Source organism: Microchirus variegatus (genome assembly GCF_963457635.1).
Source record: "Microchirus variegatus genome assembly, chromosome: 15".
Taxonomy (NCBI): domain Eukaryota; kingdom Metazoa; phylum Chordata; class Actinopteri; order Pleuronectiformes; family Soleidae; genus Microchirus; species Microchirus variegatus.
This window is the reverse complement of record NC_139816.1, coordinates 12,378,591-12,522,769: the sequence shown is the minus strand read 5'-3', so window position 1 is coordinate 12,522,769 and position 144,179 is coordinate 12,378,591. Positions and strand designations below refer to the sequence as shown.

Sequence of the window (144,179 nt, the reverse complement as noted above, 5' to 3'; positions counted from 1 at the left end):
AGGCAGGAGGAGGGCCTTTCACACGGCAATCACTTTTGGATTTGTCCTCTATGCAACTCCTGAATACCTCTGCCAAAAAGGTGTGTGCGTGTACTTAAATGCAGGTGTTGTGACCACGTCTTTAAATCCAAAGCCCCACTGACAGGCGGGTACAGCGTATATGATCATAGGAAAATGACCATAAAGTCTATATGACTTGGTTAATAATTACATCTCAAAGCGTTTTTGCCTCAGTCATTTAGGATTAAAGAAAAATATGGAATAGCAAACGGGGAAAAACTGCTAATGGTTATGTTTTAAAAATAGTTGGTCTCTTTCTCTGTGTGTTTTGACTCAAGTCTTTTTTTTTTTTTTTTTGGTGAAGACTCCAGACATGGAAACATGATAAAATATGGAAAATGATCTGTTATACCAGCGAGTGCTATGCAGTGAGACAAAAACCAGAGATGTAGTATAAGCTGGTGATGTATTTAGTTCGACATTTAAAAGGCCTTTATGTCATTTATCAGTTAGTTTCAACAGCGTCTAACTCAAAATATAGGAAAAAGTTCTCTCTGTTTTTTTGTGTGTGTGCAAAGATCACACTGAAAACCTCATCCTCTTCATCTTTGGATATAAACACATGTAGCAAATTCTTTTTCAGCACAAACGCGCACGGCTGCCTTTTCACCACTCCACTTTTTTTTTTGGGTGTGCACAATAGTGAAGTAATTGATTCCTACAGTCCACTCTCTCTCCTCTATCTTTTCACTGTCTGCCTGTCTTTCCCTCCGTCTGTCTGCGGAGGCCGGGACTGTTCTGATGTCTCTGTTGTGCTCCACCATAAAGGGGCCTCAGTAATGGCCCCTGTCACACAAAGGTATTAAGGCCTAAAGCCTCTCTCGCTCTCTCTCTCTCCGACGCCACTGGCAGCTGGGCTGAGGAAATAATTTGATTTGGTATTTTATGCTGGAAAAGAGCCTTTCTTCCCGAGCCACATTTGCTCTTGGCTTCTCCTCAGCTCCGCAGCCCCCTGAAAGACTTTACATGACATTAACACATTTCAGAGAGCATTACGGCTTGAAAAGAGATTTGTCTAGACAAAGACATGGTTTATTTGTAGTTAAAGCTTCATTTCCTGTCCGTTCCTTCTCCTGCACTCTCTCCCTTTCACCTTTGCTCACCCCCCCCCCCCCCCCCCACCACACCACACCACCACACCACGCCCCCCCCTCCTCCCAAGCCGGGGCGCACAATGGTTGGCGTCCTGACAGGTAAGAGGATTTCAATTAGTTTAGCTCGGAAAAGGGCCCTGAGAAACGTGATTAATGAAAGCAATTAGTCTCTGTCATGTCTTCAGCACACTCCTGCTAAATCACCGCGCTGCTCCTCGCTGACGCTAAGAGCAAATTACATCACCCAGATCCTCTCCTTCTCTCTCTCGCTCTCTCTTTTTTCTTTTTTTTTAGCTCGGCTTCTTTATGAGCTCCCCATGTCTCAGTGAAGACAGCAGCGGAAAGGAGGGGGAAAAAAAAGAAAGAGAGGAATGAAACCCAGCTGATATCCATGTGCACGTTTTTTCCTCTTTACCCTTTATGAGTGTATCCCATAAACATCCACAGTTTATTAAGAACCGTAATAAAAAAGAATAATGCTCATCGTTTTTTAAAAGCTTCATGACTCTCCTGCTGAAATGATATTACAGTGAGGGGGAAATACCATTTATTATTAATAATATGTGAATATGTTTCTGTGTAAAACACAGACCAACTAATTATTAATTAACCTGCAGTAAATTAATAAGCGCTGTGGGTTTTCCTTCCCTGATAATCGCACAGATCTACACTATGATGCATAAATTTATTCGCCACATATGTACTTTCCCTTCCGTAACACGATTTATGAAGGGATATTTTCAGACTTTGCTGGGCCTCTGTCACGGAACCACAGAATCTCTCACCCTGAGATGAAATCAAATAAAAGGGAATTTACTGAGCCATAGATAATGTTTTTCTAGCTGCAGGCTTCGGTGGACCTCAGCCAAAAGTAATCACTGCCCAGTAGGAGGGAAGCAGCCTCACCTGCTCCAAAACCCTTGCATGCAAGCTTCCTCTTCTCACAGTTTTTGTTCTCTCTTGGTTTCCATATTTATGTCACCGTCCGTGCTGCAGCTGCCCACCCAGCATCTATCTTCCCACTTTCTCTCCGTACTCGAGTCCTTTCTGCCGAGGATATAAATCTGTGAAAATGGCTCACACATTTATTTTATTTCGCTCTTTTCCTCACTGCTGGGTACTGTAGATTTCAGTGCACATTAATCAAAGTGGAGGAAATTTGGATTATTAGCAACATCAGAGCCAGATTTCTTAACAAAGCTCAGAAGAGTTTATCTGACCACATGCAGTATTGTTTTTTACTGCTTTATACTGTGGCTTAGTCATAAAGTGGCTCGTCTTTTGATCGTATAAGAGATGTGTGTGATGGAAAAAGTGCTGCACGTAGTATGGAAGTGTAAGTGCATGGGTGTGAATGGGTGAAGGGTGAAAGTGTAGTGTAAAGCTGCTTTCAGTGGTCATCAAGACTAGAAAAGCGCTATATGAATACAGACCATTCATCAGTGACAACAGTTTTTCAAAAAATGTAAAAATTTTGGGGGTCACCTATACATTTTTGTTGTGTTTTCCATTACAACTCACACTTTTATTCATCAAAAGAGTTTCAAAATGAATAGAAAATATCGTCAAGACATTGACACAAGATTAGAAATAAGGATTTTTATTCAAAATAGTAATTTTAGCTTTCATCAAAGAACCAGCAAAACGGTTTTCAGCTGTGCTAACATCATTGCACAAGGGTTTTCAAGGGTTTTCTAATCATCCAATAGCCTTCTAACGCTATTAACAAACACAGTGTACCATTAGAACACTGGAGAGATGCTGTCCATTACAAACGAGACGTTTGCAGCTAGAATAGTCGTTAACCACATTAACAATGTATAGAGTGTATTTCTGATTCATTTAATGTTATTATTCATTGAAAAAAAAAGTGATTTTCCTTCAAAAATAAGGACATTTCTAAGTGACCCCAAACTTTTGAATGATAGTGTGTAATGTATGATAACTGTGAACACAAATGTGCGTATAACGTATGTTGTGTGTTGAAATGTCTCGCTGAAACATAGCTTACATACATTCTATCAGTGTGTATTTGCTGTGATAGTGTATGTAAACTTTTATTTCTTTTCTTTTAATAGTTTTATATACTTTTCCCTCTCATATGCAGAGTCGGTCAACATTGTTTCTCTATGCCTCATCTGTGTGACGCACAAAATGTGATCCATTTGTTTTTCCTGGCTTTAATTGTTCAATCTGAATTAGACGGGAAGTGTTGCAGACATGGCCACTCTGGGCAATTAGCGTCATTTACTGTACTCGACAGTAGGTTTTCTTTACCCGTCTTTCAAACGTTTTTTTTTTTTTGTTAAAAATCTATTGCATTGTTTCATCTGGCAAAAGGTTAAAACCCCTATGTTGGCTTCTCTGTGGCCTTTGGGAAGGTGTGCTCAGGATGATAGGGCTTACATATTTTGATGTTATCCTATTTCTTAATTTCCTGCACTGGCTGGGAACAAGGGAGCAGCGCAGGCTGCAGCTAGACCCAAATGCTCTCCTTTCCTTTTCTGCTCCGCTCTGCCATTCCTTCCTCCTCACGAGCCACTCTGTCTGTCAGATAGAGGATAACAACTTTGACAGCCTCGTTCCTATTGGAAATGGGATGATCGGACGTCCTTGGCATCCACTCTGGCCTTGTCTCGTCTTCCGTTCGATGCGCGGTCCTTCTTGCGACACGACAGTTTCTTCACATTCCTGAGCACGACCGCGGTATATGTGCGTAGGTGTGTGTCCGCGCTGCATGTTCGCAGCGGGTTCGCTCATGTGCCAGGACCTGCTTCTTTCCTGTAACGCTTCAAATGCAGGCTTCCTTGTCAAGCTGTCATGCTTCAGTAGAGTAATAACCGAGGTCCCTCTCGCTCTGTGCCTCCCCCATCACTCAGAAACTGCTAAAGCCAACATCACTCCACACACACACACACACACACACACACACACACACACACACACACACACACATGCACACATTCACCTTTTTCTCTTATTGTCTGTCAGTCTTCCTCTTTTTCACCTCTCCATCCTTTTTTTTTTTCCCCTGTTGTCTAAGTTTTTTTCTGTCACTGAGCCAAAGTCTAATTGTTCAAAGCTCTGTCAGCGTGCAACACTTTGATATTTTTCCCAGGCTTCAAAAGAGCAGGGCAACAATAGGTATATGACTGCAGGGCACATCGAGGTAGCCAAGACTATATTAACTGTCCTGGCTTTTTTTGTCTTAATGTTCGTTGGCATAGCTCGTGGGCTTTTACTTTGCTGGGGAGGGTGTTTTTCGGAAGGAAGCTGAATTGTTAGCGGTTTCTCGGGTGGCTCGTTTGATGCCTCGGGATGTGTTTTTGGTTTGCGAGTGACTTTTGGAGACGAGCGGCAGGTGAATGTCACGTCGTGTACAGTGTCAAGTATGCTTAAAAAATAGTGGCGTCTTTGCTCTCTGCTAATAGCAAGGCTGGGGTTTCTGTAATTGACACTGGCTTAATGCGTGTAATTTTTACACATTGTTAACCACAAGACCAAACCTGTATTTAAGTTCTAACTCTGAGATGATTACGCCTGTAAAAGGACAGATGGGATCAGATAATGTGTTGCAGGTTTTTGGCAACGATGAGGTTAAAAAAAAAAAAAAAAAAAAAAGTTTGGGCCTTGTCACTTCAAACAAATCTACAGTAAATTTTAAAATGAGACTCTAAGCTTGATATCTAAGTAATAACACATAGTGGTTTATGTTGGCTAAAGTTAACCATTTAAAAGCAATAGCTTGGTTTTGTAGCTATATGTTCAGTGAAATGCTCTTCTGCAATTGTTTAGCTCGGTTTTTGCACCATTTAAGTTAAAAACATCTAGTTGAAAAATATATTATTTAGGCAAGGCAAGGCCTTGTTTATATTCTAGTGATTATTATTCAGTTTTAAATAATAATTTGACTTAAATCATAGTCAGCCGTGGGTTAACTAATGCCCAGTAATATTTAATTTCACTAAACCATTCTCACATCTTGAAAAAATTGTTTATAAAAAAACACTTATATGCTTGGCTAACTCTTTAAAGCTGTTAAAAATCAAAATACCAAATATTCTACATATTCTATAACAAAAAAAAACATTTTCAAATTGACACTTGTACCTATTTAGAATCAGGTGTGTCCCACTTAAGACACCCTTGTTCTTACTCAATTACCCGTAACGTAATTCCGTCAAGGGATCCCCGTACTTGTCAACAATAACCGTTAGATTGTGTTACGCTTTCTTGTCTTTTACTCCACATAACATTAGTTCACTTTTCGCACAACAGTGATCCAATTTCTGTGTTTCTCCCTAACAAGTATTGTTTAGTGTGGAGGTTGCCAGCAGCAGGTTAGCACCTCCTCAGCTCTGCTAACATGATAGGCATTCACCTCCATGGGGGATACGCTCTGGACGATCTATTTATGGATTCGGAGTAAAATGACACTTCACCCTCAAACCCCTCTGTCTGACAGAGGGGAGAGGAAAAAAAAACACAGAGACCACTATCATATGTTACATGCAGGACTGATTAGGACAAGGGATGGACAAGCAATATTGGTGACATGTTGTGGTATAGGTATTGTCGGTAGGTCTTGTACTGTGTTCATAAACTCAAGTTTTTATTTGCACATGTCAGGTCAGACAAATTAGATTTGACATGTTAATCATGAGCAGAGAGAATAGCCATTGTGCATCTAATTTACAATAAACTACGCTTGTTCTTCAAGTTTCTATACTTACACTTAAAGGCGCCATATGTAAGAATGTGGCCAAAAACGGTTACTCCACTCAAATTCAAAATACCGATGTCTTTTAGGTTTCGTTTTCTCCTCCATTGTAGCTCAAACGTAACTGGCAACCCGTGGTTGCTCGGCAGCTGAGACTCTACTGACTGCAACGATTGGTAGAGGGCGGTAGGTGGCGTCACATGCTGAAATGTGATTTCAAAACATAAACATGATTTGCAGTCTGCAAAATATTTTTTTTAATGCAAATATTTTGTCTCTACTGTTGTTGGTGAGTTCAGTTTGTTATATGAACATTTTTCCTGAGTCTCTGTGACATATTAGGAGGATTTTACGGCCAGTTGCTTTAGATTTATTACATAATGCACCTTTAACACATAATCTGGAATTCTTCTTTCAATGTAAAATACAGAACATTAGACCAACTTCCTTCTCCACGAGGGCTGAACAATTTTGAATGAATTTGCGGGATGATTTGTGATCTCGAAGGGAATGGTAATTTTGACACAATTGTTCTCATTTTCATTTGAATAACATATTTTAAATGATTACTGTGTGATTAGTTGTGCAGATCTATGAGAAACAAAGACATTATCTTCAGTATGTTGAATAAAATGTTAATTTGACACACATTTTGACCTTAAGAAATATATTGTATTGCGATTTTTATAACATTTACTACTTCTACTCTACACCTATTCATATAATAGGTCTGTCTTTATTTCTTTTTTTTTATCCGGAATGTAAACATCCCTTTTGAATTTGGGGGCAACATTTCAAACTTGAACCTTAAAAAAACCCTTTAACTTCAAAATATTCAGCCTAGAAGAGCATCAGACCATCTGAAATAGTTACCACATGTAGCAGCAGAGGGCAATGTGAGCCCAGCTTGGCCTAGATCCACTTTAAATGCACTTTTAGAAGAATAAGACAAAAAAAACGGTGGACACAAACTGTGTATTTCTCTGTTAGCTTAGCTATTAACTACGGAGAAGACATCACAGATGGGTAGTGCAACAACAGTTCAACCTTGCATGAATGTTGTCACATTTGTGTTTGTGTGTGCACGGGCGGGAATATTCTTCGAGCGAGTCACGTAATATTCTTTCTAACTTGAGCTCTATTATTTCATACCTAAAGTGAGTTCAAACACCTTTAGCAGGGAGAACAATGTGTGAAAACGGTTGCGGGGCTCTGGTCCTGACAGGAGCCTTTGTTTTGACTGAGTTTCTTTGCAGCTCCGTGGGATTTCCTCCAACGTCCCATTGCTCCCTTTGAACGAGGAGTGGGTAGAGCGAGAACAGCCTAACAAGCGCCCTTCCTCGACTGAAAGCAGGCTTTCACTCAGTCTTGCAGAAAATGGCACTTTCCGCTGGGACCGGCCAGGTTTGGCGTGGGCTTCAGACGCGGCGAGTCTGCTGCCAGTTGCAGCCGCTCAGTCCCCAGCTCCTCTTCTCCACCCCGCAGCTAGGAGCAGTGGGAGTTATGGGCTGTGATTGCTGGCTAGGACAGAGCTGAGGTGAATTTAGCCTCGCTGCCTTCGACTTACTCACCGGGAACTCTGTTTTTACAAGCCTCCAAATGTGACAGGAAATGGGCAGCAAATGAGCTATGATGTCCTTCATCAAAACAATTCTGTTTTCCCAGGCAAAATATATCATACATCTATCCCTCGATTTCAAGCTACTATAAAACAGACATAATAGAGATGGATAAATCAACATAAATGGGAAGCTGCCACTAGTATCAAATATCAAATTTACATTTATGTTCTGGAAACAGTGGAGACAGTATTTACATAATAGATGACTCCCACACACATTACCATAAAATCAAGTGTATATGCTACAAAGCCAGTATACGTCCACGTCAAGATTCTTTCCTCCCTTTTGTAGACGTTTGTTTTTCTTTGACCTATTTTGTTTAACAGAAAACGTGTGTAATATTTACATTTTTTTAGTATTCTAATATTCTCGTCTCTCACACGATCATACTTCAGGCTAGTTAAGCAGTGTAGAAGTAACACATGCACAATTTAACACGCAGTATATCCTTAAATAATCAATCAGCGTCTGCGATAGTTATGATGGAATCAGACATTGCTTTGGCACAAAGAGCGAGCAACGAGAAATGTCTGAGTTCTCACTTGGTTCGTCCCGATTGCCCATACTGAGAAAAGTATGTGGCGTCGATGAACTGCGTTGACTCGGCTGCATACCATTCATTGTTAAACAAAGTCTGGATTAAGGCAGGAAGGAATTAATTGTGATTCCAGCAGCTTCTCATTTCACCGTGCATATTTTTGCTGTCGCTCTACTAGATTTTATTAGGCTTTGTTTTTTACAAAAAAAACTCCCTCCACCCCACCCCCAAGCATCACCTGGTGATTCATGTGGTTTCACATGCCTCCATAGAACTACATGTCATAAATCTTCTGTCATGTAAAAAAAAAAATGGTGAGTCAAAATTTATGATTTTCATCCTTTTGTTTATGATGTTCACCAAAGGCCTTTATAGCACCAAAAACCCCACGACTGTCTCTATAAAAGAAAAGAGAATGTATTTCCTTTTATAAGCTTGATTTTTAAAAGACCCGAACTCCTTATGCCACACTCTCACCGTGCCATTTCCTCTCCACCTCTTCTTCCTGTGACAGCAAGTGGATTTATTTGGATGTGGTTGCCCAGAAGACCCGGTACTGTACCCTCCCTGCAGAGCCTGTCACACAAGCTGATGTATTCCCTCCAACCCCTCTCCCTCGCCAAGCTTTATGATGGAAACTGATACAAAGACTGTGATAGGGTTTCGGGATAAATTATTCACGCTTCCAATGCTCTCTCTCTCTCTCTCTCTCTCTGCTGCTGCTGTTTCGCTTCTTAGAGGACGTTCCATTTTACAAATGGCCCTTTTTTTAGACCTCATCCTTTTAATTGATCCGTGGCAAAGACAATACATGTGTGATAGAGAGCGGAGGTTCGTGCAGTAAAAGTTCACTGTAACACTTTGGTCGGGCTGGTGTGCGTTGAAGGGTGTCGGCAGCCTTTGCCGCGGGGCATTAGGTGCCTTAAGATTTACTGCCTGGTAAATGGAATGGCTGTCCATCGGTTGCAGGGGCAGCACATCAACGGAGCAACTGGCCTAATGTCTCTACCATCTGGTAGGATAGGCCTTTAATTGAAAAGAATTTCTGGACTGAAGGGGAAGAGCTGGACCAAGTCTCCCAGTCCCCCAAGAGAGAGAAGTAATGAAAAGAAAATAACTTCTCTCCTCTTTAGTGCCTATGGAAGCCATAAAGAATAACAGGACATGGTGATATAACAGACACACTGCCGTAGTGAGTGGGTGAATAACTTTCATATTACGGCCGGGCCATCTGCTAAGACGGTTTCGGAGCAAGGATGCCAATCGGATTAAGCGTTATGGCCACTTTGCTCAGTGTGGCTTTTAGGGCTACCTTCAGGTGGCAGTTCATAAAGCATTTTCTTGTCAGATTTATTTAGACATGAAAGATGTGCTTTTACTTTTGTGTCAGACGCACCCACTCCATACTTCAGAGTGGGATTTTTCTTAAAACAAACAGGGAGGGGAGGGAGGGGATGGCAGACATCCTGGAGGCCATAGAGGATAACTGATGAGTCTAGCAGGACTGAAAGGCAGAATAACAACGCTCACCTTTAATGTGGCTTTTGACTATTGGGATTCATTGAGCCCCAGACACAGCCGGTGTGTGAGTTTGTATGTGTGTGTGTGTGTGTGTGTGAATCATATAGACTTATTTCATGTATTGCACACTAATCATGAACCTAATTGTCTGATATGTTTGGATTTGGTGTCAACGGTAGAGTCACAGCATCGGTATGCCCATGTAGCTCGCATGTACCGCCGCCTGTGATGAGCACACAGTCCGTGACCAACTCCCAGACTCTTCAACTGCACGAGAAAAAAAATGTATCATTTACACCCACTACCAAAATCTGAACCAACTCCACTTCAAGTTGACAAGTGTGTATACTCTGTGAGGTAATCGGTTAAATCATTCTAAGCACCCGAAGGAATCGCCCCACACCCAAGGTAAACAGATATAGATACTAAAGGTAAACAATAAAGTAGGTTTAACGCAGGCGACATCAATGGCAGATACTGTACTGCAGCAGATGGAATAAAAACAAGCGGTAATAATGATTTTCAACGTCTATTTTTCCACGTCTTTGTAAATGACGGCGATGTTGAAATTAGGCAGACAGGCGCTCTTTGAGCACACGTCCAATGTCTCCTGTGTGTTTTGGCATTTGTTGCTCTTTTTTTTTTTTTTTTACTTTACAGGCATCACGTGCACACAAAAAAAGTTACACACAGGCCACAAACACACACACACACACACACACACACACACACACACACACACACACACACACACATACAAACACAGACTTTTAGGTTTTCCAACACCACTCATTTCTTTACATTATAGCCTGGGCTGTGTTTTATTGTCTGGCTCGTGATTCCCAGTTGACAGAATAGGAGCACAATCTGCAAACGTGAGTGAAAATACTTGTGTCAACAACGCTGCGGCCGCCCAAGAAAGCGGGGCGATCTTATGGCAGGAGAAAAAACGTAATCGGAGATATTTTCAGTCACAAACGCAACACTGAACAAATTGCACGGCCGTTTTGTTAAAACAATAGCCAATAATAGGCAGCGGGTGACGCACTCCGCCTCCGTGTCCCTGTGCATGTCTGTGTCTGTCTGTCTGTGGAGGCATGGGTCACAGCTTGTCCACTGACATGCACCCCATTAGATCAGATGACAGCACTTCATAATATTGACACATTCTCAGCATGAGGTTTGCTATTCAAGAGGTTGCCACCCCCGGTGATATACTGTGTGCACCTGACGTGTCACGGGCTAATTTTGAATCGGTAAACTGCATGCGGTCACGAGACAAAATGAAAGAAAGTTGGATGTAACTAAGACGAGCCACACATGTATGTGTTACACCTAGTATGTTGAGTATAGTTTCTTAAAACATGGGTTTAACATGTACTATTTGTTTATGTGTTACTATGTTCTAATATATTCCTTGTCTGGTAAGATACATTCTAGTAGTTCAGTTATAAAGCCCTTATCCAAAGAAAATATATATATATATATATATAAGTCATTTATTCTATACAAATATGCAATCACTCATGCTACCATATAATCATGCGTAGCTATTTAAAGGACTCCACTTTATTTTCTATTCTGTTTTGCCGTTATTATTTTATGTCAGTGCAAGTGTTTTGAAGTCACTGAATCAACCACTTTTGCCCTTTTTGGAGAAGGTCAGATTACCTCAGAATAATTTGTCAGTGTTTGGAAGGCCAATGGGGTAATTATGATGTTGACGGCCCAGGGATGATTCAAACTCGTGCTGAAGCCTCGCCAATTATATGTGTGTGAGGTAAAGAGGCCTCAGCCAAAGCCAATGAGCGCGGCTGTGAGTCTCCTCACCTCCTTGCTCTTGAACAAATACGCCAGTCAGACATCAATAGGAAGCGTTTCTGTTTTACCACACCTGACCTTTAGCTGCTGTCCCAGCCTGGTGCCCACCAAACACCGCGCGGTAATCGCTTACACCCACGAAGCTCGGCCCACACCAAATACATCGTGAACCTGTTGTGACCCAGACCCTCCCCCCACCGCCGCGAGTACGCAGCTGATCTGCAAACAAGTTTCTTGAGAGAACGACAGAGGACTAAAAAAAATATAAATGCTGTCAGATGACAGCAGAGGGCTTTAAATGGTGGGTGATGGAAAGTGGTGGGAAAGAGGGAGGAGAAGAAACCAAGGCATGATTGAGACTCCGTTTTGTGTGTGTGTGTGTGTGAGTGAGTGAGAGAGAGAGAAGATCTCATAGGCAGAGCAGAGGCCCTTGTGGAGCTAACATAGTCTGTGTTATGTCGTGCCACGGGGCCAGCTGGCAGGGCCTGAAGCTGGCATGACAGAATGTGACAGAGGATCCGCAGAGCAGGGACTTGGGGAATCCCAACACAATAATGCTGATGGCAGGGCTAAAGCCCAGATTTAATCACAGTCATCACCCACCTGCCAATAGAAAATTGCACAACGGATATCAATGGCAGCCTCCCCGTCGTGTTGAGCCCCCCCAGCAGAGTTTGGACCCTGTTGTCAGTCACTGGGCTCACAGCGGAGCTCAAAGATCCGCAAACACAATGAGATGCTGCATAATTCAATAAGCACCATAGAGCACATACTGTAGGCTAATTCCAGACGGTTGATTGATCAACATGCGGCCTCATGATTTTTATTTTAAGAGTTTAAATAAAAACGACAGTGGAATTCCAGGATCCGTTATGCTAGTTATACAACAGACGATGTTTTAACTCGAAGATACTGTATAAAATGAAAAAGACCAAAAGTGAATATGCTTTTTTCTATAGCAACTATTGGACCAATTTTAGTAAATTAATTTAAATTAGAACTCGAGTTCATCCTTTTAAAATTGACATTTCAGTTTTAAACATTGTAGTAAGCAAATTGCAAAGGCTGCATATGGTTTATTCTATTTTTAATAGTGCTGGGCACGTTAACGCGATATCGGTGGGTTACGGCGTCAACGTTAACACAAGCTACCCCATGACGAATGACCAGAAAAAGACGCGTGTGACGTCATGTTTACGTGACTTGGGATTGTTAAAATGAGTCTCTAAAGTAACTGAAGCTAGCTAAACTTTAACAACAGAGGCACACATACGCAGTACACATGTACGCTGGATATTTGTAGCGCTGCTCTTTTCGTTAATATACAGACCACATGTCGACTATAGGCACGCTAACGGCGGTAAGGGAGCTAATGCAGCTAACGGGGCTACCGGACGGTGCCTGGACTCCGGTGTCACGGCATGTAAACATGACGGCACGCGCGTCTTTTTCCGGTCAGTCGTAATGGAAACGCGCCATGTGGTAACGTGTGGTAACGTGTGCTAATGTTTACGTTAACGTGCGCTAATGTGCATTAAACATGCTTAATCCTAGTGCCCAGCACTAATTTTTAAAATATATTTTGTGCTTTGCAAATTTAAAAATAGTATTAATTAATGAATATATGTATATTTTCATTATGTCATGTATTAATGTTCCATCATATTTCAAGAGGAGCACATTGACTACTGAACTGAAGCTTAACCTAAGAAATCAATTGTAAGTGAAATCAATAAGCCCTCATTTAAATATTTGTTTTTAAATTTTGGCGATTTGTTTGATGTTTTATTCATTTACCATCTCGCTTCATCAGTCGCCCTCTTCTTGAACAAAGTTTATATATTGGTTTTCTTTGGTAAACATTGGCCTTTTCACTCTTTACTGAGTGAATAAAAGAAAAGAAAGAAAAAGAACCAAAGCCCATAGTTTAAAAAAGAAAACCTTCAAAATCAAACGTTGCAAGAAATGATTAATTGTGTGTTGATGAGGTAAGAAGTTTGTATACTGTAAATGCAGACATGTTTTTAAATCCGAAAAGGTTTTATCAAAGTTCATGGATGTTTTAGTTCTGCGTATTGTTCTTGTTGTGCAAAAACTCCGGTTCACCATCACGTGTCAGCTGCCAGGTTTTGACCATCGTACCATCTTGGGAAAACATTTGTCTGCTTCATCAAGGCTGATTTTTTTTTTTTTTTCCTTCTTTCCTCTGCAAACGTACATTTTTTCCCCGTGCGCTGTCAGAAATCAAATGAAGCAGAATTTAGATTATATGATGCCGTTTGTCAGTCTAGAGCGGAGCAGGCTCTCTGATTTTAACCAGAGCTTTTTTAGTGTCTTGAACAGACCTCGGCTTCAATCATGCATAATCATGTACGTACACACGAATTTTCGCGCACACACACGCGCGCTCCCTGCACACACGCATCTCATCAACTTAGCAAGTGCTGCTCGGACCTGACAGGTAACGGTCCTGTGGTTTGGATGCCAATCAGTCTCTGAAAATGTTTACGTTTCAACTGTGCTGCATGCTTTGACTTTCAGGTGCCCCATGTAGATTGTGCTACCACAATTAAGATCGCTCCAAAAAACGAGAGCAATTTTACAAACGGAACACACACACAGGCAGACACGGGGACATACTCCCATTGTGTTCCCCCTTTCCCTTTGATTCTCGTTCTTTAAATGGACTCTGTATGCCGTATTTGTATACTCGCTGATTATATTGTTAGTTTTCTGCTTGTTTAAACAAGTTTACGTGCCACTTTTACTTCGCTGACGAACATGACGGTCAACCTTTCAGCACGGTTCCTCGGTTTATATTGAGCAAAAAGTGACTGAGTCATTCGCAGAAGCTCGATTTCAGCTTTTTCTTTTTATGTCAGTTTTGGTCGGGCTGCGTGTGTTTATGTGGGTATGTGCGTGTTTATGCTTCTGTGTGTTGGATCCTGACAGCTATCACTTCTGACACAAAGTGGTTGTTTTCTGAAGGCTTTGCTCCGTTTCATGTTGTAATAGCTTCCCTGTGATGGTGGAGGGGACCTCTGCTCCACGCTGCTCTCAGCCATGACTCCTGCAATATTTACATGTTTACGCTCACAATTTCCATCTGTTGTTTCTGGAACAATCAGCAACAGGGGCCTGGAGAGAAACATGGGGAATGGCTGTAAGTTGCGCTCAACTTGGGTTTCATGATTGGGAGGCTGGGCCTGATTATGCTCGGCTCGGCAAAGGGGAGGAGGTAGGAAGGGGTGGTTTTCTTTTTCTTCAAGGCCCTCTTAAGGAAAGAAAGTGAGGGTTTAGGAGATCTGTATGAGCTCGCCCTTTTAGAGGGAAGCTTCACCAGGGTGACATAAGTCATCTCAGGCCTGTAACACCTCTCACCCTGATCCAACTGGCCAAGTTTGACATCACAGAATCAATGGCAAGGTTAAAATGTGTTTGAGTGAGGTTATAAAAACCACTCAGTCACGGAAAGTAAAAGTTTTTAGGTTTTCTGAATTTTTAAATATCAACATAGGGTCCTACATATACTGATATCATCTTTATGCATTGTGCAACCACACTTTGAGACTTTTACACGCAATTGCTATGAATGTTTTTGGGAAAAGTGCTTGTTGCTTTCTGTCTATTATGAAGTTTAAACCCACAAATAAAGAGTTTCTTCAATATTACTTCAGGAGCAAAACGCAATCTTTAATTGTCTGACATGTTTTTGCGATCAATATGGACTAATTTAATCTTTTTTAAACTGTGATAATATTTTGGCCACATTATCCAGCCTAAATATAAATATGTACACTACCGTTCAAAAGTTTGGGGTCACCTATACCATTTTTTTGTGTTTTCTATTAAAAGTCACACTTTTATTCATCAAAAGAGTTGCAAAATGAATGTAGTCAAGACATTGACACAATTAGAAATATATTTTTTTTTACACTTTTACCACATTAACAATGTATAGAGTGTATTTCTGATTCAATTAATGTTATATTCATTGAAAAAAGTGATTTTCCTTAAAAAATAAGGACATTTCTAAGTGACCCCAATCTTTTGAATGGTAGTTTATATTCAATCTCTACATATGCAAAATTAAAATATGTGTATTTATCCCAGTCAGGTGTTGTCGATATATAGACAACATGTCACCCCACATGGAGTAAAACAGTCAAATTATTTGTAGTGTAACTCGATCCTATCCAAGTATCAGTGGCACTGTTGTGTGTTACCAAATGGCATGCAAAATAATCATTTGGCGTCAAAAGAAAACTATTACTACTAAGAAGTGGAGTTAAACCCCCCCAGGACAAGTGGGAGCTCTACAAGAAAGGGGTGATACTGATGACTGTGTGGATATAGAGGGAAAGAAAGCAAAGAAACACAAGTAGGATGAAAGGGTGTGTGGGTCCCTTGTGATGTGGCTGCAGACGTAGCGGGTCCCAGCATCAGCCTGGTCCAGCGTCGGGTTTCCCCTTGCCGGAAGTGGCGCGTTTCCCCTGGCGACAAGCTCTTCCTGCAAAATAAAGAAATCATTAGAAAGATGACAGCTGGGCCAGGCAACAGAAAGCCCGGGGGGGGGGGGGCAGGGGGGGCGGCCTCAGAGATCTGCCACCCAGCATTCACTAGCTGCTTTTGGCTTCACCATCACCTTCTTCAGAGGTGACTGCCGCAACACGGCTCTCTCCCAAGATCCCAGTGTCACACTCCATCGCTTTCTCAATTTTTCTTTTCTATCTCTGATCTGAATGTGCTTATCTGACTCTTGGCCTCCATCTTGCACACATTGCTTGACTTCCTTCAGTCCCAGAGGACGATGTGTGGAGGAACAATGTGGGGGCTGGTCATCGAGCTGAGAAATATTCTTGACATGTGAACCCCACATCATGCGCATTGAGTCTGGAGCTGAAGGGTCCGGCCTCAGGCGGTGACCCCTGGCAATCATGGCGTGTGGCAGCCACACTGGGGCCTCTGCTGCAGCACGGCCTTCTGGGAGTGAACCACGCTGCATTCCAGCCAGAAGTCTCCTGAAGCATTTCCTCTGTGAGCCATCGCTTACGTCTGTCTGCCAGACGAACGTAGCAAAGAGCCGGCGGATTTAATATGGGCGCTAAGAGGGCGCTCCCAAAAACCAACAGTATTTAACTTCAGCTGTAGATATTTTGAAATTGATCCCCAAAGATAGTCTCATAATGTGCTTCAAAGCCTACAGGGGTGAGTTGATGCTGCACTCAGGAAAAAATGATTGCATTTCATCACTTAATATTTTAGAAAACCCTTGCGTTGTTCCAAAAGATGTTTTACGGTATTAGTTTGTTGCATAGAATATCATGCAGAGCTGAGATACACTCATTCAATCTCTTCCAGAGTCACCACTGTCTGCGTCTGTTCAAATTGAAGAGGAACCGGGCGCTTTTAGGTTGTTTTTTTAGTCGACTAGACTCGATTCATCAGGGGTTGCAACATTCAAACCGAGACGAGACAAACGATGAACAAGAGAACACGCTCATCTGTTTGTTAATGCAGAGCAACTTCTGTTTCTGCCGCATCAAATCCTATCAGTCTTGGGATTTTTATTTAGCTATCGTATGTTTTGGTTGTGTTCACCCACAATGCCCTGCGTTGTAGTCCGCTTCCTGCATTTGGTCCGCTTGAACGCGAACCGAGACATACGTTTTTAGGCAGACCAGAGTTCACTTCTTTGGTGCAAATGAACTAGGGTTCGATTAAGAAGGGCTGGTGTGAATGCACCCTTAGATTAGATTAGAAGGCGGCTGGCTTAATACATCATGTTTCTTGACTTTGTTGTTCTATTTTGCTACCTTTGGACTGAGACAAGCTACTTGTGTCCAGGCTTTATGCGTAACTAAGCTAATGTGCAGTTATATACTATACCTTATATATATACTGTACACATAAATAACACGAGAGAAAGACAGAGAGAGCACGTATGTGAGGCAGAGGGATGGGTGGAGATGATCAAAACATGACACGCCCTCACACATCCAGGTGCCATGACTCTGTTGCCATGACGATTAGGAGTGATATAGGTTAACACCTGCTAGCACTCACTCATGGAGATTAATGTGGCTGCTCAAGCCAGGCACACATACAAAGACACACACAAACACACACCCACATGCACTGAACACTAGACCCCTGTCGCCTCTAATGGGGACTGATAAAAGACAGGCTCCATCTCTCACAAACAGCATGGACTGGGCAGCGTGCAGTCAGCCCTAATGCTTCCATTTCCATGTGCTGCTGCATTTAGACATACTGGCCAATGACTAGGAAGCAGGACACAGTTTCTCTTGACTCATTTTAGCTTCACTGCACCCGCTGGAACAAGGTTGACAGAAGGCTTGGTGGCGGCTGTATGTGGCGGCTACATTTCCTTTGTGATTTTAACTCATAAGACGGCTGCTTTTCACTCTCTCACCGAGACCTTAGCAAGTTGCACAAAAATAAAATCATTGGCCTAAGCGAAAGGGGGCCGACAGACGAGTTGCAACAGCAGTTATACGTCAGACGGCAGCATCAGCATTGACACAGTGCTAAATGAAGCAGGATGAGCAAGTCGATCTAAACCACTCCGAGACTGTTGACACACTGTGGCTCATTTCCATTGCCGACGTCTGAGCCAGAGGTCAGTGTAGTCCTGGCTCAGGCTTATTTACACACACAAATCAGGCTGACAGTAGAGGCAGATGTAGCCCTCATAGGAAGATCAACATGATCTGCATCTGACAGCACAATTATGTCTTTGAATGCCCTGTTTATTCTGAACATAAATCAAAGTTTAAAAGGTTTCGCACCACAATAGAGAATTCAGAAAAGTCGTTTTTGTCCATGTATTTATGCATTTCTATTAAATATATACTACTTTGCCCTGATTACAATAAATAATATTTAACTTACCACTCGTGTGGGACTGTACAGGTTTGAATGATCCGCCTGTGTAATTTCTGTGTCAACCCCAATACAGTGGTGGCGAATGGAATTTCACTTGTGGTGTTTACAGAACTGAAAAAATATATATATATTTTTTTAAATTTCCCTTTTTCCAGAAACAGCCCAGACGGACCAGAAAAAAAAATTGTTCCAGAAAAAGATATTCCACAGACTTTGTAGTCAACAGGTTTCAAAGAGATGGCACAGGACTAACCAAGTTTCTCTGGTTAGTTATTTATTTTGTCTGCCTCTCAGAGTTAACATTAAAAACCTTCTGGAAGTATAGTCTAATTGGAACAGATAACCGTATCCCCAGATATTTTTTGTCTCAACAGCAGTAACCAAATACCTGCTGATTAATGATTTCCTATCAGCTTTTTTCCAACCAGCCAGAGCTGTACTTTAAGTGTTATTCACCAGATGCATTATAACACACCAAGCTGATGTTGAAAATGATAAATAGTACCTGTCAAACAAGTGAAACGTAGACCTTTCCCGATACAATCTTTTTTTCTTTTTGAAGAAATGTCTTCATACATCCCCCAGTGCTACTCTTAAAGCTGTAGTATATATGTATGTGGTGTTAGTAGTTACTTAGTTGGTAATGCAGTGGGTTGCAGGGGTCGCTGGTGCCAATCTCAGCTGACATGGGGCGAATGGACAGATCACCTGTCCATCACAGGGCCACATGTAGAGACAAACAACCATCCACTCTCAAACTTACGGTCAATTTAGAGTGTCCAATTAACCTAATTCCCATATTGCATGTTTTTGGACAGTGGGAGGGAAACTGGAGAACCCAGAGAAAACCCATGCACACAGGAAGAACATCCATGCAGAAAGGCCCATGTTCCAACCAGGTCGCAAACTTGGGTGTTCTGCTTGCAAAGGCAAGAGTGCTAACCACTAAACCAACCGTGTGGCCCCACTCCTGGACTTGTTTTCCAAAAATAGCATTTTGGGGTTCCCATATTGCTGGTTCTGTGTGGATAAATAGCCAATACAATTACATACGTATGACTGTTGACTCCTCAGTAAAAGTGATAAAATGGACCCTTTAAAGTTGCTTTACCTACTTTTGTCTGATCATTGTTTTGCATGAGGTTCCCCCTCGCTCGCAAGTGCATCACAGACTCCACAAGTGGTTTTCATTGGGCTGTGCAGCCTGGAGCGGCTCCTCGCCTCTGCATCGTTGTATGTCTGAGAGCAGTAAAAACCCATTTGAGACACTAAGCCCTTAATGATGAAGGGATGCTGAGGTAAGGCAGGTACCCTGACTTCCCTCATAAACTCTGATGGTTTTTGGACGACGCTAACTCCCCTGGACTTTTGTGTCCATCTGGGCTAAAACACTCACATGGTACTATTTATTTGGCCTGTTAGAGATTCAGGGATAATCGGACCCCCCTGTTTTCTTTTTTTTTTCTTTTTTTCCCCCCCTTTTCCTAATAGCAATTGATATGCGCTATTAGAGGGTATTCAGTGTGTCGTTTGTGCTCACATGAAAGCAGTGGTCTGTTTACAGAAATCTAAATGATTGGGATTTGGAAAACATTGCCATCACAGTTAAGACCAGGCAAAGGATACAAGGCACTTAATAAGAATGAAGTAAAAAGATCCACGGGCTCGCTTCACTGGCAGGGTAGAATGTTGGAGTGGAAAAAGCGCCAAATTTATACACCAACACATAACCAACACACTGTTTTTCTGTAGCATCTATTGCTTTACGTTCATTGGAGAATTTGAGGAAGTGCATCATTTTCTAATGACTTGAGGTCATATAGTCAAACATAGTCCATCAAGCAGAGGATTCTTGGTTCAGTGTGACACGGTTGTATGTTTTTGTAGGAAACTGATTTCGACTCGACGTAGTCTCAAAGACCTGCCAAAACCGCTCCTACCATAGCTATAAAAACAAGCTCATTCTGGTGAAAATGGACAGTAATACTTCACTTTTGAAGAGGGTGCTTATACCATCAACTAAATCAAACACTGTCAGAACAATAGTCATAATAGCAGCCTTTTTCCATATAACCCATGCCAACTCACTCACTACTATAGGTTACACGGAGGATCTCAATCTGTTCGTGATTATCAGCAATGCGTCACTCAGCGTTAAATCTGAAAAGAGCCGTTGTCAAAGCGCTGTCACGCTATGGGCTGCCACCATAATGGCACACAACAAACAATAAGGCCTTCAATCTTTTGTGGAACAACCCTTTGGGCCCCATTCACTTATTCCAAAGTCCCCAAAATAATTTCTTTGCAATTGATCGGCCCCGTCATTTTGTACATTTCACGAGAAGAGGGAGGACAACAAAAGCTCGGAGGTGTAAAAATAGCCCCGAGGCTCTGCCGTGCATTGTCTCGTCTCTCAATGCAGCAGGGAGGAGTGAGAGGAGCTGAGGCTGGGAATCACCCTGAGGGGCGAGGGTGGGGAGGTGGAGGCACGCTAGGAAACAAAGTCCAGGTGACATCCCAGTGTCAGTGTCACCCATTTAGGGGACAGCACAGCCATATCAGTGACCACAAACGCTGCGGGCTGTAGGGCTCCGTCGATGCTGACGTGATTCGTTAAAGTTTTTCAACACAAACCAGCCACAGACAATGGATGACTTGTATAAGTCCCCCACTTATTGAACACGCTAAATGTTGCCCTCTTTCAGCTGGTGATGGGTGTGTTTTTCATGATCTATGGCTGAGGCATCTAAATTATTCCCGTGCCTCCGGGAAGCACGTGATTCACATGTTATATTGGGGGGGGGGGGGGGGGTCGGAGCTGAAGTGGTTAAACAATCTTGAGGCCAAGTCCGCACAAAGCAGCATTTTTGATACACTCTGTAACATTCATTTTGGAAAGTGCCATTGTGTTTTTGTATCATCGGATCTGTGGCTTTTGTTCACTATCCAACACTCAAGATCATTAGTGATTTGGAGTTTGAGGACTACAGTCTCAGAGTCTTAGGGCCAATTCCAATTCCTATCTTAACCCTCAAGCTCAACCCTTAATTTTAACTGGCCCTCAAAACCAAGTGTTGAGGGTTATTTTGTCACTTAGAAATGGGACACCCCTTAAATGCAGATACGTCTTCAGACTGTGGGGGGCAGAATAACGCGAAAGGTGCGTCCAGTCTGTCAACTCCAAAAAAGAAGAAGAAGAACACATGTACGTCACGATTATTTATTACGATCCGTTTGTTAGTCAAGTTATTAGGTTGTCAGTTAGTTTTAAGATGATACTCATACAAATACCACAACCATGGACATATTCAGCTGACGGTTAGCGCACACCACGGCTGATTGAAAAGTAAACAAGAGCAAACGATCGCTTGTCCGCACCGGCCGTCTATTGACAAAAGATCGACGCAACAATGACGTAAGTAATCCATAATATGGGCCTAAACTAAGATAATACAATGGTTTTCATAATTTTTATATCTCTATTAACAAAGAAAATACTTAATTTGTAGCGTACTCGTTTCGCTGCTTTCGGCGCCATCTTTGTTCTGTCAAAACACGCAACGCATTCTGGGTAGCCCTTGCTCCCAAGGGTGGTCTCGGAAAAAATCTCAATATTGAGGGAGCGATACAGCCTCTAAACTTGCCCCTCAACTTAATTTTTCTGAGAATCGGGACAGCACTTGCACTAGAGGGAGCGTGCATTTTTGAGATTGAGGGTTAAGATTGAGGGTTAAGCAAGGAATTAGAATTCACCCTTATTCGGCGACTGTATCTCTGGACTCCAATCTGCTTATTGATCCTATTCTCAGTCATGAGAACATTCCCCTTGCTCTGACAAAACACCCTGATGTTTGATATGTTTAAGTTTATTGCCAGATGAAGCAAGAACACATATAAGATGGTGTCCCAAAGCCATAGGAAAGATCTTAAAGGTTTAACCACTACTCTTACAGTGAAGTATCGGATTATAGGACATGAACCGAAGTCATGTTCCTGAAATTCTTCGAGGGGGGCTGTATGTGAAAACATAAATGTCCTCAAAAGTTGCTTTGGAGATTTTTGTGAAACTTCTCCTTGCAAGTATTTCCTTCATGTGCGACTCCACCCTTAGACGCTCCAGACATCCTCCTGCTGTTGTGAATGCATTTGTCGCAAAATGTCCACACCTAATTTTCCTGGACATTTTGCACTGTTCATATCTAAAAAAAAAAAAGGCTTATAAGACCTATTAGATGTTGCCTTGCAAAGACATTACAGGTTACATTACAACTTGTCGAAAAAACTTCAATGCGGTTACCGTGCAGTTACCTTACAGTGAACCATAGCTAAGCGGCACAAAATGGATTCATTTCATGATATTGAACTCTCGGTTTGCCTCTGTCTCTTTCAGGTGTGAGCCTTTTCTGTTTTAAGACCCAGGCCGGGCCTCCTTCCAGTCACCGAGGTGCTCAGGCTTTTTTCCTATGACGAAGCAGGCTCGAGAGTAATGGATCCATTTAGCAGTAATATTCCTTAATGGAAACAGCCTAATTACAACCACAAATAACCACAAGCTTTCACAAAGGGTAAAATATGCTAAAGCAGAGAGAAGGCAGGTATGCATTTTCCAAATGATGAAAAAGTGGAACATCTGCACTTCTTAGCAGGTTAAGAAAGTCTGGGACGGGGGCTCAGGAGGGAGAGAGAGAGAGAGAGAAATGCTTTGTCACTTTAGATTTCACAGCAGCAGTTTGAGCCACAGGGCGGACGGTTTGGATTTCAAAGCCCTCTACTTCCAGAGAGAAAACAAAAACAAATATTTGTTTTGTGGTTTATTGTGTTTTAATATGGCAGCCAGACGAGACGCAAATTGAATGCAGGGAGGAAAAAAAAGAAAGATGCAGCTGCTGAAATCAACGAAAAGAATCTGTCTCTCTGACGATTGTGAATAGCCAATGACTTCATTTCCCTTTGAGGAAGATTTGTGATTTTGATTACGGGATATTTTTATTTTCTAAAGAGTTTTAATCTTTTGATTATGGGACTTTTTTTTTTTTAGGAAATAAGAGCTTGTTCAACTTCCTCAAAGGGTCTGCTTGATTTAACTTATTATGTCATTTCTATTATGGTTTAATTTTCAGTTTTGCTAGTTAGAAAATGTCAGATTTAAACAGATCCAAACTTCTTTAAAGCTTCAAAAGCTCAGCTGAAAAGAAACTATGGCCTCTTTCTCTGTAAATATTTTTTTTTTATAAGGCATAAGTAGAAAAGTATCTGTGGTTATTAATAGTGCCCACAGCAGGCTACAGTAAGTGGCAGGTATCGTGAAATGAGGCCACAGGGGACTGCTGATTGTGAGTGAAGGCCTGCGATCATCACTCATCATCAGTCATTACAGCCGTGTCGCTGCTGTTGGTTTGTCCCACTGGCTGCTAAAATTGAATCTCAAGTTGTGTCCTATTTTGGTGTGAGGAACAGGTGATACACTTGGCCCGACATGTTCCCTTGCCTCCACACCACCCCCTCTGGGGGCTGCTCGTGAATGCAATGACAACATAGTTTTCCCAGAAAAGGAGCAGAAGCACAAAAGAGGGCTCTCGTCATTTTTTTTTGCAAGACGGATCAATACTTGATTAACGTAGTCTCAGGCGCTGCGGCGCGTATGGTTGTGTTTAACTTGGGGAAAGAGACACGTTTCCCCATGAGCATCTCAATAAAAGACAGTTGTCTCCGCTTTTTGTTTGGTAAAGTAAATCCATGTTGGACGGCGCGCAGTAATCAGCCCGGCGCTGTTTGATTTGCTGTCCGCTTACATAGCGCGGAGCTGTCTGTCCCACTTTGTTGTGCTTTGTTGACAAATGCTCGACTGACTTGAACATATCCATTCAAATTAGGCAAATCCTTTGCTCCCCCGTGTGCTCTGACACACAGTTAAGACACACAGTGTAAAAGGTTTGAAAGGCCTAAATGAGACTTCTCTCGTCGTCTTTTTTAATATATTTTTCCTCGTGTGGAAGACAAACGGCAACACGCAGATGATCTGTGTCATTGTCAGCAGCAGGGACACCTGGACTCTTCTGTGCTCTGCACCTGCCGGCCTGCTGTCAGTGTAAACTTCTCCCAACCCACCATTTACATGCAGGTCAAATCCTATTCAAATACGTCTCCATCTGAACCAGGGGAGCATTTCAAAACAGACATCCTCGACTGATTTGGGATTATGCACTCATTTGTGTAAGGTCTCTGCAGACAAGAAAATGGAAATAATTAAGATAATGCGGCCGGGCAACCATCTCTAATTTAATTAATACACCAGTAAACAAAATATCTCTCCTAATACGCACAACGAGGATGGGATTGAGAGAAGTAAAGCCGCACTGCTGTGACAAAATGCTTGTTATTTGTTTGGCAAATGACCTTAAAGTTTCCTACAATCTTAGAATTATTTCTACCATGTGGATGATTACGGGGAGAGCAACAGATATGCACAGGCAAATTATAGTCCAATCTGGGATGCTTAGATTTGAATACCAGCCTGCTTAACTACAAAGGCCATGCTATAGAGCAGCATGAATCGTATTAAGGCGGAAAAAGGAGGAAGAGAACATTGGGCCAAAAGTTCCACATCCTTGGTTTCGGGGGTCCAGCGTGGCTCATGGATGGAGTACTTGCGCAGAGTAGTACGTTATGTGTAATTATGAGGCTGGATTTAAATGCTTGCCAGGTAAAAGTTGTACAGGGTGCCAAGGAAATACATCCTGGGGGAATACGTCCTGCCGCTGTGACTTCATTTGGAGAAATGACCCATTTATATTAACCGCAATGAAGACAAACCACTACAGTGGCTGCTCTTTGCTGTGAAAGTGATCACATCTTTATGGCTCCTGTCACTGCTCTTTACAGATCTGTTTCCCAGAGGTATTTGATGGGCGAGCCAAAGAGGGAGGAAGTGTGGGTCTGCAGCCCCCGTGTTAACAATGGCTCTCCTCAGAGCCCCCCGGCCCAGGACCAGCCAGTCATGAAACACCATGGAGATGTTATTGACCTCAAGGTTAACTCTCCTCAGGTAAGCCTGGGAGATAATGGACAAAGAGCAGTTCTCTTACAGGTGGAGTGACACGGCATATCCGCACAGTGCAGCTCCTCTCGCATTGACAGATTTTCTAATTCATTGCAGATTCCCATAAAAGTGGGTGGCCAGGGCGAGCTCTGCCCAACAGAGGGCCCATTCATGCTGGGTGGGATAAGGGGCCTGGCCAAATTAACCTGGATTAATTTAGAAGAGCAAAGACTCCTTACATCCGAATAAAATGAAGATCAATAAATTAAATGTCCGGGTCAAGATGTCAAGTTGCGGCGATGATCGACTGACATGCAGAAAGCTACATTCTTTGGCTGAGAGGAGGAGAAAGAAAGAGAGAAAAAAAAAGGAGAGCTCCTTAATTACTTTATTCCACGGAAGAGAAGTGCTTCCATGCATCTCTCTTTACATGCAAGAGCAGCGCTCCTATAAACACACTCATGTCAGAAAAGAATGGTCATTACTTCTCTCATTTGGCCCTGGGATTAGTTACCGCTATAGTAAAGTAACAAAAGAAACCACACGGAGATTCTTTAAACTTGTTTGTATTACACAGTTAGAGTTATTATTTAAATGTGTCATTTACATCTTTCAGGGTTTTCTCTTTTCCCTTTTTTCTCCCCCGTTTTTGCCTGTTCTCTCCTCTCTTTTGTACATTTGGGTGCGATTTCCCCCCTCCCCATGTTTTTCCGTTTTAATCAAATCTCATAAAATCAACATGCATCAATTTAGAAGGCATCCATTTGCGAACCCAACACCACAGAGTTGTAACCTCAAAGTAAAGGTGTGTCCGTAAAGAAAAGGAAAAAAAAAAAGTTGATCACGTCTCCTTGGTGAAGGCAGCTAGACCTAAACCTGAACCACATCATGTCATTCACTACATGATGAATTATCCAGTGAGGGCAGCCTTGTAAGGAGGCCATCTCATCATGCAGCCATTAATATCTAAACAGTGTCTGCCTGGAGATGACATATAGGACAATGGAAAGAGGGTTAAAGAAATGACCGAGTGGCCCAAGCCCAAGCTGTTAGCAGATTAAAGTGACTTAAAGATGCACAGACCTGAATTCTCCATGACAAAGGTAAAGCAGGCGACACAGAGATTTTGTGTGAAGGTCATTTGAAGGACGGTCTCTATTTTGCATTACAGACTGCAGACATGACACAAATTTCGGTAATAATGGCCATCTATGATATTTATATACTCCAGAACGCAACCGTAATATGGGAAACGTTGTGTTCAAAGCCCAGCCTTGAGGGTTTTTCATTTTTATTTGATCAGATCAATCAGATATCAGTTCTTATAAACCCTGAAAGTTGATTGCAATTGTGTTAAAGTCCATTTTCCTGGGTTTATTGTTTGTTTTTTTTTAAATAGTTTTTGATCTACCTGCCAAAAAGTTCCCTTTGAGGTACAATTAAGCTCTGAACTGAACTAGATTTTAGTCCAGATATGAATATGTTAATGTATTATTTTTATATAGAAAAGTTTTATTGTCACTGGTGAAAACATTATAAAAGCAACTAAATGGAAGTATTTATATTTGGACTTCTCTTGTGGCTCCCATGTGCCCTTTCCATAATTTCCATAATTAAGTCATAATCTCTACTAGGAGATAGATAGATAGATAGATAGATAGATAGATAGATAGATAGATAGATAGATAGATAGATAGATAGATAGATAGATAGATAGATAGATAGATAGATAGATAGATAGATAGATAGATAGATAGATAGATCAAAAAGCATGAGGTACATTTATGTAATGCTCCATTTCTGAAGGAAGCAAATAAATAATTAACATGTATAAATTAAATCCTTCCTCAGCCCCTAGGTCTTATCAGTGGCTTCCCAAATGAAATACCAAACCTGTCGCCGAGGCAGCCTTCAGAAATATGCCAACAGGATACTTCCTCAGATTAGCAGGGCTGTTTACACAGTCCCCTGGTAATCTGGGCCACAGGGGACATACCTGTACTGTGTCAGAGACCGAGCTAGAGTTACACAGTGGGACCAACCAGCCACAACAGCCCAGGCCAGAATACGATCCAGAGGGTCCAGCGGGACTGGCCTGGCTCCAGAGGGGTTGGCATTGGGTACAACTGGCCTCGTTTCCCCCCTGCCAGACATGGGTAGGACTAGGCTGTGTGTGTGTGTGTGTGTGTGCAGTTGTAGAAGGATGGTCGTGGTGGTGGGAGTACACCAGCTGCCACCTCTACATCCTTCCTTCCTGTTCTTTTGGGACATACTTTGGTAATTACTTTGTCTACAGGTCTATAAGCAATACTGTTGACACTCACTGGCACACACACATACAGCCACATAAAGAGGAAGCTTTCTAGCAGGTAAGAAAGGAGAAAAAAAAAGGGCAACCATGCCTTATGGGTCTGGACAATGACAGCACACAGGCAGGAGAATACTGGTGTTATTGTGCACAGGAGAGAGTGTAGTTTAAATGGAGCCTAAAGCTCGTGGAAAGATAATGGGCCAGAGTTGCAGTGTTTAAGCTGCATATGTTATTGCTGTTTATCCACACACACAATTACAAACAAATGCAAGCTGTGTGTATACATGCATCCATGTTCAGTGTGTGTACTCTAATAGCAGCTCTGTTCCTCAAACAGACACGCGAGGACAAAAGGCGGGGATGCTCGCCAAGGGAAAGGAGGAACGCACGTCACCTCGACCAATCACAGCAGCCCCCAGAGATCGGTCCACTACTCCAATATGTGCTCCGTCTGGTGAGTTCCACAGACTCTACATCGGTTTACCTGTTTCCATCTACCATCAGTCATCCATAGAGGCAGGAGAGCGCCGTACAAAGACTTTCTTTATCACGGCAGGGCTTCGGTTTTCACGAGCTTATCAAGATCGTCCGCGAGCGTGCTGAAAAGCCACTCGTGAAAAAAACAAAACACGCCTACATATGTGATAGACTGTATAGATTTTGCAAACCACACACAGACACACACACACACATTTTTTTGCATATGTGGTAGATGGTGTGTGTTAATGAAAGACATTATAAAACAAAAACAGTCTTTTGTCTTTTAGCGTAAAATACCTGTTGCTACTACTACTACAGTATTTATATAGGCCTGAACATTATATATATATATCATATCAAGACGTGAGTTTCTTCAGTGTCAACATTTTAAAACACAGCACATTGGCCATGGAAGTTTATCTGTCCATAAATAATAAAAAAAAAATATTTCTTTGACTTTCAGTCAAGACCAAAACAAAAACCAAAAAATATTTTGCTACCTGATCATTTTTTTTAATTATTGTAAAAAAACATTTTTGGTCATATCACTCAGCCCTGTATCAATATATATATATATATATATATATATATATATATATATATATATATATATGTATATATACATATATATATATACATATATATATGTAAAACTGCAATAGTATCTACAGTTAAGCTAAACATTTACATTTGTAGAGACAAATTCAGCAGTATTTAATATCGTTTAACAGCAGCTAAACGGTACAAAAAGAGGAGACGAGAGACGGATAACAACACTTCTAATGACAATGAGAATGCTAATGGTGCCATTACCCCGTCTGCCCTCTGCTCCTCCTGCCCCTCCCCTCCTAATGGGAGAGCGGCAACAAGGGTGTGTTCAACAAGCGAGCAAGGCAGGGAGGATGATTCTGGAGTAAATCGCTTGTGGAAAGGTGAAATGTGGCCAGCATGAGTCGGCCTAATCCATGCCAGACATGTGCAGAACACCAGAGGAGCAGGTGCAAACAATTGAAGCAGCTGTCAGTGAGCTGCCGTGATCTCTTTTGATATCTTAATTGTTAGTCAATCCAAGAGCAATTTTAGCAACATTGCTGTCAGCCCCAGGACCTGCCCCGCTCTGCTCGCATCTGTCAGGGGTTTGCAGGGAGCCTGGTGCTGCTTTCCCTCCCAGACTGAGGGCACATGTCTCTGGGATGTGTGTGTCCAGCCCATCCAGCATCTCTGAGGGAAATCGGGCCTGATTGCTGCCATTTCCACTCACTTTGGCGGTTTGGGTCGGGAGTGCAGGCTAATACTGATAATTGCCACGTTTCAAAACTACTGGAATTCGTCGGGCCTCCCACCCAAACTCTGTCTGGCCCTGTCCCCCGACCCCCTTGTCGGTTCAATGCTCCTGAAGATTGTGATTAGCATAAGAGCGGAGTGTGTGTCAGCATAGATTCGGGGTCGAGCTCGTGAGACTCTCCAGATACTCCTGTTACGGAGTCGTTAGGACAGGGTTGATCAGGCGCTGCGAGGCCTGAGCTGTGCAGATGTGAGACTGAGCAATCAGACAGTAAACAGCACCACAAAAGAGCTGGGGTGAGCTAATGCAACTGCGCGGCCAAACGTAGCTGGAACTCTTGCGCTCGGTGGCCAAATCAAACTCGAGAAGTTCAAATGCAAAGTTCTCTCGTTTTCACACAAGTCTCGCCCACGCGTGCGCTCGCACACACATTCGTAGACACCCAAAGGGCGTCATTATAAAGAGATAACTCACCAGGCAGTGACAGTGAGTGACCTGCTTCCACCCATTCAACATGAGGTGAGCCCTGACTCGAGGCCCAGCCTGACCCTCCCATTGATTTATGTGGCCCCAGTAAGCCGGGTCTGTTTGAGTGCCCAGTGAGGAATGAAAGTGTTAACAGTGGGTGTTGGGGAAGGTGGGCGCTGAGCGGAGAGTTATGAGTTTTCTCAGCTGAGCGCCCAGCTTTGGGTTTCTGACATTGTTTTCGTCCAAGGAGGAGGGGAGAGCTGGAGTAGTAAAAAGGGAGGTGGGGGGGGGGGGGGGTGTGGGGAGTGGGAGGGGGATCATGGAGCCCGCAGGCTTGAACTCCACAGCTGAACCACTGACCCCAGCCATCCATCAGTGCAGGGGTGTGACAAGGCAGGGGCAGGAGTATGTGACAGGAGGGGGGGGGGTGCAGGAGTGGAGACTCAGGGCTGGGGATGTGGAAAAGGGACTGAGGGGCTATAATGGGCTTTGGGACATGGGAGGGGCCAGTCACTGAGAGTGTGTGTGTGTGTGTGGGGGGGGGGGGGGGGGGGGTGCAAGAGGGAGAGGAAAGGCCAATGTACTGTAGAAGGATGGAGCGGGTTAATGGGCTGGGAGTGGTGTTAAGTTAGAGGATGAAACAATTGAATAGACGTGTGTGTGTATGTGTATGTGCGTGTGTGCATGTGTGTGTGCGTGTGTATGTGTACATGTTGGTTTAAACCCATCGTTTTGAGGCCTTTTTTTTCCTTGTAAAAACATTGCAGCAGGTCCTCTACTTTAAAGACCTTTTTGAGGGATAAAGACTTGGTTTTAGGGTCAGGATTTATGTGCAGAATTTTCTTTTCTTTACTTTGTCTTACTTGCATAGTTTATTTTCTTTATTCTCTCTAATGTTTAATTAGTATTTCTTATCGTGTACCTTCACTTGTGGCATTAATTCAGTGTGGACAGAAAAGTAAGAATTTCATCGTATAGGAAAACACGTTTCTTTATATAAGACAATAAACACTTTAAATCTTGAATGTCTAGTTTTTGGATGGGGTTAGGCTTTTGAGTTATTTAATATAAGGAAAATTATGTCTGTGAATGTGTGGGACAGAGAGAACTAATTCTACTCCAAATTGTCTCAGAATTCCCACTGAATGCGTCCAATTTGCCGTACCAACAATTTTTCGTGGACAAAAGTTAATATTTACACAATGGTCAGAAATGAACTCACAGTTTAGAGTCGCCCGGTAACGAAGTGCTCGCGTAAACAAGATATTCATCATGCAGTCTGCAAAAATGGGGGCAGTTTATGTGAATAATTAATCAAAAACGAATCATTTTCAGCACCATTATTAATGCGCTGGCTGTTCTGTATATTTAAATTCAATAAAATAACACCTTGGTGAATAAAAGTATACAATAAGCGAGCCATCAGACTTAGTGTATACATCGATTTGCGCCAGGCAGAATAATTATTTGCTGTTTTTGGACTCTGCAGTTTGCTAAGAAGATTTGACTAAATATTTGTCAAATTTAAAGATTGATGAAGTTGCAGTTGGAAGATTTAAAAATGTGATCCAGGCTATTGCAACAGAAAGAAAAGTTTTATTATATTTAGGCAGAGCTCAAAGCGGACAGAACCCTCCCCCCATCTTTCAGCTGTTGCCCAAGACTCACTGTCACTTGGCTCCATGCATGCACACACACACACACACACACACAATCCATGGCCAATGGGTAGAGTGGATCCCAGCATCCGTCCTCAGAGGGGCATTGGCCCCCAGCCAGACAGGCCTGAGCCGGGGCCCCTGTCCCATTGAAAGACTAGAGAAAACACTAATGGTTAACTCTGGATTGAGCCGTGCGAAAGAAGAGTCTGGGTACAGAGAGAGGGGATGATTGTTTTAATATGATCCACTTTGGGACTCCATAATGCATATTCCAATTTCATTGGGGGCCAAAGACGGAGCCGGCATTAGCAGTTATAGGGGGTGACTGTGTTTGTCTGCTTGACACCGTGTAAAAGAGGGTTAAGGCGCAAGGAAGAGCATGAAGATATGGAAAAGGGGGAGGAGGGCTGAGAGAGAGAGAGAGAGAAGAGGGAGATAGTGAAAGAGAGAGTTCACGGCCCTCCCAGTTAGGTTATGGCACTGCAGCATGGACAAATCCATGAGCAAGCGAAACCACTGTTTTAAATAGCGGGGTATCTGGTGTCAGCGTGTCCTGAGAGAGGCCCTCTCCATCAATATGTTCCTTTGCCCTTGTCTGCTCCTGATATCTTTATCTTGTCAGGACCTCTCCTGTATGTTCCACCTCAATGGCTTCCGTCTGTGCTCAGCCTGTCTTATGCAGATGGACCTCTGCTGGTCCCTCCAATATGGAGCTGGTGGTGGTGGTGGTGGTGGTGTGGGGGGGGGGGTTAAGGTGCAGCGAGGGTGAGCTGAAGGCAGTCCTATGTCAACCTGTAGTCTACGGGGGCCTCATTACACAGACGCCAGCGGAGAAGCTTTTAGGGAGTAATTAGACCATTACAGATAGTCAAGGGAATAAATGAGCACTTCCTATGTCTTCTGAATAAATGAGATGTTAAAATGTGCAGCTACTTTTTTTTTTTTTTTTTTTAATTAGTCATGCCTTTAGGGATGTTCCTTTTTTTGTCAAAAAAGAAAAAGCAGGACAAAAACTAGAAATGTACATTTGCTGTTTAACTTTAACCCTTAGAGCACAGAGCATTTAAGCTGATTTTTTTTAACCTACACTCTTAGAAATAAAAGTGCTAAGTAGAACCATTATACGGTTCTTCGGCTTGTCTTCATAGGAGAACCCTTTTTGGCTCCAGGTAGAACCTTTTTTATAAAGGTTCCACCTGGAACCCTTTTGGAGGGTTCCACCAAGACCTCGTTTAAACCCCTTTACTCAGGAAAGGGGTTTTAAATGGTTCTCTGGATCAAAATGGTTCTTACTGGAACCATTAGTGTTACCTTGATAAACCCTTTCTTCGGGAAATGGTTTTTCAGAAACAAATGGTTCCAGGTAGAACCTCAGCCCTTGTAGAAGGACCCTTTTGGAACCCTTATTTCTAAGAGTGTATAGGCAATATGATATTAAAAAAATACATAATAGTAATTTTCACTATATAAACACACCTGATCAAAAAGTACTCTGTCTATTTTGTGACTTCTGCACAATTACTGGTACTTCTTTTTGTTGTAAAAATCACATATGTGATATAAAATGAATCATAACTTTGACTCAACAACAAATAAGAAGACGAAAACACACATTTTGTAAAGCCTGAAGATATATGACCTATAAACACACACCCCAGGAGTTAAGGAGTTGTGTATTATTCTCACAGCAATTTAATCAGTGCTACGTTAGCACTAGGGGTTAAAACCATTTAAAACCATAACCATATATACTTAAAAAAAAAAAAAAAAATCATGCAAAACCTTTTCAAGTGTACATTCTTTTGCACTGGCTCCCTCTTCAAGAGCACCAGTGGTTTGAGGGAGACCAGCAGTGCTCCTGCCAACTTTCTCTTCCAAGCAAAAATATGTAGATTTAAATTTGCAGTCGGCTTTAAAATGTACAACCTGCAAAAAGTTATGTCATATACAATTTGCTTCATATTATGTAAAAACAAGAAAAAAGAAAAAAGTCTTTATTCACAAACTAGTGTGTAGTGTAGTCGACATGACTGCAGAAGTGCAGTGTAGTCCGGTGGCAAAGGGAAGCTTCCACTGTTCTTTCCTGTAATTTCCAGCTTACCCTGAAACGAAAATGGGAGCTGGATTGTGGGAAATGACAGATGCGGCTCTGGAGGGCCATTGAAGAGGTCATATGTCATCACGGGGTCGCACACGCCCTTTGAGCAGGGGCCGCCGAGGGGTGGGGGGGGGGCTTCCCTTCTCTTCCCACACTACCTGGAGAGATGAGGCCTGGGAATGCAGGCAAACCTGGGCCTGACTGACTCCACTCACCTGTCATTCTTGTCATAGAAGCGTGTCCTGGATTTATGTCGGCCAGTCTGACCGGCTCTGCCCGTGAGCATGTGAGCATCCGTTATAAAAAATAAATAAATAAAAAAAATCATTTTTGTATTTTCACATACGATTTAACCTTTAACGTCTGCCTCTGTACGGCACAAACAAACGTCCTCTTGCTACAGGTTTATGAAATACCGTATTACACCTATAAATCATCCCCCCCCATCACTGATGCCATGTTCCTGTGCTTGGTATGTCCTGCCAGTGTTAGAGTTTCACTCAGACTGGCGCCTGAACTATATTTCATCTGTCGCTCCTTCTCTTCTTCTTCTTTTAGCTTACCATGTGTGTGTATGTGAGAGAGAGTGTGTGTGTGAGAGAGAGAGAGAGAAAGAAAGAAAGTGAGAGGAGTCCTGGTCCAAGTGTGTGTGATTTTAATAGCCATCAGTTACCTGCTCACATATGATACCCCTCCAGCCTGCCTGGGCAGATGGCTATTACTTTCCAGTTGTGAAAATCAAGCTTATACAAACACAGGCAGGACTGAGATGTGCTGGACCAAGTAGAGTATCTACGATGGATATTAGTGTGTGTGTGTGTGTGTGTGTGTGAGAGAGAGAGATTAGGTCTGATTCTTTAGCGTCTGTCATGCGCAGCCTATCCTGTGGAAATCATTAAGTAGGAGCACTAGGCCGTCACTTCCTGGCAAAGCATGCAAGCGAAATGAAGAGCTTTATCACTTTTCAGGACAGGTGGGAACATTATTGAAGGCAGAGCGGCAGCCGATTGGTGTCGGACCTGAATGAAAAGTGAAAAGTCATTTTAAACGGTTTTGTGTTACTTCTCAGCTGCGTTCGGTTTGAATGTGAATTCAGTTTTTTTTTTTTTTTTTTTAAATACGCTTACAGTAAAGTGCAGATAATATTGCAGTTGCACATCCTCTCCTGCTCTAAAAAAAACCAAAAAAAAACAAAACTCTTCATTAAAAAAAAAGAAAGAAAAACAGAGCCCAGCTTTGATTAGATATCATCTACCAACTGTGATTTTCCGGTTTCATTAAGTGTGGGCACTTCATTTTAGGTATGAAACCTGAACTTCTCGCTGTCTTGAAACTCAATAGTCCTTTTAGTGTCAAGGTTGGCCCTGTCCTGCTGCCTCTCTCATGGAATCCGCCGTCATGTGACTTGCCCTCACTGTCCCAAACCGCCCCGGGATTATTGATCACCCGCTGCTGGGAGTGAGACGTTCGCTGTGGGCCCGTATTGCAGCACACGGATCACTTCTATTCTGAACAGTCGATCGATGGATAATACTGTGGTAAATGATTCAACCACCTGGACGTGCCCGTTATGTTATATTTTATTATTATAATTATTAATAATGATAATAGGACGCATTTAGTTGCCTTGATTTACAATTTTACAATTTAAAAAGCAATTTTGTAAGAGACCATCTTTATTTTTGAGTAAATTGAATTGCTTTATTAAAATAAATAAAAATGACTGCCGCAATAAAATGCTTTTTTTTTCAAATACTTCAAATTAAATTATAACATAATTATATTATATTAAATGACCCCATAATTATAATTATGAGACCATAATAGTGCTGATTATGATTTAATATAAGCTTTAACAAGGTAATATTAACATTCCAATATTACATCTACATTGTTTTTAATTTAACTTTTTAATGGTGTTACCTCTACCTTTCTTTAATACAATACTTCTTTTTTTTATTATTATTATTTTAGATTTGCTGTTGTGGCACAAATAACAGCCAGTGTTCAGTTCCCTATCATTCTGACCATCAAGGTCAAGCCAAACTGAGATTTTGTCTGTCAGAGTAACACGACTTGGAGGTTTATTGTCTTAAAGCAGTGCATGCACTAAAAGGTTTTCATTAAAAAACCTAATCAGGCAAAAGGACAGTTTGCTTGAGACCAACTCAAGCGTCGGCCGCTCGGCTAATTAGAGTGGTGATGAGGGTAGTGAGGCCAGATCAGGTGTCTCTCTCTGACCGCTGGCCTCTGCTCCAAGAGGCAGCAGCCAGAGACCTGGAAGGCCGAGGGGCCATGTCGTGGAGGTTGGAGAGCACTTCTGTGTACATATACCGCCATCTACTGGGCAAATATCAGGCATTTGATACTTCATAGATTGTAAATTTACACATCGACTACTGCACCTTGGAATCATGTGCTCAGAACGCATAAGCTCCTTGCACTTCCTTCATCCTGTTCTGGGATTTTCTCCCTCCTTCTTTATCAAACTTAATGTGTATTGATCTGCGGTGAGGTTTTTAATGGATCACATATTTTTCCTGTTGGACTGCATTTCACTTTATTCCCCTTATTTTGTCTGCCTCTCGTATGTATATGGATTCAAGTCTATCATTGTGGCAACATAAGATTTCCCTGAATATTGGCCTGCTACACACAGAAATTAATATAACAGAGGTTTTTCTCCAACTTAGTCTTGAAGAACCATCCATTTTTTTTAGTGTTTATTTATTTGGAGGTATTACAGAACATATAAGGGGGGGAAGAAGGTGGACCATAATGTCTGAAAATCAAACCTTAACCATCTGCATCTGTAATCTGCATCGACAGCTCGCTCTGTGTGGCTTAAGAAAATAGCAAACATACTGTACACTGGCCAAAAACCTCATATAGAGCTTTATAATAATGCTGAAACTGTGCATGTTTGAGGGGTAAGGGGTGGGGGTTGAGTCCCAAATGTGCCTGACTGAACTCAAAGCCCTCTCTGCCTCTGTGTGTTTGAGCCCAGGCTGCACTGGACCCTTGGGTGGCATAAACTGTACTTTTTCTCCTTACACGGTTCATAAAATGATCAATAATAATCATAAGTCAAAGTTAAAGCTCCCATCACAGGATCACTTGTTAATATTGGGCCGAGCGGGAGTGTTTGTTCGAGGTCCCCGTTGTCCTTTTAAGAACAAGGCACTTCATTCATTCTTGCGTCTTTGCTCCGGGGACGGTTTGATACCTTGTGTTCTTGTCCAATACCAACACTGATATCACAGCCTATAGCAGTGCAGTACAGTCATTGGTAACACCTTACGTTACAGTACAATAACAGTATGGTAATTCGGATTAGTTCTTATGCAGATTATATTACAGTATTTACATGTTAGTTCCAAAGAAATATCCATGTAATAGCTTGGTAATGAGAATATTATTACCATGTTGTTATTGCAGTGTAATGTAAAGTGTAAAAAAAAGAAATAAAAGTAAAATTCAGTTAAAAGACTGTTGCTGATTTGACTGTATTGAATTGAATATGGTACAGTGCGGTACACAGTATCATCATGCTCTCTTGTACGGTCCTTGAACTTCACGTAAACTCATTTAAATTTGTTTTCAACTCGATACAGCACACGTTTTCCATAGCACGCCACTTCTTCTTCTTCCTCGTATCTTTTCCACGTTACTGGTCAACCTTGCCTCCGCATCACCTCTGACCACGTCCCTCTATCTCCAGCCTTCGTGAACTTTCCACAGTATTTTCTCCCCGTCAGTGTAAACTCTGTAACTTCTCTGGCGCAAAAAAAAAAAAATTATAGTCTGCAGTCCCTCTTGGCATCGTCAGAATACAAAATAAACGGCCTCTAATTGTGATGCTTTGACCATCTTCCCCCCTCGCTGTTATTTAGCTTGGCTGCTGCCTTTGGGCTCTGTGGTTTCCACCCGAATAGTTCAGTCGGTGTGATAGGGAGAACACATTATTATTCCTGCTGCCTGCTACACTGCACATGCTAATAAGGGAGGACCAGTGGGATGTTTTATTTTTTTCATTTAAAAAAAAAAAAAAAATGGGGGGAGATGGTGACGTCATCAGCGTGTATTATCAGAGTTGGGATCTGAAGGGGGTTGTAGTTTGGGGCCCAGGAGTGAACCTTTGGCTTCGGCAGGGGGACTGTTTAAGGAGATTACTCAGTCACCACACCTTTGTTGCATTATGCACTAGAGTGAAAGGCCACGGACTGTGGACGTCTCAGTGAGATTTCTGACAGTCAACTAGAAGTGGATCATCATTCATCTGACCCCAGGTCTGAATATCTGTCTTCAAGGACAGAAGGAGGAGGAGGGGGTGAAAAAGTGGATTATTTTGCTAATCAACAGAAATCAGAATAGAGTATCGGCCGTTTGATCGCAGACAATGTTTGTGCAACATTATAGTCACTTACACAACATTAACCGTTCGTGGCAGACTCGCTAAATCAGATAATGCTAAATACAGCGCATTTGCGGTGTCTGCATGCAAGCGTATGTTAACAGATCCAATGTACTGGACAAATTGCGATTACAAAATGAGAAAGACACACTTTGTAAAAAAAAAAAAAAAAAAAAGTGGGATACCCAGCTTAGAAATTATTGCCTACCCACAATTGAATTAAGTCATTTCCTCGTGGTCTGGTAAAGAGATGGAATTTGAAGTCGTCAGTTTTGAAGTCTCCAAGTGATGGCTTTAGCGCACAGTCGCCGCGCCGACTACAAGAAGCAGTAAAGTGCAGTATATATTTGATCAGAAACGAGTTGGGATGGACGAAGAGGCATATAATCGCATTACACACACTGTCTGTCTGTCTGTTCTGCCAAAAAAAAACATCAAGTCGCTGCCTCTCAGATGCACTGCTTTACTGCTCTTTGCATATGCTGACCATACTTGGGATAAATCCTTATCTTTATTGTCCACAGCGGAAGAGGAGTGAGGTGATGGGCTATGCGACTCGGGCTGATCCCTGTAGGCGGGTGGGGGGGGAGTTCCAGAGTATATTCCAGTAACACAGAGCCTGAGTTTATTGCCCTGATAAAACACCCCCGAGGGTAATCATGACAGGCAGTTGCCCCCTTTTTCATGCCCACACTGCAAGAGAAAATCACACATCTCATTTCTCACAATGGCCTCTACCTCTTACTCTGGTCCAAAATGCATTTTATGAACCCCCCCCTTCCTCTTTCACTGCAGATGGGTTAAATATTACATCAAAGCTTCTTTAATGTTTCACAGTACCTCTCGCATTTCTCCTCAGTATCAAGTTCAAAACTAGTGCGGGCTGCATTTTTACAGTAGATTTAATGGATCAATGTCCATAATCACATTAGCACTGGCTTAACATATAACAAATTTCACCGTGCCAGCATCAAAGGCGCGACCTCTTGTTATAATCAAGCATGGCATCTTTTCCTCCCCCGGAAGATTTAAGCGTGGGCCTGCCTGATACTGGGAGCAACAAAAGGAATTGTCAAGCGGTGATCAGCTGTAGTGTACGTACACAGCTTTGTCCATCACAGTCACGCAGAGCTCTGTGCGCCTCCTCGCTGTTTTTCCCGGATCACGCTGATAATCCTCTCCTCCTCCAGCTTTTCTGGAAAACACAGCCTCTATAAAACTTCAAAACGCGGAAAAAACTTTCTTCCCTGAAGGCAGAGGGCAGAGGAAGGTGGTCCAGCCAGAGCTGTGCCGGTTTTTTTTTCTTCTTTTTTTTTTTCTTTTTCTTGAAGGAAAAAGAAAGCATGATGTATGATGTCTCGAGTAAGAAATACCACCGCGGTCTTCACTCAGCACTTCCTGCGCAAGGCCAACAGGACATCAATGAATAATACAGATTAGCAAAAAATTCAAACAGACAAACTGCAGACAAACTAGAATTGATGGCTTCCACTGAGCCACTCAGGGAACAGACCATGACGTAAAAGGAAAAACATGTCGGGTTCCCCCGGCCAGGTTAATCAAGACAAGCCTCCGCTGCAGAAAAGATGTGTGTGTGTGTGTGTGTGAGTGGGGTTGATTGCCTTGTACTTTTCACGTGCGTGTGAACGCATTGCTCATTCATAATATGCAATCCTATTTTACGGCTGATTGTATTTGCCATACATACATACACAGGCTGCGTGCATGAGGTCTTCGCCCATATTTCTCTACCCAGCATAGTGTAAATAAACAGGTTCCCCTCCATAATCCATCATCTTGTGTGCTGTGGGAGTGTGCCCAACGCAAACATGGCTCCTGTTTTCTATCTGTGTGAGTGAGGCTGTGGGAGGGCTGGGATGGGTAGCACTATTATGTTAGTGTTCACTGATTGTCCATGACTGTGAAACATAAACCGCCTGCACTAAATGAGGATTATACAAATGAGCTTCCTCTGGGCTTCTTGTTTTTTTTTTTTGTTTTTTGTGTGCGTGTGTCTCATTGTCGAGACAAGATGCAACATAGAGAGAAAGAGTGCACTTTGTTTCAATCCTCTACTCATTTTAGCATTTGTTCCACAGCGACGTCTTATAGGACTCATGCAAACGAACAGGGACACTAAAATAATTCTTTGCACTGTTTCAAACACTCGCGCATTTATAGAAATAGACAGATAAGTTCCAAGCTGTGTCCATGGACTGACTGGGAAAACCTGGAACCAGGCTTTGATTAACTACCACACTTTCCCTCCTCAACAGGTACCATTAAATTCCCAAATAGCACTAAAAGTGACTGCTCCAGTGGGGCTGACCTGAGGACAACAGTGTAAGACTACAGTTGTTTCAGGCAGGTGTGAAATGTTTGGTTAACTCCGTTAAAGGGTGACAAAAAAGTCATATAAGCAAGGAAAACCTGCGTATGGTGAACCTTTGTTGCAGTATGTTTTGTGAAAAAAAAAAAAGTGCATTTGGCTCTAACGATCCACTGTTGGAACCATCACATTTAACTAAATTGAACAATTTTAGTGATTCCTGCAAAATGGCTGCAAAAACATGCAGCCGTGAACATCCTGATATGATATGTAGTCGTAGAACGTTGCTGTTATTGTTGTGCCGTGTTCGCACCGAACGCGATGAAGGCAGCGTTAGACGAAAAAGAACAACAATGCTCCCCTCACACAGCCCAGTGAAGAAGGAAAAGCCTGACAACCAAGTCCATAAAAGTACTAGAGTAAATCAAAAAGTCTAAAGGTACGGCTGCAGCTAATAACTGATTGCTCTGTTGATTATTTACTTGATTAACCGATTAGTTGTTTGTTCCAGGAAATGTTGAAAAATGTTTCCCAAACCTCAAAATGAGTTTTAATAAGAGTGAAACAGGTTAGTTTATATTCAAAATAGCTCAAACAAATCAAGTATTAAATATTGTATATAACATGATATTAAATAGACATGTTTAAAACTATTTTAAATTAAATCCGCTTACCTGTGTTGGTCACTATATGAACTCAAATTCTAAGAAAAGCCTTAGGCAAAAAAAAAAGTATTTTAATTATAATGCATATATAAATAAAGGACAAATGTGTACATCTTCCTGATAAAGTTCTTTTGAAGCCCCGGGGAATGACATTGTGTCACACTGAAACTAATTATCTGTACCATGTGACTAGATAATGCCGGTAATTGGTGCCATTTGGTCCGATTTATGGCAACAGTTAACTCCAGCTCCAGCACTTCCTGCTCCAACCTTAAACTGTTGGTAACAATGCTATTGTACCCCGGCGTAATGCACATTACAATATCCTCATTCATTGCATGAGGACTTTATTTAGAGAACCCTCTGGGTAACGCAATGTCACGCTCTGATCATACACACCAGCCCACTGCGTGTAATTATCCTCAGCCTGCTCGCCAATCTGTCATTGCCCAAACTCATTTCTAAGTGTGCATGTACGATGTATGATTAAAGAAACTTCTGCGCCGTTTGCAAAAAAAACAAAAAAAAACGCAGTCTTCTATCACTCCCCTTCCCACACTCCTCCACATTCGGGGGGGAATTCTCCGAGAATGAGGCGACGTTGCCGTGTCAGAACGAGCCAGGCAGATGTGTACAGATCGCCAACATTGCTAATGCATCTGAGGCACTGGTGCGGCAGTCAAGTCATAATAATTAAAGACATACACCATCTCAGGCCTTCATTAATCATGGTTTATATGGACTTTGAAGCCCTAATGAAAAACAGCCTGCCTCTCCGGGTTTATTGTGTCTTTACAAATTGTGGGGACGGCGTACGCCAGCGCTGACCCTCCTGCCCCCACGAGCTGTTACAGGAAGTCTTGATGGAAAACAAAAGGATAAGATTTGGTGAAAAGTCGAGTGCTGGTTATGGAGAGGTCAGCGGTCAGGGTTTTGTTTTTGGTGGAGACGCAAGAACACTCGTCGGTGTCAGAGTTTGCTTCTCACACGTTTGTCCTTTTTGCGTGTGTTTGATAAGAAGCACTTGATTCTCCTTGGCCCGATTCATCTCGCAGTGTCACATATCATCGCGTTTGATTCGCTATTAGTTTCTCGGATTCTCACCGTGGTCTCTCGTCTTCGCGGAGGTGCATTGCAGTGAGATCAGAGAGGGAGATTACTAGGCATTAAGCTCTCAGTGCCAGAAGTGGAAATTACCGAGGCCTTGTCAACGCCAGACTTCTTTCTCTGCTTGTTTTCTCCTAGAGAGAGAGCGAGGTAATGCCTTACTCAAAACATTTCATCCCAATGGCTTGTGACTGGTCTCTGGCAGCCCCGCGCGCGGTGAGTCACAGCTCAAAGTATGTGCAGCTCGACAAAGGCAAGAGAAGACGAGAGAGGGAGACACCGCGGCCTGGGACACATGCATCTCCTCCCAATAAAAGTCCCTTTGGCAGGTTTACATCGCGTTAGTCGAAAAAACCTAGGGAAATAGAGATGTGTGCATACATCATGTGAAAAACAAAGGATGAAGTCACTTTATTTTATCCCTAACGACAAGTCAAATTTACAGGTACAATATCCTCCTTTTGGTTGCTTCATTAACATCACTTTGGTCTTCTGTCCAACTCCCGTGTCTATTTATAGCCGTTATATTGAACAGCTACTTTTGCTGTGAGTCTAAACACACAAAGTCAGAGAGTTCCACTCCACAGTAAAAAAAACTGATTTCTGTGCGGTAACTACCTGACAGTGATTCATTTCCCCTCCCAACACAAGTTCCCCTCTTAAATTTGTCATGTTATGGGGTGGCTCTGACAGAGCACAACTGACAGATGAAAGTTAAAGTGGCCTCTTGGAGTAAACAAGTCAGAAAGCTCCGAGTCTGGCAGAATTATAGAAAGAGAGGGGGTGGGCGGATGAATAGGGGTGAGCCAAGACGTATTGTGCTCTCTGGACCCTGCGGTTTGTCAGCGTTCCTCCCAGGTGAGCTCACACTGCGCCTGGCGTTTCGCGTCCAAAAACCGCCCACCCACTGCTCCCCCCACGTCCAAGCCAGGGAGAAATCGCATCCTCAGCTCTTCAGCTTTGACTCTCACAATATTTAGCTGGTAGTCAAAACAAAATTAGCACTAGTTTGTTTTTTCTAGTTAGCTCATCCAGGGTCCCTGTGTTCATTATTTCTGAGGAGAGGGGGAAACATCAAGTTCCCACCTTTTGAGCTTCTGGGGATTAAGGGGCGTAGTAGCCGCATTTATGGTTTAATTAAAGATCAGCTAAAAGTGCTGAGACGTCGTTTTGAGCAAGAGGCCGGATGAACCGCTGGATCATTAAATGTGAAATGACGTTCTGTGGGGACGAAATAGGTGAAAAGAGGCAGAAAGAATAAAGTGCTTAAGGGTCAAAAACACCTAACGTGCCTCCTAACTTCAAACATGGAATTAAACATTTAATCTATCACTCTAATTGCACTGTTAGAGAATTAAAGAGAAGAACAATCTCTATATATTAAGGGAGAACACAGGTTTGTTGCAAAAAAAAAAGGACTTTTTAAAAAAGTATTCATGTACTGTGAGCCAGCAGCAGTTTACAGAAGGAACACACTAGAGGAGTCACCCTATACAACAGCGCCCCCTTGTGTTTAAATGTGTTAAAGGGGCTATGAGGTCTAAACTCAAAATGTTTTTTTTTTTCACTGAGACATGCAGAATAGAAGTAGACTTCAATATGATGTCTCTCTACAACACAAACTTGCGCACAAACAATGAGAAGAAAATATGTTTTATGCTTTTAATGTCATATTAGTATGCAGTGTTTGTGTTACAATAACATATTACATAAATATACATGATAAAAATAAATATTTCTCTATATAAATATATATATTTCCTTAATATTGTATTGCACATCACTGATAAGAAAGTAAACGTGTTGTAAAGATGATGTGATAGTCTCTTATTTAAAGTGCATATTTATTTATCCCCATGTTAAGCTTAGAATGAATGTACGATCTTCAAGGTTGTAAAAAGGTTCTTATTCTCCTGCTGGTCACTGTTTGCTTTCCCAGACCATCCACCTCATCTGCGTCACGCCAGTTACCAGTAGGATGCAGGAGGCGGTAGTAGAGTATGAGGCAGACCAGCCCCAACAATAAACCTCCATAGATGAAGCAACTGACTGGCAGGAAGAACATGGCAGTCTGCATCTCGGGCTTCAGGAAGGCCAGCAACAATGGAGCCATGATGTTTATAAGAGAGTGGAACACGTAATAGACCGTCATGACTACTTTTGTGTCTTGCCCTTTGACGTTGAAGAAGGTGAAGGTGAGGATCACTCCGATGACCGCCTGGTAGAGAAGCTCCAGGCCTTTGGACGAGCAGAAGTTGGTCTTGAACAGGTGTGTACAGGTCGCCCCCAGGAGCCAGAGGATTCCGAAAGCTATCGTGCTGTAAGAGCTCAGTATGAGGAGGAAGCTGTAGCTGAGGATGTGGCTGGAGATGGTGCAGAGTTTGTACAGGAGGTAGATCGCTGTGGGGAGACCAGAGGGCATCTCGCGGACATGGGGGAGGGATCTACGCAAGCAACGGCGATAATCCACCAGGGCCCAGGCGGTATTGACGAAGGAAAAGCTCATGGATGCATCTGAAAAGAGTGGGACACAAGGAGGAAACTTAAAAAATAGGTATCCAGTGGAAGTTTGCTTAGTGGTTAAAGCATTGCACTTTAACCCTAACCACTTTAGCCCTAACCCTACGAATCTCAAGTTAGACTTTTACACGCAATTTTTATAAGTTACTGCCTAGCCCTGTCTTTTTTAGCCTCACTCCTTCTGTGGGCCTGAACCCTAACCTCAGTAACACTTGTGCCTAGTTGAGTTGAAAAATACTGGTGCGCTATCTATGGGTTGCATTCAAAAATGTACCTATGGGTCACAGTAGCATTCAAAAAACCTGCCTGTGGATTGAATTCAAAAACGTGCATATGTGTCGCATTTAAAAACGTACATACAGTATGGGTCGCATTTAAAAAATGGGTCGCCTTTAAAAACGTACCTATGGGTCGCATTTATAAACTTACCTATGGATAACATAAAAAAATTTTTGTCTCATTTAAAAACGTACATATGGGTCGCATTTAAAAACTTACCTACGGGTCGCATTCAAAAAATGGTTTGCATTTAAAAACTTACCAATAGGTCTCATTTAAAAACTTACCTATGGGTCGCATTCAAAAAATCGTTTGCATTTAAAAACGTACCTATGGTTCGCATTTAAAAACCTACCTATGGGTCGTATTCAGGAGTTGACCAGATCGACCCATAGTAACGTTTCAGTTGGAGGCCTAATCAGCATTGTGTGAACTCGTATGACGACGGTTTGAATGACATTTGTTTCTATTTAAAGGATTCACACTACAGCTACAAGTTAAAACCGCTGTTTCTCACTTTTTTTTTTCCACTACTCACACTGCCAAAAGGAGCACTCCCTGTGGTCCAGCGCTATGTATATTTGTAGAAGGAGTTGGGGAACGCTCTCCAAAAAAGCTTCAAACAGTTTGAGCATGCTCAGATCGGTGGCCAGGCAAAACAGGTCGTGGTGCTCTTCCCTCCTCTCTTCCGCTGTGCAGGAATCCGATTTTTTCCAAATCAACTTAAACGCATTTTTCAGCAGCTGACAATACCTAGCAACACACCACAAACAATGTCAACAAAGTCAAACAGGTTGCCGCCACCATGCCTTGTACTGTTGACACATTTTTAGCATGCTTTTGTGTCCGAGTAGCACGTTTTGTGTTTTAATTCTAAATGTGCAGACATTCCTTTTTAGTCTATTTTGCAGATAAAGGGGTTCATGCCCTCTGAAGCTGCTGGTCTCTTTTCAATCATCAGAGCTGTCATTATTCGTTTTCATACCTTGTGACGACTCCCAGGCCAAATACGTGCAGGACAACAAGACCACCATTTGACACGCCGGCTACGGTCGATGTTCCTTCTGGGTTCCTCATCACGTCGTTCATGTCGTCCTGGTACCAGGCGTAGCTGAAGAGCTGTGTCACCAGCAGTCCATTCAGAAGGAACTCCAGAGTCAGTCCAGCCCAGACGTACCGTTTCTCTTCTAAATATACCTGAGCCAGTTTTACGTCTGTCCCAGTGTCCACAACATACAAGGCGAGTCCGGCGATGGTGAGTAACCATCGTAGTCTGGTGTACTGACAGTCTGACTGAAGCATGCTCTTGTCAGTTGGCAGATCTAACTCGACGTTGCAGCCTGTGATGAATGCACAGATCTTGTGAGATGTTCAAGTGCCATTTTGATCAGTCTGTAAAAGTAACACAGCAAAGCAAAAAGGACCAATTTGAACCCAAATGGTCGCACGAGATGGATAAAGTTGAATTCCTGCAGTCAGCTGCTACATCATATTCTCCTGCCCTTTGACCCGCTGACAGAAACAGTTTCCTAAATGACGTACTGAGGAAAAACAAAGACGTAGGATAATAAAAAATGGTTAACATCTTCCTGTGCTCATACTGAATTGGCTGCAGTATATTTTATTCTCACTTCTTACAGAGCGACATCGCAAAAAGTAATGAACACAGAATCAATTGTAACGTCTACTTGTGTGTACTCAATCAAATCAAATTCTAAATTATTTCAATATACAATATACAGCTTTTATTGCGCGCAGAATCGGAGCAAGGCATTCTATTAAGATCACACCTTCAGTAATACACACACACATGCACAGCAAGTGATCTTACCAGTTTCCTTGGCCCACAGTTGTCCGCAGCTGTGTTCAGTCTGTTCTCTTTCTCTTTTCTTGAAACCTGTGACAGGCTCCACCTCAGTGACTCTCACGGCCAATTATGGGCAAACCCGGTCATGTGTCGTTATTACATAATTGAGATTGTGTCTTTGTGTGCACATTGCTGTGCGTGACGGCGCACACTTGAAATGCTTCAGTCACATTCTTGTGCTTCTTCACTATAAAGATGAGGACATGAGGTGTGTTTTGTTTCCTCTCTTCCTGTGAACACAGAGGGTGGAGTGGATGACGTGACGCCTCACACAGAGGTTTTCCTGTAATAGATGCCCTGACAGTAAGTGTGGTTTTTAAGTCTTATCTGAGATCAGCTGACATGAGCCAGTATACTCACTTTATGATTCTTCTCCGCCCACAGTCTCCTGAGTCCTGACCATATGGAGTGTAGTCTCCCTCTTCTGCATAGAGTTTCCATGTTCTCCCCGTGTGTGCGTGGGTTTTCTTCGGGTTTTCCGGTTTCCTCCCATAGTCCAAATACATGCAGATTTGGGGATTAGGTAAATTGGACACACTTAAATATTGGCTATAGGTGTGAGTGTGAGGGTGAATGGGTGTTTGTCTCTATGTGTCCCTTTGATGGACCGGCGATCTGTTCTAACATCTGTAGTTCTACATATATTATGTCCAAATATGTGCTTATACACTTATTGCATTGTTTCATATCTGGGTTTTTCCACCTTCTTCCTCCTATTTATGTAGAATAAAATATGACGAGGTGCATTGTACCAGGTTTGAGCAAAACTGCCATTTCTCACCTGCAGTCCCCTGTAGACGTTAATTAAATAATAGGGCAAAATGTGAAATGGAATAAATTGTCAACATTATCATCTCTACAAAATCATAATAATTTGTACATTTGTGCAAATTTTGTTACAGTGATAAATAGGGATGTGAATCTTTGGGTGGCTCATGATTCGATTCGATTCAGATTCTTAGGGTCACGATTCGATTCAATAATCGATTCTCTATTCAACCGATTCGATAGTCAAAAAGTGATACAATGCATAGTGTGTTAAGGCAAATTATGGCATCAAAACAATACAGTTTGTATAAGATAATGTGATAGTGTGATGACACAAAGGCAAACTTAAGACAAAAGTTAACATTTATTAATTCAAATCAAATAAAAACTTACTTACTATACAAAAAAAGAAAAGCTAAGGATAGCTGCCTTTTTCTCCCAGAAGTTACAAAAATAAACCGTACACAAATAACACAAACTGGTGTTTTGTGTGGTTTTTCAAAATAGAAACTTATTATTTATTTATTTTTTCAAAAATCGATTTTTGAAGTTTATGAATCGTGGATGATTAGAATTGCGATTCCTATGTGAATCAATTTTTTTGTTATCCATAACAACCACAAACCAATTACAGAAGCAGCCATTCTGACATTAAAAAGCAGAGGTGTCCCTGATTACATGTTTTACTGAAATGTGCAGTGACCAGCCGGCTCCCTGGCCCCCTTAAACAACAATGGGCAAATTGCAATGACATCTCAGTAGGAAACCTCCCTAAAGGGGCCCCACCTCACTTTAACCTCTGTGAAGTTATCGTTCTGCAAGTTTGAAGTGCAATGCATATCTTTTTTTTACTCAGTTTATGTTTTTTTCCCAGTTATTTACAGTATTGTATTGTTCTATATTTTTATATTGTTTTATAATGTGGGTTCTTTACAGTGTAATGTTTTTTGTTTTTTTTACTAAGTTTATATACTTTTTTAAAAAGCTATATACAGTATTTTATTGTTCTTTACATTTATATTTTCACAAACTTTTTAATTACAAGGTTTTTCCATGTTATTTCATTCATGTTGAAAGAAATATATATATATTTGAACTCATACATTTTTCGTTGGTGTCAGATTATTTATAACATAATGGTGATGAACACTGGTTGGAAGGGCCCCCTGGGAATTTTTGCCTAGGACCCCTACAGACTCTAGAATCGCCTCTGACAGTTGACTTCTTGTCTGCAGACAGTGCAATGTGTCCTCCACACTTCTAGGTGGCGACATGGAGCCTCAACTTGTTCCTGTCCTGTGCGTAAAGAGAGTCGTTGGGTCAGGCGCAGCGGTTCTCTTTCCCCGTGGACCCTCCCACTACAGAAGAGTGACACGCCATTCAATCGCTGCCTGCCTGGCCCTGCGCTTGTAGGAATCAGGAGGGACCGCTGCGCGAAGGCTCGTAAAAAAAAAAAAAAAAAAACCTTCACATCTGCTGGGAAAACTGAACTCCATCCGCGCTGAAAGCGAGAAGCAAAAGAAAAAGTTGAACCGAATCGCAGCTGAAATGGGGCTTCGAAAAAAGGCGAACAAGAACCCACCGGTGCTGAGCCACGAGTTTGTCATCCAGAACCATGCAGACATTGTTTCGTGTGTTGCTATGGTGTTCCTCCTCGGGCTGATGTTTGAGGTGAGTCCACATGTTGAATGGTTCTCCGGGGCATGTAGCGGTGTTGGAGCGGCACCGTGGACACAGCTGTGAGGCTGGACACAGGACTGTCCATCTGTTGTGCTTGGTAACTGACATGGCTGTCTAACCTGGGCTTCACTACTTCCTCCTGTGACCTAAAGTTTTCTCTTAAACGACGGCGTCTTTTTGTTTTATTTTAATTTTAATTTTAGTCGTGTTCTTCCTCTCCCCGCCTCGTTGGCTTATTCTTGCAGCTTCGTGTTTTCTCGACACAGGTTATTTTTAAAACAAAAGCAACGTAGGAAGTTGTGTTTACTTTCCGTTCTGGCTGCATCCCATGTTGAAATATTTCACCCCACGGGCCCGCGGCGTGACCACAAAAGAACAAAGTAACTCGTGGATAATACTGAGAGAGTGTGTGTGCGTGTGTGTGTGTGTATGAGTGTGCGTGTTATTCCGCAGCCCCGCATCATTATATCGATCCTGCTCGTCACCATATTGTGCAACAACGACCCAGACTCGGTTAGTTTATGTGTTACGTGGCAATCACACAGCGACTGTCTGACCGAGAGTCTGTCATCACTGGAAAACCCGCTAGACTTAAAACTACCAACTTCTCCTTTTGAGCCGAGTCAAATATCGCCTCGACCCCACGCGTGTTCATACACACTTCAAACTCCCCCCGCGGAAGGAAAACAACACTTTCACACAAAGTTGTTTCCATTTTTTTCCACATTACTCCGAGCGGCGGCGCCAGCAGAGTCAAGTATCCTCCTAATTAGAACTGCTTCCTGTTTTTGTTTTCCAAAATAAGAGCCCTGTTGATTTTTTGATTTTTTTTTTAAAGTCATTTAAGTTACATGCTCGTTATTGTAACAATATATATATATTAGAGCTGAAACGATTTATCGATGATTTATCGATTAGTAAATTAACCGCCAACTATTTTGATAATCGGTTTGAAGCTTTTTTCATAATTAAAACAAGATTTCTGATTGTTTTAGCTTCTTAAATGTGAATATTTTATTGGTTTCTTTGCTCCACATAACAAAAAAATCATTAAAACTGAATCATTTTGGTTTGTGAACAAAACAAGACATTCAAGAACATCGTAATTTCCAGGTTTGCCAAACACTGATCAACGTTTTTTAACATTGATTAATTGATTACGAAAGTAAGCGTAAGTTGCAGCTCTAATATATATATATATATATATATATATATATATATATACACATAGTTATTTACTAAAATGCTCAAATTTGGGTATTTCTTTAGTTTAGTGTCTAAAATATTTAATTTCTCATTTATATGACCAACGCTTCCCCAAACCCATACAATTTAGTTTGTTCAAATTTGATCAAATTTCCTTCTGTTGTTACAAAAATAAACATACATGCATATTTCCCATATTCTCTTCATTTGAGGTGGTCCCTGTTATATGATTTTTAAGTTTAAATCAAATTTGTCACATTTACTATCAATTCCAGTTTGGCTCTTGCAAAGTATTCTTGACATGTAAAGCTAATTCTCTGTGTTTTGGTGTCTGGAAATACATGTGACTCTTGTAACCTGAGTTTTATAGTTTGATCGAAGAAATGTCTTCATGCTTTTCCTCATCCATCCACAGGTCACCTCGAAGTTTGCAGTGTTGTTCATAACTGTCCAGTACAATGTCACCATTTCCACAAACGGTAAGTGAAAGATTGAACGCGTTTGCCTTTAAACACATCATTTAGCATCTTGTTTGAGTCGTCGTCCCCCGCTGAAAGCTTCTCATTTGGATTCTGGAGCAGTACACGTGTGGCCTTACACAAACTCATTTGAGAGCTCCTTTTTTTTTTTTTTTTCTCCCACTGGAGCTAAATTTAGTCTGCCTGATTTATAAAGTTCTCTTGTGGCAAGGTTGTGCCGGGCAAATTTGGGCTAAGGTGTAATATAGGCCTCTCAATTCAAGTCTCTCTCATTTCAAGGTTATAAATTGTGGTTTGAGGCTGGTTGGTTGTGCAAGCTGTAAGCTGGTGATTAACTTATCTGCGCGACAGTGCCACTTACCTGACTGTCGTCTATTTACAACCTGTATCTTAACAAAACAAAGAACATGCAGCAGCACATATATCTCCACTCAGTGAAGCTAATTCAATGTTGCTCTGTTTTTTTCCCCCCCGTTATCGCTGCTGCCGACTTTTACAAATGACTGAATTGATTTCTCCATGTGCTTGCACAAACCTTGAGTCAAGAGCTTCCTCAAATTACTTGATGGAAGCTACCCTTGCGTATCATCAGAGAGTGCTGCAGCTCTTCACTGTGTTTTGTGGTGCTCAAACATGGAGTGGACATTGCTGAATATGTATGATATGTGACTTTGGGTATATAAGTTGGTGTGCACATGCATTTTTTTCCGCTGTGGTGTAACGCTGCACAGTCGAGACTCGCAAATCCTAACGCGCAGCTCGGACATGATCAGACTTGTAAATCAGTGGAAATAAAGCGGCTTAGCATTTCAGGATATGAGTCGGCACTTTGCATGGAGTGCATGCATTTGACACTTCTCAGGAACAATTATTAGTGGACGTTTTTGTTTGTTTAACCGTGGTCATCATGATGACTCTGCATGTCGTGTGTGTGTGTGTGTGTGTGTGTGTGCTGTAGAAGGCCCAGAGGAGACGGCTGTGAACCACTTCCATCACGGCATCAAGGACTTGGCCACTGTCTTCTTCTACATGCTGGTGGCCATCATCATGCATGCCATTATTCAGGAATATGTGCTGGATGTAAGTTGGAGAAACACGCATACTTTGATGAACAGACTGCAAGAACTCTTCTGCATACTTTGCTTTTATTCTTCTTGGCAGAAAATCAACAGGAAGAAACACTTCTCCAAAACCAAGCACAGCAAGTTTAATGAGTCAGGACAACTCGGCGCGTTCTACTTTTTCTCTTTTGGTTGGGGCGCGAGCATCCTTCTCTCTGTATGTACAGTCACACCTTTTGTTTACAAGTGTCATAAACTGTTAAAACTGTCCATGATTGTCATTTTTGTGCCTTTTTTCCCCCCAAGGAACACTTCCTATCCAATCCAGTCACCCTGTGGGAGGGATATCCCCATACACTGATGCCGTAAGTGGGCCTTTATGTTGTTAAGTGTTGTTGACTCAAGTCGATGCTGTGACTTCATTTAAATAAAAAAATAAAAAACACTTGTATTTTCATTCAGATTCCAGATGAAATTCTACTTAATTTGCCAGCTCAGCTACTGGCTGCATGCCCTCCCGGAACTGTATTTCCAGAAGACAAAGAAGGTAAGCCAGTTATTTTTTTTGAATAGTTTTGACTTTCTGTTGCTTTTGTTTGGCTCCCTGAAGCAATTTCCTGTTTGACTTCCTTGGTTATACTTGAATTGTTCCAAAGAATCCTTGTCCTTTCACTTAAATCTCGCTGTAAGTATGTTTTGCCTGACATCCTTTGTCTTTACTCTTTAGGAGGATATTCCGCGTCAGCTTGTGTATGTTTTCCTGTACCTGGTCCACATTGCTGGCGCCTACATTCTCAAGTAAGAGCTGCCATTAGACAAAGCCTGAAGTTATGTGTCTGACAATTTGTCTTTCTTTTTGTCATAAAAATAATATTTTTTTCCTTGTTTCTTTTAGCCTGAACCGCCTGTGCCTTGTCCTGCTCGTGTTGCACTACTTTGTCGAGTTGCTCTTCCATGTTTCACGTCTGATTTACTTCAGCAACGAAAACAGACAATTGGGGTGAGTTCTGTTTGAGTCGATATGATCTTTATTTTTAACCTGTTAAGAATTTATGACGCTAAGAAGTCTTGTGTCTTCCAGTTTCACCCTGTGGGCCGTGCTGTTTGTCCTCGCACGGCTGCTCACCCTGTCCTTGTCCGTCCTCACCGTGGGCTTCGGCCTCGCCAACGCTGACAATCAAGGCTTTGATCTGGCTGCAGGAAACTTTAATGTTCTCTTTGTGCGGTAAGTAACAATGATCACTTTTTTTTTTTTCTTAGTCACCAAATCTAATCTAAATCTTATCTGCAAAAACTCTACTCCACCCACAGAAAATGTATACAAAAGGGATTGTCAGACATCTAGAGATAAACACACACTAAACTTCACCACATTGTACGTTATTTTAGACGTGTCATAGTGCGACACATACTTTGTAATGGCCTTGTTGCGAGTCTCTAAACTGTTTCCTCTGTTATTTTCTTTTAGGATAACTGTCCTGGCTGCCGTCTGCCTCACTCAGGCCTTCATGATGTGGAAATTTATCAACTTCCAGCTGCGCCGGTGGAGAGAGCATGCCCAGGCTCAGACCATGAAAAAGAAACAAGCCCCTTCCAAGAGCAAATCAAAGAAAGACAAAGGTGAGGGAATGGGAACGGGAACTTGGGCTGGAGAACTTCTTTATGTTCTTCTTTTTAAGAATCCACTCTGTTAAAGTACAACACACTGTATTTCCCCCTTAAAAAATACCAAAACACACACAGCTTAAATCTGCTGTCAGTGGAATACATTATTTAAAATACAAACAAATATGATGAGAGGGAATGGTAATTTTGACATCATCATTTTCATTAGAATAACACATTTAAAATGACTGCTATGTGATATTTATGCACCTCTGTGAGCAACAAAGATCTTTTGCCCTACGTACGACTAGGTCTTAATTTGAAAACCGCTTTTTCTGATTAAAACAGTCTGTCGAGATGTTTCAGATCCATAAGTGTCCATTTTATTTATAAAGCACATTTAAAAACACAACAGTGTTTGGCCAAAGTGCTGCACAGTAGTGATTAAATTAATAAGCAGATTTAAAAACTAGAAAAGCACTCGGAGAGCGCAGACCTCCGCCAAGGCAGATCCCCCCCCACAAAGTAGCAATAAAAATAGTGATGGCATCTACGGATCACACCCAAAATTTCATCCTAATCCGTCTGCGACTTTTCGAGTTATGTTGCTAACAGTCAAACAAACATATACCTCCTGGTGGCCGTCAACAAACAAACATGCGAGTAGACGATGACATCTCACCCAGAAAACAAGTAATTTGCATCCATACTAACACGCCTCCAAATGCAGATCATATGATCATTTGGTTACACTGTGCGTGACATGGCTGCTGTGAACAGGAAGTTATTGATTCTCTCCCCTGTAGCCTTTGGTTTAGTCTTAAGAATCTGCTACTAATGAAAGACAACGACGGTGAAAGGGTAAGAACGAGGATTTCTGGGGAAACAGAAAACGAGTGTTTCACAGCCGTGGCTGATAAAAGCTGATCAGGAAGTGAAAGCAGGTAAAATGCTTTCAGGTAAGCAGGTAAAATGCCTCATATATATATATTGACTGTAAAAATGTAAATAAAAATCAACAAAAGCATTTTAGTTGAGTCATGTTTGGACTGTTTATTTCTTCTTTTTGGAAGGAATAATATTTGTCACACAGTTGGGGGATGATGTCTTTAAAATGACTCAGCACAAATGCGTTGTTGTGGTCTAACATGACTGCATCAGGCTAATATTGGTGTCTGTAGAGTTTGTGATGTCAGTATCGGACACAAAAAGAGTGGTATCGTCGAATGCCTAGTCGCGTTTTCAAACCTCTTAAACAAAAAGTGGATGTAGCTTCATCTCTGCGACACTTTATTCATTCAGGAGACTATCAGGGGGACGGTATCTTTTTAAATTAAACACACACGAGGTTACGAAACACTCTGCTTGAATGCATCATGTCCATGCTTGGCGACTCTTTACACGGGGACTAACTGTGATGTCTTCTTCTTTATCTCCAGCTAATGGAGTAAACGGCGTGACCTCCCATGGCGCCGATTCACCAAGAGCGAAGAAAGAGAAGTCATCATAAACACATTCCCCCCTGAGCTCATCCCTTCGTCTCTCCCCCTCTCTCTCTCTCTCTCTCTCTCTCTCTCTCTCTCTCCCTCCCTGTGCCTCCACGTCTGCGCTCAACCGACAGATCCTCCACCTCACCACCATCACCAACACCACCACCACCGTTGCATTTTTGACTCCCACACAGTGACTGCCCTCCCGGCTGGATTTCATGGGCTCCGAATGCGTTAAGCTTTGCTTGTTGCCAGCCGTTCCAGCGCACCATGATTTAAGAATCATTGCTCTGCTGTGCCATTTCCAGTGAAAAGCAAACTAATTGGAAAAAAAAGGGACAGCTATATATTAAAAAAAAAAAAAAAGTGCCTATTGATTCATACAGATTGTTTTGTACAGGATGTTTAATTTTTCAATTTCAGGAATGATGACGTCAGTGTTAGAAATTTCTCCTTAGTCATGCCTTTCCTAAATACTGTGTTTTCCAGTTTATATTTAATTTCTCTCGTTCTTTTTTCCTTTTTTTGCTTTTGAAACGTGTAGCTCGGTTTCCCCGACTCCTGTTCCTCTCTGTGCAGTTTATTAATTTCCCTGTCGTGACTGGAGGTTGTATACAAGCTTCTTATATTCGTCTTATGTGGGATAGTAACACCACGATCTATTCAAACCCACACAGGAAGAAGACATTGTTCATTGTGTCGCACCTTAAACGGAAGATAGAATGTGGAAGTAATACACAACAATCCAGTCGTCGCTAGAATGCTGGAGAATGCCGGTGCAGTGTTCTCCAAATAGATTCATGTTTAATTTCAAATATTTGGATTTTGGAAGTGTTTCATAATGACGGCAGACGGGATGTTTGGCTCTCACCCCTCCCCCCTCTATGGACTGTGCCAAACGAGCCTGATTGACAGTTGATATAAGTGTCTTCTTACTCACATGCCGTCAGACTACTTAACAAAGCGATGGACTGCAGTCGTGTCGTCACAATCGATCACCTCGGTAACGCTGGCTTTTTTTTTTTTCTAAAAGAAATGAATCAAAGTGCGAAATGTAGGTTTCACGACCGTGAGTCACGTTGCCTCTGGCAGTGCATCAGGGGTGGTTGAGTTGTCTTTGACTTGTCCTGAGGGTTTATCCATCTTGTAAAGGAATAAAATGTTTTATTGAAAAAAGAGTCATCAGATTTTTCCTTGTACTTTACCCATTGTATACACTGTCCTAAGAGGTTCCCTCTTAATTTTAGACATAAGATGGAATATTTAATTGTATAATTGAAAAGGTAATGAACATATTATCAATCTCCAGTGATTGTAATCATCTAAATCTGATGAATGATGTCAAAATTTTCTTTTGAAATTCAAGCATAATATTTAAAAAAAAAGAGTATATATATATCTATAAGATTTAAGGTGAAATGAAGGAAAAAAATCATATAACTTGAGTCTACTGCCAGAAAATGACAATTCAATGTATTATAATTAACAATAAAAAGGGAGGATTTTACTTTTATTTGCACATATTATTCATTCAGCATCAGTCACTGTCAATATTGTTGTATCCATAGTGAAATTTGTCTTAAATCAAACCAACTGTTGTGCACATTATGCAAAAATATGCCTGATAAGCCTGAAGTGACTTTACATGCCCTAAAACACGTGTCAAACTCAAGGCCCGGGGGCCAGATGTGGCCCGCCACGTCAATTTAATGTGGCCTGTGAGTGATTTATTGGTCTTAAAAATCTTCTATGCTGCTTTAAGGCGTGCGTTGACCATAAACTACATTTCCCACAATGCATGGCGATTGTGTTACCTGCCAAGTGACAGCACTGCCACTAGATTGTAGTGTACCATTGTTTATGCATCATGCGACGAGTGAAATTGAATAAGTAATAAATACAGAAAGTTATTCAGCATATGTTACGTAGTAGTTACCTTTATATTAAATTACATTTGGTTACATTTAGTCACATTTACTCTGTATGACAGTTACATCTGGCCCTTTGAGGGTAACCATTATGCTGATGTGGCCCTCAGTCAAAATGAGTTTGACACCCCTGCCCTAAAACATAAAAAAAACATTGAAATTAACTTGTCTACATTTTATTTTGAAATTTAAACTGCCCGCAGAACTGGTTAGACAAAAAAAACTTAATAGACACAATGAAAAAATGTGAGAGCGGAAGCAGCTGCTTTGAAAGTATCAACATGTTTGCCTGTTTGTTTTGTCGTGTTACTCTGCTAAATGAAGACGTGTAAAAAGCAACGTGACGTGAGGCGCACACTCCGCGTGTCTGCCACACGGTGGCGCTGTCGCCCGGGTTTTGACCCGCAGAAAACGCCTGCGTGCTCTTTTGCTTTTGACTCACTGATAGTGATAGTTGTTGAGCACACGCTGGAGCCAAAATAAAAAATAGGACGTAGAGTTTATTCAAATGTATCCAAAAAAAAAAGCATGTAACGTTTTTGAAGCATCTTTATTTCAAACCAACGTCGTTCAAACACCAGTAATTGTACTTTTCCTCTCACCTACAGTTATTACCCATGATTACACGTGTTATAAACACAGTATTAGCCTAACATGAACTAGTGTGTCGTGATTTTAAGTGATAACACGAACAGCCTTTTTTATTTGCTGAATGTCCCTTAAAGCAGCCTTATATTTTATTGGCTGACATAAATCTTTATTACCTTAAATACACACTAATTTTGAGTGGGCAGGAGTTACACTGAAGTAGGTGTATTATTAAGCGTGACTTTTGTAAAAATGTATATATATATTGAATGTGTCATATGTGTAATATGTAATAGACAACTGGAAATAGAGGGGGGTGGGTCGCAGTTTGACCATATTGTTTTTTAAAAAACCACGACCACAAGTTTAAACATAACTGACATTCGTTAAACAGCTGTTAGTGGCTGACACGTTAAGTGTGGACAAAAGTGATGCCGCACAGTTACTTTGGCGTGTACTGCTGGGTAAGTATGTTATAACAGGTAAAAGGGGAGAAAAAAACGCCACGAACCCGGGCGGTAAAGTGAGCTGATAGAGCTGCTACAGCCCCGTGATGTGGTTTGGTGTGGGGGAGGATAGCATAGCACCAGCCAGATAAACACTCAGTATTGGTTTGCAGAGCAGGAGTAACATGGCGGCACAGTTAGCCAGCAGAAATGTTGTTTCGCTGCCGCGAAGGTCAGAGCTGCTTCTCTTAAACGGGATTTAACAGTGAGGACACAGCGGAAAGTATTAAAACGTAAGTAACCACACGCTTTCGTGCTCAAATTCGAGACGGACCCGGAATGTTTTGGTTGTGAAACCCATGAGCGAGGTGTTCAATCTCGGTTGTGTGTCTGTCTGGCACGGTCTCTCGCTTCGGCGCTAGCATATTAGCAAGTGCTAGCTTCTTGGCTAAGCTCGCCGCTTGTGTCAATAGTGTTTTCTGCAGCAAAACTCAACAGACAGCGAGATCGCTGCGCGAATTATTGCAGTGTTTATTCGCGCTTTTCACTCGCTGTCATGCGTGGCCGCGAATGTGCTGAACGCAAAGTGAGATATGGCGTGCACAGTACTTTTAAATGGCAATGTTGTTTTTTTGTGCTGAGTGTGCGAGTGACTGTGCACTCAACACCGGGCGAAGTTCGCCAGTGTAGCAGCGGAGTTAGCATGCTAGCAGTTTAGCTGCAGGCTAGCGCTGCTGTTTGAACGCGATGACAGAAAAAGAAAGTGAGTCAGGACTCAGGACAGTTCTGCACACCATGTGTTTGAGCGGGTTGTTAACCCGGGTTGTTGTTGTGTTAACCGTGTCCCTGTTACTACTTGCTCGGTCGGGTAAGCAGTTAAAACAGCATGCCTTTGCCCGACTGGCAGCGACCACTCTCGTCTCTGTTTTTGCTGAACTAATGTTTTTCTTGTGTTTGGCTGGCGTTGTTGTGCATTGTGGAGGTGCTCCTCTGATCGTGGACTTGTTAGCAGCAAAGCCACCGTGTCCGCACTTTGGACTCTCGAGGCAGTCGTTTTTAAACGTAGTCGAAATGTAAAGAAAAAGTGTTGGTAAAGTTCTCAGTTGGAGGATTGGAGGGGGGAAGGACTGCGTGGTACTTGCATCTTGTGGCATTGCGCTGCAAAATCACAAAAAAAGACATAATACGTTAATGAAATGTGTTGGTAGCTATTTGATGTACATGCATGCTCCGTTGATTAGACGCGGGGTTTTATGGAACCTAGGGGATGCTCTATGTAAATTACAAGGCACTAATGCAGTATGGAGGAATGTAGCGCAAGAGGAGGGGGGTTGACTTGTGTGTTGCGTTTTTGTGCCTGCCTTGAGAGAGTGCGGTGCTCTGCTTCTATAGAAACTCTCTTGCTTGACTGATCTGGGACTATACAAGCAGACAGCTTGCGCCATTTCAGCGATTGTCAGCGCTTGCCTCAGTAATGCTGGAGGAACGCACCCCGTGGAACCAGTTGAACAGTTTCTGTTGCGTCACCCTGCCCACCTGATGGTGCAAGGCATTCGTGTCACATCATTGATATGAGATGTAACGTTACGTGTTCTGCCGGTGTCTGTTTGGTAGCGACTTCTGCGCCTCTTTGCACATGCAGTGTGGTGGATTTCAGTCAGATGTACACCTGTATGCGTGCACAGCAACCCCCCCCCCCCAAACATAATGTGTAATGATCAGTTTTTGGCACGTGCCTCATGTTTCCTATTAATCCCGCACATGGTGTAAAACAAGGATGTGTTTATTTCATACATGCATTCATCCATGTCTTCTGTCAACTGTCAACACCTCTACTACCAGCCGAGAAAGCCTGTTATCTGAAGGGCAGAGTGCCTGAAGTTGTTGACTTATTAGTGTGCAGTGAAACAAAACTTACAAGTTTTTGTGCATCAGTTTGGCCTTGGGAGATGGGACTAGTACAATTTGCTCCTTAACCGTGTCTTGAAATTTGAGTGTGCGTTTGATAAGGACATGAGGCAGACGTATGTTGTATGTAATTGCTCTTTGTTGTTTTGTTTTCAAAGTTGAATCGTACTCGGCTGTTAGATAATTGTATAGCTGGGCTTTTGTTCTTGTCATTTCAAATTAGCAACACAAAAATGACTGGCGGGGGGTTGTGACTCGTGACAATTCTGGAATTCTTGCCAGCATGTATGCAGTTTCATGGAAGTTAATAGAAGAAAAGTGACAGGATGTTTTTTCCCTACATTCACTAATTCATGTAACGTATACATGCACAATGTAAATTATATCTGTAGTAACAGGTATGTGGCAGAGTGATTATTTAGTATTTAATACAGTTTTGGAACAAGCTTCATCATCTCTTGCTCGCTTTCGAACTAGATGCCTTTCTCACTTGTCTCCCCCCGAATCTCAATGTTTTCTTTACACAGCACCATCTTTCTATACTTGAGTTTACCCTTCTTCCCCGTTGCCTCTTTTTAAACAAAGTTGTGTGTTCCAGTGCGTTTGGAGACAAACTTATTATCTGGTAATCACTGACTTTTGCCCTGTGATAGGCTGTGTTGTTGCATCACCTGAGTGATACTGTAATCATTTGAACCTTGTTCTGCTCCTGCTCGGGTTGTTTTCTGTCACTGTCGGACAACTAAGCTTGTGTGGTAGTGAGGCTTTTGTACTTAAACAAACCACACTGCAAAATGTAAGAATTGTATGCCTTTGTACTGTACAAATCTTTACAAATCAGTTCATGCATATTGAGGGGAGGAAATTGGTTTCAGCGTCTCCAAAGTGAATACTTGCTGGTTTATATTAACCTACTATTATTGCAAACTGAATATTTTGTGGTTTTGAGTTTTTGTTGGACAGAGCAACATTTGTCCCAATTGAATGATTTTAGAGGTCCTCTGTGTTCACTATACTGTGAACTAGCATCTAATTTTTACCCCCTTTTCTTCTTTTATTGGTTTGCAGTTAAATTAAATTAAAGAAGGGCACATGTGCACTCACCTCTGTGCTTTAGCCTCGTGTCTGGGTCTCTTCAACGAAATAGTTATATTAAATGCATACATTTACTTTAAGAAGCAGAAATCCATGTATTTAACATGTCCCATTTTAACAGTTATCGTCATTGCTCCTCTCGTTTCCACACACTTTGCTTTGCCAACAACATTATGTTGACTCATTCGAACCAGTCTGGAAAATGACATCTCTGTCTCTACTGCCTTTTGTATGACCACCTCCTGAATACCACCATTACATACCCCTCGGCCTCACACAGGCTCTTTAATATGTACTACTGGGCTTCATTGTAAAAGCAGTGTCAAATGACAGCATCCAGTGCAAGAGGCTGGTAGCAATCTGGGCTTTCATAAGGATGTCTCAAATCTTTAATTTCCATTCAGGGAGTTGTTTCTTTGCTTTAAAAGAAGTGTACTCTAGTCTAACCAGATGTGCTGGTTGTATGTTGATCTTTAGATCTTTTGAATATAAGGAATTACATTCAGTAATTGATACCAAACTATGACAAAGTAGACATTTCTGGGTCAAACTGCTGCAGAAGGAGCCGTGTAGCTTCCACTCAAGTGTAGTCGTAATCGGGTGACACTGTCCATCACATGGTGTGTAAAGCACACAGTATATGCATCCCCCCTATCCCTGATCTCTGTTTGGCTTGTCTCACTGGGCATCTTACCCTGCTGTTTCTGCTTTCTGTTGTCATGGAAACAGCCAATGTGACAGATCCCGGGTAGGCGTGAGGGATGAGCTGTGGGGTAATGGCTAGGTTTTTACAGCAGAGAGAGAAGACGAGGGAGGGAGGGAAACGGCAGAAGACTGAAGCGAGGCAGGGATGTTTGATGGAAAGCTGAGAGGGCTTTGACATGGAAGAGGAGGAGCAGGGAGTATTTACTCCCTCTTTGCTTCGAGGCATGTTGTCATTGTCTTGTTTAGCTGACCTCAAATCAGCTGTCCCATCTATCAGTGCAGGGAGCACATCCTGTCTTGTTAACAGGAGTTTGCGCTGGATTGGAGTCAGTGTGTTATACAGACACGTTCCGTGTGCAGTGCTCGCCAGGGAATCGTTCAACAGTCATATGATTTTAGTGTTGGTTTGTAAGAATATTAGAAATATTACTGCTTCACTCATAAGTGTGCACCCCCAGTGTTAGACCATCAATATGTAATAAATAGCCACGGTAGAGTGCACCTCTCAAAAGTAATATACAAGAACATTAAAGAGCCCCTGTATATTGGCAAACAAAGTGTCCTTGACTTGTCTGCGATCATTTTCCTGGCGAGTAATTTCTTACGGCATGCATTTAGTGTTATGGCAAGTTATTTGAAATGCATTTTAGACCTGAGACGTGTAACCTCACACCATAGGCTTCCCTATCCTCTACTCCCGTGGAGAGTCCACCAGGGCTCCAAGGATCTTGAGGCTCACAGGCAATCCAATGATTTCGACAGTCCACACTCCTCTGCTTATGTAGGTCAGCCACAGCAAAGTGCATATTGATCTCCCAAGCTAAATGATATTGTGGTGTCTACTGCTCAGTGCTAAGAAGGTGCCCTTAGACGGTTTGGCTTGAACAGAGGAGACAACAGAGGTCACATGATTGTGTGACAATGCTGCAGCTGTTTTTCCTCATGTTGTTAGGCTGGTGTTGCTTATCTGCACAATATGGTGCATGGTCTATCCGTATCTATGTAAGAAATGGCTTGTTATTAAAAGGGACTGAGCTTATGTTGCCTTTTTCACAGCCATCAAAGGTGAAATAATACACGATTGAAATTGCACTTATTTAACAGTAGGGGATAGGTTATGAAAGGGTCTTAAAGATATGAGATGGTGTTGTCTAAATTAATGCACAATAGGATGCAGTCGTAGTTAAAGGTTAGGAAGTGCATCTTAATTTGTGAGAGTGGGTGAACTGCCTTTCCCTCTGCCACAGTGTGTTAGTGGCAGCGGGTGCTTTAGTGAGGGTGCTAGCATGTGGTTGGCACCTTTCCCACTGCCCAGGGTGGAATCCTTGGCAGAGAGAGAGAGAACTTGGATCGAGCAAACTGCCTGCTGGAGTCGGGTGGGTGGTCCAAAAATATGCAGTGTGAATCAGTCCTGAGAAAATGTAGTATACATGGTATACATATGGTGGAGTGCAGGTAAACGGCATTTGGTCACCACCACCACCAGCAGCTCGGGCTGGACTAAGGTAGTATGGAATGACACGCGGAGCAGTAGCATTTCTCACTTGCATGTCATAAAGCCAGAGGAATGTGGGGATTCAGTTTCAGGCTTTTCATTTCTTAACACATTGTGAGGGTCAAATTCTGAGGAGAGTGATCCCTCTCCACCCCTCTTTATCTCTCACTCCCTGCTGACTCAGCAGTGTTCCTACTGTGACCTATAATGTGTTTTTGCTCGCTTATACAGCCTTCAGCGAGGGAGAGGGAATCTCCTGAACGCACCTGTGTTCACTTTCCATTACTGTTACAGCGGGATATACATGGTGTTAATAGAATGGCGAAATTATGCACAAACCAATTGACAATAGTACTTGTTATGCTTTTATTAATCCCATAGATCATTAAATATCGCACAGGTCCATGTGCCTCGTATCATGCCGCGTTAACTTCTACAATGAACCAACCATAACCATTAAGGAGATCACAGTTTAAATGTGAATGAGCTCTTTGTTCAGTTACCTGAATAACATGCAGTGATATCCAGCTGATTATTTTTAATGAACAACTAATCTAGTCCATATAATACAATAACCATTTTGTCATTTAGCCATAAATTTCCCTTGCTTGATAATTGGTACACTTATCAAAGTACAGCAACAGAACAGGGTGTACCCATTCATTTCTCTAATTTAAGAAGATAAATGGCTAATTATCTATTTTATTAATAAATAAATATAAAATAGTCGGTTTAATAACAGGTAATTGTTTAGTGATGACCAGCCACAATTGTGCCGATGACGGAAAACAATTCCAATCACAGAATAAGTCATGTACGCGTTATACTCACTTCAAGCCTACCCATCGCAATCGTTTCAACACGCGATCACTATTAAGACGCTCTACAAATGAAATGGATCCCATGATGTGGGCATGTTGTACAATTTGGCTAATCGGGACAGCCATCTCGGAGGAAATCAGTCTGCTGGTTTGGGATGGAAGCATGGAATCACGCTATTAGAGTAGAATTTAGTAGTTTGCTGTGATCAGAACGCTGCCATCTGTACATCTTAGTGATTATAAAATATTTGGATGATGGACCACATACAGGTTTTTTTTAAGATTATTTGTGTTTAAGACACCAAGATAATATAAAAATCAAGGTGGTTGTTTGTCTAACGAAAATAAGTTAATCTCAAATGTTGTTTTGAGTAGGAGGATGCATTAGTTTCTTCAGTGCAACATTTCAGAACTCGTTTTTGTTGTTGAATTTATGGACTGTAATTAGATAAATGTATTATTTAAATTAGGGATTTGTATAAATATAGGGATCCAGATGCTGTGTATAACTCCAATCGTAACCCTCCCATATTAAGCATGAGGACAGCTATGGCAAATGAGTCCAATCAAGTTGTTATCAGGGAATACAAACATGTAAAAAAAAATATATAATTCTAAAAAATACTATTCTGCACTTTTCATGGTTACTGAGAAGCCAAGTTTGAGTCATGGTCATGTGACGAACTTTAATTTAAACACTTTGGCCCAAGACTGCAAGGAGCCGTGCAAGGTCATGTGAGTATAATCCACCAGTTTATCATGTTGTATCTCTAAAATATGTGGAATTAGTTCAGAATGCGCAGAACCCACTTTTCTTTCTGATAATGGCTACATTTGTGATAGAAATGTTTTCTCCTGATTTATGGCAAAACCGCTCCACTGCAAAAACATGTTTTTGAAGCCGCGTGGACTGTGTGAACGCGTGCATGTGTTTGTTTGCATGTTACGGGTGCTTGTATTCAAGCCTTTTACTCCAGAGATTTGTGGTTTTGGCACCTGAAAATGTGGGCCGTCAAAACAAACCGCTTCCCATCTCATCTGGCAAAAGAGTACAAAACAAAGGCACTCATTGGATGGAGAATTGCATAAAAGACAGGCAAGCCATAATGTTATGCTCACTGACAATTCCTCAGTATATAAACATCTTCAAGGGGAGATTAAGAAAATGTAGCAATATGTCATACTGTTATTCATCTTGTTGTCAAAATACTGCAGGTATGGATTGTGTTCAATGTGCAGGACGTTGTGCTTCACTTGAAGTGAGAGCTTTTATGCACCGTTTGATATAAAGAATAAGCTTAGTGAAATGAGATTTGCAGTGAATGAAAAGCTAAAAATATTTAGCTGCCGAACAAACTTTTTGTCTGTGCACAGCTCATTTTGCCTGTGGCCACGAATTAGTTAGTGCAGCCAGTCAATTCATTTCTCCCTCTCACCCCTCCTGTATAATTATTATCTCTAAAAGTCAAACATTTTTTAAATGCATGTCTCTTCAAACTCTGCATCTACTGTATAAAGCATAAGTTATGGCCGTTTTGAGTGTCTTATGTCTTTTCTGCTCTACAAGAACTCGGCAACATGTTCCTGCAGCCTTTAGAAACATCTGCAGGTTAAACTAGATTAACAAAACACTTTTCAACTGGTTAACCCAGCAGTGACTCACATAAACTACAAACAACCCTTGATGCGAAAGGCAGTAGGAGCACCGGAGTTGGCTCTATTCTAAAAGATTATGATGAATAAATTCATACTTGTTGGGTCCTGTCATAAGACTATTTCAGTATTTCTAAACCCAACGTTTCAGGAAGTAAATTCCCTAATGTTGGGGCCATTATTGTTCCCTTGTGTTTTAACACAGTTTTGCGATAATATTATTATTAATTATTATTATTATTATTTTGCAGCGAACTACTATAGTAGGGATGTGAATCTTTGGGTGGCTCATGATTCGATTTGATTACGATTCTTAGGGTCACGATTCGATTCAAAATCGATTCTCGATTCAGAATCGTGGATGATTAGAATCGTGATTCATATGTGACTCGATTTTTTTCCCCCCAGCCCTATACTATAGCCTTGTAACCAGCCCCAACCGTTCCTGTCTTTGTAGAGATTCTCCCGCCACTATCCTCGGGCCGGGCCGTTGATTGAGCATTTGTGTTTTTTCTCCCTCGTCGTGTGGTATGTAATAACACTTCCTATTGTGTGAAGGTGTAAAAACCTGCGGCCACAAACTCCTCATTTAAAAACCAGGAAGGGTATCGTCATGAGCAACATATGCGTTCATGGAAGCGGATCTGAGCGGCTCTGTTATTGTTGTAAATTAGACTGTGGCAGCAGGTACAACAAGCTCCCACTGTGGGAAGGATGTGGATGTACGTGTACATTAACAGCTCACTTATTCAAAAATTGTCGGGTTTAATTCGGGCTCGGGCTCGTAATTACAGTTAATGTCGGGCCGGACACAACATGCACAGGCTCGGGTCGGGTCGGGCTTGATTTTTTGGGCCAGATCTAAGCTTTAATTCTTCCGAGTAAAAAATGGTACGGTACGCTCAGCAGATTGAAGCCCTCCTTTGTGTTGTTGGAGAAGATGTTGACCATGCGCAAAGGGCAGAATGAACCAAGCCAGAGAGAGACAAAAAATGATTAAAAAAAATAAACGTTAACACAAAGCAAATAGACTCAACAATGTCCAACACAAGAGGAGGACGATAATGGCAATTGCGTCAGTGAATGAGACTGGCATCAATGACATCAATGTTTTCATGTATTTGTTGTCTATATGAAAACACAAGGGAGATTGTTTTGAGATTTTTCCACTCTGGGAGCAACAAAAATTGCATTTCAGGCCTCTCGAACCACTGTATCCATGTGGACAAAGTGCTGATGTGATTTAAAAAAAAACAAAAAACTTTAGTGTGTTCACCTAGACTTGTTTTTGTGTGGACAGTCACACACTGAGAGAGAGAGAGAGAGAGAGAGAGGAAGAGAAGGCTGTTTCACTTTTCTGTTTGCTCTGTCAGCTCCAATTACATGTTCCACTGTCAGCATTGCTTTTAATCAGGTAATGCTGGGGTTTAAAGTCATCCTTCTATATGTGCTCCACCGATTATCATTACCTTGGTGACACTGTGGTTCACCGGAGCAGAAAAACTAAGGGCTGTCCTTCTTTTATTTACCTAATTTAAATCTTAATTGAGCTGTTTTTGTTTAGTAGAGTCGGATTTGTCAGACTTTAGTGTGTGAATTCCCTGTCGGGCTGAGCATTGGCCTGTCACATTGTTTTAGTCTTTGGCTGATAAAGTGACATGGCTGTCAGCTGATCTCTTCCCCTCCCCTGCTTGCTAACATGGCACCTCCTTATCCGTACTCTGCTTCCACTGTATAGCCTCGGGCCTCCACAGGAACGAAAAGCCTAACTGTGACGGGGCAATAAAAGATGGTGGACATACACGCACACACAGAGAGACACAATAGATATGCAGTTGACACGCAGACAAGTCACAAGATGAGCTCCAGATTGTCTCAAAGCCACGATACAATCAGCTGTGCATACAAATTGTTCTTTCTGCCCACACGCTCACACTCACACTGCATTTACATGGCTGTGTCAGGGAGACACACATTTGCTTTCTCTTGTCGATGTGACTCACCTTTTACAGCGCTAAAGTCTTATCAGTCTCATTATGGTTCTGACACATTTGTGTTCACCGTCCCTGAGGTCACAGCTGAAGGAGTTAGCTGTTGGTATTGGAGCAACAGATGTATGGGCACCTGGCACGGTGTTGCATCTGCATCAGAGAAACCGATTGAAATCGGTTGGCATGGTTTCAAAGTGTTTTTAAGCAATAGCGATAATGGGAGGATTACCGTTTATGCTGACTTTGCCAAAGACAAACTGCAGTTGTATTCCATATGTCCTACTTGAATCATGAAAGTGGTGTTTCTGTTGACCGATAATTGTATAATTTTGAATGCACTTAGTAATAGTAACTCATTCTATAGTAGTATAGATAGTAATAATAGTAACTCATTCTGCAACTAACGATTGTTTTGATAAATTATCTGACAATAATTCAGACAAATTATAGACTTAAATTAAAAAAAATATAGAGTAAAGTCCAACTATAGATCCTGTCTAAGTCTTCGTGGATTTAAACCTTGTGCTTTGCGCTCATAAATTAACACTTACCCTTTTCCCTTTAGCTGTCAAACTTCACTGCGAAATGTATATTTTATCACCTTATGTCAGATGGTACAGAATGTTCTACCAGAAATCTTTACCACGCTTCACCCAAACGCCTGTCCCCACCAAAAGAGTATTGATTTTTGGTTAGTAAAGCCTTCTTGACTAGACCACAGTGTGACAAGAGCTTTAGGGCCAGGTGTTTTCATTAGGGTCGACATAAGCCTTGATTCTTATTGAATTAAAGGTCATCAGTTGGGCAGTTTAAGAGGCACCCAGCTCCATTGGTGTTTAGCTCCTCTGTGACCCGACCACTTTGGTCGATTTCCAGCATATTTACCCGTTGTCCTCTCTGAACCTGATTAGATGGCTCATTTGCATTATTGGCCCAGCGTGGCTGACAAAGCCTTTACCCAGTGGCAGCCAATTGAGTCAAAGAGAATCTATTCCCAAGATTTGGCTTTATGCAACATTTATGTTCAAGCTGGTCCTGTCACAAATGTGGAATTGTAGTCATTCAGTTTCTCAATGCGATGAAACTGTATTAGCATTTATAATTTCATTTTGTTTTGGACATGGGTATCAAATCCTTTCCCCATCAGTGATATCATCCTTTGATGCTACATTATTGAACATTTATCACGTTGACCGCCATCATGTTGATGAGGCAATGGCTAGAATTGCTCTTCTCTTATTAGAAGTGGTCTTGGATAATTTTCAGCGCGTACGCACAGTATCTCAGAACTTCACCAAAGACATGGTGCTGTTCTTAGCTTGTCTTTGTGTTGAAGACGTGCGCACACGTCAGCTGGTTCTGCATTAAACATAGTATAAAATTGCTTATTGATATAAATTGATTAATATCCAGGTCCTTTTTTGTTTGCTTTTCATTTCCTGAAGGCCCCTCTTCAAATGCCTGAAGGGGTTTTACCGACTCACCTGCATATTCTTAGCAGGCAAATTTTGTTCTCACAGACTGCAGAGTAAAAAAAAAATGCTTATCCCTATTCAGTTGCATAAACAGCCACAGCATGCATTGCTCTTTCACCAAAATATTGTGATATATCAATAATACAGTGATCGATTGCATTTGCAAATCATGGCCATTCACCTGTATGTCACCTCCTCCTCTTCTTCTGCAAAGACTTCCAACAGCAGACTGCAGTGTCGCATCCTGTATGGGTGTATACACCTGTGCATACAGGTGGTCAGATGTAAAGGGGGGACATTATCTCTGTCAAAATTCCATCTTCTATGGGCTCAGTAACTCTAGAGAGTTTAGTGCATCCAACTACTTTTGTCCTTACTCTTCCAGTTTAGCATGTTTCCAGCTGTAATGGTGCCCACAATTTACCTTTTTCATCACATCCCCCACAAACCAGGCACACTGGTTTGTGTTTTACTTGAAACAAAAACAACAATTTTTCCATTACTCTATGTAGGTGTGACACTCGGTGATTGCGGTACATGCCGACAATGACAGGGAACCCTTCTTTGCTGTGCTGTGTTCACCCTGACCGTGACCCAGGCAGGCGTACAGCTGGAAAGGGCCACTCTTAAGTACACATTGATCTACTTAAAGGTTTTTTTTCTTCGGCAGGAATAAGGCAGTTGCTTCCCATATTTATTTATGTATTTATGAATTGCCTTGTGGGGTGGATCAGGATTTCTTATGAGTCGTTTACATCCCAGAGGCCGGACATCCCCCCACCTCTGGTTTAATAGGAGCTTGAACTTTTAACCTGATGATCTTTAACCTCCCTTTTAAATACCAACAGATGGTTGGACTCAGGGTGTACAAGCCAAAGAGTGACTCCTATGATCCAGGCATGTAATATGCCAATTTTTCTATCTTTTCTGATTTCTGTTATTTGTAAATAATTGGGCCCAATTCTTGCTTCTCTAACTGTGTGATGCAAGTTTTCAAGGGTAGCAAGAAACACAGTTTAATGGAGCTGCTAAAATGCAGTGGTAGCCTTGGCAAAGTGGTTTGTTTTTATTTAGGTTACGCCATGTGTCACTCAATAAAATTGTGCCAATAGCTCTTCAAGAATAGGGCTGCCCAAGGAGCACAGTCTCTTCCTTATGAGATCTCAATCTGCAGGCGTTTTGCATGCATACTTGGCACTAGCCTTGGATCACTCAAATGACGCCGGCAGGTCTCCACCCCTAATATCACAGGAAGCATTGGCTTGGCTCAGCTGGTCTTGTATGTGCCGAACACTTGTTTGGCACAGTGCTCGATGGTGAATATTACTCATATTGGCTCACTTGGGGCATTAAACTCGCATGTAGAGCTATACAAGTGTCGACACATGTTACCGCATTAGAGCCCTGTACACGTCAGTATTGCTTGTAAGACAATTATTTTTTTGTTTCCCTGTATGATTAATTTCCTCCTATTTGCTGATTGATTTTTCGGATAGGAAATCATTTTTAACTGGATCTTCTGAGCAACTTGTTTAAATTTCTAAACAAAGAATGGACTTAACTCATAAATCACTTTATTTTATCAAGTTTGGCCATTATTAAGAATTATTGCTATCACATACACACTGCTTTATTCTGTCACTCAGTCTATGGATCAAGGGCTGGACTGAGACCGAGCATGTGACAGCATTAAAGCCCTTAGGAAATTCCTCTAGAGTATGAGAAATAAGAGCCATGCAGGAAAAGGAAAAGGAAAAGAGGAAGGTGGAGTTCAGAAATGACATTATAAAGATCAGATTGCCTGCAGATTTATGGACCTGGTAGGGAATAATGGCTACATTTAATATTTGGTTTGAATACAGGGCAGCAGATTTTGTGTGTAAACTGTACACTTTGTTGCCTTCTGTTCAAAGTGATAACTCGTCACAGATTTTTTTTTGCTGATCGCCATGTGCGGCAGTGCAGGATACGGAATATCACCTTTCCACACGACTTCCAGCTATGGGTTTGTGCAGGGTTCAAAAGGGGAATCGGTTTACTCTGTTATGTCAGCACATGACATCACGTGAGTACATTCCTCAGCTGGCTCACTTGGCACGTATTTGGGAGAAATCACCCAGGCCAATAGTGGCTGCCTGGCTCCTTTTCTGAATCAGGCTATGTGTTGTACAACACAAGCTCATGGCTAAATAATCAATCACAATCCTCCCTTTTTATTCAAAACTGCATTTTGTAATTATCCAAAGGGAATGTGATGTCTAATTAATTGTGTGCCACAATTAAAAAGGTACACAGTGCATTAATGTCCCCAAGGAGATATATTCTCTAGTCACTTGACTTGCAGCTTCATGTTAACTTAATGCAAGCACTTTAGATCAGATGACATGTTGTGAATTGCACTACTAAATTCTAACTGCATTAAGTGAATAAAGTTAGCTTGCTGAGGATGGGGTTGCCCTGTCAGTGTATGTACTTTGGCCTTGCATTTTGTTGACTTCTTACGCAACCAGTCAGAGAACAAACATCCCTCTCCAAACGAACATTAAAAGCAGCTTCATTTCAGAAGTAACATGCAACCGTTCCATCACACCTGAAAATGGAGTGCATGGCCATTCGTATATACTCTCTCTAGATGTGTGCAAGTAAAATTAAACAGAAAGCAGAGTTCTCAAGAACTCCTACAGAAGGCATAAACTTACCGAATGTGATGTGTTCTTCAAATAAATGTGTGGATGTAACCTGCAAGTACATCACTCAGCGTGGTTTGGCTCTAGGAGGCTGAGTGTAATTTGTAATATGGTGTGTGTGTATATATATGTGATGACAACTTTCTAAATAATTGATAAAGCTCAACATTTTACACGGCTAGGACTCTGTACCATGGCCCATTCAGGATTTTCTGGGGGGTTTTCTCCTTTTTCTTTTTTCTTTTTTTACTTGCCCTGAGCTGGTGGTTGACGTATGAGGAGACATATCACTGAGTGGTGTCAAAATGTGCACTCAATAACAAAAACATTTGTTGTATAGAGTTGTAACTATAATAATCCTTTTATTTTAAGTACTTATAAATCTTGTAAGGGTAATTTTCCACAACAATTATTTAAAAACCTCTAGTTCAAGCTTATCAGTTGTGCTTAAAGTTGTATCACTTTTGAAAAGCGGTTATAGAGATTAATAATCCATAATATAATCAACAATAAACCTTTGAGTTGCAGCCCTGAATATAATGTCACATTTTCTCTCTTTGTCATGGAACTAGTAGTACAATTGTTTTTAAAAAGCACACTAAATTAGCGCTACAATCTTTTTCCCACTATACTCCGTTCTACATCTGTGCCGATTCACACCACGTACTTTACGTTTAATGTTTGTTGTTTGTTTTTTTCTTTCAGCAGGGAGAAGTGGATCATGCTTAAAGGTTTCCTCGCGTTACCATCTTGCAGCAATGGCCTGAGGGACTCTCTGGACTGAAACCAAGGTAAAAAAAATTTAAAAAAGCATGACCAGTGCCAACTCTGTTTTTTTCACTCTGCTGTGTAGATTCTCCCATCCAAACACAAAATGACAAAATGCTCAGATGAAGCAAACATCTACTATTAAACAGAATTATTTTGTATTATTATACTTGGCCACATGAGAGTAAAAGAAAACAAGCTCAAGTGTCTCCTGCAACATTTGTTTCATTGGCTTGTGTCCCATCTATGGTACTTGATTGGATAAGTGCTCCCACAACTTAACTTTGTATGCAAAGCTGATTCTTGGATGATTTCACTAGTAATAAGGGAAGACCATTAATGGTGGTTTTGATATGAATATTTTTCCATTGCCATCAGAGGAGCCATACCCTTTTTCTCTTCATCCATTTCTACACAGTTCCACTTTTTGTGTTTGGTGGGGTTCTGATCTAGCCAATTTTGTGAAAGTGCTTGTTGCATCCAATATTCCCTTTGGTCTGCAGTATTCATATATTTTGTGTGGGGGGGAAAAAAAAGCTCCACTCAAACCATTATTCCTCCTGCATGGTTGTTACTTTTCAGGTTACAGTTCAGCTGGTGCTAGAATGTGTCTTTTAGGATTACTGTATTGCCAGCACTTCTTACAAAATCATTTTTGGAACATCTATCATCAAAATAATGGTTCCCATTGGCTAACACGAGTTTGCTTGCAGTCAGTTAGTTGGCGTTGAATCAGAACATGCCCTACTTTCTCCCCACCTTCTGTATTAGTCATCCATTAGTATGTGTTTATGGTCGAAATCCAAAGTTTACATTTCCTATGTAATATTTGTGAGGCAGTGCACAAGAAGCTTGAACTTAATGTGGCCTTGCATTTCCAGTAAGCTGGTGTCCTGCAGTTTTTGTCTGTTATCTTTTGAAAGATGAGTGTTTGAATTCATTTTATCCTAACGGAAGCATTTATTTGCTTAAAGCAGCCATGTTCTTATACTTTCCATATCCTTTTGTTGTAAGCTTGCTGTTGTGCTGCTCGACACCGGCACAGTGAATTAGGAATAACTTCCCGTGCTTAAAATGCGGACATCTCTTTGCACAATTGGTTAAAATAAAAAAGAATCACAGATGGATTTAGAGGTCCTGATCAATTAAAGCGAATAACCCCTGAGCGATTAGCTCAGGATGTTCTTACATTTCACCTTATGTAATAATCTGATTTCCGTAGAGTGACATCCGAGTCTCCCTTCTGGCAATGCCCTCGGCCACAGTTGAACTGTTGACTAGATTGTTGTGGAGAGGAGCTTATTTACCAGTTAATCAATTTTGCCATGATTTTGAGCCCTAGTCTCTTCTCCTCTCAGCGTTTCCTTTTGACAGCCAGAGCCCAACATGCTGTGCCAGAGTCCTGCGCCCATAAAAGTTATGCATCATAAAAATAAAATATAATTACATTAATCAACAGTTAAAAGCGTGCGTAAAAATAAGCGGAAATGGGTGCCGAAACATCGTAATAAATGCAATTTAATCAAGACTAATTAAACACAATGCTTACTCAGCCTCTCGGTTCCAGAGAGCAGCTGACTGATTTAAACTGGGGATATTTGGTTATCCATGTGTCATTTTGCATAACATCAGCAACACAAGAGTAAGTGACTTTCCACTCATCACACATTTGAACTGTACATACCAGCTGGTTAACCTCAGTCCAGCCTTGTGTGTCTATTAGATACATTCCTGATGAGTTTTAAAGTGAGTGTCTGTGTCGTGAAGGTAATTGTGGGTAACAGCGTGGTTCTAATGGCGAGCCTTTCAGGTGCAGGTTTACACCAAATTAGTCTTATGCACATCTCAGCCCTGTTCTTGTTCTGCACAAGGCCCTCCCCTTCCCATCCTGTGACATTCTGAAGTGACTGCCCGTGTTAAAGATTCATGAGCATGATCAGCTTTCAGTAAATGGGGGGCCTGGCTCTTGGTTGCTCTCCGGCACTTTAGAGCCATTAACTTGCAGTGATTCAAAAGTGGACAAGCACTTGAGTGGGACTTGGTAGCCATGCAAGGTGCATGCCTCTCTGTCTGCTAAATGGCAACAGTGTGTTTGTGTCAGGTTTTGTGGACACATCGTTTTTTTTGTTTTTTAATTAAAGATATGCCAGTAAATAGCTGAGATAACTTTGGGGGAGGGGCAGCGGGGGTTAATATAGATTAGATACTCGGGCTAGTACACACAAGTGGGCGAGTGATGGAGAGCTAGAGGAGAGAACTGAGACTTACCTTAATGCACATAAATGTGATTATATGGGGCTGTGAAGAAATTAGTCTCTCAACATTTACACCCAAGATCTATTGAACACATCATACGCTGAGCAAACCTCTTCAGTGAAGAAGGATCATGACCTCTTTTCATTTCGGTGTCTCGTCTCTGACTTAATTTTGAAGGGAAAATTAGTCCAGGAGAAGTTTTTTGCAGTTGGTATTGGCTTTTTATCCACACGGAACGGGCGTTCTGGGAGCAATGAAAGGCTATTTTTGGAAACCGGGTCCCAGAGTCGAGAAAATCTCAATACGCCACCCTTGCGCTTTCATGTGCACAACTAATAGGCTACTTTGGGAAAGCCGTGATGTCAAAGCCCCACCTCGCTGTTGCTCGTGCATTCACCGTCGCCATCTCTGTCATCTTTGTTCTGATTTTGTACTACGTCATTTCCTGTGAATGAAGTCCTGTCCCAGAGCGATGTCTTGTTTACAGAAGACTTTCATGAAGTTCTGATTCCATGTGGATAAGGCCTGATTCTCTCTCTCGTCAATCTGATTCCTCCATGGTCAGAGTGAAAATGCACATCACTCAAGTCTTGTTAAATTCATCCAAGATTCAAGGTTTTAACTTCTCTTAATCTCTGTCAGTCCATCATCACTTTTCTCCATCCACCTCCCCCTGCCTCTCCCTTGACCCAAACCTAATATCACAACATCTGGTTCAAGGTAACAGCAGCTGTCAGCAGGGCGAAAGTTCACCGCAGACCCCCCGCCCAAGTTGCGTTCTGTTGAAATCAATATCGCTTTTAAATACATGTTGGTCTTTAATACATCTGACATGGTTCCAACACGTGTCCTGTGTGTTTTGGCTCCCTCAGCACTTTTTCCTCACCCTTCCAAATATTGAGACTTAAAATGAGAAAACACACATCCTCTGGGCCCCTCCTCTATCACGTTTTTCTCTTCACTTGGTGGGGAAACAAATGGCCCGTGTTGCAGCTCTCCAGAAGCAGTCTTTATTGGTGTGCTCTTGTTCTCCATTTCTCTCTTGGGGCCTGTTGTGCCAAGAAGTCATGTGAGGACAGATTACACACCAGTGAGACATTGTTCAGTGCCCCTCAGTGGTTTTGCACTTTCCAGAAGTGCGCTCATTATTACAGTGCAGGAGACTTCAAATACTTCTCCAATAGCTTTTGATGCAGTTTAATGCACAGTCATGCCCAGCGCTCTTCTGAGCTCCAGAAGCACTGGGTGTGTCTCTTAACTCAAACCCCTGCGAACCTACATGATTACAGGAATGGCACACTGGCACATGCCCTCTCCCCCTGGCAATCAGAGACAGAGTTTTTTTTTTTTACTGCATCTATTTTTTTTCTCTTCACAATATGCTACGACTTGAATGGATGATTCAGTGATTTTTCTAGGTTCCCCTCCACAGATCTCCCTCACTTTGTGTGAATATAGCAGCACAACTCTAGTCTTAATTGTTAAATTTACAAATAACAACCTTTAAAATCAAAACTTTGATTCTGGTGTCCTTGGACATGCTTGATACTTATAAAAGTTTTTCTTTAGTTTTTTCGGATGTTACAACTTTCAAACTCATCAGCTACAAACTTTCCAGAAAGATACTTCTGGAAATCTGTAAAAGACTTAAAGCGGACTTAGACCGGAAGTTCCAATTAACACTGTTTTTTGGTGTGTATCTGCGCCATTTCCTCGTTTATGAAGCCCTGAAGGTTCGAAACAAACAGTTCAGCCACTGCTAAGAACGCTGTGTTGTATTGTAATCTGGGGCTCAGCGAGATGTCTGAAAAAACCTGTTCTGGTTCCATAAACAGCATTTCTCCTTAACAGCAGATCCTCCTGGTCCGGGGCACATCCCATTGCGTGCAGTGTACTGCAGAGGAAGAATAAGGTCCGTTGTGGAGGTGTCTCACTTGCGATAGTGTCTTCTGACTCTGGGTCCGACTCCGGTTCAAAGTCTTAAAAAGGGACTGTGGCGGGAGTCATGACGAAGCCATTTTTAAGCACTATTAAAACAATGTTTTGATATCGAGTAGCAGTGCATCCACCGTTCCAGAGGGGGAGCTGCACTTCTGAAAGCTGGTGTGCTAATTACGTCACTTTCAGGTATTGGCTAATCACAAGACATTTGGGAAAGTTCTCGTTGGCTGGCCAATCACAACACAGTCTGTCTTCTGGGGGTGAGATTTCAGTCTGAAACAGCGCGGCTGACGAGAGCTTCAGTGAGGAGAGATTTCTAACTGGTTTTTGACCATAAAAACAAGTTAATGTATTAAAGTAGACCTCCATATATGTGTGATAAGACCACTCTATGGGAGCTTTAACTTATTTTATATCTGCACACCTCGCAACACAAAAGGAATCCCAAAATTGAAACATAATAAATGTGATATTTTGATGGGTTGACGGTGTGTAGCATCACTATTTCAGCATTTGGAACTTACATTTCCTAGTCATTGTGTTTCTACAGTTTGGTGAATCATGCTGTAAGTGCAGTAAAGTGTTAAAATTGGTTGTGTTTTTTGGGGGGTGTTAATTGTGACACATGTACAGGTTATATTGTACTATGATGACATTTCAGTAGTCTGTGCAGAAGCTGCAGCAGCCCCTTGTTGTCGCTACAGTCTGCCCTGGCCAGACTCTTTGGCTCCAGCTCAGCCCTAGACAGCCTACTCCTGTGACACCTTAGATATAAGCAATGACACGCACCTGTGATCGTCTCCCTCAAGTGCAACCAGTGCTTTCAAAGTCAAGCGATTTGTGAAACTTTTGCTGATGTTTAACCTCTGCATAGCGATTTGTTGTTTGGTACAGTTGGAAGTAAATGCTATTTAATGTTTAACACACGTCATCATTTCATGAAGTCCCAATATTTAAATCGTATTTGTTGTGCATTGGTTTAATAAACAGGTTGGAATATTGGTGAATCATCAGCTTTGTGTTGCTGAGGCAGTGTTGTGGCTGCTGCAGTGGTTTAGTAACCCAACCCTTCATTTAGCCCCGTGAGTCAGACCCACAGATGATGAAGATGAAAACCTGTAATGAAGTGAGAAGTGTTGGATTCACACTGGCGCAGCTGACCTGTCAGCACACAAACATACAATTAAGTGTGCATATACAGTATGTGGGAGGGATGGGAAGAGGGCAGAGTCTAGTTAGGTGTTTACTACTCTTACATTATGGACGTAACCTGAGTTCCTCACAGCTTCAGAGTTGCAAAACAAGTGCACGGAGGACGATATGCTCCCGTGAACCCGGCCCCTTTCCAGAGCAGACACATCCTGACTGTGTGGCCTACTTTCCTTCAGTGTTACAGTGCTTTGCCAACAACAGACTGTCATATACGCAGAGTTTATGTAACATCGGGTGTCATTTTTTTATGCTACCATGCCATTATTTCATCAACTGATGTACTACATAGTGGTGTCCTCGCTGAATTCTGACAAATATCTGTTTTTAAAGCTGCGTTTGTTACCTTTATCTTATTCATGTTAATCTTGACCAGCCCCAAGTGAACATAAACATTGATTTCACGCCAGCCTTCACCCGCCCCTACCAAAATATACAGCAGATAATACAAAAGAAAGATAACTTTATGACTAACAACGGGCCAGTCTCAACATACAATACCGATGAAGCATAAGAGCTGACAGCTTGATGAACTGTAAATCTGTGAGATGCCTTCCAGAATATGTCAGCCACTCAGTCTTGTGCAAAACAAGGTTAGTCACTCCACCTGCACTAACTCTGAGTAAATGATACAGTATTTGCACACGGCACAGGTGTAGCAGTGTATGACAGTGTCTCATGGATCCACATCTGGTCATATTAACGTGGCTTCAATGGCAAAAAAATCAGTCAAGAATCTCCCAGATTTTTTATAATAATTTTGCTGTATTGTTTTCTTAACAGCTTGTTACTTGTATTAGGATATTAGGATATGGCAACGTGTTACCATTGTTGACACACTCCTAAAGATGTTGTCCAAGTTGGATTCTTTCTTAAATTGGTGAGTGATGTGAAAGGGAATTATTTATACATGTGTCATAGTTGTAGACGGCATATAAACTCAGGGACCGATGCATTCAGAGCTGTTACAAGATTATCTCTCTTCGCACATAGATTTTTAATAACTGTGAAATTTCACTGTTGAAATGTCTCTGCGAGTCTGTATTCATCAGTTTTTTTTATTTAAATATGTAACAGCTGTATGACATAATGTGCATTACAGGTAATTTCTTTCTGAACAACACATTAAGTGGTTCTGTCTGATCACAACTACAGTCTCACAGCAAGCCTGATTTTACATCATAATTACAACCACAAAAGATGCAATTTTGTTGAATGATAAAAAATGTGGAAAACCTGTAGAATACACAGATTCTGAGAAAAATTCTTATCATTTGTTCAACAAGAAACCCTCCTTCAGTGACCGACAGGGATAATTATCTGAGTGACACGGCTTAGTACAGGGAGTGCAAACAGCTGACTGGGGATTTAGAGAAACCTGTAGGATTAGAAATCCATAGCTACTGTCCTCATGTCAAGATCAACCCCCCCCCCACCCACCCACTCACCCAGCAACAAAAATGGCCTGGTAGCCATGCTGTCTGGCTGTCTGTGTTGGTATCATTGAAACGTGCCTGGTACTCCCAGTGTCTCTTATTTGTCTCATTGTACAATGACCCCATCATTACTGCCATGTCAAGGAGATGTTGGCATCCAATCATATCTTAGCCTAACAGGACAGGCACAACCAATCGGGTCCTGAATCCCCATGGTAACGTCCACTGAAACATCCAGGCACAACCAATAGGAACAGAGAGTGCCATTTAGCTGTGAAAGTTTAATGGCCTGTTTCTGTTGTCATTAATATAAGCACATAACTCCTGTGGTGCTGCTATTACTTTTTTAAAATTTCAATCGGCAGCTGAGAACTAACGGTTCCTGGTTGCATTTACAGAGTGTAAAGCACACATGAACACACAGCTGATGGCATTTTCCCATCGTTATCTGTCCGTAGAGTGTACTGGCCATCAATATTCCTCATGTTGTTTTTCGGTAAAACAATAAAAATGTGGTTTACCCTTCAGAGTCTCCTCTATCTTTCTGGCCAGTCACGACTGTGTTGCACCTCCACCGTTAAGCCCAGACACTACCATTAGCTTAAAGTAGGTCACTCTGGGCCAGGAGGGAGCCCGGCTCAAGTTTGCATGGTCACTCGCTCCCCTTTCCAGGGTAGCCTGCTTCTGCTAAGCTATGCTCTTGCACTCTGCTCCGTGCTGTACTCTGCTGTACTCTGTTCTGTGCCTTATGTAATGGCTGAGCAGTGAGCAGTGTGTGTCATAGCCGTTTCCATGGTAAGAGTGGCTATGAGTGTATCACAACACAAGCGTGCCCCAACCTTATGTACTGGGCAGTCGAGACTTTTCTTTAATCGATCCCTGTCTGATAGTCTCCCTTCCCCTGCGTTCCATCTCAAACCCAAAGGGTTTTGCATCAGTCGAAAAAAATTGTTATGCATTAATATTTTTTTGTAATGGCACCATTTGTTTTTCGGAAGACGACAAGTGTTCTCAGCAGAGGTCCTCCTGAAATCCGACTCCATTACTGGTCATCCATATTTGGTGCATATGCGGTAATTAATAAGACATTACTCTGATCAATAATTGATTGTCTCTCATCCTGTAGCATGAAGTTCAGCCCATGCCGACTTGCCTGGTAAAAGGAGGAGCACAGTAAATTATATGATGGGTGAGACGAATCTCAACATCATCCGTAGAGGGTCGATCTTTCCACATCTGGTCAAAGGCTCTCAACTTGTAATTGTAATGGTATCTGATCTTGTATTGCAAGAGAAACCTCGCTCAAACATGCACAACATGAATTCCCACTTTGAGATCTCGCGTCTTGCATTTCGTTTTTTAACAGCGTTTTTACAGGCGGATGTAGGTAAACTGTTCTCAGAGGCGCTCGGTAAACACAGACATATGTTATGATTGTGAAGCCACTCTTAACTCGCCGTGATCTGGCTTCGCCTGGTTTTGTGTAACTGATGGGTTTGTCTTGGTACATGGTGGAGTGTTCAGTCTGGTGCTGTGGGCAAAGTACAGTGCTCTCATTTCACTCTCTCCTGGGAGAGGTGCACCATCAGAGAGAAATGATTGAATCTGTTTCTCTGCTCTATTTTCACTCACTTCTCCAAGTTGAATGAATCAACCTATACCCTTGGTGCAGAAGTGTGTGCATGTGTGTTGTATGTGTGTATTCATGTTGGCATGCTCACACATCCTCTTTTGTTTTTTTTAAGTTTGTAGTCGATCAGATGTTTCACATGTAAAACTCTGTGTGTTTTGTGTCTTTTTCCAGGCGCTGATATGCATTGATGATGAGTGGAGTTGGCGAAAACTCCTCTGACCCTGCCAGGGCAGAGTTAAGAAAACGCAAAGAATGTCCCGCTGAACTTCTAGGACCCAGGTAAAATGTTTAAACCTGTCCACATCAAGAAGACAGATCTCCCTGAAGCAAACCTGTAGCAGGAAAAAAAATCCGCACAGGCTCAGGGAGAAAATGCGAACTCGACACAAAAATGCCCTGGTCGGCCAAAAAGTTGTAGTCCAGAACTTTCTTACTGTGAGCTGACAGCGCTAACCCCTGCCCAACTTATGCTATTGCTAAAAAAACAGTTTCCCCCCCTTCTAACTGCAGGATTGTGAAATGCGTCTTACTATAATATGTGCAACAGCAACACAATAGTTTTCAACACTTGCATAAACTGTGATGGTTGCTATAAACCTGTTGTGCTGTGGAATTCTGTTCACATCGTACAGTGCAATGCAAAAGTCTTAGGGCACCGCCAGCTTTGTTGTATTTGTGTGTCATATTCTGTCATCATTTGTATTGGAATGATTTGACTGAAAGTTGGTCTTATTTAGCAGCAAACTGTAAATGGACCTTTTTCACTGCAGATGTTTGTTGACATGAACTTGTAGAACAAACATAGATTATACCAATAACATTAATTAGGGTTGCACTCCAGGTTTAAGTGAGCCAGAGTGGTGCTGTTGTTCAAGTGTAAGGGTACTTCACACTATACTTGACACTGTAACCTTTAGAAGAGAACTGCATATATAAATTCATACATGTTTCCAGCATTTTCTGCATGTGTTCCAATAAAGTGATTGAGATGTACTGTATAGTCATTGTAGCATTGCCAAAACAACAAATATCTAATGGTGGCCTAAGACTGTTGCACAGTACATCTCTCACCAAGCAGCCAAAAATTGTTTTTCTTCAATAATGTTGAGATTCAGAAGTATATTTCAAGTCGTATGGAGCATAATTGACCCCAGTTTTACTCGTCTTCTTTTTTTTTTTAGTCATGTCCATGCAATATGTTTGAACGCTCACCTCTCATGGATTTATTTTCCTTCCTAACTCTGGTTGCTTTCTTGCTGTCTATTCAGTTTGTCATTGCTGTAGAGTCGGCAATTACTGCACATTCATTTACACATCGTAGAACCTTTTTTTTTTTCTTCTGCCTTTTCTCACCCTGCTGTTCTCTTTGTCTCCACAGTCCCAAGCGGAGCAACGAGAAGCGCAACCGCGAGCATGAGAACAAATACATCGAAGAGCTCGCCGAGCTGATCTTTGCCAACTTCAATGACATCGACAACTTCAATGTCAAGCCTGACAAATGTGCAATCCTGAAGGAAACTGTGAAACAAATCAGACAAATAAAGGAACAAGGTACGAGTGTCCAACCTTTCAAGTTTATAACACTTTGTCTACTTCTGTTGGAGCAGTAAAGGCGATGGGTCCCAAAGTAGAAGAGTGGAAAAAACACAGTTTCCTTTCAACTGGCCTTTTCTGAAAAAACTTAATTTAAATGATCTGTTAATCCACAGGCTGTCTCTTCAGTTTTATAACATGCTGCCTAGATGCATACTAAGTTAAGTTGAGTAGCTGCAGGTGGGTTTACCAGTGGTTTGATTTGTAGATGTTTGTATGATAAATAAGGTGCTACACTGTCATGGATATGCTTAGGATTACAAGGCCCTGATAGAACCACAGGAGCCACAGGTGGCACAGTGTTGGCAGAAACCTCAGATTTGATGGTACAGTATAAATATTATGGTTTGGGATCTGCTCCATGCACCGTAATTGATGTTGTTATTAAAGAGCAGCACAATTGATTTAATGTTCCCTCCACCACTTCATCATATAATTTGCATGAACCAGAGTAGTTTAATGTTGACTGCTGGTTTTTTCCCACTTTAATTCTGAGCCAGAACATCAGGCAAATGGATCAGTGTGCTTGGTTACACTTGCCAGCTTTTCTTTTCTAGTAGTCTTAAAGCAATTACATGGCATCTGCCTTTTTTTCCTCTTCTTTTTCTTTCTCCTTTTTACCATTTTCCTGTTTGACAAGTTTAAATGTAGCTTAAAGGTAAACAGCCAGGCAAGTGCTAAATTATGAATAAGCTTTGACCAAGCATGCACAAAAAGCAGCTGTGTCACTGGGAGACAAACAGTTGCCCACTCTTTACATTAATCCGGCGAGCTGATAATGTCCTCGTGTCATTTTGTGACTCACACATTATGTAATGATGAGCAATGTGATGCAAATATCACAAACAAATGCTGGCTAGCGTCTGTCCCTCCCTCCCCCACTCTGCTGTCTTATTCCATAATCCTGTCCCTCCCTCCAACCCTTCCTCTTCTCATTTCCACTTTTGTTAATACACCCGACAAGAATGACATTCCCTCCCTGCTACTGAAGCTTTGATTGTGCTCGTACTGCTACTAAAGAGGGAAGAGCCGAGTAGCCCTTTCCATTCTGCTATTTTCTTTACACCTTGAAGGCCAAATGGAGATGCATTTTTATCCTGAACAGAAAAAGCTGCTGCACAGTGTCTGTGTTCAGGACAGCAGTTTCAGCTGCCATTCTCTTTTTTGTCGTTGTACATCTTGTTGAACCGCTGATGCTCTGAAAGCTCATTTAGTTTTCATGCTCCGAGTAGATGTTATATCATTTTACTACCCCCATTTGTTCTTGTCATTGCACCTCATCTGTCACCCGTTTAGTGTTATGTTGCAGGGTTGTATAGGATGGGTTGTAGTGTATCTCTGCTTCTCTAGGCCTTGGATTACTTCCCCCTGACAGCGTCGTTATTGTGTAAAAGATATTCCCAGTTTATGGTGACTCTATTGAATATATTAAATTACACTAATGTGACTCAATAACTCTCACTGATTGGTGTCACAGCCCTGCAGAGAAGTGCAATATAGCTTTGATGGCCTTTGCGAAAGTGCCCTTCTATCAAAAGCTGTTAATTCATCCTTGTTTGTTCCTCTCCTGTTGCCTACATACATTTTTGGATTAGTGAGCATATTCTTTTCTTGTGTTGCCATTTTGTTACAAGATAACAGAAAATATGTTGAGTAATAATCTCTTTACTGAGGCAATAAAATAATGGCATATCCAAGTGTTTTATAGCTTCCTTTACACTCCTGTTCACACTTGTGCCAACACAGTAAAATCTCAGCTCTCATTGGCTGGAGGCTATTACATACACAGTAGCTGCTGAGCAGCAGCCAGCACATTGCTCTGTATTGTATTTAAATTTATTATACATACAGAATGTTTAAATTGCTAACATACACTTAAAAGTCTAAATAAATATATTTGTACATATTATTTTCCTATTAATGCATTTATTACCAGTTGCAAATCAGTTTTCTTCCTCTGTCTGTGGCTCAGTTCTGCAGACAGACAGAGAGTCTGTGAAGGAAGCACTGACACTGAGTGATGGTCTGTACCCAGGGCAGCTGTGCTGGTATACTGGGCCCCGCTGGGCCTGGAGAGGTCCTGCTGATGCACACATCATTAATGCTGAAAGAGATGAATGTGGGTCTCGGTGCTGTTGCTCGAGCCAAGGTCCAAACCTGCATTTGTGTCAGCTTTCACACATCTACTCTGAGGAGAAAAAAAAAGAAAAAAAGGAAGGACGTGATTTTTGTTTGATTTTTACCCACAATGTTTCTCACCATATGGCCAGCCCATTTCTTGGCATGGTGTGACAATTAAATGTGTCCCCCCCCCTCCACCCTCAGCAGCCCACTTACATTGCCTCTCAACATCATCTCTAAAAGTAGGGCAGCCTACACTCTGAACATACGGCTTCTCTGCATGATTATTAACCCAATCACTCACATGGACAAATGCATGGCACCATAGTGCAGGTAGAGGCGCTTACAGCGTGCGTACTCGCAACTAAAAGCAATTAACCCAGTCGCGTAACCTTTACATTTAACGATCTGTGGCAGTTAATAAGGCCATAGACTCAAAGGTACTGCTGCAACAAGTCATTTCTGCTCTATCTATACTTCTTTATACATATTTGAGATAGGCTTGTCCTGTGAGAATGCCAGGCTAGACGGTAGGAGCAACTGAAGAGGTTTATGGTTTTTTTTTTTTATATTCTTTAAATGGAGATGTAAGGTTTGCCCTTGCTGCGCGACCAACACTTTCTACTCTATTTGGAACAAAAGTTGTTTACATGCTGTCACTGTGTTTTCATAATAGACTTTTTTTTTTGTACATAATGCAATCCATCCAGTGGCTGCCACCAGCATAGCAGCTGCGTGCCCTCACACACGCATTTACAATAACCTTTCACTCAGCTTGTTGCTCTGTTCTTGGGTCTGAGCCACAGCTGTGTTTTTTTTAAAGCCTCAAATTGTTTGTTTTTTTAAGTCTTTGGGTCTGTTACATGTTTTGAAGAGGATTTCTTTTCTTGTTTGACCTTCCTGTTTTGGTGTCATGAATAGAATACTTGATGTCAAATTCATAAAATTAAGATCTATGTTTTGGATCAGTTAGATCCATATTTTTTTTTTCTTTAACTTTGGTCTCTGTTTTTTCCTTGAACAGAAAAAGCTGCAGCAGCAAATGAGGAGGAGGTACAGAAGGCTGATGTTTCATCAACAGGCCAAAGTGTGATTGACAAAGATGCCTTGGGACCAATGATGCTGGAGGTGGGTAGAAGGCCTTGTCTTGCTTAATCACGGTGTCATAGCCGGGAGTGAAATGTTATGAAACGCCCCACGCTGAACACTCTAAAACTAAACAGTCACATAGGATATCCTCAACAGTTTAAATCATGATTGGTATATAATGAAGAGTGCTATCCACAGAGCACAATCTCAAATGGTGCCAGTAGTGGTTGTGTGCGAGTGCAGTTGTGTGAAGTAAACGCTGCCAGCATCTTGTATCTGCCCCGGATTGGCTGTAAATCACGGAGCGGAGCAATGGCCTCGTTGTCCCACGGAGGGCCACTGAAGTGTTTACGTATAATGGGAAGAAAGCAACAGCCTGGCGAATGAATCAGTCCATTGAGCCTGTCCTCTCACTCACTTCCTCCCTCCCTTTCTCTCTCACTTTTTCAGTTCTCTTTCCTCTCCCTTCCTCCCTCCCCACCCATCGTTGCCTCGAGATCTGTCCTGTCATGGAATATTTATAGCTCTCCTGGTCCAGCGTCACTGAATCGACATGCTAACTTCCAGCTAAATATAGCTCACCGCAGCCTGCGTGCTTTCCCATCTGTCAGCAGCCCCAAAACACAGCGATCGGCCGTTCACACCCGCTTCACTCTAGCCTTGTCCCCCGTCCGCCAGCCAGAGCTCATTACACGGTGCTCCAAGGAGAATGGCCGTCTGCAGGAAATACACCCACGTGCCCCATGACCCTCCTCCAAGGCTCTCTGCTGCCCACTCGCACAAGCACCGAGCGAGACGAACAAGGCAGTGAAAAAAAAACATTCCAGCGTTGTTGTTTTAACCCTTTGGGAGCATGTCTTGTTCTTGTCGCATGACGGATGCGACATATAGTTGGCATTCCTTTTACACTGGCGCATATGGCCGCTATTGTGTGGTATGACAACGTTATCAGAGAGCTGTTTTAAAATTTTAAAGCGATGATAGCAGAGTTGTGGTACCAGAGATTCCAGATTAGTAAATATTGCATATCTTATTTAGTATTAAAATGATAAAACCTCTTTTTTTCAAATCAAATTTGGAAGAACATCAATAATTAATAAATAAATAAGTAAATATCTCATTTAAAAAAAATAAGCATATGGCTACCAACCAGTGCCAGATTCTGGTTCTCGCCAGTTTTTTCTGTTCACACATTTAGGTTGGTACAAAAAAAGTTTTCTGCTTCTATTCTAAGGCCACTAGAGACCAGTTTAACTTGTTTTAACAAGATAGTCGTAGGTTATCGTGCTAAAAATACATGTTTATGAAGAGAAGAGAAGAGGAGCGGGAAGGAAAGGAAAGGAGAGACCCCTACTCCCATAACAAATCCACTCTCTGTTTTATATTACACTGAGAAGATAAGCAATATAGTCGTATATCAAGAGAATAGGCTTGGTGCAAATTAGAACAGGTGCACAGAGAGCGTGGTGGTGGCTCATCGTATGTATTCTGAGAGTATATTCATTTATAAAGGCTTTAGTCATCGCTATGTTGCGTAGCTAACCGGGGCATTGTAAATTAGGTACTGGATAATGGCATTATGCAAGAGTGTCTGAAGGAAAGCAAGAGCTGGCGCTGTAGAGTGTTTGCTCTTATTTGTATTTGCCCTACTTGTCCAGTACATGGTCTTTCCTCACACAGGACTTGCACTTGCACAACCATGTTGCATTTTGGAACCAGTGTGCTCCATGCAGTGACAGATGAGATCTTTTTTTAAGTCTATTTTCAGCCCCGTGCGGTGTTAACGGGTTAGAGAAAATGTCTGCGCACATGAGATAGTATGTAAACTGCCATGCGTGAGTTTGCCTGGACAAAGAATCAAGCCCGCTGGTTAATGTCTTGTATGTAATGCATGGTAGTTACACAAACTTACAAGGTGCTGTGTAAGGTAAGGAGAGAGAGATGAACAAATCTTTGACAGTCCCCATGCCTTGTATAAAAATAGATGAGTGTAGTTTTGTTCCCAGTTTTTTTTACATGTAAATACATGCAAAGTGAGGTTAAAAAAGGCCATTTGTGTGTACTGTGTAGTTAATGATTATTTGAGCAGAGGTGAGCGCAGACAGACACCCTGACAAGCATCTCTCATCTCTTATCTTGACACCAGTTTACAACCACCAGCTTTCCTTTTTAAGGGCTCTGGGTGATTTGACGGCCTAATTGACACCGTCTTGTGTGTAATTGGTGACCTGGGGCTGTATTATTTCAATTAAGTGTTTCTCCTCCTTCACGTCCTCCGGTGTCTGCAGGCACATGCTTTTGTCCTGCTTTCTGTCAGCCACGCTGATGTTGAGCATCTGCGGAGATGATGGAAGTGCACATTTAGTACTAATCACCTCTTTTTTTTTTTGACAATATGCAGATGTGAAGCCTGAGTAGTTTTGTCTAACTTTGTATTTTCCACACAGAAAATAAACATGCAGGGTGTACTTTCTCCAACTTCTGCTCTGTAGAAAGCACCTGAATATAAGAATTGCATAACCCTATCAAACCAATACAGTAAAATTACTAAGCGTAGGTAAGCAGGTAGGACTAAGCATTAAATAACCTACCCAGTTACCGTATTGTTTGTATCAGAAGTGTGCACTGGTGGCTAGATAATTATGCATATTTTTTTTACTGCCCTACTTTTGCTTCCATCTAACTGTCAGAGGTTTGTTCTGTATCCACGTGCAAGATTTAGTGAACAAAATTGTATCTGCTCTGTCTTATCTCCCTCTCCAGGCCCTGGATGGCTTCTTCTTTGTGGTGAACATGGAGGGTAACATTGTGTTCGTGTCGGAGAACGTGACCCAGTACCTGCGTTACAACCAGGAGGAGCTTATGAACACCAGTGTCTACAGTGTGCTGCACGTCGGTGATCACGCCGAGTTCATCAAGAACCTCCTGCCCAAATCCCTTGGTTAGCCTCCAGCTTTATTTTCCTTGCCAGCGCTGGTGTTCTCCTCTGGCCTTTTCTACCTGTCCGTGTCAGTTTTGCATGTTTCTCTTTCCCTGACACTGCATGTGTGTCGTCCGAGTTGAACCACTTTCACCTCTGTCCTCTGAGTCGGTTTTAATGAAAACACCTCACGTTTATTGTTAAAATGCTAAGGATGTGGGAAAGCTGGCTCAACGTAATGTGCATGACACTTTACTTTAGCCGATATTTCGTTATATCCAGGGTTGGCGTTGTGCATAATGAATATAGGTCCTTAATTTTCTCTTTTGCTGATGCTCAACCCAGACATTTGCTCTTCCTCTTCTCTTTTTCCCTCCCTCTCTTTTCACCTAATTAACTTCCTTTTTCAGCTTCTCTCCCTTGTCAGCAGTATTGCTCCCTATATTCTCATCTCATGCCCTTCCTTCCCCTTCTGTACAAGTTGCGTGTTATTCTCTTTCTCTCACACACTGTGCGTGCCACACACCCTCTCCAAGTTCCCATTTTCATGTTCTCTCTTTCCCATTACCTAGCCACTACCCCCATGAATGCTATTGTCCTTATCCTAGCATTACTCATCCCAAGAAAACAATCCATTTATTATTATATAGCAGACATGTCTTAGGCCACCATCAGGTTTGTCGCTTGAGCAATACTATAATGACCACATAGTGTCATCATTTTAATCATTTTATTAGAACACATCCGGAAACGAGTAAAATATGTATGCAGTTTTTTTTTTTTTTTTTTTTTTAATAATAGTCTATTCGGGGGAAAAACAGCTTCTATATGTTACACTTGACCAGTCGTACAACAAGTATTTTATATCGTATGTTGTACGAGTTAAATCCCCCAACCTCTTTCGTGACCTTCTTTCATGTCTCTCATACCCACATCCATATCCTCTTATATGTGTCAGTGCAGCCCATCAAGAGAGCGCTTTCTCAGTCCTTTCTTCACTTCCTTTTCTCTCCCGGTGCCTCAGATTGAGGTCTGAGTGCCAAGAGTGGCAGAGCAGCAGCAGCAGCACAGAGCAGAGAACCCTGGAAATGATCAGTGGTCTGTGTGTCCCAGATACTGGGAGATTATCAATGCACTGAATGAGATCACAAACCAGATGGAGTGTGCTGGGAGTTTGCTGGAGTGAAATGAGTTGTCACTGTGACTGTACCCATCTCTTTCGTCTCTTCTCGTCTTTTTTTTGCGTATGTGTGTGTGCGGTGTCTGCTTTCACATGTTTGTACACGCCTGTGCAAGCGTTGGAAAGAAGACGAAAGATTGGCAATGATGTTTTAGAGGACACGCATATGGAAGCTTGGCAGAGCAGGGGGAAGATTGCACAAGGCCTCTTGAGTTCTAACTGCTCATTATGTCTGATCTCTTCTTAACTGCTCACTCTCCCTTTTTTTTGTACTTTTTACACCTTCATTCCCTCCATTTTCTTCTTATTATAACCTCCACTTTCTAGCCCTTTCTCATTATTGTTCAGTTCTGGCTGCTGTAAAATCGGTCAAATAAAATGTCCCTTGTTCCTTCTCGTTCACCTTGTAGTTAACGGCGTGCCGTGGTCCAGCGACGGTCCGAGGAGGAACAGTCACACGTTCAACTGCCGAATGCTGGTCAATCCTCACAGCGACAACCAGGATGAGACGCACGAGCACGAGTCCCAGCAGCAGAAATACGAGACCATGCAATGCTTTGCCGTTTCGGAGCCCAAGTCTATCAAGGAGGAAGGAGATGGTATGAAAGTGTGATTCAGAACTTGAATGTGTTGATTGTCCCACCATTGTTTTTTACACTTTTAATATCAAAATTAAATTGAACTTACATTTCAAAATAAATGTTGAAAAATGATGAGTAAAAAAACAAAACTAAGAGCTTTAAAATCAATATTGCAAAATTAGGGGTTGCTTTCAAAAGTCTGTAATTATCTTTGGATACTGGAGTATGTAATAAGAGGGCACCTCCAAAAAAGGAAAAAACTTATAGTCGTTTGACAGAAAAAGACAAATGACAAAACCATAATCGCTAAACCTCAGTAATAACGAGCTGATTGTTGCCATGTTTGATGTAAATCTTTAATTAGGGGGTTGAAAGGCTTTCTTGCATGTAACATCTGAATGGAAAATGTTTTTAAATATTAATTCAAGTTGCTGCCATTTACATTCGTTGTGAGCGGAGATTGAATTTTAGTCTTACAACGGGCATTACACGCGAAAATAAGCAACTGATGAAGAGCAGCACTGATGCCACTCAGCTTATATCCATGAAAAGTTAAGTGACACTAGGGAGATGAGTGGCTGGGCAGCTGTCATTAAAGCCTATCTATAATTCATTTACATTCCTCCCAAATTAGCTTATGACTCCGAGGGATGGATGGGATTTAATCGTGTGTATTGCATCAGGGAGCCGGCGTTCTTGATAACCTTCAAATAGGTTTCAACACAACAACATAGGAATGAAAATGCAAGTCGGGATGAAGGGAAAAGAAGCTTCATTTGTGGTAACCACTAGTGTAAACATCAACTCGCTTCTCCAAGGAAATGGTTTGAGTTGTACAGTGTGTTCTCCATGATCTCATTTTATTGTTCAGTCACTAAGAGGTCACTGGGCTTTTCCAGTGATTTTTCCTGGCTTTACTCGAGAACTTGAGATCCTGTACTTCGAGTAAAATTACATCACAAGTGACTTTTGCCAGAACTTTTCCGCACTGTAAAGCAAAGATTTGCAAAGCTCTAAAAGGCAAATGCAGTGTTGTACATTTTAACAACCTTAATCCTATTTACTAGATTTGATCAGATCATTATGCCCCTTCACCATCAATGAATGACTGTTTAATTAAAATAATACGTTTAAAAAGTCAATATATCAGCCTGTCTTGCTACTTGTGCATGTGCAAGGAAAGAAAACGATAAGAAAAGGAAAGGAATCTAAAAGAAAACGACCTGAAATAGATACAAAGATCAATTGGCCAGACCACCCAAGAGTCACGGTAGCATGCCTGCGTGGTCAGCCCTGGCATTGCTTTTCTTGGCAAGAGACATGTGTGGGATTGTGGGTATTACTGGCACAGGAAAGTTAGATGGCAAGCTTTCTGGGGTCACCCTAGCTCTGGACTTGGCATCATCTGTCTGTCTGTGTGTATGTGTGTGTGTTAGCAGCAACTGTCATGATTGAGCGATGGCGATCTTTAATGTCGGGCCATTGTGAGATGGCACTTTAGGTGACACCAGCCCGGAGATGCGAGCAAGCGAGCACACATATTGTACATGCGCTTGCACACATACACACACACACCTTCAAAGGTCACACTTAATCATTTCCCTTGCCAGCAATGGCTGCTTCTCCTCATGAAAGAAGCGGGGCTCTGATCCCCATGCTCATTAATAACTGTATTAATTATGCTGCCTGGAAATAACATGCATTTCATTTTCTTTGCCTCCCTCTGTCTCTATCTTTTACACCCCCCATCCTCCCCTGTCCTGTCCCATCCCCCCTTTCTACCGTACGTCTCTGTCCTGTCCTCTTTGTTACAACCTCCACATTCTTTTCTCTTCTTTCCTTTGCCGTACTCGTTCCCTCTGCTGCTCTCCCTCGCTTCCTCTTTAATCTCCTCCAGACTTCCAGTCGTGCCTGATCTGTGTGGCTCGCAGGGTGCCCATGAAGGAAAGACCCGTGCTCCCGACACATGAGAGCTTCACCACGCGCCAGGATCTGCAAGGTACACAAAAGCATTCACACTGCCTGGAGATGCAAAGACGGCAAAGTGGATTGATTTATCCCTATCGGCTAAAACATTTTAAAAATATTTTACTGCCCTATGTAAGGGACCACCTCCCAAACTACTTCATTCCATATCACATACCTATAAATCACCTTACATTACAGTTTAGGTATTTGAAGATTGTTATATCCTTTCGCGAAGTTTCTTGTGTGTTCGAGGAACACATTTCCCACCTCTTGTCTACACGGTGGGAGGTAAAGTACCTGTCTGAACACTCTGCCTCAGTTGTCTGCGTTTCACCTGGTCTTTGATCATCTTGTTCTATTTATGTGTGTGGCATGCAATCAAAGAGGCAGCCACATGCACACTTTACGCACAAAATTGCTCACCCTCTGTAGTTACGCACCCTTACTTCTGTAGGTATGCACGACTATGATTGCTGGTCTTATAGTGTGATTTTTCAATCATAATCTTCTCTTCTTTAAGATGAGCGCTTGATTTCTTTGTCATGATTATCTGGGTGATATTGTGCTAAAAATATGTCGCCGCTACAATCTAGGTCTGCGACGATTCATCGATTATTAATTGATTACTAAATGAAATGTCATCGTGAATATGTTCTAGTGTTGTATTGCTCCATTTAACAAAGAAGTCATAGAAACTGAAAAAGTTAAGTATCGTTAAGTAACTTTCATTTTATGGACCAAACAAATGGAAATTCATTGCCAGATTAAGCAATTATGAGAGAACTGGCTGAATATTACAGTATGTGGTGTTGGAAAAAAACAAAACACCTGTGATTTCATGTGTGACAAGTTTTCACTCGGTCTCTTTGGTTGCCAGTCGGGCAGCAAGTCAGCCCTTTACGTGCGTCACTGCCTCCATGTGAATTGCAGAGTCTGATGAGGGTTTTTACACTGCTACAAGTGAGTGTGCGTGTTTGTTCACACAGGTTGCAGTTGCGCATTTGTCGAGTTCTAAAGTTAGCAAAGTTGCCCTGGTGGCTTCATTTAAATGAATCCCTCTTACGTTTTGCAGCATGTGGTTTAATGGCATTCCTGCTTAATTTGTGCTGACAGTAATTGTACTTCCTTTCTAATCTCTCTGGCTGGCACCATACACCACAGAAAATATTCTCAGCTTAAGCCTGTGACAAGTTATTAACTTCTGTTTTACAAGGTGTTCGACATGATCCCTGATGAAATCCTCATCAGCTCATTTAGTGTGGGTTGTAACATGTGTGACTAAGGCCTACGTTGTCTCTGTGTTTAGGTAAGATTACATCCCTGGATACCAGTCTGCTGCGGGCATCAATGAAACCAGGCTGGGAGGATCTGGTGAGGCGCTGCATCCAGAGGTTCCACTTACAGAATGATGGAGAGATGTCTTTTGCTAAGAGGCATCAGCAGGAAGGTAATGGTGTCAACAGCAAGGACTGTTCTGTTTTGATTCTTGGCTCTTCAGTGGACTTTTGTATTACAGCCATGTAATGGGGATTTAATCGCTAGTCCATTCGAACCAAAGCTGATGGGAAATTGTAGGCTTCACGTTTTGTGATCCTCAATCCAATCACTATTTTTACTGCAATTACAGCAAACCATGTGTATACTAATTACTCAGTAAAAAATGATTCATGTGGTCATCTCCTGATTTTGCGTGCATGTGTCCGCAGTGCTCCGCCACGGCCAAGCGTTCAGTCCCATCTATCGGTTCTCCCTCTCGGACGGTACCATCGTGTCGGCTCACACCAAGAGCAAACTTGTGCGCTCTCCTGCCACCAACGAACCCCAGCTTTACATGTCCCTGCACATTCTACAGAGGTATGTCTCACCAAACGCCACTTGTGTCAGAACCAGAGAGAGACAAATGTGCAGCGTGAACTTGCTTACATGTTTTAGCCTGTTTATACCCTGGAGCACAACCTGATGGCTTCTTGTGCTCTCTGTGGATGCGATAATACACTAGCATTCAAAAGTGTCAGGTCACTTAGACATGTCCTTATTTTTGAAGGAAAAGCACCTTTTTTCCAGTGAATATAACATTAAATTAATCAGAAAACACTCTATACATTGTTAATGTGGTAAACGACTATTCTAGCTGCAAACTGTCTGTTTTTTAATGGAATATGTACATAGGTGTATACAGGCCAATTTCCAGGAACCATCTCTCCAGTGTTCTCATGGTACATTGTGTTTGCTAATCGCGTTAGAAGGCTATTGGATGATTATAAAACCCTTGAAAACCATTGTGCGATTATGTTGGCACAGCTGAAAACAGTTTTGCTGGTTCTTTGACGAAAGCAAAGTTTAAAGGGCATTATCATTATTTCTAATCTTGTCAATGTCTTGACTATATTTTCTATTCATTTTGCAACTCTTTTGATAAATAAACGTGCAAGTTTTAATGGAAAACACCAAACAATTGTATAGGTGACCCCAAACCTTTGAACGGTAGTGGATATAAATGTTTAGTGGCTGTTTACCCAGTTGTTTCTCATAAGCAACCAGGTTGAGTTTGTTTTGTTCAAAGACCAGTTTGTATTTATTAATTTGTTAACCTTTTCAGATGTTGAAAAATGAATGAGCAATAATATGTTTTTACCTCTAGGGAGCAGACTGTATGTGGTATGGGCCAGGATATGGGTCCTGGCAATCAGGCCACAGGGATGGCTCCAAAACCTATGAACTCCTCCACTCCCTCCATGACTCCTCCAACACCAGGCAGTTTGCCAGGTTCGGGGCCTCAGGGCCAAGACACTACCATCAGCAGCAACAGCACACCTTTTTCCCCTCCGGGCCCTGCTGGCCCCAGAGAACCAGCAGCCATGGGCCATATGCAGGGCTACCGCTTTGGCTGTCCGCCACCACACAACCACACCGGAGGCATGCAACCTCCACATCCACAGCAGGGCCCAAACTGGAGGATGAACAGCCCGTCGCGTGCTAGCCCCAGCCCAGCCGGAGGTCCCCATCCACCTCAACAGAATTCTATGCTGTCACCCAGACACAGAGGTAGTCCTGGAGGGGCAGGCAGTCCCCGTGTAGCAGGAGGCCTGCACTCACCGTCTCCAGTGGGAATGTGTGGTGGAGGATCTGGAGGAGCAGGCAATAGTAGCACCACTAGTGCCCATGCTAACAGCTACACAAGTAGTTCTCTGTCTGCTCTGCAGGCCCTAAGTGAAGGCCATGGTGTAGGACATGGGCATGGACCCCCTCATACACACACACTAGGGTCTCCAGACCGAAAGCTAGGCTCCCCAGCAGGGGTCACGCCTGGATCAGGGGTAAACTCTCACCTGATGTCAAAAATTGGTGGTGGCAGTAGTGCTGCTGGTGGTGCAGGAGACTCATTTGGCCCTCACACCGATGTGGGTCAGGGGCACACACAAAGCCAGACGGAGAGCAACCAAGTTGAGCCCAAGGAGGAGAGGGACGCGCCGCCTGATGGTCTTGACCCTCACAGCCGTCTTCATGACAACAAGGGTCACACAAAGTTGCTGCAACTACTCACCACCAAGCCAGAGCCTCTGGAGACGCCACTGTCCCCTGGTGCAGGAGGTGAGGGCAAAGACCAGGCTGGGGCAGGGGTCCGGGGTGGCCTCGCGGTAGGAAACACTCATGCCACATCCCTCAAAGAAAAACACAAGATCCTCCACCAACTGCTTCAGAACAGTACGTCTCCTGTAGACCTGGCCAGACTCACTGCAGAGGCCACGGGCAAAGAAGTGGGCCAAGACCAAACCCAAGGAGCTGGTTGTACAGCTTCTGGGGCAGACATTACTCCAAAGCAGGAGCCGTTGAGCCCTAAGAAGAAGGACAATGCCCTGCTACGCTACCTACTGGATAAGGATGACACTGTACTGAAGGACAAAGTCCCTAAGCTGGAGCCTGGGGAGGTCAAGGTCGAAGGTTGCAAAGCCACCCATGTCAAAGCGGAGAAACAAGATGCGGGATACGACCGAGCTGAGCAGGTCAGTGAAAATGAATCGTCTACTGCATGTTGTTGTGGTGCTTTTGGTAGATTAACTGTAACCGCTTAACACTGCAAGTTACATCCATATCACTCACACACTGAATACAGTTTCATCAGGTGCTATTTGGAGTTTGGTGCCCAAGGACACATCACCATGCAGACTGGACTCTTTAGATCAGTGCACAAACCAAAAAGTTTTGCCCTGTGCTGCTCTACTTTCGTCTTCTCTCTGTCTGAACATTAATCTGGGTTTGGTAGCAGATTTTTTAGCTCCTTCAAATCCTATTTTCCCACACGATGTTACAGCTCACCACACAAATGGTCTGAAAGTGTACACGCCAAAACAGCATTTGTGACCCAATTTACAGTCGCATTCATGTTTAGTTATGCACACTTACGACATCATGTATGTTTTTTATTCACATATATAAACACATCTGGTCCTTTGACAGCTTATGTGTTGGCAGCACCAACTGAGGAAAGCTGTCCGCCAGCTTCAAACAACTGTGACATTTGGAAGGAGCCCCTGTGGTTCCCCAGCCATTTGATCCTGTTTGCATTTGGCCAGAACCCTCAGGTTTGGCAACAAGCTCAGGTCAGACCTGGCACTAAAAGAGAGAAGAGGAGAAAAGAGTAAAAAAAAGGAGTGAGCAGGGGAGAGTGTTGCTGGTAAAAAAACTCACCATTTCTGTGAAGCGGAGGCTTCGGTTTCCTGAGTCTGTGATGCAGAAAAGAAAAACCAGGGTTTAGTTCGACTCAAACCTAAATACAGGAAACCTGTGCACTATGCTCCACTTAACACATGCCTACGACGTGGATGCAAATGTAGTTGTCACTGCTAAACCGCAGAATTACATAGAATTAAACAAAATGACATCATGTTGCTGTGAGCTTTCATCCTCTTCTTAGACCAGCTGATATGTTACATGCTGTTTACATGTCTCTGACATGGCTCATGGATGTAAAGCAGTGCCAAAACTGATTGTAATTAGCCATGACAAGGATAATATTAGGGGAAATAATCCCGTTTTTCACACTGTTGCTCCCTAATTATCTGCTTCCTTCACTGTGGTACATTCTGTACTGCTTTCCCCCTTTCAGACAGACAACAGTACAAAATGTCAGCGAGCCATGCCTGCTAGCTGTGTATGTACAGTATGTGCTTTGCCACCTGAAAAAAGAGAGAGAAAAAGGTGATTGGATGGATAATAAGAGCTGCTGTTGAACTGAACAAAGGAGTAGAGAAAAGCGGTGTAGATACCCCCAGGAGAGCCCAGCCTCGGCAGGCAGAGGGAAAATGATGAGCCATATGCTCTTGCATGTCCTCTCTGCTGCCATGGAGATAGAGGGGAGAGGGAGTGGTGTTTGTAGAGCGAGCAGTATACAACAAACAATTGAAGGAAATGGAAATTGAGTTTTTAATATTATGTATGAGAGTGTTATTTTCTGTAAATGCCCAATTTGAGGAATAATTAATTACTCAAATTGGTTCGTTCCTGATTAATTTTGAGTTTTCACATTTCACATTGTGATTAAAGTGCTCATGTTCAGTCTCGTTGAACATAATTCCGGGGGTGTTTTTTAGATCTGATCTAAGCGGGTGGCTTAATTAGAGCCATATCGCCTGTAAGTGGGTTTCTCTGCTGACTGGTCATGTGTGAAAGCTCGACTGTACAACTCAAAAAAGCACATCTACAACTCCTCTCATCCTTCTCCCCACTAACCTCACTCACTGTTCTCTCTCTTTCTCTCCCTCTCTCTACCTCTTTCCTCCTCATGATTGTTTGAGGACTGAATTATTGATGGCTGGAGCAGAGCTAAATGAGAAATCAGAGCAGAGAGCACCAGTAGTGGCTTAGATGATGGCTGAAGGAACTATAGATATGGTTGACTAGTCCCATGGGCTTATGGGAGGCTTGTGTGTGTATGTGAGTGCGTGTAATTCACAGATTTTCTATTTTCTCCATCCTATTGTACTACAAATGTTGTTATCACATCAATCAAATGTGTCAAACTTGTCAAAAGCAAAAAACTCCTTTGCTATGTAAAATGATTTCAGCTCTTAGTGTTTATTTTCAAAAGAATGAGCGACGTAGGCTCTTCAACGACTGTAGAGGGACAAAATATGACTTCATTAATTCTTAGCCCACCACAGTCTACTATTATGTTTTAATAGTACCTCGGTTGTTTCTGCTGGCCCAGTTCTTCAGTATAAGAAAGAATATAATGACAGACTACATGCCAAAACATGTCATTTCCATGGGTGTTTACTCTCCCGTGCCAGACGTCTGTTCATGCACCGCACTGTGAAGGGGATTCAGAAACTGCTGAGCCAGGAATCACCTGAAAGATAATTTGGAGAGAAAAAAACCGAAACGAATAATCACTAATACAACTTATTTACTTTTTTAACTTAACCTTTTTTACCAAAATATCCCAAATTTGTGCACAGCCTTGTGCCATTTCAGCACTTTTAATCGTGAATACATGTTGTCACAGAAAAATGCCAATACCAATCTCGGGTGAAATAACTTTTCCTTTTGCCTCACTTCTGCTTCAGCCGCCCTGTTTCTCACTTCCTTTTATTATAACATGACATGGACTAGGTCAGAAAGACACGAGCGGTGCTTTTGCCCTTGAGTCTTTTGTTGACATTCGGGGCACATACCGTTCATGGAAAGAGAGACAGATTGTGACCTGTTCATTTTACAGATTTGGACTGCTTTTAACAGTCCCAGATAGACACCAGTCATCACCACCCTGCTGTGACAGAGTCTCTGCTGTCGCATAGCCATACAATCATTCCTTATGAATCAAAGGCGTCTGAAATTCACGAGTCATTCACATTTGATTGTGGAGTTTTAGTTTTTACAGAATTGTGTGTTAAGTTATGTTTTTTAAATAGATAGTGATGGTAATTGTACATGGAGAGATCACGCCTAAAGAGAATCACATACAGAATTTTAAACACGCATATGAAATTTAAAAATGTGAAACCGTGATCTGTAAAAAAAAGACATGACTTGAATCTAAATATTTAATAGTGGTCATTTGGCTTTACAAATCCTTGTAATTTCACCCAAATACAGTATTGGCCTTAAGCTGCGCCAGAGACTTCACATTGATTGCATTACGTGCATATAGACGCACTGAGAGCATAGACGGTAGCAGGAATTGATAGAAATGAGACCCATTAAAGGTAAAAGAGAAGTCGAGAGAATAGAAAGTGGGAGGGGAGAGAGTTGAAGAGGAGGAGGAAGAGAGCAAACTGAGAGCATACAGGAGCATTACATCATTCCTGACCTCATTAGGGCTTTTCTCTCTCCCACCACTGCCACCCATCACCCCTCACTCTGCTGCTCTCTCTGTCTCTCCCACATATCCTGTGTATGTTTATCTGCTGTACACGGACGATCGGCATGTTGCGGCGGTGCGTTTGCTTCTGTGTACTGTACATGGAAAAGGTTTTTTTCAGCAGGGTCTTCCGGTGTGGAGGAGCAAAAATAACCAACAATATGGCTTTAGTCCTTGGTTACAGTAGATACAGAATAATGACTCTAACAATATGGCAGCCATTTAGTCTCACACAGCATTTACACGGCCAGCATACATGTCATTGTTTAGACTGAACAAAGAAGTGCAACATTAAGACTGTGGCTGATGTGCTTTTTTTTTTCCTGCTGTACAGTATTGTCACGATCAGTTTTTTTTGTCAGTGATTCCAAGTGTGCTGCACTCTGGTGGCCACTTCAAGGCGGTGCAACTTATTTACCTTAAGTCCCTCTAGCCCCTCTAGGAAGCACAATATGTTGATATTTTGTCCAGGATTGAGTGTAGCCTACTTTTCTGTGTCAATAATGTAAAATTCAATATAATAACACTGCATTTTGCATTGCCCTTTGCTAAGTTTCACTTTTTGGTGAAATCGTCTCATATTTTTAACAACTTTATTACATTTATGAGGCTGTCAGTTGTCAGTTGTTATTTTGTCCTCCCACTCTAGCATTGGTTCACCTTTCATAGTTCTGGCAGTCCTTCAGCGAGGGAAACCAGATCCAAGCTCAGGGTTGTCTGTTTTTTAAGAGAGTTGTGCGAAAAAACTGAACACATACTGCCCAAATAGTCCAAAGCCCAGCTGTAAATGTCTGCAGCCTGACGCTATATTGGACCACCTCAGTCCAGCTGTTTACAACATGGGGACAGAGAGCAGTTTAAGTTTTGCTGCTTCATGTTGCTCTAACCATCTTTACCTTTCCCCACACTGATCAGTCTATAAATTCTTAACAATGTCCTTGAAAAATTGTCGGCTATAAAATGGTGAGCATCTGGAGTCTCCATTGCTTCTTCCAGCACCGAGTAGTAACCAGTGTCTGATGAGCTACATTAAAGTGAAGCGTGGCCTACATTTGATTGAAAGTGGTTCGCTTTATCCCGGTCTTATTGCTGTTATTATAAACAAAGCCAAGTCTGACTCCTCCTGTGTGTTTACACATCAGCTTTGCTGTCAGTAAGTGTGTGTGTGTGTGTGTGTGTGTGTGTGTGTGTGTGTGTGTGGGTGATTGTCACATGTATCATCCTGTTGGTGTGTCTGCTGGTGAAGCAGTAATTGGTTTCTAAATGGAAGGCCTTTGTCCGTTTCTTGTTTTCATATCTCTCCGTCTCCCTGTCTCTCTTCTCCAGTCGTCGGAGCTGGATGACATCCTGAACGACCTGCAGAACGCACAGCCGCAGCTCTTCTGCGAGCGGCCCGTTTCCCAGCCCAGTCCCATGGACAAACAGAACATCATTAACGACATCCTGCAAATGTCCGAGAACAATCCTGCCATGGCGGCACAGCAGCAACACAGGGGCATCGGCCCCGGCATGGGCCCAACGAGTGAGTTTCATACTTGGAGAAGAAATACAAGCAAATGCAGTATCACATGTCAACTTGACAAATCAATCATAATGATTAAAATGTATGTAAAGTATTTGACAACAACTTGTAATCTCATCTTCAGACTTTGTGGGTGTGCGACCAAACCAGCCAGGCAGGGGTCTTCCTGTGAGAAGTTTGTCTCTGGACATGAACACGTCCCCCCAGCAGCAGTCCCCATTACAGTATCCCATAAGGGCCACAAGTCCATACACCCTTTTACAGCAGCAGCAGCAAGGCATGGTGGGAGGTCACAGCATGATGGCTAACCAGGCCAGTTTGGTCAACGCAGGCAAGTGTGAGAGTCAGACTTTTGTAGTGCTGTTTAAAAAGTAACTGTTGAATAGGTTTCTGGCCTTGCATGCTGGGATTTAGTTATTTACCTTGTATAAAAATGAAAGATGCTCACACTGTAGTGACCTGGACATAGTCTGGTTTTATATAACGGCTACAGGAAAATGTGTTAAATTATAAAGCATCAAATTACTAAATCAATTGTATTGATCCCATTTTCATTTTCAATCACAATGAAATGTAAACCCTCAACTGCTTCATCTTGTTTTGGGTATGGCTCTTTTTGAATGAGGTAAAATTGTATCGTTTTCCATGGTATAGTTAACACATGTAGCTGTTTCCAAATTCTAAAGAAAGACCTCTTTCCCACCGTCTGTCACTCTCAGCCTGTACTATATCATGCAATGGCACAATGACTCACTTCCTGTGACAGGAAATCGTCACTCAACCCACTCTGGCACTCCCACAGACCTTTAAAAGCCCAACCCCCCCCCCCCCCCCCTGCAACACACTCAATCATGGCTCCTTCCTTTTGTTGCGATATAGAACATTCAGTGTAATCTGACCCAGGATATATCTCACCGTTCCTTGTGTGCATGCGTTTGCTCCTCTAGGTCTCATGGCCCCGGGTGGACCACGGCCTGGCATGCAGCAGGAGGGCTGGGTGGGCCCAGCCTCTGCCCCTCCTCTGGGAGCGTCCGGCCCTGGGCAGCAAGGAGCCATGCAGGGCAGGATGGGGCCGAACAACACTCCCATGAGGCCTAACAGCCAGCCAGGGCCTCGGCAGATGCTCCAGTCCCCAATGATATCGAATGGTGAGGGGGGGATTGTTTAATTTAGAAGCTGAATCTAAACTGTTGATTTGAGGTTAAATTATTAGTATTAGCACTCGTGATTTATGACTACATCTTCAATAAACTGATCCAATTATGATCAATTTGGAGAAATAGAACTATAGATCAGGACTGATTAATAAATGGGAAGACCCCCAACACATGCATGGCTGAACTTTACATGCTGCCACCTGGTGGTTCTTCATATTTATTTCACTCAGTGTATGAACATAACCAACTCTCAGTTCTTATTTAATAAATGTGCCTGTTTTTATACATTTAATCATTTTCACTTGAATTAATACTTCTTTTTTTTCCTCTGTTCAGCCCAACCCGATATGGACATGGGCATGGTTAGCCACCATTTCTCCCAGCAACAAGCTCCACCCAACCAGACTGCCCCCTGGCCAGACAGCATGATGCCAATTGACCAGACAGCATTTGTAAACCAGAATAGGTAAGCTACTTGTTTTTTACAAATTGCGAAATAAACTTCAAATATTTTGTCACTGAACTCTGAATGTTGGTTTTATATATATATTACAATTAAAGCTGCAAGTTGCAATTAAATCTGTACCTTTTCTGTCTCTCAGGCACTCGGGGCCTCAGGATGACTTGTTGTGCAGTACAGGGCTCAGCTCTGGTGATGGTTCTGGTCCAGTAGATGAGGGGGCCCTCATGTCCCAACTCTACACAGCACTGAAAGATTTCGATGGTTTGGAGGAAATTGATCGCGCCCTCGGGATCCCTGCTCTGGTAGAACAAATGAGATTGTCACTTCTCTCTGCTTGGTTTGCTGTTTTCTTTTATGCCCTTACATTGTTTTTTGCACATGTGATGTTTTTTCAGAGTCAATCCCTGGAGCCAGAGCAGTTCCCCCAGGAATCCTCAATGATGTTGGACCAGAAGCCCCCGATGTACACCCAGCAATTTGGTCCCCCGCCTTCCCATATGGCCCAAAGAGGCTACTCTGGTGGTCCATTGCCAGAGCAAGGCTTTCACCCCATGGCTGGCCAGATGGGTCCACGGCCGGGATACCCAATGATGAGGATGCAGGCTCGGCCCGGACTAAGGCCCACTGGGGTCGTCCCCAATCAACCCAACACATTACGGCTGCAACTTCAGCACCGGCTACAGTCACAGCAGGTATATTTGTAATTAGAGCTGTAAGATTTTTCCTTCAGGCGCTGTACGAAATTACCGAGCACATACTTGACATGAGTACTCGAGTGCAATGACTGCCACTGCTGCTCTGTGGTGAGGTTGATGTGAGAAGGTGTAAAAGGATTATGCCACTCACAGCTGATTAGTAGGTTGAGCCGTACAATCATGGCTGACAAAAGCCTGTTTTTACACATGTTTTTGAGTTCCATTTCTTGTCTTTGTGAATTTTCTCAAATGGAACTGTGGACTGGTTGTTTCCCCACATTTGATTTGTGTACTGTTACATCAACATCTGTGTGATTGAACTGGGTTGACAGATGGGGAATTGTGTTTATCCTTGGGTTTGACATTTTGGCAGATCTTTAGTACGCACAATACATTTTCAGGACACCTCGGTCTACCTGGTTGTAAACCTGTTGATCATTTGAAGCATAACCCAAGTGAATAGAAAATGTCCAGTACTTTGTTGGGGGATAGTGTTTGTCTTAATGGCCTCTTCTGTCTCCCCTCAGAACCGTCAGCCCATGATGACTCAGATGAGTAGTGTGTCAAATGTGAACCTACCTCTTAGAGCCAATGCTCCAAACCAGGTAGGTTACCACTTCCATCACATGTCTGTGTTTTGTGTTTTCCATTAAAACTCACACTTATATTCATACAATTCCTTTCATACCTCTATACACCTATGTACATATTCCATTAAAAATCAGACGTTTACCACATTAACAATCTATAGTGTGTATTTCTGATTAATTTAATGTAATATTCATTGAAAAAAAGGGCTTTTCATTCAAAAATAAGGATATGTCTACGTGGCCCCAAACTTTTGAACAGTTGTGTACAGATTGTATTTCTGTGTATTTAAATAATGAAAAGAAAAAGAAAAAAAAATCAACCACTGAGCATGAAAGTATTGTTTTTTAGGTGTTCATTAATTCTTACACACCGTTCCCTTTTCTCTATTAGACTATCAATGCTCAGATGCTTGCACAGCGTCAGCGGGAGCTACTGAGCAATCACCTGAGACAGAGGCAGCAGCAGCAGGTCCAGCAGGCCCAGCAGGTCCAGCAGCAACGGAGCATAGCCATGAGGGGCCCTGGCCTCAACCTGCCTCCCAACATGGCCGCAGGAGGCATGAGTAACCCCCGGATTCCCCAGGCCAACCCCCAGCAGTTCCCCTACCCACCCAGCTACGGTACCAGTACAGGCCTGGCGTCGCCACCTCCCCCTACCAGCCCCTTCTCCTCCCCGCTCTCTCCCAGCCTGCCTTCTCTCCCCCCCAACCCTCAGCTCCACATGCATGGCACCTCCTCCTCTTCCTCCACCTCTTCCTCCTCCTCACAGATGATGATGGGAAACACAAGCATGATGGGCGGACAGTACGGGGCCGTACTCAGCCCCCAAATGCAGCACAGTGCCTTTCAGTTTCCCAACTCAGGTACTGTTTCCACACCCCAGCCTACCAAACATTCTACCCCACATCCTTCCAGAGTGTGTGTGTGTCTGTGTACACGTGCACCATTGTGTTCTGTATGTTGATGTGACCTCTGCATCACATGCTTTTTAATAGGGGGGCAATCATCTAATTTGTAATATTATGTACTGATGGGGTGACGGGCATTAATCACTTATATGAACCACGCTGCACAGTATAGTCATTTTATATAATTGCTTTTCTTCAACTCGTTGTTTTGTGTACTGTCCAAAATGGTGTCCTGCTGATACGATCTCTCTCCACCAGAGGGCACCAAGACACAGTAATCAAAGTCAGTATACACTGCTTGACTCAGGCAGTGAAGTCACCAAGACTGTATGTGTCAGTCTGTTTTGGTAATCTGCAGTAGTAGTTTTATATTTTATTACGTCATCTTTGATTTATCCTCTGCTCCTTCATCTTTCCCTTCACTCCTAAGCCATCTCCTTGTTCCTCTTTTTCCTACTTCCTTGTCCATCCACTACTTACATGCATGTAGGAAATGGTAACTGCCTGTCAGTATTTCCAAATGCACATTGGAATGGACTAACCATCAACACTTTTTCTAATGTGTAGTGTCTGTCATAAATGTTTGTCTCCTAATTGGCATGTTTGCGTGAATGACAAAAGAATGACCTTTTTCTTCAGTATGTTGACCTTTAATTGAGTCTCTGCAGGTTCGGTATGTTTTACCTCTTTTGATGCAACACCGCAGGTATGAGCCAACAGGCAGACGGAGGCTTTGGAGGTCCAGGCACACCCCAGAGCCCCCTGCTTTCTCCTCGCATGGCCCACACACAGTCCCCCATGATGCAGCAGGGCCAAGGGAACGCTGCTTTCCAGGGCTCCCCCGACATGAACGGCTGGCCACAGGGAAACATGGGAGGCAACAGGTAAACGTGTTTTTATATAACCTGTTGCTCTTTGTATGCACATTGTTTGAATCACTTGATTTATGAACGAGAGGAGGACGAGGATCACACAGCAAGCTCAAACACTCTAGATAAACATGACAAGCAAACTATTTACACATAATAAACCAACATGCTAGGGTCACCCTCGGCCGAGTGTCTCTTTGCTAACAGAATGAAAGCAAACCAGTCTAATATCCTCCCTTGTCCAGCCTCTTTTTCGATCACTATCCTTCATCCTCTTTGGTTTTTGTGCTCTGAAGAGTTCCACCTGTGTACCATTGTCACTTTATTTGATTACTTGTCCAAGTGAGGGTATGACGGAATGTTGTAGCACAGACCTGAAACCAGACATTTCCTGGTGCCAACGCATGTGATGCAGACCTGCTCAGGCAAGGGGACATATTATGCAAAATCAACTTCTTAATAATTTAAATCCTTACATTTCGGACTCTGGAGGTCCATGTTATATATGATGGCAATGTGCCTGCTAGAGCCTGCAAATTATTACTTTTCCAAATGCTAACTGCTGGTAGCTCCCAGTAGCCTCTGTGGCTGATTTTTTTTAAGGTGGACCTAAAGAGATACTACTAAACTGAGCGTTCTGAACAGGGCTGTTTTGGCAGGGTGATTGAACTGCTGTGGTGCTTCATCCTTATGGTATTTTGACCAAAGCATGTCACAGACATGTTCATTAGGACACCAGGGAACTAGTTTAACTTGGAGAAATAGGGTATATGTCGTCCCCTTTAAGAGAGGTGCCATTCTACCTGTTGTAACTTGATTAAAAGTATCTTGTCGACATTCTTTGAAGGTTGAAATCCTACATTTAACTTAGTGGAGCGTTGACCCTACCCATGTGGTCTGCAGCTTTTTTTGGAAATAGCCTCAAGCCTTGTGTTTCCCAGCAAAAATAGACGGTGAATATGTGTCTCTCTCATATGACACATTTCAAAATAAAAGCCCTTTGTGTGCCTTTTCAAACCGAACCAAATGACATTTAATTAAGTGCAGAGAAGAATTTGGAGTATGATCTCCACAGCAGCTCTGGAGCAAACACACTCAATGTGCCAAAAAGCGGCAGACGCAGCACTGTTATGTCTTACAACTTCCCTTTCTCCCCCTCTTCTCTCCACAGTATGTTCTCACAGCAGCAGGCATCGCCACAGTTCACCCAGCAGAATAGCAGCAACATGTACAACGGCAATGGTATGAACCTCAACAACGTCTCCATGGGCAACAACATGGCAACGAGCAGCATGAGCAGCATGGGCCAGGTGGCTGGACAGATGAGCGTCACGTCCATGGCCTCGGGGCCTTCACCCAGCTTGCCGTCCATGGGGCAAGAACAGGTAACTACTCGGACGTCAACACTCGGAAGGTTTTGACATAATCGGCATTATTTTTAAGAAATGTATTTATCCACTCGAAACAAACCTAAACGATGTAGTACACATGCCAGGCCTGTATGTGTCGCTGTAACGCTGCCACAGAAATACGCCAAAAACAGAAAAGGAGACCTTGCGCAAACTTTTTTTTTTTTTTAAATGAAGCTTTATTTGAGTAAGAATACATTACAGTTTATACAATCACAGAAAAAATTTGCACAAGAAGAAGACACCAAAGATAATTATCCCAAAGTAGTATATAGGTTGTTGGGTTTTAGGGCTCTTAAAGCCTTGTTTCCATCAAAGTACGGTGAGGTTTGGAATGGTGAAAGCTTGTGTTTTGACTGAGAACAGTACTTTTATTTGGCAGCGTCACCAGTTTATCTCAACAAGACGTCAAGCTTTGTATGAGAAATAACTGCAGGCATTGACGAAACACCGGTTTGCAAGAGAGTGGCGCATTTTGTCGCCCAATCAGCTGAGGTGTCGTGGATCTAGCTCCACCCCTACCGTACCATACCATTACTCTGGTAACCCCAAAGGGTTGGGGCCAGTTATTTTTGGTACTATACCTAATGAAAACACAATACATACCACACTGTGCTGAACCGAACCATTCGACTTGATGGAAACACGGCTTAAAACACTGGTTTTGTTGATTAAAAAGCCAAAATCGTACCAAACATTTATTGATTTGTTTTCATGTGTATAGATTTTGTAGAAGTTGAAGAATGAATTACGCAGAGAAATGTGTGTTTATTAATCAGAGCCCCATAAAAAAAAAAGCCAGACCAATTAGAGGTTTTTACAGGGCACACTAATATCCTCAGGATATCCCCTTACATTAACCACTTGTAGTTATACGAGTCCAACACATCCTCAAGTTTAAGCCATTGGAGGTTGATAAAATGGACTCCTTTCAGTTTTACACAGTAATCAGGGGACCAAGAAAAAAAACTAAAAGCTTCATCTTTCTTTCTTCCCCCGCTACCGTCTTATGCTTATGTACGCGTTTGTCTTATCGTAAGACCCTAAGTGTTTGGGTACACTTATTGAACAACGGTGCTGGTGAATAATTTACTCGGCAGTTTACGTAACTCTTCTTGGCCCCGAAGTTCTCGTGCTCGACTTGAACTTAGAGGACAATGATGTAATTAGCGAGCGGGCACTTTAGGTCCAGACCATTTAGACGATAAAGAGTTCAGAGTCTGCAGTGTAGACTCGCGAGCTGGTTCGACATAGAAGAGTCATGTTTGCATACTCTCTCTCTCTCTCTCTCTCTAAACATACAGAGGATCGGCACAATTTGCTTTGGCAGGAGTCAGACATTCCCTTGCACCTCGCTGAAAATTTTCGATTACACCGAATAATGTCATTTCAGCCAAGTTAATTTGTCTCCTATTGTTTCGCCCGGTGTTCGTAGCTCAGTGTGTGAAATTGCTCTGTTGTTGTCCGCGATGCTTTTAAGCCCCAGTAAAGGCCTATGAATATTTAACCAAGGTGCTGCCGTTTGATTGTCTGCACTTCAGACAAGTTATAACATACCAGTATATCTGTCACTTGATTTATCCCCCCTTCCAGTATTATAGGAATATATTGGCACTTAGATAATTTCAATTATTCACCATTCAAGCCATTAGCGCCGGCTTTCGTGATTTACAGGGTGGGGGTGCCGGGTGGGGGGGGGTTGTTTCAGATTTCTAGATGGTTTCCAGTCGTGTTGGATTGTTTATGGAAAAAAACTGAATTGTTGCCGTGTCTCCGCAGAAGTACTGTTGACCCTCATGGAGTTTCTTAAACCTGAACCTCAGTGATCAGCTGGTGCGAGGAGCGCGTCGGCCCATTTAAAAAAAAAAAAAGAGAAAAAAAAAAGAAATTGTACAAACACGTCGACCGACCGACCGACAGCCCCTTGAACCAGCGAGGCTTCGCCCCACCGCTGAGCTGAACCCCCTCCTCCACAGACGACCCCCATCTCCCCAGCCAAAATTTTTCGTCTGTTCCGGCTGGGCCTCTTCAGCAGTGCCGGAGGAGCCCCAAACCCCCCCCCCCCCCCTCACCCCTCGAAACAGACAACGGGGAAGTGTGCGTAACAGAGCTGAGGGGGAAGGATCTGTGTGCCCAACACACGCTCACCCTTACCCTGGTGGAGGAGAAGAGCCTCGGGATGAGCCAGTTTGTCTGCCTGTCCAGCTGCATTCACCGTAGTGTGACTTACTGTAGGCCTCCTGGTGGGGGGGGGGGGGGGGGACGACACCGACTTCAGGGGAGGGGGCAGCAGTGGGGTGAGATCCCTCGTTCTGATGAATGTATTCCTCTCAGTGGACAGCGGCCATTTACAATCTCATCTCAAGAAAAAGACATACACTGATTTTCTTTTTTTTTTTCCTTTTCTTTCTTTGATGTCCTTCTTTTCTCACACAATTTCCACATAGACCCTAAAACGGCAGCAAAGACTCCCAAGTCATGTTCGGATTTAAGGACGGAGCTGAAACACTTGGCCGGTTTTGCCTTTTTGCTGTTCTTTATTTTATTATTATTATTATTGTTATTATTATTATTATTGTTATTATTTTAGTTGTTTCTTTTTGTGAGAAATAAGATGGTTGAAAAAACTGATCTTGAAAAACACTGCGGAGTAATGGTTTGAGCGGAACTGGTGATTTGTATGATTAGACTAATTTAGTCAAGAGGTTTCTATAGTGTATTATTAAATTAAGTTTTATTTTTCTGTATAGATTCATTTTAATTATTGTAGATGATTCTTTATCCTAGTAGCAAACGAGAAAAAAATATTTCTGAAAGTGCGAACGAGGCACTTTTTTATATGATTTTAACAGTGATGGTTGTATTCTTTCTTGAGAAGATTCTTCTAATTAACCTGAGTCATGGATGATGATGATGATGATGATGATGCTTTGGTCCTGTAGTTTCAGAAGATGTCAAAGTCAAATATGGTTTTAAAAATGAATTACAGAGATTGTACATACCAATAAGTAAGACGTTTTCTTTTCCTATTTATTTTATTCTTAATGGTTTTAGCTCCCACCCCCTCCCTGTCTGGTCACAACTGCCTCTTGAATCAGAGAGATTTTTTTTTGTTTTATTTTTTGGGGGGGGAACGCGTGGAGCCTTTCGCGTTCAGAGGTTCTGGTACGACGCAGACAGGGGTCAGGGGGTGGGAAAGTAGGGAATGGGTGGGTGGGGGGGGTGGAGTGTATGTGGGTGTGCTGTGTATACAGTGTACAGATTATCGCTTGCTTCTCTGCCTTTAGCATAGAACACAAAGGAAAAAAACAAGAAAAAAAAACAGGTCAAATTCAACACAGCCATACAATAACTCAAAAAAAAAAGAAAGAAACAAAAAACAAACAGAAGTGTGCTTTCTATGTTGTCTGGAGTGAAAATGCTTCATACAAGCTGCTAGGTGCAAACTGTTCTGGTGTGATGTAAACAAGCAATAACGATTACTTGAGAATCTCTTGGTTTTAGTTCGTTCTCTTTTTTTTTCTGTCTTTTTGTTTTTGTAATTTTTGTACAGTTTCCTGAAGAAGAAGAAGAAGAAAAAAAACGGACACATTTTTGCTCCATGTTTGGATGCAGTATTAAACTTTAAAAGTTTTTTATTACAGTTTGTACCAAGAAAGTCTACATCCACACACAGCGTTCCTATTAGATTATGCAGCGTTTGGCTGAGGCTGATCCTCGTGACGACACATTCTCTGTCTCTCTCTCTCTCTTTCTCTGCCTCCAGCCGCTCTTCTATAGCAGAGGTCAGAGTTTAAGACTGCATGGTTCACCGAGACCTGCTCTGACACACACACTTAGCCATATTTTATGACCTCAGGCAGTTAGTTCAACTACAAAGTGTTCGGCGATGACGTTTGCTGTTCTTGTGTCGGGTTGTTTTGGTTTGACCTTCACAGGATTTTAAAAGCAAGTTCATCTTCTCTAACCTCAAAGAAAAAAAAAAAAACACATTTTCCTCAAAGAAACAAAAACTTTTATATATCGACTATTTAACCCAGGACAGACATGGAGCAAAGCCAAATATTCCTCACCTTTTTTTCAATTGGATTCCTGAATTCTACCAGCTTTTACTTTCATAGCGTCGACTTTGTCTCGGCTGTAGGCCCAGAAATCTATGATGATGATGTCACTTAACAGGGTCTTGTGTAGATATCGCAGCATTAAAGAAACAAACACGAGACGAATCATTCTGAATGTACTGTCGTTAAAGGCCTAAAGGATGTGACGTCACCAATTTCTCAGCATTTAACGGAGGAAGTTGCCCATCGTTTTTTTTTTGTTTTTTTTTTTAAAACAAAAATTTGAAGCTGTAGCAAAGTCAACTCTGTTTTCGACGACAGGATTTTTCTCCCGCTTCTTTTGACAAATGCTGATTTGATTGTAAACTGCAGTCGCCTTGTTGAGCAATTTTCTTAAGAAAGTATCATTCAGAGCCCTTTTGCAAATTTCCAAAGATTGTCAAGATTTTGGAGACTTAAAGCCATGTGGTAGCAATGCATTTTATTTTATTATTGTTTCGTTTAGCATTTATAATGAGGACAGGTGCAAAGAAATGATTTTTGCCCCTTATTTAAAAGAAATCCAGGCTTTGGACCCACTAAACGACCTATTTTTTTTTCCTCTTTATTATGGTTTTGAAGAACTTTAAATGCCCTTTTTGTATTGTCTGCCAATTTCTTAGAGCTAAGATGCAACCTTGAAATGCTAAGAACCCTAGCATAATGCCTTAGATTTCATCCGTTCTTTGTTCTTGTACATTACACCGCTGTCTGTATAAATTTGTATAATGACTTGTGTACAATATACTGAATGGGTGCGTCATGGTTCCACCTCAGTTCCTGGAGACTGTCCCTCATCATCGCTCTCTGTTCTGTGTTGGGTTGAAGACTCGCTTTGATTTCACACACACACCAACCCCACCCCCATCTGTTTGTATGGAAAAAAAAATGATACATAGGGATATTGAAGCAATATGTAAAATACTATATGGACTCTTTTTTTCATGAAGAAAGCTTACTGTTGTGTTTTTTTTTCTCCCCCTCTCCTACTCCAACCAAGATATTTTTTTTCTGCATTGTTCACAGGAATCACACTGTACACCCGCATCCACCTTTGTATCCCTAGTGTGTGTGCGCGTGTGTGTGTGTGTGCGTGCGTGTGTGAGCGTTTTATGCAAAAATTAGATATACAAGAGAAGTTAAAACCACAGTTATGCAAGTTGTGAACTAATATGGCTTCGCTGATGCTATTTGCCTTGTAAATAAAGAATTCTGTTATTGCAATATTTAACTAAGTGACTCTTGATTTTTACTGAAGGCAATGTAGGGCCTCCATTGTTTTTCCTGCTAAATTAACTGTTAAATTTAACACATTTTTAGTTAAATAACTACAATAATGTTACATTGTTTTTCATGTCTGTCTCGTAAGTACTTTTTCAAGCTGTCAAATTGCATTTAAATAACCAGATATGGAGGTAAAATGTTTAAAATGTCATTTTGAGTGATATAAAGTGATTGTTTTATTCTAACCCTCATACTATAACATGTTGTAGCTTTCCTGCAACTTTTAAGCAATTTAATTTCCAAAAAGATACATTAACAAATTAATAAGGTTATTTAAATAAAAATTCAACCAGTTCAACTATTAGTTGATGTTTTAAAGGGTAATTATTATCACAATGTATCTGTGACTTGGCCTTTACGCACGGGAACGTTTCCAGTATCCGTGCGTAAAGGCGGATTTTACGCAAGGAAAACTAATTTAGTGTTAAAACTGGTTTTATTAAAAAATGTTAGCACTTATTGTGAGGACTGGGCGTTTTTTTCCCCCTCGTTTTCCCACCGCAGTTTGCAGCAGCGAACGTCTATTAGGAGAACTGTTTGGCCTCTTCCGTGCGTAAATCACCACATCCAAGTCATAACGGCGCATCTCTGCGCTCCACTGGGGGTCCCCGCGATAACATCTTATCAAGTGTTCGTAATGGGTCTTCTCAGTCGAGGGTCTTCTTATGGAAATGTTCTGGTGTGGGGGCCAAAAAAAACGCACTGGTGTGGAGGAGTGGGTGGGTTTTCTCCCACAGAGAGAGAGGGAGAGGGAGAGAGAGGACGGGCCATTGAGATGCATGAGGGTGAGCTGGTTCCTGACCAATAGGAAGAAGAAGGAGCTGGTGGAGCAGCTCCAGCTGGAGGCTGGATGCCCTCAGATGACCAGAGACACTCAGAGAGAGAGAGAGAGAAGGTCCTGCATCTTCAGCTCTGACTTCTCCACATAATCTTACATGAAGCTGAAGACATGAGAGGACAGACTCCACTGTGAACTTTGCCTGCTTTATTTTGAAAGGTAAGTGCCTGCTTATTCTTTTATGCAACAATCATTAATTCTATTAGCTATTTTTTTTTTTTTTTTCTATAGTGTTAATTTTTGTGTGAAATAATCACCAAAATCCCAGAAGCATCATCATTTCCGCCCAGCTCGTGTCTTCTTTTTGTTGTGCTGTAATTGTAAAGTCCATTAACGGCTTCATTAATGTTGACCTCTGCTCGAGTCGACTCCTCTGTAATTGGTGTCATGACCCTGGTTTGTCCCTCTGTTTAGTGGCTGATTGGTAAACGGTTCCTCCAAAACACACACACACACACAGATAGATGTGTGTGTGTGTGTGTGTTCTCTCAGCTGGAACTATTGCAAAATTGGCTCTCCATGTCCTCCTCCTTCTCCTTTATTGGACAATTATTTTTGTTTTGTTTCGTTCAGGTCATGATTGACCCCCCCCCCCCCAAAAAACATTTAGTTTTGACTTGATTTTTGTAGCACAACATTTCCGTATTTCAGGATAGGATTAATTAAAAGAAAATTCTAAATTCTAAAATAAAAGTGCATGTTTTATTCCACGTGCACTTTTTATTTTATTTTAGAATTGACCAAATAAATCGAATGTTAAACAAATAAAAACATGTCATTAACATTAATCCCGATTTTGTGATATCCTGTAGGGATTAATGTTTCCATTATCTTTATTTAACAGAGGTTGTTGTTGAGGTTAAAGGTGAAATCTCACTGGAATCACAATAATCAATCCAGGTGTGGTCAAGCCATGTTTCCTTTTTTAGTTTTCTTCCATTAAACTTTTATAACTCACCCCCCTCCTCCTCCTCCTCTTCCTCCTCCTCTTCTGTCTTTCTCTCGCTCTCTCTGAAGGATCCTCTCCCTTCTCCTCTTCCTCATCATCACCCTCTCCAGCGCAGAGACATGTCCGTGTCCCTGTCCAGCTTCCCCGTGATGCTGAAGGACAAGAGCTTCCCAGTGGGGATGCTGAAGGCCAGTCCCGCGCGCAGCTTCTACCACGCGCCTCTCCACGGCTCGCACCACTTCATGGACTTCTTCCCGCAGACGCACAACCTCCTCCACCCTCTCAAGTCCCTCGGTCGCCTGGTGTCGGACACGCAGGCGTCCCTGCCGCTCAGCCTGCAGGCCGGAGGAGCCCCCGCGTTCCTCGGCCAGGCCGGACACCACGTCCCGGTGCTGCATCACGAACACATGCTTCCGTACCTGAGCCAGCAGGTGCTGCCAGGTCACGCTCTCTACTCCAAACCGGAGGAGCTGGCCGCTGTGGTGACGGAGCACGCGGCGGGTCCTCTGTCCTCGGACTTCAGCAGTCCGTCCAGTGACCGCTGCTCGTCCACGTCCACGTCCGTGCACGCCACCTCCTCCTCGCCGCCAAAGGAGGGCCCGTTTCGGTTCGTGTCGCCGGAAAAGTCGCGCGCGTCCTACAATTTCAGCGAGGAAGACTTGTTCACGGTGCTCTATGGTTATTCTGGCGGACACGAGCGCAGCGTGGGTCGCGCGGGTCACGCCATATCAGGAGTGGCCCTGCCTGAAAACACAGGTGAGATTTCTGATTATATAATAACGATATTGTTGTTGTTGTTTTTTTTCTGGGCCTTTTGATGGATGTATTTTTGTTTTTATAAACTGTTGGAGTGAAATGTTAATTAATATGTGTGTCGTGTTATTTTCAGTGTGTGACTCTCACGCTCTCCGACTGGACAAAGAGACTCTGGAACTTCCAGAAGGTAAGAAATAAACATTCACCTGCGTGGAGATGATGCCTTTTTCCTCTCTTGTCTCCTTTCCTCTTTCCTCTTTCCTCTTTCCTCTCCTTTCCTTCAATTTCATTTCATTTCCTCTTCTCTTCTTTCCTCTCATCACATCTTATGTCATCTTCATCAGAGGTTACAAATACAAATACACTGCTTTCTCCGTGTGTGTGTGTGTGACCGTGTCTTGTCTGCTGCTTGTCTCCAGGTCTCACTGTCCTCAGGGCCGCGTGGGCAAACGTGTCCCACTGTGGGGTCTTCACGGACAAAAGCAGCATCGCCAAAGGAACTCGCTTTGGACCTTTCCAAGGAAAACTGGTCAACACCAGCGAGATCAAGACCTATGATGACAACACCCTGATGTGGGAGGTACGTGTGTGTGTGTGTGAGTGTGTGTGTGGGAGATGTTCTTCTATGTGGATTATTATTCTCTTTTCCACTCTCCTCATCTCATCTCCTTTCTCCTCCCTCCAGGTGTTCGAGAACGGCCGGCTGAGTCACTTCGTGGACGGCAGAGGAGGATCAGGGAACTGGATGTCCTTGGTGAAGTGCGCTCGTTTCCCCGAGGAGCAGAACCTGGTCGCGGTGCAGGTCCAGGGTCAGATCTTCTACGAGACCTGTAAGGAGGTCAGAGCGGGTCAGGAGCTCCTGGTCTGGTACGGAGACTGTTACCTGCAGTTCCTCGGGATCCCACTCACGCTGAAGGACTCCAGAGAAGACGGCAGCGCGGTTCCTCCCACTGAAGGTCAGAGTGGAACCTTGTCGTGATGCTCACCCACTCCAATGCTTTGATTGACTGGTTTATTTCACCTCCACGTGTGTGTGTGTAATTTCACCCCCCCCCCCCCCCCCACAGACAGTGGAGAGGGATTCAAGTGTGACAGGTGTGGGAAGGTGTTCGCCTACAAATACTACAGAGACAAGCACCTCAAGTACACGCGCTGCGTGGACCAGGGCGACCGGAAGTTCCCCTGTCACCTGTGCAACAGGTCCTTCGAGAAGAGGGACCGACTGAGGATCCACATCCTGCACGTGCACGAGAAGCACAGGCCGCACAAGGTATGACGTCATGTCACAGTCAGGATGGAGGATTGGTGTTTGAAAGCGACACTTTTAACCGGATATTTAAGGTTTATTCGTTAAAAAAAAGATCGAACAAATAAATAAAACAAAAGAGAACAATATAAACAATATTATTATTATCTATTTAATAAATGTGGTTTAACCAAGTAGGCGCAAAATAAACATTTATTTAATTTAATTTGTTCTTTAAACATTTTAAATGATGTTAATGTTTAAAGAATAAATTAAATGTGATTTTATTCTTTAAAAGATTTAATTAATTTAAAATGTTTAATAATACAATTAAATGTGGTTAAAATGAGAATTGACCCCTTCATTAAAATCAGATTGGTTTGTATTATTATTATTGTTGTTGTTGAAGTTGTTGTTGTTATTATTATTATTATTATTACTATTATTATTATGTTACTAATGTGCCACACTGATGTGACCCACAGTGCTCCGTGTGTGGAAAGAGTTTCTCTCAATCTTCCAGTCTCAACAAACACATGCGTGTCCACTCTGGAGAGAGACCGTACAAGTGTGTCTACTGTAATAAGGTAAGATGTATTTATTTATTTATTTATCTATTTTTTTGAGAAATTATTATTAATTTACAGAGTCAATTTATATATATACATATTCAAATTGTATTATTTCATTTTATTATATACTTCATTTTACTATATATATTTATTTTATTATTTATACATATTTGGCACAGGCCTAAAAATGTGAATATTGCTTTGCTGCATTATTAAAACAACCATGAATGAATATCTTATAGCTATTATTTTATAGTGGTATATATTGAGTATATGCCTAAAAATGTAAAAAAAAACTACTACTACTAATTTACTACTAAATTAAAATGTATAATAATTAAGCCACATTTTGGAAACTGAATAAAGAGACTTTTCGTCCCAGTTTGTGGTCAAAACTAAGTTTTAAAGTCGTTATTTATTTGGTTTTTTTAAATTCCTCTGCCCCTTTTTTCCCCGCATCCATTTACACCTCGTTTCACGGTGCGTTTGACGCGAGCCCCTCATTATTGTGTCCTCTCCACGGGCACGCTCCACGGACACACTTACATGCTAATTATGGCCAGATGTACACCCACCCCTTTGTCTGACGAGAATATACTTTTAATTTACGGCTCTGCGATGAGCACAACTTTGTTTTTTTGTCCTTTGTTCAGAATGTCCTCCCCTTTTCTTTCTTCTTCTTTTTTTTAACTCACCCAGAGACGCTTTTGTTTTACTTAATCCTTTTTCACCTTTTACGCAGCGCCACGAGCCCTGCGCACCATGTTTTTAACTATAAAAAACACTATAAATAGTGATATTAATTATTTTAACTTTCACAGTAGCTCCAAAAAAAATAAGAAAGTGTTTTTAAAATCTTAAAAATTTAAAATATGCATGAATAAAATATTGAAAAATGTTTTGTGTCGCAGGCCTTCACTGCCTCCAGTATCCTGCGCACTCACATACGCCAGCACTCAGGAGAGCGGCCCTTCAAGTGTAAGCACTGCGGGAAGGCCTTCGCCTCCCACGCCGCCCACGACAGCCACGTGAGGCGGACCCACGCCAAGGACAAGCCGTTACCCTGCGCGCTGTGCGGTACTACGTTCCAGGAGGAGCGAGAGCTTCAGTTCCACATGAAAAGTCACAAGGGTAAGACTTTATTTTATTTATTTAGTTATTTATTTAGTTATTTATTTATTTGTTTTAACGCAGGAAATACGATAGCTTTAAAACATTCTTTAAAAATCTTATATATTATCGGTTCAGTTCGGTTCGGTTTTATTATTATTATTATTGTTATTATTATTGTTATTATTATTGTTATTATTATTATTATTATTATTATTATTATTATTATTATTAATAATAATAATAATAATAATAATTATTTTTTTTTTTTTAAAGAACGAAAATATCTATCGAAAAAGTCTAGGTAGTATTACATTATTTATTTATTTATAAATAATAGTTGTTTTAATTGCTGATTTTCCCTATTAATTACACACACACACACACACACATATATATATATATGCTTTTTTTTAATATCTTCTCCCTGTTGAAAGAAAATAAATAAATACGAGTGTTCCTATTTATTCCTTAATTTATTTCGTTATTTTATTTTTTTCGTTGTGATCTACAGACAGACAGATGTTGGACAGCACAGTCGTCCTTCCGTCCACGCCGGGGACTGCGCTACAGGAGGACACCGTCATCATTCCAGTGAAGGACAGTCCAGCAGCAATGGGACAAACAAAAGCCGGACAGAACTTCACTTATGCCGGGTTAACGGTTTTAAATCCGGAATATCGGCCCTGGAAATAATCTATTTGAGCTACACACAAGAAACAGCTCCTATACTGTAATGTATAGGAGATTATACATTTTTTTCCATTTAAGTTAATGGTGCTTAAGACCAAAAAAAGACCTATTTAAAAAGACTTTTCATAATTTAAAAAACGTGTCTTAATATATTTATATGTTAAAATATGTTATGTGTTGTTTTGTGGCTTAAAGCTTTCACTCTCATTGTGATAACATAATCATAACATTGTTATTATTATTATTATTATTATTGTTGTTGTTGTATGTTGAGTTTTCTGGCATTGACGAACTGCTTGAAAAGCAAAGGTATTCTTTAATCATTGTCGATTTTAAGCCTCTTTGTGTATATAAATAAATAAATGTTGTAATAATCTCTAAAACTTAATTTATAATTAAAAGTACGACCATATTTTCTACTGTAATGAAAGGCTACAAAAGCAAAAAAAAAAAGCGTGTTTGTTTGTTCCGTGCAAGCTTTTGTTTTTTCTTTTTTTTTCATGATCAACAAATAAAAACACTAAAGCATGGAAAAAGACGGCTGGTTTTGCTATAATGTCTGAGTGGAAAAAAAATCACAGATTAAAAAAAGAAATGGGTCAAATACTCAGACTATTAGGTATCAGGTTAATTGCATTTATAGAATGACATTTTTATATATTTTTTTCCCCACCAGTCACATTAAAAAGCAGATATACTGTTGTTAAAGTATTTAATTTACACGGCATAACTGTTGGATGCTTTGCATATCTGTGTGTGTTTTCAGCCTGTCGTCGGTCAGTCACTGCCCTGTTAGTGCAGCCTCTTTTCTCTCTGCACTGTCTGCTTGTGTTGTTCCCTCTGTGATGAATTGGAGGCCGCAGTACTCACCGTCAAAATGAACAAACCCCACTGGAGCTAATGAATGACAATAGAGCGGAGGAGCAGTAAGGTGGTCTACTGCTCCTGACACAAAGGAAGCAAGGAAGCTCCTCATGACTGACATCTGCCCTCACACATGTTCTCCTCCTCGATAGATAGATAGATAGATAGATAGATAGATAGATAGATAGATAGATAGATAGATAGATAGATAGATAGATAGATAGATAGATAGATAGATAGATAGATAGATAGATAGATAGATAGATAGATAGATAGATAGATAGATAGATAGATAGATAATCAGATCGTGTGTGTGTGTGTGTGCACGTGTCAGTCTGTTAAAGTGAGGAAAGGCCTAGTTATCACTGTGTTGGTGGCAGCAGCGTGAGGTCTGACAGATGACACGGTCTCGGGGCCTTTGTTTTGATGCTCTGTTATGTCACCTTTGACCTCCGGGGTCGCCGTACGTCACGGTGACAATGCGTCGCCAGACATAACAGTGCAGCAACAGTGCCGAGCACAGCCCAGCAGCACCAACGAAACAATCTGTTTGGATTTGTTTATCACAATGCCACAGTGTTAAAGGGCCAGTATGTAAAAATATATTTTTTTTCTTTTTTTAAATGGCCAGTGAATTGGCTTTTTCATTGCCCATGCTCTGGGCGTTGAGTAATATAAATAGTAGTCGGGATGTGATGTTTGACTCACTGCTCCATAACTGAGGTAAACAAGCTAAATAAAAATGTTATCAGCCCACTGGATCAAATGGATAAGGATGCTGATTAGAGCTTTGTTTTAAAGTTACCTCATCAGTGCATGCATCCTGTTTCTGGGTGTTTTTGCAACTTGCTGTATGTTTAACCCCTTGAAAGATGTGAAGCTTAAGCCTCTTTCACACTCACATCAGTGAGTACACTCACCTGTGCGATCAACACCATTCCCCTGACGTCAGGGGTGCACCAGAAACGACTCCAAAGCTCTCCAAAGTGATAATGTTTTATCTCAGTCAAACTCAAATCACCTGGGGGGGGGGGGGGGCAATGGGTGTCGAGTCAAGACATGGGCCTTTCTCGAACCTATACAATATTCCATCATGATATCGCAATTCACATATTCACGACGATATCATGCAGACTTTCAAAGTAAAAGTACTCGTTTTAATGTGGAGCGACGTCAATAGTAACGCGGACAACTGTAATTAAAACTACACATAAGCTCCGGGATATGTTTGATATTTAGTTGTGGGCCGAAAGCAGTCGATTGGGGGGCCGCATGTGGCCCACGGGCCGCCTGTTTGACACCACTGGTTTAGATGATCTGATTGATGGGGACCCATTGCCGCGTTTTCCATGTTTCCCTATGTTCCCCCCAACACACCTGATTCAAATGAATGGCTCGTGATCAGGCTTCTGGAATTTAAATCAGGTGTGTTGTTGTCTCAAATTAAAAAGAAAAAGTCAGTGGACAGGAAACAGGAAGAAACATGCGAGTACAGTATTATACACTGGTGTCTGTGCAGTATATATAATCAGCGCCACTCTGCTCTGTTTGTTTTCTTTGACAGGATGGACAGCAGTCTGCGGGGGTCAGAGGTCACCTCCTCTCTGAATGTCCAACAGCCTCCCTCTCCCTTCAAATAGCCAAAATATGGATGCTTGAACAAGTGTAAATCGGCCTTCATTGGACCGGCCCCTCCCACGTATACAACCCACCGAGCCTCCATTAAAGGGGTCTGCTCTGAAAAGGGGGCAAACCCCCTTTTCTTGGGGTGGGGCGGGGGAACTCCCCTTTGTGGTCGTCCAGGAGCAGAGGGGTGGAGAGGTATGTGACACGAGACAAAGACGAGACAGAAGGAGAAAGAGGAGAATGAGCTGCCAGAGCTGAAATACTGAGATTGTTAGCGAGCCGTGCTAAAAGAGTGATTTTACTAGCGCCTCCCTGATTGGCTGATTTAAGACTCTCTCTCTCTCTCTCTTCTTCCTCTCTCTTCTGCATGAAAGAATTTGTATCAGGGTTGTTTATATGGATTGATTTCACACTTAACCTCCTGGCGAGTTAACAGCGCCTCGGGAGGACGATCCATCAGATTAATCTCTATATTAATGTGATATTAATGATAGGGGCGGTGGATTTTTTTTTATGGCTTATGGATCTGATGATGTCAATTCCCCGCGTGGCTGAAAGTATGAAGCCATAACTCTCTCTCTTTCCAAAACAGCGTATAATGACGACGACGATGATGATGACCACTAAGATCCACCTCGTAAATTTAGCCACAAGTGAATTCAAAGTTGTGATTAATTCCTAATATTTATTGATACAGAGGACAATGCTGTTGTCCTCCTCTCCTCTCCTCTTCCAGTCTGCTAAGCTTGTGTGGAGCTGAGTGGTCAAATGCTCTACTCTTCTATTGATTGCCTAATAGCTGTCAGTGTAGGTAGCGTAGTGCAGTGTGTGTGTGTGTGTGTGTGTGTGTTCAGACTCTAGGATGAGCACACTCATCAACTACAACCACAACAGCTCTTTGTCATTTCTGTTCCTCATTTTGCTTTAAACCACATGAAAACTCAGCGATGATGAAGATAAAGTAACAACTCGGGAACTCATGATTGACAGTTTGTGACTTTTTTATTTGGTGTAATGGCTTCTGGCCAACCTCACATTACAGTATGAGACGCAATGTTTTCGAATAAACTAAGTCATAAGATATTTCCCAGTAAAAAACAAAGTCATTTTCTCCAAAATTCAAGCAGAAGACATTGAACACATCTTTTTACTTGTTTTCCTATAAAAAAAGCAAATTGATGACCATGCAATGTGTTGACTTTTTTGATTTTTGAGAGACTTTCCTATTATATTATAGTTTTTTATTACAGACACTACTAATCAAATGAGTGTGATAAAATACATTTCACTGGATCCTCTTAACTCAGAAGATGAGTCAGACCAGCTTGTGCCCTGTCATTCATGCCTCAGGATGGAGCCGTCATTGGCCGGTGATTTCCACTGGGACAGTGGACAGTAATACACACACACACACAGAGAGAGAGAGAGAGAGAGAGAAAGGATCTGACTGGATGAAAGGCAGTTCAAACACCTCCATATTGTTGCCCTGCCCAGCACTGTGTGTGTGTGTGTGTGTGTGTGTGTGTGTGTGTGTGTGTGTGTGTGTGTGTGTGTGTGTGTGTGTGTGTGTGTGTGTGTGTGTGTGTGTGTGTGTGTGTGTGTGTGTGTGTGTGTGTGTGTGTGTGTGTGTTCTAGGTTGGACTGATGCTTGAGGAGGGCAGATGGTCTTATCCTTTTCTGTGGGGGCTGGTGTGAGGTTCCACTGTGGTCCCATGGGGCAACATAGTTTGGCCCACCCCCTATCTATCTATCTATCTATCTATCTATCTATCTATCTATCTATCTATCTATCTATCTATCTATCTATCTATCTATCTATCTATCTATCTATCTATCTATCTATCTATCTATCTATCTATCTATCTATCTATCTATCTATCTATCTATCTATCTATCTTCCTTTCTGTCAGTCTATCTATCTATCTATCTATCTATCTATCTATCTATCTATCTATCTATCTATCTATCTATCTATCTATCTATCTATCTATCTATCTATCTATCTATCTATCTATCTGTCTGTCTGTCTGTCTGTCTGTCTGTCTGTCTGTCTGTCTGTCTGTCTGTCTGTCTGTCTGTCTATCTATCTGTCTGTCTGTCTGTCTGTCTGTCTGTCTGTCTGTCTGTCTGTCTGTCTGTCTATCTTCCTTTCTGTCAGTCTGTCTATCTATCTATCTATCTATCTATCTATCTATCTATCTATCTATCTATCTATCTATCTATCTATCTATCTATCTATCTATCTATCTATCTATCTATCTATCTATCTATCTATCTATCTATCTATCTATCTATCTATCTATCTATCTATCTATCTATCTATCTATCTATCTATCTATCTATCTATCTATCTGTGTTGCCTCTGTTTGAACTAAGTCGCCCTGACAGACTGTGGTGTTTCTCCTTTAAGGCTAATTCATATGCAGCAGCCTTGAGTGAAAAGAGTCAGAAATGCTTGTCGCTCGACACGGGCCGTTGTCATTCATGGACGTGAGAAAGTGTTATAGGGTTCTTCTCCGCATGCGGTGCGTGCTTTACAATAGTTCTCGATGTGTTTGTGTGTCTTTATGCGCAAGCCCTTTGTGAGGATCACACTGTTATTCCTGTGGGTGATGAAGCTCGCAGTAGGGTAGCACAGAGTAGAGCTACTGTTACAGTACCCCCCTGCTTCCCTCACCCTCTCTCTCTCTCTGTCCTCACACACACTTCACACACATTTGTCTATTCTTGCTCCCTCTTACTTTTCTCAGAACTCTCCCTCACAATTTATAACCCCCCCCCCCCCCCCCGTTGTTGTTCCTTATTTCCAAGATATCACATGCACAAATGCTGCATTATGTTAAGGCTCTAACATAATGTGAGCGTGTAATTCCCATGCGACAGTTGCCTCATGTTGTTCGACTGCCCCTGTTGTGCCGTGGGGTCTATTCTCACGCGAATGTCTCACCCCGGTGGGGCGGTGGTGTTGAAAGGCCCAGGCAGGACTTCAACTGATACTTTAGGACAGTTGGACCACATGCTGCTATGACCACAGGAAGAACACTTATACTGGGGCTTAATGCTTAAATCCAGCGATTTGTTATAGTTCAGCCTGGGGAGTCTTTACATTAAGACATATCAGATCGGTTAATTTTTTCTCTGCATTTAACCCATCCTCTACTAGGAACCTGCCTAGAAGGAGCAAGTGGGCTGCCCGGGGAGCAATGGGGATTGGGTACTCTACCGCAACCCGAGCCAAGTTCCCTTTCCACTTGGCCTTCCACATTTCCCATTTCACAGTTTGGGATTTTTAGAGCTGAGTAGGAGCACTCCTTGCCTTTGCCTCCCCGGAAACAAGGGCCTTTCTGCATGGAGAAAGTTTGCATGTTCTCCCCATGTGTGCATGGGTTTTCTCTGGGTTCTCCGACTTCCTCCCACAGTCAACATGCAGTATGGGGATTAGGTAAAAACAAGTACTTTAAGGTAAAGGACACTCTTAATCAGGGGTTCTCAGTTTTGATACCCAAGGGCCAATTTAGGAACCCAACATTGGACTGAGGGCCGCCAAAGGAAAAAGAAAACAGAAAGAAATCCCATTTGTAATAATTTTAATGACCAGATTGCAGTTCTACAGTTTACACTTATTGGTTTGTATCCAGTAATGTCCAATAAACATTTAACAAGCTTGGTAGCTCCTGGATTAAAACTATCAATTGTAATTCATTGCAGGCCGCCAGAAATTTTTCTGCGGGCTGCCATTGGGGCGTGGGCCGCACTTTGAGAACCAATGCTCTAAATTGAATGGTTGTTTGTCTCTATATGTGGCCCTGAACTATCCAGGGTGACCCCCTACGTCAGCTGAGATTGTGACGTGACCCTCCTGTGGAAAATAAAGCAGTCAATGTTTTTCATGAATGGAAATTATCGAATGCCGCGTCCCTTATCAGAAAACAAGCTTTGTGAAGCAATACTATCAGACCTGCCTGTGTGTATACAGCAGCGGCACAGGGGCAGGATGTATTCATTTCGTTAAAATGCCGAACGACTGTGTGGTTGGATAGTCAAAGTCTAAGCCATCTGACTTTACTGGTGCAGAGTTGCTGTCCGTTTACGAAGAAACACAGTGGAACAGTTTGTTTTTCGGATTATTTCCATGTGCCCTCCTATGCAATCAGCTCATCCTGCTCACCTGATGTTCCACACCTACTGCTCATTAGTTCCCCTTTATACAGCATCTATTTATATACATATATATCAGCTCACTATCACCTCCCCTCTGCCAGAGTGTCTTGTGCTTTTGCCAAGCTCTCCTGGATTCTTGCCTGCTGTTTATTGGATTTGTTTGCCTTGTCGGAACCCTGGTATTTTTGGCCCTGGCCTGTTTTTTAAGATCAAGTAAACTGAGCTGACTTCTGGCCTCTGTCGCGTGGAGCTTGTACACTTTAACCTTCACTGTGAGAACTCATTAGACAACGACAGTTTTGAAATTAAAGAAAAGAAAAGAGTATTTTATAGTGGCTGAAAAAAGGACTGCATGTGTGTGTGTGTGTCCCCTGAGGGCAGGATTTACAACATATGGACACTGTACTGCAACCACATGCGCGTCCATGCACAGGCGAGGTGACCTCCCTGCCTCTGAAGATGTTTGCTGTTAGTCCAGCTAATCCTAACTAAGCTGTCCATTTAGATGAACACTGAGAGGGCAGAGCTCCCGCATGGCGGCCATCGACCCCGTCCAGTGGTGATGTTTGCCTTCTTACTGTTTGAGAGGGAGGGGGGGAAGGGGGCAAAGTGGATATTCAAGACAGTATGAGGCAAAAAAAAAAAAAAAAACACACACAGGCAGAAAGGCTTTTCACCCATATTCTACAGAAAAAGGCAAGTGAAGGAAGTGGGTGATTTGAAAACCTCCTTGAAGTGGATGAGCTAATGAGCACTCTTGCTCTTTTTTCATCAACCTTCAAACCCCCTCATCTCCTCTTTGTGGAGAATGCACTGTCACCGGCCGCACACACACGACAGCCGATGATGGATTCCCCGCGGACCATCACCACACAGCTCACTGTGACCCTGCAAACCAAACCTCTCTCTCTCTCACACACACACACACACACACGCAGCTACACACTCATGGGTAGCTGTCAGTCACATCTAACAAAGATGAGGCACTGAGACGAGAGGGAGGACAACTGCTTTATCGTCCTCTCCTCCTCCTCCTCCTCTCATCTCCTCTACCTCACCCTCTCTAATCATCGCCACGCATGCTGCTCTATTAACTTGGTCGTCTTTTTGGGGAAACAACGGCACAGCTGAGGGGATTTTATGTGTGTGAGGCAGTAAAGGATGAAGACTGGCTGGCTGTAATCTGTGTCTCACTTGTCTTTAACCATGTCTTCATACATATGTTACAGCCTGTGATATAGATACAAGGTTTATAGTTGTGAGTGTGAATGTGGGAATTTAAATTGTAAAATAAATTAGATTTCTAAGGATGTTTTCTGTTTTAAGATTTAAGGGGAAAGGTGTTTCACAGTTAACTCTTAGCTTTTTCCCATTACTATGTTAAGGTGTATATAGTATGGAAGTATGGTGTCTTATATGCTTTTTTCAGCAATCTATACATCTATCTATAAACCATATAAACACACCTGCGCAAAAAGTACTCACATTTCATTTTGAAATAGGGTTCAATTTATGAAATTGTATGTGATATAACTTTAATCGTAACCTTGACTCAACAACACATAAGAAGATGGGAAACAATGCATTTTGTAAAGCCTGAAGATGTGACCTCTAAAGGATATCCATATAAGGAGTTCCTGTGGCAATTTAGCAAGGGTGCACCTGTGGCACTAAGGGTTAATGTCCGTAATAACAGATCTATAGTGGTACACTTTAAGAATTCTTAAAAACACAATAATCTCATATTTGTATATTCATATTGTGGCAGATTATGGGATGTTTGCATATGTGTAATTTCTTATCTGTGTTTTGTTTTTTCTTCCAGGAAAAAGTTTCTTCCCATCTTGGTGCAGATTCAAGAGAGTGACCTGATCCTTTTGCCTGTGATAAGGCGCTTCCATATACGAGTCTAAAATCAAGAAACAAAGCTCCACTCCAGGCTTGTAAAGGTAATAATGCACGCTTGCATACATGTACTTCCACACATTTTAGCACTTTAGCAGCTTTTGAGGATGTAGCTCAATGTCTGGGTCAATATCTTCCTCTTAAAGGATCTTTCTTTGCTTCCACTGCCATTTTACAAAATCACTTTACCGCACGGGTTATATAGTCTAACGATACTATCAACGGCTAACGTTTCTATTGTTCGCGGGACAACTGACCGTGACCCAGGGCCAGCTCCCAAAGGTCTGCGGGGTCAAAAGGGGAGAGAGGACCCTGACTGCAGCCCCCCCCCCCCTCCCCACCCTGAGGTGTGGATGTTTAGCAGCTTATACCTCGAGGCTTGAATGACTGTTTAAGCACCTGATGCACTGCAGCGGTGCCAAACATTAGCGAGTGTGGCGCTGAAAGGTCTTAAACCTGCTCATCCGAGAGACGGAGAGGCAATGATTCATCGGCCGCGGCGTGCGTGCGCTGACAGTGATGGAGAAGAAAACGCTGAAGGATTATAGGCGGGCACTCAGTGCACTACCACAGCTAAGAGTGTGTGTAGTAGGTGTGTCGTGCTCCGCGTTGTGCGTCCGGCCGCCTGCGTCTGTGATTGTGTATGCGTGCTCCGCCGCAGGGAAATAGAGTGTCTTGGCCCCCTGCAGCCGCAGCCAACCCACCCACCTCCCCACTCCAACTCTGAGTCTTGATGGCTTTTTGACAGTGCAGCTGGAAGACAAATGCCCCCCCCGTCCTGCTGAAACATTCATGAAGCCTTATGACCCTCTACTCCACCTAATGTACCCTAACAGGCCTTTATAGCTCCTCTCTAGCCTAGCACCACCTTAGCACTGCTTCCCGGCATCTAACTTCTTAACACCCCGCCGCTGCCTGCTCCCTTTACACCCGTTTGTTGGGAAAGTCTCACCCTGATTTGTTTTTGACAAAGCGGATTGTCCCGTAACCATTAGTTAGTTAGTTACATCAAAGGATCTGAGAGATGAGCTATTAGTCGACCGCCATGTTGAGGTTTTGCAACCGGAAAATCACTAACATCATCCATATCCAGGCTCCTATTGGACCAGCTGTCGGTCACACTGGTGTCCACTCATACCGTATGTGCCATTTTTTTTTACCATATTTTGTCCTCTAAATTTCCTCTAAACCAAACTACATTTTTTGTCAGCGTCAGTTTGGGTTTGACTTCTTTTTTTTTTTTTTTTACAATTTTCGTCGATCCCCTTTCGCTGTCCCTCCTTCTCCTTCACGTGTGGTCATTGACAGTCTCTGTAATGTGACTCCTATTGTGGAGAGGGGAGCATTGATCTGTTAAGATTGTCACTTTAAAAAGAAAAAGGCCCATTAGGGTTTAAGGTTTGACAGTTGATATCAACATCCTTGAGTGTTGTGACAGCTTTAAATGACCCTCCATGCAGTCCACACCCTCCCCAAAAAAGAAGAAGAGTCAAACTTTGACGTAATGTGGAAGGAAAAGTTGCAAATTTAGCCTTTCAATAACCTGTGAGAGCAGAAATAAATTAATTTTAAAGAAGTCAAATTCCTCCCGTGTTGAATTGAATGACCTCGGCTTGTTATTAGGGCTCGACACTGTGTCCTCTGTGTGTGTCCGTGCTGCGTGTGTCCACAGGGAGATCTGGTCTGCAGCAGTGTGTTTTACTACTCTCCTGGCCTCCCCACTGTGTTTACCTCTCCGTGGTAAAACTGCCATATGCTAAATGGGCTTCTATTACGGCTCTGGTTGCAAAGGCGAACCGTCGGCCCCCCCACACACGCACACTCCAGCATCAAACGGAACGGATATCTAAGCCATATCGCCGGGCCTATAAAGTGAAGCGCCATTGATTTGTTTATTTTAACAATCTCCAACATGTGAGATTCATCTTCTGATGGTCATTGATTCATCTGGTAACAACAGGCCAATTAATTAGCGATGGCAATCACTGCTGGTTTTTGTAGTCAGTCGTCGTAAAAACATTATTTCATTTATGGAATAATGCAACCTATGCAGACCATCTTTTTTTTATTAATTCAACCCTTAAACCCATCTCAGACTACATTATCGACAATGCTCTATATTGACTGAGAGGTAATAGAAGTCACAGAAGAGATGGGTCAGTCAGGATACAGTGGAGTCAGTCTATAGCTCTGATAATGTACATTCATCGGGAGAAAACTGCAGAGCTCTGCAAGAATTTTTCTTCACCTCAGAATCTATATGGATATGGAGCCTGTCGAGTGTCTGGATTCTTCCACTTTATCGATTTTTTTTTTTTTTTTGAAAGTGTTGTACATTATTCTATAAAGACACAAATCTCATAAACATTCAGCAGAAAAATGTCCAGTCTTTCTTAGCACTGTATGGGATCATGGGAATTGTTGTCTTGTTGTTGTTGTTGTTGTCCGATGCTGATGAAAATCTATCAACCGCACTCAAGGGGGTTGAGTTAATGTTCCAGAAATTATAGCAGGGATGAATAAATCAGATTTGGGTCAGTGGTGACAAAAATGAAGTGGATTTCGTTGAATAATTTTTTTTTTTTTTTACAGATTTAAAGAGTGTTAAAAGCATTTAAGCAACATGAATAGTGTCGTTTTTAGATATTTTAATGCAGAAATACTAATGGGAAAAACAGAATGAGTGCTTTTTCTTAAAAAGAACAATACATTTCACCAGTAAACTAAATAATATTAATAATACTAAAGATTTTCCACCCAATTTTTATTTACATATATACATCAGGATAGAATAAATAAAGCTCAACAGGTGTAAATTATCAATATGAAAAAATAGTATAAGTTTATGTATAAAATGTGCTTTTACGCGTTTTTCTTCTTTCTAATGTGGAAAAGTTGAGACTAAAGTTACTCTACTTTGATTTCTCTTGTATTCACTCACTTGACTGAGTCACAAGTGAAGGAGCAGCCTCTCTGCTCCTTCACTCAGGTCCCAAATCCGCTCTGCTGCCACGCTCCAGCAGCAGATCAATGTCTCTGAAATGGAGCCGACCTGCAGTCACATTAACGGTGCACACATCGTCTTAAAGGGCTCTTCCCAGAAGACCTTCCTGCTCACGCTCTCTCTCTCTCTCTCTCTCTCTCTCTCACACACACACACACACACATGCACACATGCTACAAACAGTGGAGAGGAGACAGAGGTCAATACAGACACTGGGTCTTGTTTAGCCTTTAGCCGGGCCTGCTAACAGTTAAAGGCTTACATTACAAAGTCCTGTTCCTATTAAAGACCCCGACTAAACCATAGAGTTAGTTCCCAGACACGACATGAGGGCGCGTGAGGGGATATCGTATGATCTGTGTCTTCTCTGCAACAGGAAGCGTCCACTTTTTTGGGGGGGGGGATTTTATTACATGAAAAAGTAAAAAACCTCTCCCTCTGTGCATGTGTGTGGCTTTTCTGTCTGTACATCTGACCACAATACAACAAGACCAAAGCGGCGTCAGTTTGCACACAGATCTTTCTCACTCATAATCTCCCACCAGAAGGATTAGCAGTTAAGATAACACCTTCAAACATCTCCTTACAAGTGTATGGGCTGCACGCATGCTGACTGCTTCCATTGGAGGTCAAATTAGCTTCAATTATTCTCCCTTCTTATGTCTGAAGGTCCTGGTGGAGCTGAAAGGCCTCCTCAGGGGAAAAGGGTTTTAGATCGGCCTCTGCCCCCCGATGCTGTGGGAAAACCCATAAAGTATAGAGTAGTTAAGAGTCAGTGGCTGATGTGTGAGTGGAATCCTCTGCAGGTGATGTGACAGAGAATGAAATGTCTCCTTTTTGGGCTTATTGAGTGTTTGAAGCCGTTTGAGCAGCTTTGGTCCACTGTCGTTGTTTTAAAGGCCTTTATAAATAACGTAGTATTGGATTGGATTGATCTTTCGGAATTTTTTTAATGGATTTCTTTATGTCAGCATTGCATTAACTCTAATCATTTGTTGATTTCTGTTCCATGTGCCCATACCCAGTTGGGGCTTTTGTCTAATTCTGCACCTTTTGCATGGAATATGTTGCAGAAAACTAGCTGAGATAATTTCATTGAACGCTTTCAAATCCAAACTGTGTTCTTGAGGCCGTGTGCTTCTAAATGTAATCTAAATTTATTCTGGATTAGTTTTCTGCTTGTGTTTTAACTGTGTAAATTTGTAACTGTTGAGTGTTTTCTTATTTGCTGCTGCAAGTCTTGGCCAGGACTCCTTTAAAAAAAGAGGTTCTTCATCTCAATGGGATTTTCCTCGTTAAACAAAGGTTTAAATATATAAATAAAAATTATGAAGTAGAGAAGGAATCTAAAACTCAAATGACATGGGAGCCAATGATATCTAGTGCAGCCAGTAGTAGTTGCAGCAGTTGATATGGACTAGCAAAATTAACACGTTACAATGATAATAATAATTTAAAAACATACAGAAATAAGTCAATATAACTTGATATTAAGTCTTGGGCCACATTAAATTGAGTGGGGGGGGGGGGGCCTGCAGGCTGCGAGTTTCAGACATGGGGTAATCATGTTGCTTTTCGATTCTTAATTTGAAAGTCTCATTAATAACTTATACAGCTTACAATATAAAGAAAGTATTTGTGTAAGCAATGCAATTAGATTTAAGTTTTGTATCTTTGTGACTTAGAACTAAATATTATGTTATGCAAATGATATCTTGTCGGTCAAGAAGATATAATTTATTCCCAAAGCTAAAACTTTAATTTGTGTTTATTTGGGCTTTCCAATTTTCTGTCCACTGCGCTGTGTGATTAGAGATTAGATTCCAATTTCAAGCTTCAAGCCTCTTTTTTTTTAAGTTTGAGGAGGTAAAACTTTTTATGTCCCTGAAAAAACAATGTGGTTAACGGACAGTTGTAAAAGTTAAAACATATATCACTTGTTTTTAAATGGGCCAAAGAAAGGCAAAAAGGCTAAAATTGCAGACAATCTGTACCTAAAAATAAAACTGTCACGATACAGCATCTGTTATTATGTTCAGTTCCAACCACAGGAATTCAATAAGTTTGTTAAGATGCAATTTTAACCATGAAGGACAGGGGAGGAACTCTCTGAAATGAAGCTAGTGAAAATAATCTGTCAAATCAATCTACCTGTGCTCATCCCTCCTCCTCCTCCTCCTCGCAGCAGCAGCAGCAGCAGCAGCAGGACCGGTTACACTCACTGGTCCTGTGTGTGTGTGTGGATTTCGTCCCAGCTGCCGTCCGTCCATGGAGCTCGGCCGCACAGCAGTTTCTTCCTCTCTGTCCTTGCAGTGTTCAGGCCCAGCGCATTATTGATCAGAATGAGTAAGTTAATAAGCTTTAGACTCATTCATCAGCAGGGTAGAGACTGGAACTGCACACAGCAGGCTTAATCAAGTCATCAGTGCCCGTCAAGCATGAACACAGTAATTAAAGGAAGAGGGAACATGGAGGCGAGGAGAGAGGAAGAGGAGCAGGCGTCTATAGAGCCTGCCTCAGGAGGAGATAGAGAACTTTAGTGCTTCATTTGTAAAGCACCATTTTACAGCAGCACGGGCTGAGGAAGGACACAGTTAGAGTCATTACTCTTTCTTTCTTTTTTTTTTGCACCATATATAAGTCCCACATTAATCTGGCCTTTGTTAATCAGCAGCTAAAATACGATCAGTTAGGTGATCCAAACAGTGACCCGAGGACAAACAATTCAACCTGGACGAATGACAAAGAGCAGCAACCTATTCCCTCCTCCCCTTGTGAAGAAAATCACCAATAATCTGCATCATCATCATCATCATTCTCGATATTTCACCACAGTAACAGAGAGAAGCCAAAAAGGATGAGCTCATTTGGTTTTCTTGGCCGAGTGGCAGCGGGCCGTCAGATTTACAGCAGCAGCAGCTGTGAGCGATGATGCACCTCCTCACACAAAGACCATCAGTCGTGTCTGGAGCAGAGGAGGAGAAAGGCTGGGGGGGGGGGGGGGGAACTCTAATGGGCTCTGAGCTCCTGATTTAGAGGCCGGGATCCCTGCTGATGTTACTGCAAAGATAACTGTGTGTGAGTTATGCAAACTGAAGCTGCTGTGTAAGGTCAGGGTCACTCCTGATAGGCATCCTGCTTTGGAAGGTGTTTTAAAGGACAGGTTTCACCACCGTACTTATGCACATCTACTTTTTTGTATTGACTGTATTGATGAATCTACCTGTCGATGTTAATGTGATTCCAATATGGAAAAATTGATAGAAGTTCAAATAGAGGTAAAGCTTCAGTTCCATCCATCCATCCATCTTCTACCGCTTTATCCTCCACATGAGGATCGCTACACTCAAAAATAAAAGTGCTAAGTAGAACCATATACGGTTCTTCGACTCAAAAGAGAATCTATGGAGGAATCTTCCATTCCCCCCTTCCTTTTCTTAAGTGGCATTCACGTTATAGAAAGAACATGGATCTTCTTTAGTTGCACCCATTCAGGGTGGTATAGAAACACAAAATGGCGGCCCCATACACATAAAGGACTCATTTTTGTCAGGTATGTTTTTGTGTGTCCCCACTTTTTGTCCTATGTCAGGGATTGGCACCAGTGACCCCGCACGATCCTCATATGTAGCGGTAGAAGAAAAATGGATGTGTTAGATGTGTGAGTTTAGTTTTATTCTGCTTGTATGACAGTTTCTATCATGGCCCTTTATTCTTTTTTTTAAACACTGGTGAAGTCCATGTGTTTAGCAGCCGGTTCTCACCCAGGTGCCCAGATCCCCCCTGTGGCCCATTAGCCTTAAACCTGACCATTAGACTGTCCCTTCAACTCGTGTGGAAAAAACACACGCACCTAATGATCGCAACTCGCCATCGAGACTAGACTCAGTGTCCATTACCTGCGACTGTTGTCGTCCTGTAAGCGACTCGTGCGCGGCCTCTGTGGTGAGCGAGCTGACGGGTGACATTAGCAACAGGTGACCAGTGAAGCATGGAGGGGCCACAGAGGAAACATCACACATGCACAAGCTTTTAAGGCCCTTTTTTAATGTCTAACCTTAACTTAACAACAATTCATATCTTAGCCCTTAACTTAGACACACATATACCCCTACATATAATGTAGATTGTTACCCTTAACTTTTTCCTTATTCCTAACTTTCAGAATAAAGTTAAATAGTCCTTTATTAGTAAAGATAGTAAATATAAATGGAGAATGTATGATAGAATTTGCAGCCATGTCAGTAAAATACTTTTTTGAAACTTATGTTTATTCTGTTTTCAGATGGAATGCAAATGACAGTATGAGAAATGGTCATACCTCAAACCTCAATAATATGTAAGTTATTTATTTCAGAGTTTGTTTTCAAATCTTCTTCCCATTCTCACTTTTACCATCTTTTCTTGGTAAAAGTGTCTCATTATAAGGTATTTTGTTGTTGTTTTAGCTAATGTGGAAAATATCATTGGGTGCATTTACATGCACGCTAAAAAAAACTACGTTTTCAAGTGCTCATGTAAACGGAATAAACCAATATCATTATCAGTTTATTGCTGTTATCGGTTTTTGAAAAACCTGTTTAACATAACTAAGGGTTCTGTCAGTAATCCGATTTCTTAGAGACATGTATACACCTTAAACGGTTTATTCCAGTTACCCAATTATTGCCAGTAATCATTTTTTTAGTGTGCATGTAAACGCACTTGTTTTATACCTGTTGAATTTTATGGGAACGTTTCGTTGTGTTTTGTCCCAAAAGGCTTTTATTTTGTGCAACTCAACAAAATAGTGTGAAGTTAATGCCAAAAACAAGTCACGTTACATGATTTTTCAGATTATACAGAATATAATGGATTAACAGAAGGGATTTACTCCCTGATGTCTCACTCACTCTTGCGTTAACTGATCCCACTCATCTCAATCTAAACTTTCCTCACCTCCTCCTCCTCTCTCTAATCACACAGCGCAGTGGACAGACTGAATACTGCTCCTCCTCTGGGACTCAAACCAACAACCACAATCACAACCTGCTTTACAACTTATAATTAGCACAGGGAGCACAGCTCCCATTTGGGTCACCAATGTTTTTTTTTTTTGTTTTTTTAAAAGAAGACAAAAACAGCAACACAGTGTGTGTGCCTAAAGGTCGCCTTCTAATCCCAAACATGTGCCCAAACAGAAACTCACACACTCTCTCGTGGAACAACTCAATTACAGCACAGGTCCTTCTGTTGGCTTATCCGATTGTCAGATCGGCCTGATCGATAGAGAACAACCGCACAGGGTTTATTTCAGCCTGCAGATCATTAATGTGGGTCCTGCACTGCGGATACAGAGCGGCAGTGGAGACCTGTTGAAGGGATGTGTGACACGGCTTAGCAGCACAAACAAGATGAGCCATTTTGTGTCGTGAGCTCGAGGGTTTGTGTATCTTAATGGTTTTACAGTAAAAAAAAAAAAAAAAAAATCACTGGTTTCTCACTTCACTGCTGCCCCTCACTGTATTGATCCCCATACAATCATTGACAGAGCCATCTCTGAATGACTAGATTCAATTAAAGGCTCAGCCCACTGATTATTTCTTCTTCTTTTTTTAACAACACCTCCCTCCTGTGCCTGAATAGCAACACTATACCTCCCCAATTAATGGGTAACTAATAAATGAAATGAACGGCCACTTGTTTCTCTCGCCACAAAGGCCCTGTGCCGACAGTGTGCGGGCCCTGAATGGCGAGGCACGAGGCAGCACACTCCACTGTTTGCATTAAAGCGTCGTATAAAAGTTTGCCTCTTTTGTGTGGCATGCTTCCTGGCCCACGCCGGAGCTTACTGCCATGGGGGCCAATTGTGCCTCTTTTTAGTCTCCTTTGAGACGCAGCACACTTCTCTTGTGTGTGGGGCGGAGGGAGGGGGGGGGGGGGGGAGTGAAAGAGAGACAGTCCTTTTGGAAAAAAGAGGGGAGATGAGCAGGAGGGTCAGTATTGGTTGTAATGAAGGAGCGGGCACGTACGGCCAACAATAGATTCTCCGGATTATGGTCGAGACAAAAGACAGTGTTGCAGTAATTACAGTGCAAACATGGCTGTATTGTGTGTGTGTGTGTGTGCTGACGTGTGGATCGGGGGCAGAAGGCATTGCTCCATTAGCAGCTGTGTCTCAAGAACCTGATTACTGTAAATAGGAGGATGTGTGTGTGGCCATCAGGATGGTCCAGAACAGGGATTAGCAACTTAAATGTTTCCTCTATATCTGCTATTATTATTATTGACGGCACGTTAAAATAAAACAATAACCTGGTGATAAATCCGTTTCAGCTACCTGTGTGGACAGTCTGTGGACAGACAAAGAATCGCACACTGACTCACGTGCACGGATCGATCTATTTGCGACATTTCACACGGCGACTTTTAATGCATCATTTTACCAATTTTACGACAGAAAGAAAAATATTTGGAACATTACACGCAACATTGACCACTGAACTTTACGTTGATCCAAATATTTAATATTTGATATTTTGTTGTCTTTGTGTTATATCGTCGTGCCCAATGCACCAAAGCAAACCCCTCTAAAAACGACATGTTCCCCCACACTTTTTTAGATCCATAGAAATCTCTCTTGTCTTTTAATGTCTCTGATGTTTTATAGAGAGTTATAGCAGAGTGAGGGAGGAAATATTCTGTGCTACTAGTGTCTTACCAATGTATCCTCTTCTGTTTTTTTGCATGTTCCATTGCTGAAGTTCTCCCGTATAGTGCAAGACCTTTGGTGGCAGACCGACAATTCCGCTGATTCCACGTGTTTCCTGACGCCATCAAACTACAGTATGTCTTTAGTTATTGTTTCATTAAGAGAACTGCGGTGGTAGAAATTACGTACTGTGTTTTTAATATGGAACAGACACCTGTCCTTTACCAAAGTATGTGCTATGGGCAGCGAGAGGTCAATAAAGAGAAATACTTTAGTTTCAATTAGCCAAACAGATATTCACACAGTTTTAAGAAGTAATCGGAAGTAATAAAACTGTTCTTCAGGTAACACTTTCTCAATGTATGCCTGTATCCTAAAACAGGAATATGTTCTGCTTCCAGAACTCAGTGACTCTGCAAAAACTGCAGTGACACATTTAAGATCACAAGTTAACCAGCTGCTCGTGTGGGTATTGATCTTAAATCAACGTGTGCATCAGGGGATGGATGTCGTGAAAACTTTACCTAGGCTTTTGGCCCTCTGCTAATCTGCTGCGCTGCGATGCCCCCCCCGCCATTTCCTTTCAACTTCCATCCGTCCAATGTCTCCTTCTGTCTGTACCTCCATCCAGCCTTCCTCCCAGCTTAGGCTGATTAACAGGAGTGGCCCATTTACAGTATGGCTAGAAGGTAATTAGTGGGATGAGCCGGGCAGAAGGATCCTCTTCAGGGGTTAAGGAGGCACATGCTCAAGTACCTCAAGGCTTCTGAGGACCAAGCTGAGCTGATGTGTGTTGGTGTAGAATAACAACAATGGGAAGGGATTTCCCTTTAGATTTATTCAACCTGTTCATTCAGGGAGGAAAAGGAGTCACCGTGACTTATTGATCAATGATATACACGTTTTCTTCATTAGTTGTCCTTAAAAAAAAGTAGAAAAATTTGCCTACAGATGTTATAATATTCACATTTTCTTATGAAGAAGAATCAGTCTCTTATTTATCTTGTATTTTTTTCAAAGTTTTCCATCATAAAAAGTGTTTATTATAAGAGATTAGATCAGAATCTTTTACTGCGATCTCTGGCAACTTTTTCACAATACATTCACACCAGAATAAATGATCAGTTTACTCTTCTTGTCAGCTGATAAGCCATCGAATAAGGAATCACAACACACACACGTACGAGGACCTGTGTTAAACCTTCCTCCTGTCCTCTAACATAAAGAGCAGACCTTCTGTTTAGGCGGCTGATGGTGATCACCTTTAGCCCAGGGGGCTTTAAGGGGGAAAGAAAATGCACACATACTTCACTTGGTAGCTTAAGCCTCTAAAGAGCAATTATTCCATTCATATGGAGGTAATTGTGTCCCATGAATATGAAATGTTTGCCAGTCCCTCCTTTAACATTGTGAGTGCTATGTGTGGATGTTCTTGGAGGAGGACAAAGCCCTAAAGGTATGGGCCATTTCCATATGTGTTAGGGGAATTGAGGTGGGCTTGAAACAGCCCCGTGTTTACAGTAAACTCAGGGTCTCTCCTCTCTCTGAGCTTCTGGGAGGACGGACATCCCTCGCATATCCCTCACTCACTGTTACTGTAACTAGTATGTGTCAAGGATATTTACTACACGTTTGGCATAATTGAAATTAAGCTGAGACGAATGTGTGATTTCATTGTGGATTACTAGACAATTATAATGCTTAAATCGCATTCACGTCTTAGAAATATGTTCTTAAACCTTCCAACTTGCCTTTGTTTTTATTGCTTTTACTTGATATTGTTGCAACTGACGGTCACCCCTCGACGAGTTCTCGATTATAAATAAATAATGTTTTTTTTGTATGTATTTATAACTAATCTATATGGGCTGTTCTTTGTACAATTGATTCAAGGAAGCTCGCCGTAAATATCGCAATTAAACATCTCCACACAAGTGGTTGGTTTAAGTGCAGATATTGAATTAATGCACAAAAGTGAAATTAAATTAGTCAAATTTCCACAGGCAGCAGCATTCATTTATAGTCAGAATAATATGAGGGAATCATTCTCAGGTTGCAAAGTGCAAATGATAGTTAAAGTCATCGGTGTTAAAGATCCTTACAGGGAAAAGGAGCTCTTTTTTATATATATACATATATATATATATATATATATATATATATATATATATATATATATATATATATATATAACAACATTTGTTAATGCCCTGATGATTTATTAGGGAAAGGAACATTCGGTGAGTCTTTTGTTATGGAGGAACCTGTGTTGAGATCCACTCACTGAGTGACCTCACCCACCAATCAGACAGTTGGGGCAATGGTTAAAGGGGTGATGGAGTCTGGAGGAGAGGGGGGTGCGGAGTTTTTGCATAAGCATGGGACCCAATCTGCTGGGATTGCTCTGCACAGTAAGGGGCAACTGCAGGCTTATACTAGGGTCTTTATTTTTGGGGGGGCCTTGCACTTTTTAACACAATTACTACACCACCCTTCTGTCCTGATCTGCTTGTCTTATTCATATGTAGAAGTCGCTCTCTGGGGCTGCAAAGTTTCCAGCTGCAAGTCCCTCTGAATGAGTAAACTAATTTGGGGAGTAGTTCTGACTGCAAACCAGGGAGGAAGAATACTGACCTTAGAAAGCAGCAAAAAGAAAAGAAAAGGAAAAAAAAAAGAGCACGACTAATTGAAAAGGTTGCCTTCCCTGGAAGCAGAATGTGGTAAAACAGTTCCACAGAGGGTGATAGTTCAAGCATAGAGTCCTCTTATATCTTAAAGTGCTGTTGTAAAGCCATTAGCTGATGAAGTCGGAGACAAAGCAAAAGAATCTAGGCGTCTTAAGATGGCGTGGGCTTACTGAGGAGGAGGAGGCTGGATTAATTATTATTTTTTAAATAAAGCATGTTCATGTTCTGGAATTCATCACCGGTGATTTCCAGTTACAGATGCTCACACCTCACTGTCTGCCTTTGGTGTGCTTTTCCCGTACGACACACATGTTTGCCAAGGCTACATACAGGAAAATGAAGTTGTGCGTGTGTGTGTGTGTCTGTGGATGTAAACAATGTGGGGGATGGGAATGTACAGTATATGTATGATCATGTGTATGTGTGTGTGAGTTTGAACCTGATGGGTAGACGCAGTGAGCTGAGGGACAGACAGACAGACAGTTTCATTAGCGATTCCTGTAATGTCAATAAAGTTGCGATGGTTAACAGGAAGAAGTGTGGGAAGGAGCGGGGGGCGGGGGGGCGACCCAAGGCCACATGAGGTGTCGAGCCAGGCTGCAGATGATGATGATGATGTCATCACTATCTGCTCACAAAAGTCATTAATGCACTTTGACCAGCATCTTTTAATTGCACAAAGAAATATTTTATTCCGAAAGTTGCATAATAAGTATCAGCTGTATACTGTATGATAATGAAGTCAGAGCTTGGATTAGTATACAGCCAGATTAAAGGGCTGTTTCACAATTTTTTTTCCAAAACTATACCAGTTTTTCAGATCTTTTATGCATAAAGCTTGACAAAAACAAACAGTACTCTTTTAAAGGAAGTGACTTTGACTTATTGTTATTTTTTTTCCATGTGACGTGTCTCAGATCCACTGTCTGATGATCAAATAACACATTATCTCTGTAAATGAGTAAGTGTCGCTTTAAGTAGTGTTTCCTAAACTTTTGGGAATCTTTAACCTTAATCAACTTGTACGAATCAGTAGATATTGCCTTTATTGTCCACAAAGGAAAGGAAAAAATAGCTGCAAAACACGGCCGACACAGGACATCTAGCCTAATTTAAATACAAAATGTATATATATATAATAATATAATAATAATATTATAATAATAATAATTATTATAAAAATGCTCCACCTGTCCTAAACACAAAGACGGGTAACAATGTAAAAACAAGTGAACCTGTTTTCCTGTGGATGTGTGATAGAAGCCTGTGCTGAGAAGTTTGAGGACAAAGCGCCATCTATGGGCCATTCAGTTACTCTGACCCAGGGCCACATTGAGAAAAAAATAAAAATCACATACTTCGAGAATAAAGTGTTAATTTAAGAGAATACAGTCGTAAATTCACGAGATTAAAGTCGTAAATTTACAAGAATAATTTACGAGAATAAAGTCGTACTGTACTGCCGGCATGTGTAACAATGGGAATGGTTGTCATTGTTTATGTTATGCACGGACGTCTTAGAGTAACGGACCGGAAGTGAAAGTCGGAGAGTTCGAGAGTTGACAGCTATTCATACTATTTGAATAAAAACCCAGCGAGCAACAGGTTAAATTGATTATCAGTCGGATTGTTTCTTGAGAAACCACAAAACCCATCTGAATGGCCCGCTGATGCATCCATAGACAACCCTGCAGTCGACCACAAAAGCAGCGATTTCCTCCAAGTCCGCCAGGTTCCTTCTGCGAAAAAATGCATTTTCTAGCATATATTTTTGAAATTCCTGATACTTATGACAATGTGATGGTGATGTGCCAAAATATTAAGTATCTCATTGTTTGTGAAACCTATTCTAAAGTACGAAACGCTCCATGGCCCTCATTTTTAACAACTCTCCTCTTCTAAAACAACAGGTTAGAATATTACGACTTTATTCTCTTCTTTATTCTCCCATCATGCCTTTCGCTGTGCATGGACGCGCAGAGCATGATGTTGTTTTCTGTTGCGTGTGATTCAGTTTTAATTATTTAAATATTATCTTTGTTATAAGGAACAAAGAAACCGGAACATGTAATAATAATAATAATAATAATAAACTATTGACAAAAAACAACAACAATGAATCGATTATTAAAGTATTTGACAATTTATTTAGTAATGGTTTAATAATGCAGTAATCGTTGCATCCCTACTTGTTTTATTATTATTATGATTATTTTTAAATCATGATCAGAGTCACCATGATTTATCATGATCTTTGCAAAATCATATATTGTGTTGTACTGACCGCGCTAATGAAAGTGAGCACTTGGCACCATCTTGTGGACTGAAATGTTAATTTATTTCGTTTTGTAAATGCTAATCCACAAAAAGAGTTTGACATCAGTTATTTGTAACATCATGTTGTTATTTGTAACAACATTATTTTGTAACAAAGGTGTAACATCAGTTAAAAAAAATATACGCTAACAAAAATTCATACGAAATAATACGTAAAGTTGCACAATTGTATAGTCGCATTTTTGTTGCCGTTTTCACGTTAGACAGACAATAATGCACAGTTTAATCCATTATGAAAACAATGGCTAGCTGCAACCCTAGAGCAAACCCAAGTGGTGTACACATGTTTTTGTTTATGGAGCAGTAAAGTAGGATTCACCTGTGATTTCGTCACCTCAGGCGGACTTGTCAACAGAGCCTCTGTTTAATGTGTCTGCATTGATTTTCATTGTTAACATGTGACTTTAGTGAAAACCACATTCACTTGAATCGAATTCGAAAATAAGTTTGAAAATAAATGCTTATGAGCGACAAATAAATAACTAAACCTGCTTTGTCGTAATTTGAAAAAAAATGTAAAAACGAAAAACCCCTCATTGCCTTCATGTATTCACATTTATCATAAAAGTTTTCATATCGTATTTACGGACCCCTGACAGTCGCGCTGTTCCCGAGACGCGCTTGTGCTCGTACACAGGTGTGACGTCACTCTGGGAAATAAGATGTTTCTGTACTTTTTTATGACCTTTATGACGGTTTTACAAATATGAAACCCCATGAATTAAAAATGTCGAATATAAAGATCTATAAAAGCCTTTGTCCATGTCTTGAGGTGTTCTGTGGACACTTATACAGGCATCTCTTTTACTATTGTGGTCAATGGGAAAATTGCTTTTTGGTCCAAATTAATATTTTTTATTGCAATACCCAGAGTGGCCACCACGACAAAATTGTTTTTAAGGCAGATGGAGCTGGTGCTCTATCCAGTTCTTATAATACATCCATGGTGAGCCACTGGCCTACAGGTTTGAGATGTTGCTCCAACACACCTGATTCAAATAAATGGCTCGTTATCAGACTTTTGCTGATGAGCTGACAATTTAAATCAGGTGTGTTGGAGCAAGGGAAACATCTAAAACATTGTATGAGTTTGTGCACTAGAGGGCGGTGTTGTATTTCTCTCTCTGATCTGAAATCATCCAGTAAACTGCTCCTTGAGGTCATAAAAGACACTAACATTGTTTTATCTTGGACATTACCCTCTGCTGTCATCACTTTAAATTGTCATTTGCATTGAGCTGTCTTCCAATAACACTCCATCACACCGTATTTTAATAACACATTGGATTCATTGTGACCATTAACTGTCGCCCAGTTAAGCAGGGAATGATCAATTTATGTTTAGTATCACGGTGCAATATTGATATTTAAAGTAGGCTTGATTTCTGACCCTTCATGAGTCATAAACTGTGTACAGTGCTTCTCATTCGATGCTGTGTGTTTGTTTGATTTGTGCATAAACGAGAAACGGGGGGGAAAAATGTAAAAACTTTGCAATGAGTGTGAGAATGTTTTCATATGAAGGAAAGCTTTGTAGCAGACTGCAGTTCACATGGGAACCGACGAACAGACGTGTTTTGTTGTGCGTGGCATTCGAGACGAATTCTCCTGAAGTTGCACTGAAACTATTTTCTGAGGCGACATGAACATATTAACCTTTGGAAAAGGCTGCTCTTGTCACCGGTGAAGTCTCCACACTCTATCTCTATGTTTTAAAGAAAGGTCATGGACTAACTAAATGTCTCCGAGCCAACGGTATAACTTCCTTTTGTTCCCCAAACCCATGACATTTGGCCAGA

At 41.9% G+C, this 144,179-nt stretch overlaps 4 protein-coding genes across 5 annotated transcripts; 3 read left to right on the top strand and 1 right to left on the bottom strand.

The window, feature by feature from the left end:
- Nucleotides 1-44,027: 44,027 nt before the first annotated feature.
- On the bottom strand, nt 44,028-46,243 carry xkr9 (XK, Kell blood group complex subunit-related family, member 9; the record flags this gene model as incomplete). The annotated part of the gene is made up of 3 exons (XM_083901960.1): nt 44,028-44,656; nt 45,480-45,694; nt 45,927-46,243. The coding sequence occupies 3 exons, from the start codon at nt 46,241-46,243 to the stop codon at nt 44,028-44,030; spliced, it is 1,161 nt and encodes a 386-aa protein (XP_083758086.1).
- Nucleotides 46,244-48,988: 2,745 nt separating this feature from the next.
- On the top strand, nt 48,989-56,163 carry tram1 (translocation associated membrane protein 1). Its single transcript, XM_083901275.1, has 11 exons — nt 48,989-49,247; nt 50,878-50,941; nt 51,900-52,021; nt 52,103-52,219; nt 52,309-52,367; nt 52,465-52,549; nt 52,730-52,800; nt 52,898-53,002; nt 53,084-53,227; nt 53,471-53,622; nt 55,047-56,163. Exons 1-11 carry the CDS (start codon nt 49,125-49,127, stop codon nt 55,115-55,117), a joined length of 1,113 nt encoding a protein of 370 aa, XP_083757401.1. The 5' UTR covers nt 48,989-49,124; the 3' UTR covers nt 55,118-56,163.
- A 2,068-nt stretch (nt 56,164-58,231) lies between these two features.
- On the top strand, nt 58,232-110,680 carry ncoa2 (nuclear receptor coactivator 2). 2 transcript variants are annotated; one of them, XM_083901708.1, is made up of 22 exons: nt 58,232-58,352; nt 72,595-72,680; nt 81,304-81,411; nt 82,511-82,683; nt 85,871-85,974; nt 88,699-88,876; nt 90,446-90,634; nt 92,514-92,615; nt 93,891-94,031; nt 94,291-94,438; nt 95,226-96,588; nt 101,271-101,466; nt 101,591-101,797; nt 102,414-102,614; nt 102,960-103,089; nt 103,226-103,388; nt 103,482-103,778; nt 104,309-104,386; nt 104,763-104,991; nt 105,986-106,163; nt 107,320-107,533; nt 109,337-110,680. In XM_083901708.1, the coding sequence occupies exons 3-22, from the start codon at nt 81,320-81,322 to the stop codon at nt 109,346-109,348; spliced, it is 4,395 nt and encodes a 1,464-aa protein (XP_083757834.1). In that variant the 5' UTR covers nt 58,232-58,352; nt 72,595-72,680; nt 81,304-81,319; the 3' UTR covers nt 109,349-110,680. The 2 variants fall into 2 exon arrangements, with proteins under 2 accessions (XP_083757834.1, XP_083757833.1); XM_083901707.1 differs by having other exon boundaries at nt 104,763-105,234.
- A 4,167-nt stretch (nt 110,681-114,847) lies between these two features.
- prdm14 (PR domain containing 14) lies at nt 114,848-127,669 on the top strand (the record flags this gene model as incomplete). Its single annotated transcript, XM_083901540.1, has 9 exons — nt 114,848-115,484; nt 115,618-115,671; nt 115,904-116,064; nt 116,170-116,440; nt 116,552-116,754; nt 117,216-117,317; nt 118,214-118,433; nt 118,927-119,068; nt 127,582-127,669. The coding sequence occupies 9 exons, from the start codon at nt 114,848-114,850 to the stop codon at nt 127,667-127,669; spliced, it is 1,878 nt and encodes a 625-aa protein (XP_083757666.1).
- Nucleotides 127,670-144,179: the final 16,510 nt, after the last annotated feature.

Excerpts from the sequence above, each read along its gene's own strand:
- tram1 (XM_083901275.1), top strand. The coding sequence starts at position 49,125 with ATGGGGCTTCGAAAAAAGGCGAACAAGAACCCACCGGTGCTGAGCCAC. Across the intron at positions 52,801-52,897 it reads GCTGGCGCCTACATTCTCAA|CCTGAACCGCCTGTGCCTTG; the intron begins GTAAGAGCTGCC and ends TGTTTCTTTTAG. Across the intron at positions 53,228-53,470 it reads TTTAATGTTCTCTTTGTGCG|GATAACTGTCCTGGCTGCCG; the intron begins GTAAGTAACAAT and ends ATTTTCTTTTAG.
- ncoa2 (XM_083901707.1), top strand. The coding sequence starts at position 81,320 with ATGATGAGTGGAGTTGGCGAAAACTCCTCTGACCCTGCCAGGGCAGAG. Across the intron at positions 81,412-82,510 it reads GCTGAACTTCTAGGACCCAG|TCCCAAGCGGAGCAACGAGA; the intron begins GTAAAATGTTTA and ends TTGTCTCCACAG. Across the intron at positions 92,616-93,890 it reads CACGCGCCAGGATCTGCAAG|GTAAGATTACATCCCTGGAT; the intron begins GTACACAAAAGC and ends CTCTGTGTTTAG.